Below are 141,724 nucleotides of genomic sequence, written 5' to 3'. Positions count from 1 at the left end.
CAGCTCTCACTTCCGTACATTACTACTGGGAAAACCATAGCTTTAACTATACGGACCTTTGTTGGCAAGGTGATGTCTTTGCTTTTTAAGATGCTGTCTAGGTTTGTCATTGCTTTTCTCCCAAGAAGCAGGCGTCTTCTAATTTCGTGACTGCTGTCACCATCTGCAGTGATCATGGAACCCAAGAAAGTGAAATCTCTCACTGCCTCCATTTCTTCCCCTTCTATTTGCCAGGAGGTGATGGGACCAGTGGCCATGATCTTAGTTTTTTTGATGTTGAGCTTCAGACCATATTTTGCGCTCTCCTCTTTTACCCTCATTAAAAGGTTCTTCAATTCCTCCTCACTTTCTGCCATCAAGGTTGTATCATCAGCATATCTGAGGTTGTTGATATTTTTTCCGGCAATCTTAATTCCGGTTTGGGATTCATCCAGCCCAGCCTTTCGCATGATGAATTCTGCATATAAGTTAAATAAGCCGGGAGACAATATACAGCCTTGTCGTACTCCTTTCCCAATTTTGAACCAATCAGTTATTCCATATCCAGTTCTAACTGTAGCTTCTTGTCCCAAATAGAGATTTCTCAGGAGACAGATGAGGTGATCCGGCACTCCCATTTCTTTAAGAACTTTCCATAGTTTGCTGTGGTCGACACAGTCAAATGCTTTTGCATAATCAATGAAGCAGAAGTAGATGTTTTTCTGGAACTCTCTAGCTTTCTCCATAATCCAGCGCATGTTTGCAATTTGGTCTCTGGTTCCTCTGCCCCTTCGAAATCCAGCTTGCACTTCTGGGAGTTCTCGGTCCATGTACTGCTTAAGCCTGCCTTGTAGAATTTTAAGCATAACCTTGCTAGCGTGTGAAATGAGTGCAATTGTGCGGTAGTTAGAGCATTCTTTGGCACTGCCCTTCTTTGGGATTGGGATGTAAACTGATCTTCTCCAATCCTCTGGCCACTGCTGAGTTTTCCAAACTTGTTGGCATATTGAGTGTAGCACCTTAACAGCATCATCTTTTAGGATTTTAAATAGTTCAGCTGGAATATCATCACTTCCACTGGCCTTGTTGTTAGCGAGGCTTTCTAAGGCCCATTTGACTTCACTCTCCAGGATGTCTGGCTCAAGGTCAGCAACCACACTACCTGGGGTGTATGAGACCTCTATATCTTTCTGGTATAGTTCCTCTGTGTATTCTTGCCACCTCTTCTTGATGTCTTCTGCTTCTGTTAGGTCCTTTCCACTTTTGTCCTTAATTGTGGTAATCTTTGTACGAAATGTTCCTTTCATATCTCCAATTTTCTTGAACAGATCTCTGGTTTTTCCCATTCTGTTATTTTCCTCTATTTCTTTGCATTGCTCGTTTAGAAAGGCCCTCTTGTCTCTCCTTGCTATTCTTTGGAAATCTGCATTCAATTTCCTGTATCTTTCACTATCTCCCTCGCATTTTGCTTGCCTTCTCTCCTCCGCTATTTTTAAGGCCTCATTGGACAGCCACTTTGCTTTCTTGCATTTCTTTTTCATTGGGATGGTTTTCGTTGCTGCCTCCTGTATAATGTTACGAGCCTCCATCCACAGTTCTTCAGGCACTCTATCCACCAAATCTAAGTCCTTAAACCTGTTTTTCACTTCAACTGTGTATTCATAAGGAATTTGATTTAGATTGTATCTTACTGGCCCAGTGGTTTTTCCTACTTTCTTCAGTTTAAGCTGGAATTTTGCTATAAGAAGCTGATGATCAGAGCCACAGTCAGCTCCAGGTCTTGTTTTTGCTGAGTGTATAGAGCTTCTCCATCTTTGGCTGCAGAGAATATAATCAATCTGATTTCGATGTCGCCCATCTGGTGATGTCCATGTGTAGAGTCGTCTCTTGTGTTGTTGGAAAAGAGTGTTTGTGATGACCAGCTTGTTCTCCTGACAGAACTCTATTAGCCTTTGCCCTGCTTCATTTTGAACTCCAAGGCCAAACTTGCCAGTTGTTCCTTTTATCTCTTGACTCCCTACTTTAGCATTCCAATCCCCTATAATGAGAAGAACATCCTTCTTTGGTGTCATTTCTATAAGGTGTTGTAAGTCTTCATAGAATTGGTCAATTTCAGTTTCTTCAGCACTGGAAGTTGGTGCATAAACTTGGATTACTGTGATGTTAAAAGGACTGCCTTGGATTCGTATCGAGATCAATCTATCATTTTTGAAATTGCATCCCAGTACAGCTTTCGCCACTCTTTTGTTGACTATGAGGGCCACTCCATTTCTTTTACGGGATTCCTGCCCGCAGTAGTAGATATGATAGTCATCTGAACTGAATTCGCCCATTCCCGTCCATTTTAGTTCACTGATGCCTAGGATGTCAATGTTTATTCTTGCCATCTCATTTTTGACCACATCCAGCTTACCAAGGTTCATGGTACTACTATTATTACGTATATATATGGGGGGAACTTCGGTTTTCGAACATAATCTGTTCCGGAAGACTGTTTGGCTTCCAAAAAGTTCGGAAACTGAGGATCAATGCGCTGGCTGCAAAGTCAATGAAAAAAAATGCACCTCAGAAGTCATTTGCCTTCCAAAACCATTCAAAAACGGAAGCATTCACTTCCGGATTGTCGGAATTCAGGTTCCAAATTGTTCCGTTTCTGAAGCGTTCAACAACCGAGGTTCCACTGTGTGTGTGTGTATAATATTTGTTGTATACCACCTTTCATCCAAAGATCACAGAATGATTTACAACATAATACAAAGTGAGAACACAAAATGCATAACAAAACAAAAAACAAACCAATAACCCCTTACCAGAATAGTCTGAATAAATAAAGGCACACACATTAAGGTTTACTCCTGGGAAAACAAAACCAGACATACGTGTGACCATGTAACTAAATGGAGAAGAAAGGAAGTAAATTCTGAGGGGGGGGGTCTACATATCAACCAGCGGTAACTTAAGAAGGACTATGGAAGGGGAAAATAGGTTTCCTCTCCGTCTATTACCTGCCCACCCCAGGTTCAGATTACTGGTTATAAGTAGTGGTGCTTTGCTCACATGAACTATTACAGTATTAAAAAAGCACAATTCTTGAAGACTGCAATCTTACACACTTACTTGAGTGCAACTCCCATTGAAATCAGTGTGACATGACTTCACATAAGTATGAATATAGTCAACCTGTAAGATTGCCAAAGGAACAGGCAGAGGTAGTTCAGCTATTAAGGTGCAAGGAATAAAACACCTTCAATGAACAGACAACTGCCCCCACATCTGTCATAAGAATTTTTACTCCTAGGTAGAATCTACATACAAAGTATTGTGAAAATACTTTATCTTAAAAAGTTTTGAAAAATACATTCAATTTTGCATAGCTCGCTGTCGCCATCTAGTGTCACATATTTATAATGCACTCTACAACACATTTAAAGCATTTTATTTGCAGCTGTGTAGCTGAGTCTGGACCTGACTAATTGCTCAGCTAACATCACAAAAGAAAAATAGCTTATACACTGTGCTCAAACACATTTCATTATTACACATGCAACTTGGCAACTACCCTCTTTTTCAGCATAGCATTCCATGATTAGCCAAAACTTCATCACAATTTACAACTCTATGCCATGCAATTACCTAGGGTACAGCAAGTGCTTTGATCTAGGCCACGGATGGCGACCAACTTGTTTGGGGCTTGAAAAACAAAACTCATTTCATTACAGGTTTCACTATCCACAGATTCACACTTCTGCAACCTGGAGAGGCAGAAATCTGGATCTTTTTAAAGAGAAAGCCAGAAGTAACATGGGTTTTAAAGCAGAAAGCTTCCAGTTAGTCACAGACCCATAACTACAAGTGTAAAAGCTGATGATGAGCGAGAGGCTCCAAAGCAAAGTTCACGCATTCCAAACACTGGTTTAAAAATAGAGAGGTCCTGCAGATTATAGCCTGGAGCAATATTCAGATAATAACCAAATGTTTTCAATGTGTTTATCAAAGCATTGCAAGAAAACGCAACCTAGGTGGGACCACTTTACATGTCACATCTTTAAGGATATGCTTAAAACAACATGTGAATGCAACAAGCTTGTAGGCTTGTGTTTGTATATGCAAATAGGTAAACGTCAGAACCAGCTGAAGTTCCCTCTTGAAAATACATGCACAGGGACAAACCTAGGTCTGTTGCCAGTTAACGTGTGAAATGGCCTAAATGTGTTAAGTTTTGAGAATCCTACCAAACAAATCCCAAACAAGCAAGTCTAGAAATGAATAAAGCTCTGGGGTGGTGTCTTTCAACGCACAGCGCAATCTTTTTTGCTCTGCGGGAGTTAATTCGGGGATAATCTCCAACCTAAACTAGAATTCACAGCCAATGGGGCCTGCATTTCTGAAAACAATACTCCCTGCACACAGGAAAATTTAACAGCCAATAGAGCTGGCTTCGTTTACTACACAAACACAAACAGATTACCGGTAAGTTGCCAGCCCCCCCCCCTTCCTTTTTTCCCCCCTGGCAGGGCCCAGCTCCGACCACTAGAAGCCAAAACTTAGCAGAGGAAGCCTCTTCCACCACTGAAATCTCCATGCCTGTTACTTTCTCCAGCTATATAGGCAGTACTTTTTTCTAAATAAATGTTTAGGGGTATTCTCATTCTGACTCAGGAAAATCACCGTTTTATAATTCAAATCGGGGAAAATAAATACAGTAAATGGACAAAAGTACAAAAAGTCACAAAATGTTTAGGGGTATGCGTCCCCTGGCGTGCTCTGGTCCATGGGGTCACGAAGAGTCGGACACGACTGAACGACTGAACAACAACAAATGCGTCCCCCCCCCCCAGGGGGAAAAAAACCCACTGTGTATAGGTGTGTTTTTCTCTGCCTCTAGCTGTTCACGGCTCAACATTTTAGCAGCCCCTCCTCAGGGTCCCTTCCAGCCAGCGCTACGATTCAATGGCATTGACGACAAGCCTAAGCTGCGACCCTAAACACCATTACCAGGGAGTAACCCTGCGTAGGATTACACCGCTAAAACACACTTACCTGACAGGAATACTCCTCTGACTGCAGCAATCCCTTGGGATTTTGCGCCTGGAGAGCGGCCCCGGATTCAGTGATCTCTGGCGCCCCTTCCCCGGGGCCTGAAGCCCTTCTTCCCGCTCAACCCGAGGGAAGCTTGCCGCCTTGAAAGTCGCCTAGCAACCGAAAGAGGAACTCGCTGCCCGCGGAGGATGTCGGGTGCGCGGCTTTTTCATCAACCTGTCAGCTTCTGTACTACGATCCCCACAAAGCATTGCGCGCCGAGCGCTACGGGAGGGGAATATACGCCTGATGGATCCTCAGTTCCGGTCGTGCGCACAAACTACAAATACCGTCATGCTCTGGTCTGGAGCGCATAGTACTGCACTTGCTTGGGTGCAAGTCCCATGGGCGTAGCCAAGTGGGGGGGGGGCAAATCATCAAAAAGTATTGAAAAGCATTTTAAATACTCAATTAACTGAGGTTCTGCCCCTCCACAGCAGAAGCCTGCCCCCCGTAATGGCCTCTTTTTTGGGGGGGGGGGATTTTTACCCGTGATATCCCCCAAAAAGCTCAACTGTTTGCCCCCCCCCCAACAAAAATCCTGGTTACGCCCACGGTAAGTCCCATTAAACTCAGCACGACTTATTTTTAGAAGGCACTGCAAGTACAGTACGTGACTAGCTGTAATAGCCTACTCTGGAATGTATTTGTAACACTAGGGCTGAGCAATTCTGAAAACTAGCATGTACGCTAGCTAGAGTAATCCTGTGGCCTGTTTACTTGGAAGCACTTTAGAAGTACAGTATTTAAAAAGGATATCGGTCAGTGACCTAAATAAATCGATTCATTCATTCATCGGGAAACAATTATTCTTCCCACCCACTGAGGCAAGGAGGACACAAAGCATTAGATATGAATTATTATTATTATTATTATTATTATTATTATTATTATTATTATTATTAAATGTTAGGAAACACTATTCTAGCACTAATACAGCCCTCCAGCAATGATACCGAAAATGCAGGTGAGCATTTCTAACAAAAGGCAGGGCAGGCATCTTGGAGATGTAAGTTCTTCGTAAAAGTGTCTACAGTATTATAATGTGCTCCTACAAGTCCTCTGAGACAACAAAAATAGAGTGACGGCAGCAAAGGAAACTGCTAGAGAGCCCTCCTTAAATGCAACACAGATGGGCATGCCCAAGGTAGGCTCTCCGAGTGCCAACCGTTTCCTGCCCCATAAAAAATATGCATCTCAGAGTTGCTGTTTCATAGGGTGGTGTCGAGCAAGGGTGGGAGAAGAGAAGTGTGCATGCACACGAAAGCTATTACCAAGAACAAATTTACTTGGTCTCTAAGGTGCTACTGGAAGGAATTTTTTATTTCATTTTGTTTTGACTATGGCAGACCAACACGGCTACCTACCTGTAACTGCTGCAATGAGTGACACTGGGTGTATTTTATGATGCTCAGGAACAAAGGACACTCCTTTCACACTTAACTGGGAGCCCGTACAGCACTGTGAGCACCTGTAATTACCACTTGTTGGATCAGCAAAAAATCAAGCTGCAAACTAAGGTAGCAATCCAGAACTGGTGCTCCTGCTGGGGGCCAGGATACCATTAAGCTTGCGCATAACACACATTTTTAATCTATAAAACAATATTAACAACACCAATGAAATTTATGCTTCATTATTTACAGCAAAACAAGACAATAGAACTGAAAATTTGCAAACCTGACCCTAAATTTATTTAAGCAGAAACAAGTTCCACTGAGTTCAATGAGAGTCACTACCCTAAGAATACTTACTGCTGTCGTTTAGGATGCTTAGATTTTTAGGGAAAGCATTAGCAGCAGGGCCCCCATTAAGGATCTAGACCAGCAAGGGGACATACAAAAGGGGACCCAGACACGGGTCCCACCACCAGGCCTGGAGCCAGCCCAATTTGCCCTCCCTTCCACCCTAGCAATCAAGACGCATCTTTCCTGTGGTGGGAATGGGATCAGATTCTCCATACGGGTCAATTGTCTGCAACTACTACTACTACTACACAGTAAGCAAAAATGCAAAATGCAAAAACTTTGCAGAGAGGCTTAGGCAACAGTCTAACATCTGGCTGTTGGCGGGAAGTTTAGTGGCTCGAACCCACCCAGGGGCAACAGCTGTGGGCAGGATTCCTGCATTGCACGGGGTTGGACCCTCAATGTCCCTTCCAACTGGACTGTTCTACGAAAAGAGCAACCCCCCAAAAATAAACTAAGCACTGTTAAAGCTCATAAATACACTCTTCTCCACCAGCCCCATGACTCCCAATCTTTCACTGCGTCCCGCTCCTTAAAATACAGTACACATGCACAGAATGCACAGATCAGTTCAAAGGAAGGGAAGCGGGCAGCCCATTGGCCGAAGCTTGCCGCCCCCGCCCCGCCCCCGGCAAAAAGTCGCCTACAACTCCCAGCATGCAGCGGGCCACAGGCGGTTTTTCTGCATTCGTGCGAACTGGCACCAGGGAAGGAGCGATTGGCAGAGAGGTGGCTTCTGCTGTTGCAGCTGCGGGTGTTTTGCTGCTTCTTCGTTTGCGGGTGTCCGGGATTGCGCGAGGGCGGGGCGAAGGAGAGCAGGGGTAGAAAGGCCAGCAGCAAAGCAAGCAGCAAAGTCCTTTGGTCTGAAGAATCGGGGACCGAGTTCTCTCCAATCTCCTGGAGTCAACGCTGTCCAGCCAGCCAGCGGCGGGAGCGCAGGAGAAGCAGCAGACCCGAAAGCCTTTCCGGCACCGGGACGAGCCGGGCAGTGCAACGCTGCGCGTGTGTCTACTTGGGAGTAAGCCCCACCAAGTTCTGTAGGGCTTGTTCCCGGGAAAGAGCGCACAGGGCTGCCTGGCTGCCTGGCAGGAGCTTGGCAAAAAAAGATCCCAGAGATCCAGCCTCATCGATCACGTGAAGGGTCGGTAGGGAAAGAGGAAACTGCTGTAAGGTAAAAAGGTAAAACTGCTGTAAACACGGAGGCCAGAAATGTGCACAAGAGGCACAGTCTTGTGGCCCTTCTTTGCAAAATCCCATGCTTGTTAAAGCTACCCATCCTGCCTTTGAGGTCTTTTCTGTCTCCTCCCTCATTAGTTAATCCAATATATCTTCCCATTTTGAACATTCAATATGGCTAGAATCCTCTGTAACAAGTGAGACACAGGTTTATTTTTTATCTTGCAGGGAACTGTGATTCTGGTAAACATGCTACACGTGAAGGTGAAAACGGAAAAGCCAGGTAGGGGGGCTCTGAAAACTCTCTGCCACGAAAGTCAGGGGAAAGCAGCAGCAGCTGAAAGGGCAGTGCAGAAGTGACCTCATCATTGCAGCCCCACAGGGCACGAGGTTGGGGACAGCCGCTATGGAGAGAGAAGAGATCCTATGTTGTACTGTTAAGTGGAGGGGGTGGGTAAACGCTTTCTGTCAGAATAATGATTTTCCCCCCCTGCCCCAGATCTAGAGACGGCCAATGCTCGAAACCGCCTCGATGCTGTGCTGCAATGCCTACTGGAGAAGTCTGAGGTTGATCGGTAAGTATTGCCAAGTTCTTTTGGGTTCAGGAGTAGGCAGTGTGTATGCTTCCAATTTCTTTTCTGCCCTCACATAGAAGAAAGAGACCTTAGATTCCTTGTGGCGTGCTTTGCAACTAGCTGCTTCTCCTGCAAGGAGTAGTTGCTCCAAGAAGTGGGTCCTCAAGTGAGATGCCAGTTCCCCCCCCAACATGGCTGCTGACATCCTGTTCCCCCTTTTCCTGACATCTATGCAGGGAGCAGATGGAAGAGGACTCTGGGAAGACTCCCTCAGATGTACTCAGCAAGTAAGCATTCCCTAGTTGCCTTCGCTTGCCTTTGATTGCTGTGCCATGCCGTAAAATTTTTGGGTGGGGAGGAGGCTGTTGCCAAGGGCCAGCTCCTGGATAGCTATAATAATATTATAGCTATGTCTGCCAGTCAGGGGAAACTGGGGTGGGGTGGGTGGGGGAGATTCCTGTACAGTGGTACCTCGGGTTAAGTACTTAATTTGTTCTGGAGGTCCATTCTTAACCTGAAACTGTTCTTAACCTGAAGCACCACTTTAGCTACCGCTGCGCTGCCAGAGCACAATTTCTGTTCTTATCCTGAAACAAAGTTCTTAACCTGAAATGTTATTTCTGGGTTAGCGGAGTATGTAACCTGAAGCGTATGTAACCTGAGGTACCACTGTATTGAAGTAGATGACCTTCAACACTAAAATTATTTGATTCTGTGGTCCTGCCACTTTGGAACTAAGAATTACCCTTTTAGATCAGGCCAAGGTCCATTTTGTCTAGTATCCTGTCTCCGGGATGCTGAGCAGCAAACGACACCATTCCCTTTACAGTGGTACCTCAGGTTACCTACGCTTCAGGTTACAGACTCCGCTAACCCAGAAGTAACGCTTCAAGTTAAGAACTTTACTTCAGGATAAGAACAGAAATCATGCTCTGGCAGCACAGTGGCAGCAGGAGGCCCCATTAGCTAAAGTGGTGTTTCAGGTTAAGAACGGACCTCCAGAACGAATTAAGTTCTTAACCCGAGGTACCACTGTATTTCTGATTGTTGGGCTGAGGGTGCCAGAGTTGCCAGAATGGTACCACCCATGCACAAAAGTTAGACCTGGGAGAGCTCTAGGTTTGCAGAAGTAAAGTGTATTTTTAAAACTGCTGCTTCTGGAAGCTCATTGGCAGGGCAGAATGGTAATGGCCATACCTCATTGCTTATTCCCAGCAGTTTAGGGCTGGGTGGATGAGGCTGCTATTGTAGCCCCACTTACCTGGGAGTAAGCCCCATTGAATTCACATACCTCCTGTGTTACACCGAATGTGAACAGGTGGGCAAGACTCTTGCCCAGGCGTATGTTGAAACTGAATAAAGGAAGGATTTCTTCTTCTTCTTTTTCCTTAGAGACCCACCTCCTCTGTTGAGAATCATGCATTTAGATAGCTGGCTTTTGTTTCCTGCTGCTTCTCTGGGTGTCTTTCCTTTCTTTTCTCTCCAAAGTGTCTAGTATGAGAATGGAAGGAACCTGTGAAAATGAGCCCCACAGCTTTGCCCTAAATATCCTAATAGGTTAGGGATATAACAATTTGCAGAAAACAAACAAACCTAGCTACTATGTTTTGTGTGTCTCTGTTTGCCTAGACTAGAGGGCTAATAGAAAAGATCTTATTTGTAAAGTTGCCGTGGGATATTTATTTTTATATACTGTAAGGGCTTTAAAAACGGAGCCAACTTCTACTGAAAGTCATGGGAGAGGAGTGTTCTTGGGGGGTCCCAAACCCTAAGAAGGGTCAATCCTCTCCTGGGACCAGCTATCCTGGAGAGTAGGGTTTGTTTGTTTTTCTTTTTCTTCTTGCTGGTGAAGCTATTGCATTCTGGGCAATTCCTAAATCCTCTTGCTTTGCGGTTTCAGGGACTCTTCTCCTACTGCCACAGGAAAGAGGTATGGTTCTTTACAGCATCTTTCCCACCTGTTGATAACCATAGCATGGGAGATTTCTGCTTTTGCCATTCTTAGCTCAGTTGGTAGAGCACGAGACTCTTAATCTCAGGGTTGTGGGTTCGGGCCCCACATTGGGCAAAATATTCCTGCATTGCAGGGGGTTGGATTAGATAACAATCGTTTTCCACTGTACTCATTCACCAGAAAATGGCATTTAGACTAGGCAGTGTGGATTGGCCGGTTGGTGCTCCTGAACTGGATTTCAAATGAGCAAGTTAAGTAAGCCTATCGCTCAAAATACACCTTCCGGGGGTTCTCTAGCACAGGTCTCTCATGCTTGAAACATGCTGCAAACCTGCTGCAAACATCACACTGTTGGTTGTATCCCATGTTAGTCCTACTCGGTAGATCCGTTGGCATTAATGGACATCACTAACTTAGGTCCATTAAGTTCAATGGACCCTACTCTGAGTAAAACTGAGTTAGCCCTGTGTTACTTCAAGAGCTCACACATTTTGGTTGGCTTTGTTGGCCAGCTGTTGCTTGTATTTGCCACCAACACCATCTACTGACATGCAGGGGGAACTTGAGGAAAGGTTGGGATCTTGTGCCTGAGCACACTCTGAGGCTGAGAAGCAGAACAGCTTCTTGCTGCTTGCAAGTTGCTCAGGTGAGCCCTCTCCCTTTGTCCCTCCAGGTGTTGCTGGATGAACTACAGCTCCCGTCAGCCCCAAAAAGCATGGCCAATGGCCTGGGATGATAGGAGTAGTAATTCAGCAACACCTGGAGGGCCAAATATTCCGGCTTCTAAGGCTTGCGCTACGCAGCATTCCCATCAGGTTTTGTATTTTGTGTTTTTTATATTGTAATTTGATGCTGTGAACTGTGCAGTATACAAATTTAATAAATCATCATCATCATCAGCCAGTGTTAGCGGCTTTCGGTTTCAGTTGCACAAGGGATGCTGTGGCTTGCCCCCAGGGCTTGGAAAGTGCCTCCAGGCCTTCCTGACACTTGTGCAGCGAGTTGGCCAGCTGCACAGTTTCTAAACTGCAGCGTTGCTCTCAGGCCGTCCAGCCGGTTCTCTCACCACCGCCGCAAGAAGAGGAAGGAGACGGACGATGGATTGACGGAGGGTGGGCAGCAGAAACAGAGTGAGTAGAAACATTGGGCTGATCCAGCAAGAGTCCTCCGAAGATGTGGTTGATCACAGAGTTGGCCGAACCAGGATGTGGGTGGAGCCTGTGAGAGGGCCACTCCTACCCCCTACTTGAAGCTGGCAATCCTTGAAGCCAGTGCAGGCTAGCTTATCTGAGCAAATGGGGCACTGCCCCATCAGCCTCATTCTGCCCTTAGCCATTCCCTGCCTGGTCAAGGCATGGCTTTATGTGTCATTGGCTCTGGCTCCACCTATTGTTACCAACACTGATAATAATAATAATAATAATAATAATAATAATAATAATAATAATGAATGGAGCCCTTAGTGGCTTCCATGTAACCCAAAGAACTGGATGGCATTTATAAAGGACTGCCTTGCAGAGCTGTGTCTTGCTGCCTTGTCCCCCGCAGACACCTATGTCATCAAGCTGTTTGACCGGAGCGTGGACCTGGCGCAGTTCTCCGAGAGCACCCCGCTGTACCCCATCTGTCGGGCCTGGATGCGGAACAGCCCCATGGTCCGGGAGCAGGAGCGATCTCCCAGCCCGAATCTGCCCGTCCTACTGGAGGATGAGGAGGTACTAAATAAGAGGCCCTCGCTTAGCAAAGGTGCGGCAGGGCCAGTCCTCTCATTGGGCAGAGTGAGCCCTTTGCCACAGGTGGCAGACAAGGGGGAGGTAGCAGACTGGTTTTCCTCCCCCCATCCACTGCTGCCCATCTTGGTTCAGTGTGGCAGGGCCTGGCAAAGGTGGCCCAGAGAACTCTTAAATCTTACTATTGCTTCAAGAGATCTAGGACTGCCTGTGCTACTACCGCCTAATCCAACATAAAAAAATATTACCACAAAACCTCAGTGGGGAAGGGTTGGTGGTGGCAGGTCTACACTGACATTGAGCAGAATTTTACTCGGCTGGCATGAAAACAAAGCTCTATCGATGCTCACTCTGTTTTGGCTAACGTTGTCTCAGCAAGACCACACAAATTTGCAGGCCTCCCAGAGAGGAGCTCACAGCCGCTTTGCTTCTGAGTTTTACATAACCAATAATTTGCTGCCACCTCACTCTGCCCAGTGATGAGGCCAGCCCTGCAGTGTGGCATAGTGGTTAGAGGTCTGGACTTGGCTACTGGCTCAGAGATGGAAGATAAAGTTCCAAGCAGAGAGGAATGGCTGGTGAAGATGATGGACTGTGCCGAAATGGCGAAACTGACTGGGAAAGTCAGAAACCAGGAAGAGAAGAATTTTAAGAAGGAATGGGGGGGGGGAATTATAATGTACTTAAGGAGAACACTGTAAACGACTAAAAACTTTGGCAGGATTTGAGTGATGCTTGTAATGTACGAAAAAGTATGGGAAAATGGACTAATATTCTTTTAACAAATTAGAGAAAATAAGATAAGCACATGAAGGGGAAAAAAAGATTGACAATGATAACCATGGAAGGGCGGAGGGAAGTCAAGGGATTCAGAGAAGCCTAAATGAGGAGGTGAACGATGTGTTTGAATTTAAATTTGTTGTGTAAAACTTAATAAAAATATTTTTAAAAAAAGAGGTTTGGACTTGGACTGCAGAGGCCCAGGCTCAAATCCCTACTCAGCCCCACACAGCGCACAATCGTTGCCTAACCTACCTCCCAGATTACATTGTGATCAGGAAATGGGAACATTCCCACGTATACTGCCTCGAGCTGGGAAACGGGTGGTGTATAAACACAGGAAATGAATGGGGGGGGGGTTGACTTTTCGGCTTGGCGAGTCCACAGTCGAAGAGATACTGAACCTGTGCCTCTCTTCTTTCCCCGTGTTTTTGATCCTAGGGCGCCGAAGGTCTGAATGGGAAGAGCCAGGATGTGTACAAGCTGCCGCCTCCTGCTCCCTGCCACACAAATGCCGCAGGGGAACCAGTAAACCTGCGTGTGCCATCCCCGCTAGAGCCAGAGGACAAGGAGAAAGGAGCTGCTGACACGGTCAGAGCACCCTAAAGCTGGGAGGTGGGGGAGAAGGAGTGCGGGAGCTCTGCTGGTTTTTTCCCTTCTTCTCTGTGAAGATGCCAATTATGATTTGAAGCAGTTTATAGTCAGTGCTTTTTTTTCTGGGGGGGGAACGCATACCCCAAACATTTTGTGAATCTTAAGTTTGGCCTCATTGAGGGGCAGTATTTCGATATGAGTAGGAAAATGAGTGTACCCCTAAATATTTTTTTTAGAGAGAGAGAGGGGAAAAGCACTGTTTATATTTAAATCTTGCTCTTCCTCCTGCAGGAGCCAAGAGTAGCAAACACACCCACAATAAAACAATTTGTAAACATTCAAAGGATCCAGGGAACTGTAGTGCTGAGAGTTGTCGGGAAACCCCATTCCCCTCGCAGAGCTGCAATTTCCAGAGTTCCCAAGGAAGAGGGTCTGACTGTTAAACCACTCTGTGAATTGTAGCTATGGGAGTTGGAATTGGGGGGGGGGGGTGTCTCCTGACAGCACCCTTATCAAATCACAGTTCCCAGGGCTCTTTGGGGGAAGCCGTGACTGTTTAAAGAGGCATGATACTGCTTTAAATGAATGGTGCAGATGGGGGCCTCAGCTTCACCAGCTGCAGAGTTAAAATCCATGGCCAGGCTAGCCAGCCATGAACTGCAATTCGCCACAGTGTTCCCTCAGTTTCTTGCAATACCTGGGGAAATTTGTAAGAGCTTGCAGTTTGCTCTAAGCAATATTGAGTGCTGTTGGGTTTTATTATTGAGACTGGGGACTGAACTCTTCTTTCTCCTTATCATTGCACTAGTATGACATCTCAAAGTTGCAAACTTCTTTTGAGCTGTGTGGGAAAGCTGAGTATAAATAACTACAAAGGCTGAACAACCATCAACTAATAGTTACTGAACTAGAATTTGATTCTGTTCACTAGGGGCTCTGTCAAGACCAGGGATTTCCCGCTGTTCACATTCTCTCTCTTCCCCTCCACCCTTTTTACACGTGTGTAGATAAGAGTTGTCAACTGAGGGTGGCATTTTATCTGAAATGGACTGCAGCCAATGAACACATAGGAAGCCTTATACGAACCAAAACATTGATCTCTGAAGCTTAGTATACACAAATTTTACATGTGCAAATACTGAATGTATAGGCGATTTTAAACATTTCATTTCTTTTAACAAGTAAACATAATTATTAAAAGTCAACAGACTCTCAGCATGTTGGCTGTGATTTCCGTAAGAAAATATATTTCTGCATTTTTATTTTCTCCAACTAAGGGGGTTACTGCATCTTCATTTCATTTGCATCTTGGCCTTTGGATAGCTTTTGAGTTGATTGTGTTGTTCTGCTTGCCAGACGGCTGCGTCAGCCCTACGGGGCTTTAGGCCAAGCACAGTGCTGACGAAATCCCTTCTCTCTCTCGCTCTCCCCACAACTGCAGGCTTCTGATTCCGTACCACCATCAATGTCCTCCCTCATCTACAAGAACATGGAGCGGTGGAAGAAGATCAGGCAGAGGTAGGATGCTGGGCTCTGGAAGCAAGGAGGAGGAGGCCATGAGGCAGAGAACCTTTTGCAGCGCAGGCCAGTCCATTAAGGCAAATTGGGGCACTGCCCACAAACAGTGCCAGATTCATTTATGGCCATTGTCCTTTATTCAATGTGTTTGCCACCCTTCCTTGGTAGATCTCAGGGTGGTTCGCAGCATATAAATACTGGATAAAAATGCAAAATACATAATAAAAAGAGGAATGAATTAAACCCATAACCGCCCCTCCCCAGCACTCCCACCAACACATTTTCAATGATACAGGATGTTAGCCAAAGGCCTGGTTGAAGAGGAATGTTTTTACCTAGCACCTAAAGGTATATAATGAAGGTGCCGGGCAATTTAGGGTGGTGCAAGCTGGTCTCCCGCACAGGGCACCAAGCTGAAGGGATGCAAAATAACAACAGAAATAATACCTATATACGGGTATATAAAAAATCAACTGTACTAAAATGAATTATTGTGAAAATAAGATATGGGGGAATTTTGTCCTCCCTCAGGGCACCATATTACCATATTCAGTCTGCCCTCAGCCCAGCCCCTTACCTGCCTCCCTCCTTACCTGCAGCCAGTCAAGAGAATGGCCCTGGCTGTCAGCTTCCTCTCCTTTGATTCCTGTAGAGCAGAACAGCTTTCCTAACTGTGCGTCACGACACATTAGTGCTTCGGTTGCCATGTGTAGGCGTGCTTGTGTGAACGCTCTTACAAGGGGTTAGTTTAACCTCTGGCTTGCTAGCAAAACTGAATTACCATGTTGTGAAACGACGCATGTCTAAAAAGGTGTGTCGCTGACATGAGAAGTTTGGAAAGCTCTGCCAATAGAGCTTAGCAGGGAGGGAGTCGGAGACGAAACTAGAACCAGGTAGCTCCGCCCACCATAAGTCTCTAGCGCCACCTACCATCGGTCTCCCTGCCTTACACCCTACCAGCCTCAAGGGGCACCAGCGACTGCTGTTTGTGGGCATCGTGGGAAACAACTGATCTGAGAGAGCCATGGGTACAAAGAGCCGTACGGGGTTGTGTGACCGACTTGTGGCCTCCGCTATTCACAGGTGGAAAGAGGGATCGCACAAGAACCAGCTGCGATACTCGGAGAGCATGAAGATTCTGAAGGAGATGTACGAGCGGCAGTGAGAGACACATCTGACTACGGCCAACAACCTTTTGTAAATCTCCCCTTCCCTGGAGTCCTTTGCCTTGGCATTAACTGGCTTCAGTTTTATGGAACAATAAACACAGTATTTGGAATATGTCCACATATAAGTGTATACATCCGTTTCTTGGAGCTGAGGAGGACCCACAGGTAAACCAGGATGCTATGAATTGTCAGGAGGTGTTGATAATCTGTGTGAGGTTGGGCAGCTTCTTCAGACCCTAAACTTGATTCCTTTGTCCCGTTGGCTCCCCCACCCACAGGCTGCCCAAAGCAGAAAATAATATAAAGAGTTTTCTGCCTCAGCAAGGATCTTCCTTAGCTCTAGCTTCACTTACCTGCACCCTCTGTTCTTCAGTCCTGACTTGCGCTTTGAGTTTACCCTCTTGGCTTTTCCTGAGTACTGGCTTCATCCTATACCCCCTGGCTCACCTATAGGCGTGGTTGCGAGGGGAAAGAAGAGTTTATTGGAGAAAAGGTGGGCTAGAGACCTAATAATTCTGAAAAGGAGGATGCTGAGAACACAGTCCAGCTAAATTGCCTCCTGAGTTTCATTCTATGAGCCTGGTGGGGGGAGAGGAATGGCCCTGCACAGCTGCCATGCCAGGACTTGGCAGCTCCTTCCCTTTTTCTCAGTGATAGCAGGCCGGCAGCAAAAATCCGCTCGGCAGGTCGCCAGAGGCTTGATAGGCAGAGCAACATTTGGGCCCGGTGAGTCAGTGGAGTGTGACACAGCCGGAGATCCCCAGAGTGGCTTTTTATGGGCTGGATTTGGAGAGCACCCGTTGGCGCGAAGGACTGTGATGCAGTGGAAGAACACCTGCTTTGAGTGCAGGATGCCCCAGGTTCAATCCCTGGCATGTCCTTGTAGGGCTGGGAGAAAATCTTGCCTGGAATCTTGGACAGCCTCTGCCAGCCAGCGTGGAGAGCTAGGGGTCTGACTCATAAGAAGGACCTTGCTGAATGGGGCCCGGGGCTCACCCAGCTTAGCAGCCTGTTCTTATAGCAGCCGGCCAGATGCCAAGGGGAAGCCGGCAAGCAGGACCCGAGTGCAAGAGCACTCTCCCCTTCACCGCAACTTCCTGTGTTGCTGTGATGTTTGGTGGAGAGGAGTGCAGCTCAGTGGTTGAGCACGTTTTTATTAAAATTTATTTCCTGCCCTTCACCAGCAGGTCTCAAGAGCAGATGTATGCAAATGGCCTCCCCGGCATCTCCAGGTAGGAGTGGGAAAGACGCCTCCACTGAAGCACCAGAGAGCTGCTGCCGGTCAGTGCAGGTGATGCTGAGCTAGGCTGAGCAGCAGTCCACCCTGACGTAAGCCTGCTGTCAGGCTTCAGGGACTCTGCTTACTCCCCGCCCCCTTTGGCAGTAGATAAGCAGAACAAAGCAAAAGGAGTCTCTTACCATTTAGAGATACTAATGAGCACAGCGGAATGAAGGTGCTCCCAATTAAGGGTCCCACCCGCTTCCCACCTAGTCACCCACGTCAGTTCCTTGTCTTGCAACCTGATCTCGCAACCACTGTGCTTTCTGTGCTGCCACCTGATCTGCTCCTCATGACCTTGGGCTGGGCAGATGTATGCAGTGAGTGTGTTAATTCTTCTTCTCCTAGCTGTTCACCACCCGTTTCTTCCCAACTTCTGTCTTCTGAACTATGTCCCTCTGCAAACCACTGTTCCAAATCTATACTGCCCCACTGCTCCTGGGAAGATTGAGGATCCTGATCAGGAGCGGGGGGAGGGGGGAGATTCCCACCATTCCTCCTCAGTACAGCCCTCCTCAGCATGGTCCCTGACAGCTGCTTCCTATGCAGAACTATTGTTCCCCCTCTCCTTCCCTAGTCAGCTCCTTTGGAAGGACTTCATACCACACCAAAGCCTTGCTCTGCTAGGTAGTATTGTCTACTACAGTTGACTCTCAACTTACGTTCCAGGGATAGAGCACAAACCCAAAATCACGCAGTCAAAACACTTTGGGTGCAAAGGCAGGTGGGATTGCCAGTGTATTTTTTCCCAGATGCCCGCACCCCTTATTATTTTTATTGCCACGTGCATAAAGCTGAATACACGCAAGTTAAATGGGTGCAAGTTGCAGCTCTCCTGCACATCAGGGATGGGCAAACTATCCAAACTCTTAGATCAATTTCGTTTTTCACTAGAACCTCGAGGTCTGCCAACCAGAACCAGGTGCAAACAACATACAGTCCGGATTAAAGAACAAGGCCCACATTTTCGCTTAGGACAGGCTTCCTCAACCTCGGCCCTTCAGATGTTTTGAGACTACAATTCCCATCATTCCCTGACCACTGGTCCTGCTAGCTAGGGATCATGGGAGTTGTAGGCCAAAAACATCAGGAGGGCTGAGGTTGAGGAAACCTGGCCTAGGAATTTGTCTCCAGAACTGAACTGAGCTCACACTCCTTTCGCACTCAAGCCCACAGCTGTCTTCGTTTCATCGGCTTAACAGAAGTTGGAAAGACATACTGGGTTGCATCCACTATTAGCCAGTGTAGACTCGTAGACGTGAATGGACATCACTAGCTTAGGTCCATTAATGCCATAGGAACTTGGGAAACTGCCTTAAACAGAGATCAGTGGTCCATTCTAGCTCAGTGGCTCCCTGACTGGCACTAACTCTCCAGGGTTTCAAAGGGACAGTATGTCCCCCTGGCCCCCTCCCACCACTGCCATGTGACCTCTTGGAAGTTGCCCAGAAGGGAATACAAGAGGGTTTCCGTATTTCTAAAAGAGAAAATCCGGACACAAAAGTCATTGAGCTATTTTTGCAAGATCTCAACAAGAAAAAGAAGTTTCAAAGCTATTTTTAAGGAAATCCGCCAAAATCTACACTTCCGACATGGGTTTGCCGTATGTCCAGATTTTCCCGGATGTTTAAGCAATTTCCGCCCAGACACTGTTTCCAACAGCCGAATCCCGCAATGTCTGGAAAATTCTGGAAGTGTGGCAACCCTAGAATACAGCCGTTAAGCGGGGGTAGGAGGGTGGGGACCTAACCCTATTCTTGAATGTGACGAAGCTGAACCAGCTCCCTCACACGCACACATGTAGATATATATATATAGACTATGAGACAATTGTGTACCCTACCCTTACTCCAAGCAGCTGGGGATAGCTTACATGGGGTTCTCAGTTTACCCTCTGAAGTTAGGCAGCCAGCCAACAGGCTCCATGACTGAGCAAATATTTCCCCTGGCGTTTTCCTACGTCCAAAGCCAATGCACTCTTGAGATGCACCACTGTGGATCTTTCTGTCTTTGCCTTGCTGAGAAGAGTCATGAGAACTGCTGTGTCATAGCAGCGAAGGTGACCAGGATACCAGGGGAGGAACTTAAGTTATAAGATTACACGGTGGGGACAGTCCAATGCCTTGTAGCTAGTGCATCATCATCATCATCACCATCATATTATTATTATTAATATAATAATAATATTTATTGTTTGTACCCAGCCCATCTGGCTGGATTTCCCCAGCCACTCTGGGCGGCTTCCAACAGAAATCAGATACAAAAATATCACACGTTAAAAACTTCCCTAAAAGGGGCTGCCTTCAGGTATTTTCTGAATGTCAGGTAGTTGTTTATTTCCTTGACCTGTGATGGGAGGGCGTTCCACAGGGTGGGCGCCACTACCGAGATATTATTATTATTATTATTATTATTATTATTATTATTATTAATCGCCTTCTGCACTGTGGTTTCAAGGCAATGCACAATAAAAAGGAAACCACAGATACATTTGAATTAAAACAAAAGAGACACATGTCACTAAGTTACCCAGCGGGTAAAGCCTTTCGGCAGCAAACTCTGTTCTGTTGCTTCCAGAAAGTGCAGACCACAGGCACCTGTTATCATGATGTCGCATCAAATGCATGTGTGCCACTGGGCACCCACAATCTGGGGCACAAGTCAGCGCCTCTGAGTCAGACCATTGGAGTCCATCCAGCTCAGTACTGTCTACTCTTACTGGCAGCAACTCTCCATCATTCTAGGCTGTAAGTCTTTCCCAGCCCTCACTGACGAAGCCGGGGTTTGAACCCAGGATCTTCTGTATGCAAAGCAGATGCTCCAACACTCCCGGAATTTTGTGCAGTGTCCAAATGACCTCCCCCTTCAAAATACCACCCCAGATTCCCCCATTTAATCTGGGTTTAATGTTTCTGTGGGAAATTCAGTAAGCAAAAGTAAATCCAGATTACACGGGGGAGTGGGGAAGTGGAATGGCATTTTGAAGGCGGCGATATGTAGAGGCTGGGGGGAAAGGAAAAAAAACCTTGTGTGCATAAGCAGGGATGATCTAGGATTCTATGAATCCACAGCCAGCTTGCCCTGCAGAAGTATCCCTGTATTCATGCAGCAGATCACAGTGCAATAAGGGCAGGGGTTGCCAATGTTTTCTGGGCCAGTAGGCACATTTGCAAAGCAGAGAGACTGCAGCCAAGCACACACTACACACTACAACCTATTTTCTCTTGGCTACAATAGCACACTTCTTTGAAGCCTAATTTCAATGGGGAGAGGAGACTCTGCGGGCACCACATTGGCAACCTCTGCTTTTGGAAAAGGCAAAGCAGAGGAAACTTGTGGTTTTACATTTGGGTGGCTGCCAGCTCCCCGCCCCCCGCCCCTTTTAACTTGCTTTCTGATCCAAAGCTCATTAAGTTTTAACACAGGCAAGTACTGACAACTTGAAGAATGTGTCCCTTTTTATTTCGTTCTTTAGGAGTTACACGCTGGTGCAGAGGGTTTTCTGTCCAAACTAGCTGTAATGGTACTCTTGACTCTGCTCAAGTGTTGTTCTCTTTATTTCCTATTTTGTGGTCACTGCCTTCGCAGAAAAAGTCTGTTTCTTACGACACAGTGGCGCTAGAAAGAAAAGTCAAGTAAGTGTGAAAGATTTGTCATGTTTGCTTGGCGGAGCCACAGCCCACACCTCCACCTCCTTTGTTAGTGGGCAAGAAAGCCCTGTTGTTGTTGTTGTTTTGTTGTTGTTGTTGTTTAGTCGTGTCTGACTCTTCGTGACCCCATGGACCAGAGCACGCCAGGCACTCCTGTCTTCCACTGCAGTTTGGTCAGACTCATGTTGGTAGCTTTGATGCTGTTGTTTTAAGATGCTGTTGTTTTTGAGCCTCCACATCTCTGTACCTGGGCCAGGGGACACTACAAAGTCACACCCTCTTTCCCTGAGCTACATGCCTTAACTAGCCTGCTTCTCATCCTTCTTGCCTGGCTGGAATACATCCTTGTACTCAGATAATACCTCTTGCTTGCCTGGATGGAGAAGTAGAGCATACCCTCCAACATTTCAATAATAAAAATATAGTAAAATAAAATACTACCCAGCCTATCTGACTGGGTTGCCCCAGCCACACTGGGCAGCTGTGTGTGTGTGTGTGTGTGTACACACACACACACACACACACACACAATAAAACATTTAACATAAAAAACCTATACAAGGCTGCCTTCAGATATCTTCTAAAGGTTGTATAGCTACTTATTTCCTTGGCTCAGGGGTCGCATAACTCCATACCCTCCAACATTTCTCTGATGAAAATAGGGACGTCCCAAGGAAAGTGGGACATTCTGGGATCAAATCAGAAACCGGGACAGCTTCTGTAAATCCAGGAACTGTCCCTGGAAAAAACTTGGAGGGCCATGTGGGCATGAGAGCATGTGTATAGAAGCTAGCCTTCTATACAGTTAAATTTTATTTTCACTTTTCTGCCCACCTTCGCATCTAGATTTGCTCACTTACTGGCATTATGTGCAGAAAGCTAGCCTAGTTGAACCAAGCGATTATATATTGGTCGTAGGAAGTGCATGGAGTCTTGTGTTTCCTCCTCTGGTTGCTTGGGAAAATGTACAACACTTCCTCTTCCGCCAACAAAGATTAGCGTCTAGTTTAGCAGAGTTAAACAAAATACCATCCTTTGCAGCATTAACATAGAAACTTGGGCCAATGCTGCAGAGCTTTATCTGGAGGTTGCAGGCGTCTTCCCTGTTGTAAAGTCCCTCTAAAGAAAAGAATGACAATATGGCACCCAGAAGGTTAATGTGGCCCTTGGGATAAGAAAGAGATTCCCTCCACCTGCAGAGACTGGAGCTTCAAGGCACTGTCTTCTTTACCGTCATGGCAAAGTCAGTCCAAATTAAGCAAAGTAACAGATGCTAGTCTAAGGGTGCCGTGCTAGGTTGTTTAAACACTAGGCTACTCGCCACAGGGAGGCAAGGAGTTAGAGGCAGGCAGGCCAAAGAGAGGTGGAGCACTTTTTCTCCTCCATGCCTACTACAGAAAGTGAGTGGACTGGCAAGAAAGGAAAGCCCACTCCTTAGTATCAGGGCATAGAAATGTAGCAGGCAGCTATTGAAGCAGATTCTGTTCCCCCATCTGCAAGGGCAAAAAGACTAGTAAAATTTTGCAACCTGGTAACTCTGGGGAACTTATTTCCACGGCTGAAATAAGGCCACACCTAGGAGATCCCTGCTGAATCAGACCAAAATCCTGTCATACCCAGTGCCTGTAATAGCCATCCAGACTGTTATGTACAGACAGAACCAGGTAGCCCCCAGAGCAGAATGTTCCACAGATGCACCCAGTGAAGTTGGAACTGTAGCCTGTCTCTTATTCCCTTATGGGGTACTTATAGAGTCCTTTGTAGGTTCTCCATTGGTAGGGCCAACCAGAGAATATTGAGAAGCAAAGCAGCTAGTAAGCCTGATCTTTATTAAAGCTGTTGCAACAGGGTGCTCCCCTCACACACAGGAGATTGGAGGAGGACCCATAACAAAGGTGTGCCTGCCCTTATACAGACATTTAAATTGCCCGCCCTGGAGTCCAAGACCACCCCCAGAAACATCATACATACATCACAGGAGGAGTGTAGCCCAAGACCACTCCCCCAGATACATCATACCTATATCACAGAAAAGGTGGTCTACAACAGAAATCTGAGTGGTTGTTTATCTCCTGTCTGCTAGGTTATCTGGTAATGCCTTATCTGATTTCTTTTCCTGGTAGTCTGGCCATTCTTTTGAGATGGTAATCACTTAATTCCTGAGATAATGGGAAGGTTCCCTCACCCCCTCCCTCCTTGCAGAGAAACATTTGGTCAGTTTGGGCATCAAAATGGTTTCAGGAGTGTCTTCCTGTGCTGCTTCAGACATGTGGTTTATATATTTATGTACGTGTTTGCTTGGTACATTTATGAATATTTATTATATATTTAAGAACTTACTTTTTTATTACACCTGCAAAAACTTCTGCCGTAATAATAATAATAATAATTTATTACTTATATCCCGCCCATCTGGCTGAATTTCCCATAACCAATTTGTTAAGACTTGCAAGCTGACAAGACTGTTTTGCTGCGAAAGACTCCTCTGCAAAAATAAATATATTTAATCCATTAAAACAATGGATTAGGCAGTTCACCAAGTTTCCGTCATTTGTGGAATGCGTATTGCGTGTCTCTGCCATGACTTCAGTGCCCACAGATGTTAAGACACGGTACATTTTAAGCATGTTTGCTACTTGCCTATACATGCGGAGACATCTGGAAATGTGCAAGGATTCACGCATCTCAAACACTGCAGGCAAAGCCATTTTGTAATTACCATTTTAAAATCAGAAGCTTGAATGGCAAATAGGACCCAGGCAATAGACCATTGTTCTGGGCATTGAGGGGTACCGGTAATTGAAATGAGTCTGTTAAGCTTCAGGTTCACATGGCTGCAACTGTACAAAACACAGCTTCATGGTGCTACATAAGCCAGAGTGTGAGATAAGCTCTGCTGAGAGTAGACCCACTCAAATTAATGGGTCTAAGTTAGTGCCCCATCTGCGCTTTTCACTTTGAATAATCATAGCTTCCCCCAAAGAATTCTAGGAAGGGCAGTTTGCTAAGGGTGCTGAGAGTGGCTGGGAGACTCCTATTCCCCTCACAGAGCTACAATTCCCAGGGGTTTAACAACCAAACCCTCTTGCCAGGTTCTACTGCAAATATTGGCATCACACAATGATGGTGTCCTCAACCAATTCAAAAGAAGTCATCGGGTCCAGATGACAGCCCTCAGAGCATTCTTAAGAGAAATCAAATGCAAAACTGCTGATCTAACAAGAACATGCAGCTTGTCTCTAAAAATCAGCCTTTGTACCAGAAGAGTGGAAAGTGGCTAGTGTAAGATTAAGTATTTGGGAAATATATTGGGATTTGGGCTGTTGCAGACCAGCTAAGCTTGACATCTGTCCTGGGAAAACTGGTGGAAAGCATCGAGAAAATAGAAGAACAAGCTTTGCTAGAGAAGAATCAGCATGGATTCTGCAAAATAACTATCCCTTTTTAGAGTGTTTTATGGATTGCTAGGGAAAGGGCGCTTATGCCCATGTCTTGCTACTTCACTTCCAAGATGTCCACTTCAAGGAATATGCTGCTGGATAGGCCTGATCTTGCTGGGCTCTTATGCGCTAACCTGGAATACAGCGGTCAATGCCATGGTCAGTGATGTGGGAACTTGCTACCACCCACCTTCCCTGCTGGTGCCGCCTTAAGGTTCATTGCCCTCCCATGTACAGATGTAATCACACACTTAGAAGGCAGAAACATCACGTTTATTAGCAAGTATCAATGTGACATTTGTTTTTTAAGCAAGTACATGTACCCAAGATAAGTGGCATCTGTATTTATACAAAGCAAGGAGTTTTGCATAAACAGTGGTGCACAGAGTAAGCCTGCAACAGAAGGGTACTCCTAGCCAGAAGAAAGGGCCCAATCTCTACTCCAGGAAGGTCCTACTGAAGTGTAGGGAAATTGCACTAAAGGATCACCACCCTAGAGGCAATATATAGTCTCTGCTGCCAGAACTTCAGCAGGGAGCGGGCAGAGGGGAATGTCACTTCTGTGAAGAGTGAGCAGCCCTTGCAGCTACTAGCGAGGGGAGAGTAGGCCTGAGATGCTTGCTGGCTTCTGGTAACAACCAAGAGCAAAAAGCCAAGCTAGGCTGCTACTCTATTACTTTCCGGTGACGGCAGGCTTTTCCTGGCGGCTGATGGGGATGCTGCGCTCCACTCCGGGAAGAGCCTGGGTAGTCGGTGCCGTGATGGATAGCACCCCGTCAGGAGACAAGGCCGAGGTGATGGCTGCCGGGTCAACCCCCTTGGGGATCATGTAGCGGCGGTGGAACTCCCGGGAGATGTAGCCATGCTCATCCTAGAAAGAGCGGAGACGCAAAAACAGGCAAGTGACTAAAGGGGGTCCAGAAACCAGCACTCTCACCGAGAAGCCAGGAAATTTATATATTTATTTCACAAAATTTATACACCGATTGATTGTTTAAAAGGGAAAAAGGTCAAAGCAGTTTATGGAAGATAAACCATTAACATCAAGTAAAAGTTTAAAACCCTACTTCTAGGAAGGGCAAACAAGAGATGAAATACTAAAACATTAAAATCACCTCAGTGAATATCTGGGCAAGCTTGTCTCAACAGGAATGTTTTTTAGCAGGCACTGAAAAGGAGTGTAGTGAAGGTGCCTGCTGGATATCAATAGGCAGGGAGTTCCAATGTTACTTCTTAATTATTTTATTTATTAAATTGGTTAGTCGCTTTATCTTGCCTGCCCCAAGGCAACTCAAACAGGAAGTTCAGGCGGCAACACATGTCTTATTTACTGATGCATGTAGTTTTCGCACATTTCAGGCAGGGCTTGCGGGGGGGGGCGGGATCTGTGGCCCCTCCAGATGTTGCTGAACTACAATTCCCTGCACTGCTGGCCATAAACCCTGTTGGTTGGGACCAATGCAAGTTGCGATTCCAACAACCTCTGGAGGGCCACGGATTCTGCCCTGGACACTGGTGGTGCAGCAGCAGATGTTTCTCCGGGCAGTTCCAGCTACTGAGGTTTCCAAATCCCTGCGTACAGACTAAGAGGACTCCAGAGTTCAATAGGATTTGCTTCCGGGGTTGACTTAGGGTGGCAGCTTTACCTTCGTGCTTTTGGATATGCCCAGTGTTGTTCAACCTCGGGTCCTCAGAAGTTGCTGAAGCACAACCCCCATCATTCCCAGGCAGCTTAGTTGATGGCAGCTCAAGGATGGCAGGTCCCCAGATTTTGCTGAACGACCAACTCCCAAGGTTGAAGAACACTGGCCTAGGACTACCATGGGGAGCTTTTAGATCAGGGCCACCCCACAAAAAACCCATGAAGCTACATACCGGCCGCTCCTCATGCTTGGCATGAACTTCGATGTAGTCCCCAATCACCTTCACGCTCATCTCTTCAGGTGAAAAATGCTTCACATCCAACAACACAGAGAACTTGTCTTTGTCCATCTTCATCTGGGTGGAAGGGGGAAAACAAAGTAAAAACTGGATTCAACAGACAGCATCTTCTGCAGGCCAGCTGCCCCTGCCCACAGGGGTGCTGTTGTGGACCAGTCAACACCCTTTTACTGCTTTCTTCAACAAGCCACAGGTTAGGCACTAACACCCCTGGGCATATTTAGCAAGGATGATTGTAACTCATTGAACTTGTTAGTTGCCCGCTGAACAAAGTCTCCCAAACAATAGATACTGAGAGCACAATAAGCACAAGTACGTTATGATAAAAACACGTCTACAGCGGGGAGGAAACATGCCCAATAACAGAAGCACAACTAATAGCAAACACCACCGCAGTCAATCAAAGGCCTGGGGGAGAAAGTAAGTGCTCTAGTAAGATATGTAGCCAAAGGGTTTGGACAGCCACCTCACTATACATGTGAAGGCGCAGCACTTGCTTTCCTCTTCCCTCACCATTCCTTCTTCCTTTTATATCATGCCATACCAGACTGTGAGCAGCAACTGTCTCAATCTAGGGATCAGATGCCCAGCCCAGGGGCCAAATGCTGCCCTCCAGGTCTGCACCTGCCCCCCCCCCCAAGACTCTCCTCAGATCACAGCCTTCTTCCGAGACCACACCCTCTTTGAGGGTTTCTGCCTGGGTGGAATATGTCATTGAATTCTGCTAAGACTTCTCGTTTGTCTGGATGGAGGACCAAACAGGGTGTGTGGAGACTAGCTGACTGCATCAGGCAGAATTCACATTCGCTGCTCTGCTCATTCTCGGCTCTGGCCTCACCCACCAACACAAAAGGTTGTCCAGAAGGGACCAGTGTCATTTGGCAGACAAAAGTTCCCTCCCTCCGTTATTATCTTGTAATATATGCACAGTGTTTAGGAAAGAAATTAGCCACTTTAATAAATGTTAAATAGTAAGTTAGAGAGCCACCATGAAGCCACTTTATGAGCACTGGGTAGCAGTTACAGAAACCAACATGCCAACAACCCCTCCAGGCTAAACACAACCCTTTATGACATGGGCGAGAATGCTCTGTATTTTACACCCTTTTGTAGCTAGCTAAGAATATCATAAAATTGTAGAGGTGGAAGGGGCCACGAGGGCTATCCAGTACAAGTCCCTGCAATGCAAGAATCTTTTGCCCAATGTGGGACTAAAACCCAAGATTGAAGAGTCTCAGGCACTACCGACTGAGCTATCCCTCAGGGTCAACAACACGCAGCTCTTCTAGGTAGGATCGCTGTATATTTAGAGCCAGTGGGCCAAGAATACAGGCCAAGAACACAGGAGCAATCTCCCTGCCAAGGGGTGTGATGAAGCACATTGGAAAAAGCAGGCGCAAGACAAAAAAAGCCAAAGTATGCCAGTCATGCACGGGGAGTTAAGTGGCAGCAGCAGCGCAAGGCTGCGCTGAAATCTCCCCAAGGATGAATTCCAGCAGTTGGGTCTTAATGCCACAGCCCTTATAAAAGCACCCCTCGTTTCCCAGATCCAGTTACATATTATTTAGTCATTATTATTTATGGAGCTGATGACTACGGCTCCATTGCATGCAGAGAAGGACCCTGGTTCAACCCCCGGCACCTCCCGTTCTAACCGCAAGCAGAAGGGACAAGTTGGGGGTGGGCGAAATTCTTTGGATTCTCCACCAGTGTGGACAGCAGGAACAACAGCCAATGTCCGACTGAGAGAGGAAGCATCTCTAATATAGGCAACAACTATCTGTGGTGCTGATGGAGGAGGTCCAAAGTTCAGTTCCCAACTCCTCCAGTTTGGGATTAGCTATCCGGCAACATGGGGAAATTATCTCCCCAGGGACCCTGGAGAGCCACTGCCAGTCAGAGCAGGCGGTGCTGGGCTAGACAGACAAAAAATCTGATCTGGGGCAAGGCCAGCTCTTATGCCCCCATGATGGTAAGTAACTCCAGGCAGCTGTGGGCAGAGAGCCAGCAAGACAGTGCGTCTTCTGTATAGCAAGAGTCCGGAGGGCGGGGGGGCGGATTGGGAGGCAGGAGTCCTGCATGCCAGCCCCTTCCCTGCAGGGCAAGACAACCCAGCTGGCATTGTCTCCCCCCCTGCTTCCCCCATAGGGCCAGTTGGGGATGCTTAAGAATGTTACCATAATAGGCAAGCACAGCCTGCCAGCCCCTTGGCACCCTTTCCTCTTTCAAGCTCGCACCTTGAGCAATTGGCGGCAGCAGCAGCAGCGCTACTTTCGAGTCCGTAGAACGTTTCCCCGCAGAAAACGTCACATTCGGTTGGGCGCGGGACCTGCTCCGCTGTTGCTCGGCCAAAAAAGCATATTGCGGGGGGGGGGGGTGGATTAGAAAAGTTACTTTCCCCGGGATCCTTTTTCTTTTCTGGTGCAATTCCGCACAAAAGCCCCAGATGCGTTCAAAACTTAACGCAAGGCACACCTACCTCCGAAAGCCCCGTGTCCGGCATCGCCGGCATCTGCGGCATCGCAGGCATCTGCAGGCTCGGCGTGCGCATGTAATAGGGGCTGAACGTTGCCGGGAACAAGTCGCTCTCGAAGAGCCCTTCGCCGAACCTCTGGTCGAAAAGACGCGGCGGGAAGAGCGACGGGAAGGCCGAACCGAAGCCCATGGGCCGCCGCATCCAGGGGTGGTGGATGGCGATGTCCATGGCGTAGAGAGGCGAAGGCGGGCGAGCAGCCGGAGAAGTGCAAAACAGAGACCACGGCGAGGGGCGCACACACGCCGAGCCCGGCCCGCCGCGGCGCCTTTTATATCCGGCCGGCTCCGCCCCCTGGAAGCCGCTGGAACGCAGAAGAGCCTTCGGGATGGAGCGGGAAGCCCCGCGAAGCGCCGGGGGGCGGGGCCACGGGGAAGGGGGAGGGGCCTGGCGATCGCCTAGCCTCGAGGCTCACGTGGGAACCGACGTCCCCCGGGCGCAGCGGGAAAAGGTGTGCCTGGATCTTCCGTGTCATCCTGATTCTATTCTGGAAAGGAGGGAGCCGGGAAGGTTCTCGGCGTTTCCCCGGCTTTGAGCTCCGATCCAGCCCGTTCTAACGTTGAACGATAGCCCTGTGCGGCACTCAAAGTTGGGAGGGCAGTATCACGGTAACGTCTGAATTGGGGACAGGAGGTTAGATATGGGGGGGGGGGGGAAGCACATCGTTTTTCTTCCCGTCGGTCAGTGCTGCCCCGCCCGCCCCCGCCCCCATTTCAGACGCTACGATGGTGAGCCGAAAATACACCGAGGGAAGAAATGCGAGTCCTTGTTTCCCTTTGAAAGAGCGCGCGCATTAACATCTTTTAAAGATTTGTTTCGGAATGTAAAGTGAGCACTCTTGAGGTTTGTGGTGTTTACATCGGATGATAGTTAGGAACCCTCCCCACCAAAAATTCAGAGAAGAGATATATGGCATAGGGTCGTCGGTCCCCGCTTTCACCACTCCACTCGCAGTGGAATAAAACTACCATGGGAGAAAGTACGCTATAATTTGAGATTTCCACAAATCCAGACATTTTTTGTATCATTTGGCATTCATTCCTTTATCGCATAGGCATGACAACCTTCATTTTGAAGACAAACATGGACACAAGCCTGCCAAATCTGCACTTCACGTGACAGCCAAATAACACTAGTATTCTCTGGGTGTTGTTGTTTCTTAACTGTGAAGACAACTTTTCTTTTTTTCTTTCATGAATTGGACTTTGTTACTTAAGCCACAGAAGTAAATGTTCATATTCTATGTGCTGATAGTTTTTTTCATCTGCTGTCATCAGTTCTTCTGGTTTTTTGTATGTATTATAAAATGCAATAAAATATATTTGAAGACAGGAGTGCCTGGCGTGCTCTGGTCCATGGGGTCACAAAGAGTCGGACACGACTGGACGACTAAACAACAACAACAAAATATCTTTACAAAAAACACCACCACTCTCCACTTTTATGCCCCTAATACCATTTCCTGCAACCAACATTCGCTTGTTTCCTTTCCTTCCTGCTGGCTTTGCCTTTTAGCCTGATACAATCCTGGGAACTGTAATTTGTTAAGGGTGTTGGTGGGAATGGCAGCTCTACAGCTCCCGGGAGCCTTGGGGAGGGGGGGGGGCATGCACTTTAAATATATGGTGTGTGCCAGTGACATGGCCTAATAAAGGAGTTTGGAAATGTTCACAAAGCATTATTTTAATTTATTTAAAATGCTCGTGCTGCCTTTCAGTGCAAGTGGAAGCATCCCTGTTGCGCTTGGCAACATGTAGATACTTGCTTGCCCTTCCTCAGCCCAAGGCAGAACCCTGAGCTCACTGGACCAACCCTGCAAGAACCAGGTGATGGATTGACGGAAGAGACAGCACATACCCAGCATGCTTCAGCAGCTTCTCCCTTTACGTAGCACCGCTTGCAAAGGACCTGGGGGGGTTTCCTTCACAAAGCAGGACAATCCAGAATGCCAACTGGGGAAGGGATACAGGAAGCCCAGGAGGTCTGCTCCAAAAGATGTAAACATGCTTAACTCATTCATTTCCTGCAGGACCTGTCTGCCTCCGGGTGTTATCTGACTACAACCCCATAATCCCTGTCTCATTGGCCAAGCTGGCTGGGCTAATGGGAGTTGGAGTCCAGCAGTACCTGGAGGGTCACAAATCACCCCACTTTGATTTAATGGGACATAGCATGCTAAAGGGACTGATTCACACCTCCACCTACTGCAGAAGTCCTGTAGTTTCTTGACAGTACAGGTATTTCCCTCGAGTCACCATTTTGCGAAATATTTCGCACCTCTAATCCAAATCTCTGGGTGAGAACTAACACAGCAAATTTCGCTCCTTTATAAGCAAAGGTAGTTGGAAAGAAGGGACGCTATCTTATAGAGGAACAAGATTTTGAGGCTTTCACAAACAAGAGTCTTGTGGTTCAGCTTTTTCAATATGCAGCTTGGGATCTTGACATGTAGACCACACAACTGGTCAACACTTGACTCACAAGTGAATGCAATAATTATCTTGGTTGGAAAACACTGTAATATAAAACAAGCCTGCAGGATCAGGCCACTGGCCCATCGAGTCCAGCATCCTATTATCACAGCGGCCAGCCAGACGCCTATGGGGAACCCGCAAGCAAGACCTTTGCACACAAGCACTCTCTTATGGTTTCTGGCAACTGATATTCAGAAGCATTACTGCCTTCTGACTTGCTGGAACTTCTCTCCATGGTGTTTGGTCCACAAGTGTAGCAACCAGCTGAAAGATACACTAAATGGCATTCTAATGCACTTCTATCTTGTAAACACTTCGCAGTTTACATACAGCTGTCATCTCTCCCCACCACAAGCACACTTTTCTTGCTGAACATACAGTGCAGCCTCCTATAGCAAGCCGTGGGATTGGGTTTGGGAGACACACCTTTCAAATGCCTAATCGCCTTTGAAGCAGAAGGGATAGCAGCCCAACTTCCTCCTCAAGGCCTTTATTAGGCTAATTGATGTGAGACTAGTAAAGCTGTTTTGTTCCCCTGAAAAGTACTTTGCAAAATTAACATCTGTGGTACAATGAGCACAAATGTTCCAATCTTCTGGCACTGTTAGCTCCTCTCAGTTTCAACTGGGAGAATTGTCAGTGTATACTTAAAACATTCTTATTGAAATCCTTAGGATGTGCCCCTGACCTTAAGTATATTTATTAAGAAGGGGCTAATTATACATTACCTGCAAATGAATGCAGCTGTGAAGCCCCAACACAATTCTTTTAAGTGAAAAAGCAGCCTGGGGAGAAGATAATTTAGAGTTGAGAAGCTGCAAGAGCAGGGAATATGTTAAAGGGGAGGGGATATTTTTCCCCTAGCCCAAGGAGATGATAAAAATGTGCACTATGAACTATGTTCAATGAAGAAGCGGGGGGGGGGGGGAGGCGATGTCCTAACACTGGAATGTACTTTCTCTCTGCATATTTTTGGGAGGGGGACAAACATCACTAATTTATTACTCAACTTGTACCCCACCCTTCCTCCCAAAGGAGCTCAATCTCAGAATAGTAATACAACACATTATAAACATAAAGTTGCACACGTAATTAAAGCATTTTAAAAACTATTTTTAAAAAAATCTAAAAGCGATTGCAGTAGCGGATAGATACTGCAATAGCTGATAATCAAAGTTCTGCGTAAACAGGAGTGTCCGTAAATTTCTCCTGAAAGCCAATACAGATTGGTAGACGGATTCACTGCTCCAGGGAGGCCATTCCACAAATGGGAAACCACCACCGAGTTGGCCCTGTCATGAATAAATACCAAGTGGGCAGCAGGCAGAGGTCCTCTTCTGTCCATTGTAGGGCCTAAGGTGGCTGGGGAGTTACTCCTTTCAGGACTGGGGCTCCGGAAGCTGTACGCCGGCTCCTTCGGCCAGTAATGCGAGATGAGCACCGCAACCCCAGAGTCGGACACAACTGGACCTAATGGTTAGGGGTCCCTTTACCTTTACCTTACCTTTAGGCTAGCACTTATTGATTTCGGTAGCTGGGTTACTTAATTGATTCTACTTGAGGACAGAGACTCTTCCCCCACCCAATTTTACGAGGCTATAATGCATTTTGAAACCCAGAATATTGGAATAGGGGGGGCCTGACCATAAAAATAATATTTTTTAAATGTGCAGAGTTGTTTCCAGTTTGTAGGGAATTTTCTATTTTGTTTTAAGAAAAATGCATTAAAATGATTTATTTATAAAACAAATAGCTTTGAAGCAGCTTATTATCATATGAATATCCCATCTCTCCTCCAAGGAGCTCAGGGTGACACAGGGTTCCCCTTCTTCTCCATTTTATCCTCACAGCAACCCTGTGAGGCAGGTTAAGTGCAGAGACACGTGACTGGCCACCCAGGGACCTTGTGGGTGAGTGGAGATTCAAACTCTTGTCTCCCTAGTCCAATGCTCTAACCACTAGGCCACACGCTTTTAGATAATGCCATATTGCAACCTCCTTGCTCACAAAGCTCGTGTGCTTCTTCCATCAGTCAGAACCTTGCCACGCACATATTCTCAAAGGGTTTTAAAAAGAGCCTCAGCACAATTTTCCGCAAGGAGTCCGACTGCTTGTTCAGGTGCCTCTGGGGTTAGGTGTGGCAATCACCCCATGAGATCAGTGGTGCTCCAGTGGGATCTAAGCATTCAGAAGAATAGGGTAGCTTATAGTCAGGCTATTTAGTTTGGGAAAGGGTGTGGGCTGTTCCAAAGCGTCTTCTGGATTACATCAAAAGGCTGGAATGCAGCTCTCAACTCTTTTGGATAACAGGTGTGTTGCCGTTCCAGGTATAACCTCAACAAGACTTCTCCCTTCCCTGAAGGAAAAAAAAAGCAGGATTTTCTCTCTACTGCCAGCCCATTTCTCACATTTAAAAAAGAATAATAAAATACTATGTTTTTATGCTACTCTTGAATCTTGTTCTCATGGTAGTTTGCAAAAAGAATACTTAAAAGCATCAGAACAAAGCAGTAAAATAAGCTAAAAGCCAGATAATCATAAAAGCAGCACAGACCAGCCAAGGGGGTTAAAATCCAGAAAGGTTGGTGGTAGTGGAGGGGGCGGGTGGGTGGGGAGTCATTTTCCTGCCGCTGCTAGGAAAACAGACGCCAAACCTCTCTGGGCTTTCTCCTTTGGCAGTCCCCTAAACGTTGAAACGTAATGTCATTAATTGATGCAAATTGCTGCTGCAAGATTCAGTGATGGCTGCAGCTTTCAAATGGGATCAGGCAAATTTATGGAGTGTGGGCAGCTTTACCTTTATGGGGGTGCAGTATTAGACGTAACATGCAAATGGAGCCTCCAGATGCAGAGGCAGTATAGCCCCAACTACCAGCTGGAATCCTTTTTATTCCAAGGTCTGTATTACCTTCAGGGATGGAAGGTTAGGTGCCAGGGGTAGGTGGAGCCAGAGCAAGGAATGTACTGGTAATTTCTACCTTTGTTCAGCAGGCTACTTTCCACATGCTCATGCACTACTCTATCCTGTATCCAAACAAGCAAGAGGCATTATCCGGCTTTAAAAGCACATTCCAGCCTAGACAAAAACATGCTAGGAGGATGAAAAGCAGGGCTGGTGGGCTGATGCAAGGCCTGCTGAGAGTCTCAAGGACCAGATATAGAGAGGTCTGGAATGCTACATGTGGCCCTGGGTTTGAGGTCCCCAACCAGGGTTCTTGATGAATTCTTGGTCTGATCCAGGTTGACACGTCTTATGTTATGTAGATAAAGGACTGTATGGGCAATCTCTTCGGAATATATTTGTATTTCGAGTGATCTAACTCAGTTTCCCTCTTCCTGCCCCGTTCCTTCCTTTCCCCTATCTTTTGTTAAGCTCTATGATGGCTGAGAACAGCCTTTAATTTCCTAGTCCTAATCTGTTGGGAGGAAGTGATATTGCTGGATACCTTCTTTTGATGTTGGACATAGTTTGAAGAAAGTGAGGCATTGGGAGAAGTGGCTAAGGAATAATCTGCATGTAGCTAGTAGCATGTGGCCAGTCAGGCAAGTCACAGGCTAACAGGTTAGCTATCTATAAATCAGATTATTGTGGGCAGATTTCAGAGAAGCTCGTGCACGGACTGATGGCCATGGGGCCATGCAAGCTCAGGCTACCTGAGGGAGTCACTTTGCTACTTCTTGAGGGCTTCCAAGTGGCAGACTGAAGTGCTTGCTTGGTATGTATATATTGCTTGCTGTTTAGAATAAATTCTTAAAATTTTCTCACTCATTTGTGTTTTGTATTGCCTCTGGATCTCTTTTTCTAAAGAACCACCTTGCATTTGGCAAGGCAAGGACTGAGGCAGAGCCAAAGTGGTGTAGTGGTTAAAGTGCTGGACTAGGACCTGGGAGACCAGGGTTTGAATCCCCATTCGGCCACGTAGCTCGTGGGTGACCTTGGGGCTCTCAGCCTAACCTACCTCACAGGCCTGTTGTGGGAATTAAGCAAGGAGGGGGAGAACAATGCACATTTGCCACCTTGAGATCCTAGAGAGAGAAAGGTGGGCTATAAACGAAATTTAAAAATGCCACGTGCTTTAAATGTATGTTGTATATGCAGCAGATAGATATTTTATATAGATAGATAGCTGTTGGTATGTAATGGTAATGAGATGAACTGAAATGACTTCCAAATCCCAGCTCCTCAAACAGCAGGAATTGCTTCCCAATAAAGAGAGGTGAACATAGACAAACTCCACCTACTTCCATCCCACATCTGTTGGGTCTAGGACCCAGGAGACCAGGGTTCAAATACCTGGGACACAAACTTCATGGCCAAGTAGTACATTACTGTTTCACATACAGATGCAAGAACAGTATGTTTGCTCCATCAAGCGCTGGTTCCAATCTGAATTAGCAATTGGTTTGTCAAAGGGAGGTAAATTAAATCCAAGGTGAAATGTGCTTTTGTGCATGTACAGCCTTCAATGGCAAAGCAGCCCTGAGCAGGCTTCGAGGAAGGAATGGAAAAAAGGAGACAGGGGCGAGGAGCTCCGGCAATCAGATGAAGAAGGCAAAGGAGGTGAAATGCTAGAGAGGCTGCCAGTTCAGGTCAGACGAGATAGCTCCATTCATTTGCACCCACCTTGGGTGGCATCTCCGCTCCACTTTTAACGACAAACTTCTCTGGCTGGGGCAGATGTGCAGCCTCCGTGGGCGTGCATTAGCCACACCTGATAGTTGGTATATTTATGCCAGAAGCTCCAAAGATAACAAAGCAGGTGGAACCAAGAAAAATAAAAAGAGTAGCAATGATAATAACAAAAAAGGAGGGGGAAAAAGAAATGGAAAGAAGAGAAAGAAACAAACAAACAAGTTGGCCATAGTGCAGCTTGCTGCTGGTTTATATTTTGTAGTCAATGGGTTGGATTTTCAGTGGGACTTGTTCAGATAACTTAGCTTGGTTCCACCCCAATGGCCTTATCAGCCAAATGACATTCAACAGGTAATATCTAGAATACTTCTTTTTTTAAAAAAACGAATTACTTCATCTCTAATACCTGGAAAAGCTTCGCCCGCCGATGTTCACCAGTCATGGAAAGAGAAATGAAAAGTGGCAACATCTGTAGCACCTCAGAGCCCAACCCTAGCACTGCAAGGTGAGGATGAAAGACTTGTTCCAACAGCTGGGACTCCTACCTCATAAATCACTTGGCTCAACTGCTGCTCTTCACAGACTGCTGCCAGTTGTGTCACGTATGAATTCAGGACAAAAGGAAACAAATTATGTTGGCTGCAAGTGTTGGCCCCCCCAGGGAGGTCTGCCTAGATGAAAGCATTGTCAGTCGTAAATATTTTTTTTTACTGCGTTTTCTTTTTGTTGTACTGGATGCCATTCTCTATTGCTGCTTTTATTCTGTTAGATTTTCATTTCCTATTGCACTTGACGTTTTAAGGTTTTAACTTAAGTCTGCCCATGGGACTTTTGTCGTCAGTTGGTATATAAATATCGGAAACAAAAAAAAAATCAAACTTTTGGCCTTCCAGATGTTGCTGACCTATGACTCCTATCAACCCCAGGCAGCATGGACAGCATCCATGGACGATGGGAGCTGCAGTTCAGCAACCTCTGGAGGAACAAAGGTTCCCCACGCCTGTCCTAGGCACAACCATGTGTCCTCCAGAGCTTCTGCAGCATTGCTTCCAAAGGTTTACCTCCACCTAGAAAAACGAGTACTTAAAAAAATAACAAGGCAGAAGCCATTCTGGGAGACTGGTTGTAATTAACATTCAGTGAGCTTTAGGTCCCCAAAGTTGCACATACGGGCCTTCTGACATCTCCGTTGGCATCCCATAACCTTCTCTTCACTCCTTGGTTTGGAAAAAATTTAATGTCTGTGTTGTCCTTGATGTGAGGCAGTGGGTACAAAATTCCGCCTATTTTCCTTTTGTGAAATGGTTCTTTTGTGATGCCCGCAAGTTTCTGCTTGGATTTTTTAAATGTACCCTCCCGGACCCCCCCCCCAAAAAAAGGCTGGGGACACCTGCAATGAGTTCATGGCTGGAAGGAAGCCTGCCCCTCCCTGCTCCGCTTAGCACAATGGAAAATGCCAGATAGTGACCTCATGCAAGGCAGGCCAACACCTGCTGTAGGCTACTTCATTGCTCCACTGACATCACCAACCTTCAGCTCACGCCCCCTTCCCCACCCAGCCTGCGCAGGAGGGAGAAGGTACAGCAGGGCACTGCTGCCTAACCAGCAGGGGGGATCCCCCCATCCCTTTCTGAGACACTAGACTGTAACCAGCCTGCTGGAATGACACAATTTAAATTGCAGAGCGAGCTGCAGCGGCTCAGGGAAACATTGGGCTCATTGTTTCCTCCACTGTTTATCACACCATCCTACATCCCAATCAGCTGACGGAGGTGTAGGAGAAAGGCTCTCCTAGGAGAGCAGCCAACTTTCCTCCTCCTTTCATCGCCCCACGCCCGTCCCTTGAAAACAGCAACTCAGCAGGCAGATTCCAAGTGAAGCTTTTTCTCTCTGTGCAACTTATCTTCCATGCCAGGAGACCTTGATCTATTCCAGTGTCTACTGTATATTGCACTGGGGGAACACGGCACAGGCTTAAACTGCGGCAGCTGGGGGCTGCTCATTAAAGGAAGAACGAGGCCCTTGAAGTCGCCATCCTAAAAGAACAGGGAGGGAGGAACTGTGGCACCTTATGCGTTGTTGGGCTACAACTCCCTTTGCTGCATGCTGGCTAGGACTGATGGAAGGTGGAGTTCATCCAGTTGCCCATCCTGTTATACGCATTTTTACTCAGGGAGTAAGCCCCATTGAACGCAATAGGATTTACTTACAATTGCAAAGGAGAGCAGAACTAGGCCCAGCAGGAAATCTAAAAATATATATGTAAAAATCCTATCTTTGTAGTAAACACACACATATAATTTTCATGGAAATCAACAGAGCTTAACAGGAATGGGGGAGCTATGGCCCTCCCAATGTTGCTGGACTACAACAATGAAAGAAGGGTAAGATAAAGGACCCCTGGATGGTTAAGTCCAGTCAAAGGCAACTGTGGGGTTGCAGCGCTCATCTCGCTTTCAGGCCGAGGGAGGTGGTGTTTGTCCAAAGACAGCTTTCCAGGTCATGTGGCCAGCATGACTAAACCGCTTCTGGTGCAATGGAACACCATGACGGAAGCCAGAGCGCACGGAAACGCCATTTACCTTCCTGCCGCAGCAGTACCTATTTATCTACTTGTGTTGGTATGCTTTCGAACTGCTAGGTTGGCAGAAGCTGGAACAGAGCAACGGGAGCTTGTCACGCCGATTTGAACTGCCAACCTTCCAATCGGCAAGCCCAAGAGGCTCAGTTGTTTAGACCACAGCGCCACCTGCATCCTTAATGCAAGAAGTAGCACAATTAAGTCACACAATGGAGAGCACACAGGAACACAGTTAAATAAAAAACAACCTGATATAGATCTATCAGCGATCCCCTTCATGCAAATACTGTGTGCGACCCTGGTCACCACCATCTTTTCAAAGATGATTCTCTGGCAATTTTCTGGCTGCTTTTCTTAGGTTTCTGAATACACAGGAAGATGTAACGTGGAAGCAGCAGGCTTTAGAAAGCGTGACACCTACCTCTTAAAGCCTCCATCTCTTTTGGGTTTGAATCAAAAGGTTGGATTGCCTAGGTGTGTGATGCTGTACAACAGGGATGAAGAACCTGTGACCCTCCAGACACTGATAAGGCTTCAGTTTCCATTGGTCTAGCCAGCATGGCAAACAGCAGGAATGAAGGGAACTGAAGAGTCTGGAAACAGGGTCGTTCCTGGGGAGGGCGAATAATGATAACTGCCCTGTGCTCCATGCTTGGAGGGCCCCATGCCTGGCACTGGCAGCCCCAGCCCCACTGCTTCTTGTCAGCCTGGCCAGGTTCTCTGTCCTATTCTTTCCTGGGACTAGGCAGGGAGGGAGGAGGTAGAGAACCACCCTGGCACTACTACTGCTAAAGCAGCATCCATATAAAAAATGGGGGGGGGGGAGAGGCCACCACTGCTAAATGGAAGTGGGGCAGGGGGAGATACACTGTGATTTGACTTGGGTCTCACCTACCAGCCTCCCACTACGACTGAAGGGATGTCCCTAGCTATACAAGGATGTGCTGGAGAGATTTGTCTGAGGTAGGGGGAAAGACCCATAGTATATATCATCTAACTAGATAGACTTGCTAAGTCAGAAATCACTTCTTTTGAATTAAACACAGTAATTTTACTTGGAAAACAAACACACACACACAAGGGTGTCTTCTAGTGGGAAATTGTTAGTATTGCACATGAGGCAGAAAAGTGAAGTTTTTTTCTGGGAAGAATAAATTCCTGACAAGCAACAACTTGGGTCTAAGAATATACTGCTATATGTGTAGATATGTATAGTTTTTTTTAAAGCCCAAAGGTCCACAGAGAAATAATTCATTTTACCCTTCTACTGTACCCCTGCCTCTGCTTTATGCAGCCGAGGAAGATGTTTAAAACTGTGGGCAAGGACTGCTATTGGTGCTAATGCAATGCCTAAGAGAGACCAGATGGGCCGTTGGCCTGATCTAGCAGGCTCTTCTAATGGTCTTATCCCCATTCTCACTTCTTCCCAATACCACCACACTGCGGGCAAGCAGATGTAGGCAACCCCAGGTTTATTAATCTCCTCTGCCCCAGGTTGTGGTCAGGGCATAGTGAACAGAGGATTTTGCAAGGAGAGGCAGCCTTACTGGAGTTCACCATGGCACAATTCCACTCTGGTTCCATAAAAAGGGAGAGCAGCATGCCACCCAGGGAGTCCACTGGGGGGGTAAAAACCTAAAAGCTGCACGCTGGTGACGTCAAGGGAGGAGGGATTGGTCATGGAGTGCCCAGGGGGATGGTGAAGGAGAGGTAGTCGCCAAGCTCGCCCCACTCTGCTCGGCGCGCCTGGAAGATGCTGATCCACGTGGTGAGCACGATCACCCAGAAAAGAAGCCCCATAGCTGAACGCTGGACATCTGGGATGGAAACAGATGGAAAATCATGACCACAGTCACCTCCATTTAAGCATAGATCCTTATGCTATCTGGCACTGCCCAAATAGGTGGCCTGGGCTCTCCTCCTAGCGCAGAAGTGGGAAATCTTTGTCCTTCCATAAGTTGTTGAACTATAACTCCCATCATTCTTGGTCACTTGTCATACTTGCTGGAACTGATGGAAGTTGTAGTTCAGCAACATGTGGAGGGACCCCACACCTGCCCTGCCCTGCCCTGCCCCATGCCTTACCACTTCCTAGGATTTGCACCACAACTCACAGCGTTTTATCTGTAGTTGCTCAGTGTACGCTGGCACCAGATAGGCCTCTCGGAAAAACCAGAAAACGTTCACCAGCCACAGGAAAGGCAGCAGAGCAAAGCCACCTGGAGAAACAAAGGAAAGAAATGAATCATTTATGTGTGTGTGTTTTTAAACCCCTTCAGAACTTCCTTTGAATGAGGATGCCTTCACCTTTCCTATTTTAAAAGGGGCTGCAAAAATGAAAAAAGGTCTGTATTTTTCAAAGAAAGGTTTACTTTGCCTATTGAAAAAACAGCTGCCTACCGTCTAAGCAAGTTGGCAAAAACATATTTCTAATAAGGCACCAAAATGTACACACACCAGTTCTTACCGCAGTAGAAATTCACAAGTGCTATGCACCTGGGTGAAATAGTGCTTTAAAAAAAAACTTTAAGGAATCATTCTTTTAATGTTTTATACACGCCTTCCATTTTTCCCTTCGCACATCATGTTCCCTCCACGCTGAATATTTACATACAGACTTCCCAACCTAGCATTCCACGGCATTCATAATAAACCCAAGGTGTGCTGCATCTCTATTTAATCATCCACCTTTCTTTTCATCCCTTTTACACCTTAATTATAGTGACTGGCTGCTCATGTGATCACCCCTTTGTTGTTGTTCAGTCGTGTCCGACTGACTCTTCGTCACCCCATGGACCAGAGCATGCCAGGCACGCCTATCCTTCACTGCCTCTCGCAGTTTGGCCAAACTCATGTTAGTAGCTTCGAGAACACTGTCCAACCATCTCATCCTCTGTCGTCCCCTTCTCCTTGTGCCCTCCATCTTTCCCAACATCAGGGTCTTTTCTAGGGAGTCTTCTCTTCTCATGAGGTGGCCAAAGTACTGGAGCCTCAGCTTCAGCATCTGTCCTTCTAGTGAGCACTCAGGGCTGATTTCTTTGAGAATGGATAGGTTTGATCTTCTTGCAGTCCATGGGACTCTCAAGAGTCTCCTCCAGCACCATAATTCAAAAGCATCAATTCTTCGGCGATCAGCCTTCTTTATGGTCCAGCTCTCACTTCCGTACATTACTACTGGGAAAACCATAGCTTTAACTATACAGACCTTTGTCAGCAAGGTGATGTCTTTGCTTTTTAAGATCACCCCTACTTGTACATTAAATTTAGTATCATCATCATCACCATCATATTATTATAATATTATAATATGGTACTCCCCAAAGCTTTCCCACTCGCCCCTTTATCCGTTTTCCCACCCAAATTTCTTATTTCGGCTGCCTAATTGGGAAGTAATGGAAATTCTGTCAATTGATATCGCTATTGCTCCTTAGTGGGGATTTCACTTTCTTTTCCAACATCTGGCGTATACTATTCTGGACGCAGAGAGAAACAAGCCGCGTGCCTTCTATTCTATCAACGTTTAATTGTGTCCCCACCCCACCCCCACCCCTAATGATCGCCAGGAGGAAAAGCCGGGTGTCAATAAATATCTAACCACCACCGATGCCTCTCGCTGGAACCAGCCACTCACCCAAGTAGTACTTCCTACAGAGGTTGAGCTTCTCCTCGTTGGAAACGCGCTCCAGGTTCATGGTGCGGCTGGGGTCTAGGAGGAAGAGAGGGACCCTCGCAGTCAGGGCGGAGCTCAGGGTTAAGCCCCCCCCCAAACCCTCCTCTGGCTTAGAGGGCAGGGCCCACCCCTCCACCCCCACCCCCAAATTGTGAAGTGGGTGAGCCTCCCCTCCCCTCCCCTCCCCTCCCCTCCCCTCCCCCAACGACTCACCCCTTCCTCCTCCTCCTCCTCCTCCTCCTCCTCCTCCTCCTCCTGCAGAGCAGCTTCTGCTTCCTCCAACGCGGAACTTGCGCGGTTCCTGGTCACCAGCTCGCCCCGCGGGCTGCTGGGAAAACGTCCGCGCTCTCACTAAGCGCGGAGATAGGAAACGTGTAGAGCAGCGCGACGAGTAGTCGGTGGCGGGTATCCCTCGCTTGCTCTTTCGTTTGGTCCCAGCTGCACTCAAGAGAGCAAGCAAGGGTCCTTTTGATTTTTTTTTTTCTGCGCCCCCCCAAATAACCCAGAATGCCGTTGGACTGCATTATCCCAGCTTGCAAGTAGGTAGGTGGGTGGGTAACAGCAGGGGCGTGCTTGCGAGAAGTGTTATATCGTGACAGCTTTGCCAGGAACGGCTTGGATCCCCCCCCCCCCCAGCGCGAAGTCTTCGTCAACTAGAGCGCCCCGCGGGTTGCACCTATTGCAATGTTCCTATTTCCCCAAGGTCTTTGGTGGTGGGTGGGATTAAGCTTCTCCCATAGATTTTTTAAGGGGGAAATACAATGGAGAGCTCTCCATTGACTTGCATAGGGAAAGGCACAAACCCATATGGAAATCAAACACAGTTCTCAACCCTTTTCCAAAATAATTGTGATTGGAGGGGGGACGACCATTCTTAGCCCTGAGGTGGTGCCAAACGCTGAAACCTCCGAGGATGAATCAGAAGACAAGGACCTCGAGGAGCAGGGAGAGCCCCCTGAATCCAATATCAAGAATCCCCTTGAGGGGTCCTCCAGGCTGACATCTATTGAATCTAGCACTACGTTGCAAGCAGGAGGACTCTTAACTCGATGGAGCTGCATGCAGATGTATTGCGCTTTTTGCTTGAGGGAAAGCAGCCTGCTCAATTCCTAAATTTCCCTAGTTTGCAAGCTGCGGCACTCCGACGAGCTCACAGCGTTCAGACACGACGCGTTCGTCTATAATCTTACGTCTATGGTTCAAAACAACGCCCTGTCGCAGCGCATGCTGGAATATACTTATTTGCGGCGGATAATAGGGAGCAGGTCTGAAGCTCAACATAAAAAAAACTAAGATCCTGGCCACTGGTCCCATCACCTCCTGGCAAATAGAAGGGGAAGTAATGGAGGCAGTGAGAGATTTCACTTTCTTGGGTTCCATGATCACTGCAGATGGTGACAGCAGTCACGAAATTAGAAGACGCCTGCTTCTTGGAAGAAAAGCAATGACAATCCTAGACAACATCTTAAAAAGCAAAGACATCACCTTGCTGACAGTGTTCTCGAAGCTACTAACATGAGTTTGGCCAAACTGCGAGAGGCAGTGAAGGATAGGCGTGCCTGGCGTGCTCTGGTCCATGGGGTCACGAAGAGTCGGACACGACTGAACGACCGAACAACAAAAAATAGGGAGCAGGGGCCAAGAGCTTGCTGGGAGTTGTAGTTCCTTAAAGCCCTACCGCCTCTACCTGCCAGATGGCGAAGTAGCAACACGAGCAGCTCTTCCTTTCTGTATTTTGTGATTTGTAAGGATAAAACGCAGTGCAGGGCCAAAGCTGCTTCTTGCTGTGCCACGTTTTTGCCAACAGAGAGGAGGCGAAACCCGAACACCCATTCCCTTTTCTCCAGCTTCTGCCTCACAATCAGATTTCAGATAGGAAGCATGTTCCTGAGCATGTGTAAAGTGCACTTCCCTGTAGACTTGCCACCTGCTCCTTATTGATGCACGTTAGATGCAAGGTGCATAATTTTGAGAATGAATTATAACAAGCAAAGTAACACATCATTTTCTAAAGTCTTGCAGTTACGTTCCTTATGAGGGAGCTCTTTAGGGCGTAACCCTCATTCCCCACCCCACAGCCATGCCAGGCATCAGACATTGCTGTAGAAATTGGGAGTTCTTGGTAATATCCAGAAGTCAAAAACAAAGAATCCAAGAACTCTGGCCAGGCGGGAGATCAGTTTTAAAGTCTTCCCACAGTTTTATTATTATAGTATTGAAACAAATTCCAGTTGAAATAAATTCCAGGACACGGCCCTGTTTCGCTAATTCTTCGTCAGCTAGATTTTCATGGTCAAGGTGTACCAATTCTCATACTGGCCGATCTCGCCAACAGGATTTTCCGTTTCGTCCTCGATTCCGGAAGCGTCCTTAGTAGTAAATCTCTCTGATCGAGCGCTGAGTGCCGATGAAGAGAAAGTATTAAATCGAGGCCTCAACTTTGTTCCGACTCCGAAATATGTTTCGTTCCAAACCAGGGTGGATCTCTTCAAATTAATTCAACTCATTAAATTGAGATGTTTCTTTGGTGATAACACACTCCACAAGAATCAACTATGTCCTCGCTCCACTTTTATTCCACCTGTGGACAATGCACGTTTGAATGTATTCTATCAATTAATACTTGAGGACATCACAAAGATGGAAAAACAAAGACCGCCTATACGCCATTGGAACATCACAGCTTTTGAAAAAGAACTAATACAGAATCTGGCCAACGACACTGATATTGTCATAAAATCAGGCATCAGACATTGGCAGGGCCTGTTCCTTGACTACTTACTGTAACTCCCACACCCAATATCTAGAAAAGCTGCCTTTGGATCCCCCACCCCAATCTCTGTAGGGCAGGGGTGGATAACTCTTTATTGGCTGCTGGGCCAGATCTTTCCCTCTTCAACCCTGGCAGTCCAGACAGGTGATGGTGCGCTTTGAAGTCCACGTTGCAAGGACTTCTCTAAGCTCCTAGTTCTTCATTTGAAACCCTGCTCTTACCTGCCCTCACACCTATGTCAGGTGTTGGGTGTGTGGCCTGCACGAAAGAGCCTCTCAGACCAAATGGGGAGGTAGCCAATGAGCTGGAGGTACCCCACCTGACTGTTCTAAATGCTTTCTAAGGGAACTCAGCAAACAAATAACATAAATGGTTCTATTTTTATTTTCTTGACCACTCTTCTAGAAAGGAGTAGGCCATTAGATATGGATCTATGTGGGCTCCACTATTAATGTGTGCAGTACAAACACATAACCAACATGGGTGGTGGACCATTATATTTTTGGGGAGCTCATATGTAAAGCTCTGGAACATATAAGACAGCCTGTGCCTATGCGTTTTGGAATCAAAACGTTTTGATATGAAATCACTAGATGGTTGCTCCGTTTCCAGATGGATGGGCTTTGTTGTTTATACACACACACACACACACACACACACACACACACCCTCTTCCCCTCCCCTCCTTCAGGCTGCAACGGAAGCCATGTGACAGTCTTGTGTCAAAATTGCGTTTTATTTAAAATTATACCAACAAGAATCCAACCCTTTACCGTCTGAGTTGACTGAGCATCTTAAATAAAAAAGTGCATAGAAAATAAACAGGTTTAGAAATTTGTACAAATATTTACATCCTCCTGGGTTTGATTTTTTTTTTGTTTTAACTTTAAAACAGAAAGCCTTAGCAGGAAAGGAAAGAGAATCACAAAAGTTAGAAGTACAAAATTAAAGAAAAAGTTGTTCTCACCCCACAAGGGAGAGGGAAAGAAAATCAGGTCTATGAAGCAGACGGGCACAGATAAGGGACCAGGGGGGACTACCCTTCCCACTCTTGCCCCATCTCTCTGCTTGCCATAATTTCAAGCCACGGACAGGTCCACTGCCAAGAGCATCCCCACTTCCCTGACAAAACGTGCATCACTGATGCTCCTGGGAGATGAGCCGTCTCCACGCCTCAGGGAACTAAGGGGATGAGTCAGTCCTGCAGCAACCCACTTGGAAAGCTACAGTGAGGTGGTTAAGCTCCCAGCATGCCTCTTGGTGTCCCCCTCACTGACGCCAGGCTGGGAGAAAGGTACGGAGCTGAGGAATCAGGTCACGGGTCAAAAAAATGCCTTTCAGTTGAGGAAACGGCGGCAGCGCTTGGCCCCGCAGTTGCAAGGGAGCTTGCTGCCAGCGTCCTCAATGGGGAATTTGTAGTCGTAGGTGAGCTCTTCGCCCCGGAAGATGCGTCGCAGGGCAAAGATGACGATGTGCTTCTGGCCCTCCACGTGGATGACCCGCGAGTAGCAGTTGGGCTCGCAGGAGTGGTTGATGAAGCGGGCGGCGTTGCCATGCATCGTGGCATCCACCACGTCAAAGTCGTCGATGCGGAACATGTAGCAGCCTATGCCCTGCCGGGATCAGAAAAAGAGTTAAGATTAGTGAGACAATTTGGGGAGCCCAGCTCCTGCCTCCTCCGCTGGTCCTGTTAATAATAGTTGTTGTTGTTGTTTGTTGTATATATACCCTGTCCTCAACTCAATCATGGGCTCCCTCCCCCCTTGACCAGTTGGTAGAGTATGATACTCTCAATCTCAGGATCGTGGGTTTGAGCCCCACGTTGGGCAAAAGTTTCCTCCACTGCAGGGAATTGGACCGGATGACCCTCGAGGTCCCTTCCAACTCTACAATTCTCTTGATTCAGTACCTTGCTGTCATAGTACTTTTCACGCTTGTCTGTCAACACTGAGCGGATCACAATGCCGGAGTATTCGATCACCATCTCGCCTGCATCAATATTCCGCTTGCAGAACAGGCCCCGGCCATGGATGGCTGACCTGGAATGGGGAGAAAGATACACATGAGCATTAAGAGAGTTAACAAGGCAGGCCAAATATGGGCCAGCCACTGGGTACTCTCTGTTTCTTTTTCAGGTTCATCCTAGAGGCGAGCGTGGAGCAGGACTGCTTCTCTGTACAAAGTGGCCTCTTTAGGAAGGCCATGGCCAAGGATTCAAGGAAGCAGCAGCAGCAGCTGCCCTTGTTACCTGTACACGCCCACAGCTTCCTTGGAGGTTTTCTTCAGGTGCCGAAACCGCATGGCCATGGGTAGCTCCAGGCTGGTGGCTCGCCTAAGGAAGAAGCAGAGGCCAGACTAGACTTAGAAGCTTATCCCAAAAGAGAGAGTGGCTTCCTTGACAGTAAAAATGGATTCAAGATGGACAGATTCCCAGCAAGAATCACAAGGATGGAGAAGGAAACTTGAGTGGCAGCAGCAGTAGCAGCACATCATGGCACAAATTGTGGGAATGGACAGTAAAGTTTCCCTTCTAGAAGGAGGAATTCCTGAAATGTAGGAAACTGTCTTATGCCTCAGTCCATTTAGCTCAATATTGCTCACACTGATTGGCAGCAGCTCTTCAAGTTTTCAGAAAAGGTCTCTTCCAGTACTAGCTGGAGATGCCTTGAGATTGAACTGGGGACCTGTATGCAAAACCGATGCTCTGTCACTGAGCTATGGCCCTCCCCAGGATATTCACTGCAGGGAGCAGAAGTGGTATGTGAGCTCTCTCTTTTTTGGGTCAATGCTGATTTGGACTATTTGCTGCCTTCCTGTGCGTGCTCTGTGGTGCACATAAGAGGACTGGGCTCACTCGGCTTCCTTGGCAGCAAAAAATAGCTGGTGCTGGAAAGCAGGTAATCACCTTTATTACATAAACCTGGCTAGAGGGCCGAGAGGCAACTGACTACAAGAAAGCAATGCATTTTAATCAAGTAGAAATGAGATCTGGGCAAGGAAACAGGGGCCCCTACTTCTAAGTGCTTTGGAGAAAAATGATCCTCTTGGAAATTTTGTAACAGGCTGAAGAGGAGAAGGGTCTGTTTTTAAAAGCTTCCCTGGCAGTACGCACAGCATAGGATTCATATTACCAAATGCTGAGTTTTCACAGCCTATCATTTGAAGGGACAAAGTCAAGACTGACCAACTTCAGGACAACAGAAGTCAGGCATCTTCTTACCTGGTGGACTTGAGCTGCACTTCATCCTCCTCTTCATCATAAGGTCCTCCCTCAGGAAGCACACGATGTTGTGATGCCAGGAAGTTGAACATATCAAAGGTACATTTCCTGCAAAAGAAGAGGAGGGCTGCCCATCTCAGAAGGCCTCTGGATTCCCTGCTCTTCTCTCTTTTAAACACTATCTGTAACCCACACAGGCTCCTTGGCTTTTGCATTTCCACCTTACTCAAGAAAGAACTCCTTTTTGCTGCAATACAAACCAGGCAAGGATGCAATTTAGGAATTAGGGGTGAATCGGTGACCCTCCATATGTTTCTGGGCTACAAATCCCATCAGCTGCAAATGACCAAGGATGATGGGAACTGTAGTCGGGGATGGACTGGGCAGCCAAATTCTGCCCCAACTGGTGCTCAATTATAGATCATTCCTGTTTTGTGCAGATATTATTAATTATGATTATAATTAGTCTGTATTTAAATTGTATGCATTTTGTATGCACTTTTGCAGTAGTTTCAGTGTGTAAAAATGCACAAAAAATTCACATTTTATCTAAAAGAACACAAATATTATGATTACTTTTTATCATTTATTCAATTTGTATACCACCCTATACCCACAGATCTCAGGGCAGTTCACAACAAATTATAAAAATTAATGCATCTGTATCAATCTTTTCAATGCATTCATCTGTAAAATATGCATTTTGAACTCTTCTTTTACGTAAAATATATATGATTGCACACACCTTTTACACACTGGAACTGCCCCCTGCAAAATCCAGAGAGGTGTGTGATCCCACTGGTATACTGTAAACCACCCTGTGATCCAAGGATGAAGGGCGGTAGAGAAATTTGCAGTCCACTCCTACTCCCCAGAGAGAAAGCAAGGCCATTCCTCACCTGACGTAGACTTCAGCTCGAGCGCAGCCGTGAGGGTTGAGCGGAAGCTCCTCCTCCTCGCCTTCATGCTGGTGGTACCGGAACTTGTATTTGTGGCAGGCCTTGGCACCATACAGCTGTTCCACCAGAAAGATGACTGCATCGTGGTGCATCCCCAACAGCCGCACCCCGTTCATCCCTGCCAGGAAAGTCAATAATACCTAAGATTCAGCACCCAGTCACCCTTTCAGTACAAGAGAACCAGTCCTACCCCAAAGCCTCCAAACACAGCCCCAGAAACCTCCTCCCCAACGCAAATCATGACATTTTGCTTTCTTGATGTGTTTTTCCCGCTTCTGCTTTTCTACATCATCTGCTCTCTTCTTTATTTGGAACATACAACCTCTGTAGTGCTCCTATGTTTTGTAACTCTGCTTATAGTCTTCTCTCTTCGTTTCTACTTTTGACTTCTCTCTCTCTCTCTCTCACACACACACACACACAAAATGAGCTGAACCCCCGAGATTCCTTTGGAGCAGCTATTCTGGGCAGTTTTCTGCTCCCAGAGATTGTTCCCCTTTCTATTGTCTAGGCCTTGAACTGAAAAAGCCAAAAGGCTGGTAGGCTAGTCTGGGAGCTGCAAAGTTATTTCCAACCAGAACAGAACACCTTATGAACCAAGTAAGAGTCCTGCCGGATCTGGCCTAAGGCCCTTCTAGTCCAGCATCCACAGCAGCCAGCCAGATAGATGCCCATCGGAAGCCTTCAAAGAGGACCTTATTACCTGCAAAGGAGAGGTGCTTGAGCCGGGCATTGGTGCGGGCCTCCTGAATCTTCTCAATCACTGCTTTCCAGGCACCTAAACATGGAGAAGGCAGCCATGATTTACTCTGTAAGAGGCAGGCATCTGACCCAAAGCAAAATAATTATCAGAAGGGTATCACTGGGTAAAGGAGGTCCAAGGTGCTGCTGTTCCCCAGAGTCTCTTATGGCTTCCCTGAGCAAGGCATAACACAACTCCTGCTTGTACCCGGGAGAAAAACAATCCCCCAGTTGTCTGTGGAGTGTGTTCCTCTTTCCAGCAGCATCAGCAGCACAGCTGAGAAGCTAGAGGTCCAAAGGAACATCACCACCGATGCAATTCTCTCCTCCTCACCATCTATGCTGTCAGCCTGCACATTGAAGCCGTCCTCGCTGGTGATCTCGAAGCACAGGTGGGGCTGCGTTTTGCGGGGCATCTCATTCTCTTTGTCTTCCTGCTTCAGATTGTCCTCGTCTGAGCTGGAGAGATCCCCTGGAAGGGGAGACAAAGGGGAAAAAAGAGCAGGAGGCCCAAGCGTATTAGCTCTGCTGTCGTGGAGTCATCATCTGTGAGAAAGGGAAGGAATAGACTTACAGCAGGGTCTAAAACAAAAACAAAAACCCAAGCTCACAAAGCAGAGACCTGTCAGGTCCAGGATTCAATTTCTGAACTCTGGTATGCAGGCTGGAACACTGCAGTCCGTATCCTTAGTCACATTTAAGAGTAGACCCATTGAAATTAATGTACATGACTAGACAGATCCGTTCATTGAGAAGGGTCTACATTGAGCAGAGCTTGGATACAACCCACTTTCTGTATAGAAAGTGATTTACAGCATTCATATTCCATGCCTTTGTTAAAGTCTCCCAGAGCAGCTTACAAAAAGCAATCATATATATAGCACCATTTATTTTATTTTTAGCACAAATTTATACACTGCTTAACATAAAACGCACCAGAGCCACGTATGACATAACAAACATAAAATTGAGAATAAAATTGTATCATACCAATCAATGGTGCAGACAGCTGGGGAGGGATTTCACACCAGAGAAACCTGGTATGAGTAAAATCTGATGTGCAATGTAGGGATTAGGGATACACATCTCTAAAAGGAACTTGGAAGGGTAGCTGCCCACACCATTAAAAACAATGCTTTACTATATTTCTATCCTGTCTCTTCCTTCAAGTTCTCCCCACTCCCAATCTCCACAACTACCCTGTGAGGTAGGTTAGGGTAAGAGAGAATGACTTGCAACAAGTTACAGGGATGAGTGAGGATTTGGACTCAAGTCTCCCTGGTCTTAAAAGGGACGCGAGTGGTGCTGTGGGTTAAACCACAGAGCGTAGGGCGTGCTGATCAGAAGGTTGGCGGTTCAAATCCCCGCAACGGGGTGAACTCCCATTGCTCGGTCCCAGCTCCTGCCCATCTAGCAGTTCGAAAGCATGTGAAAGTGCAAGTAGATAAATAGGTACCGCTCGGGCGGGAAGGTAAACGGCGTTTCCGTGCACTGCTCTGGTTCGCCAGAAGCGGCTTTGTCATGCTGGCCACATGACCCGGAAGCTGTACACTGGCTCCCTCGGCCAGTAACGCGAGATGAGTGCCGCAATCCCAGAGTCGGACACAACTGGACCTAATGATCAGGGGTCCCTTTACCTTTACCTTCCTGGTCTTAATCCAACACACTCAACCGCCACACCACCCTGGCTCTTAGTATCACATGCACAGCGATTCGCCCGATACAGCAAATGTGGACGTTTAATCCCTGGTTCTGTATGCCGGGAGCCAGCCCACAGCCTTCCAGCTCAGTACCGACCACCCTTATTTCGAAGGCTGAGCAGGGCAGGCAAGAGATCCCAGTACCTGCATATCTATGCCAGACTGGCTCCAGCAGAGCCTCTTGGTTTGGTTCCGGCGTTCCAGGATGGGAATGTAACGCTGCGAAGGAGGGAGAATAGTCCATTGGAGACCTGCAAGAGCATGAAAGAAAGAAGGGCTGCTTTAAAAACCCTGCGGCAGGCAAGGAACAGGATCCCGCAGCCTCCAACCTCACACTCACAGCTCACTCTCGCCGACAGCGCCTGCCTCCTCTTTGAACGCATCCAGGTCAAGAACGCCCTTGGCTGTGGGGGTCTTCATCCGCACCCTTCCCATGCTGCAGGGGAAGAAGGCTTTGTGAACATGTGCACAAACAAAACACACAGCTTGGGGGCTACCCAGAGGAACCCAGAGAAGCCATGCTTGGCCTGAAGTACAAACCCACAAAGGACCACCCCTTCTCCTTAGCCCTCCCATGCTTAAGAGTGTGGAGATCACATGCTTGCACTTACCCTGAACCCGCCGTGCTGCCAGAAATGCAGTTATTCACCAAGTGATCTGGCATGATGGTGGGTGACACGGGCAGCGGCTCCTCTTTGTTGGCGCCGTCCACCTTGGCCTTCTTGAGAGGCATGCTTCCAACGAAGGTGGAGACCCTCTTGACCCGGATGGCCGGCCGGGGCCCCGGCAAGGACACCAAGCCAGGGATGCTGAGCACACCAGAATTCACAGCCACTGGCTGAAGGAGACACGTCTGTGGGATCCCCAGCGAGGGCGTCACCAGAGCCGGAGCGCCCAGTGCCAGCTGGCCCCCGCCAACGGCCTGAGGGGCAGTGCCCACAACGTTCATCATGGGCACCATGCTGAGCACCGGTCCCCGGATGGTCCACGTGGGCAAAGGGCTGGAAGCGAGGCCCAGGGGCGCTCGCAATATGACCGTGCCAAGGTTGGGCACAGGTGCAGGGGGTGGCGGTGCTGGGCTTGGCACGGCCTTGCAGCCGGAGGCCTGCTCCCCATCCGGGGTGCTCAAGGCGCCTTCCTCCCCCTGCACTTTCATGCACACTTGTCCCAGCTTGTTCACGAGGATGATTCTGGAGCCGGGCAGCTGCCCTTCAGGTCCCAGCAGCTTGACCTCAGGGGCACCTGGCACCTGGGCACAACCCAGGGTCGGGGCCATGTCTGGAGCGGGGCTGGCGTGGGCTGCCTCGGTGCCATTGAGGCTGGCAGAGGTAGGGGGTGCTGGTGGCGGCGAGGCCACCTGATTGAGGCAGGAGGAGAGCGGGGCCTTGCTCTCCGGCGTGTCCATATTCTTCAGGACGAATTCCACAATGTCCGAGGGCAGGTCCTCTGGTGCAGGAGCAGGGCCAGCCAGCTCCCGTTCGACTCTCGGCTCCGCTTGCTTGCCCTTGGCCGGAGGGTGGCCCCCTGCCCCGTCTGCCTCGCTGTCGGTCCCATCGTCGATGCCGTCGAGCTGGTGGATGTGGGGCAGAGGGAGGTCCAGTGGGTACGGAGGCAGGGGCGGATCCCGGGTCACCACCGTGCGGGGGAAGCGGAAGTAGCGGCTGGCCTCCCCTTCCTCCTCGCTCTCGCCGTCTCCCAGGCCGTCCAGCTGGGGCAGCTCCAGGCTGGGCGAGGGGCAGGCTCGCGGCACACCCAGCTCCTCCTCCTGAAAAGGCTCGTCCAGGAGGCTGTCGTCAAACTCCAGGTCGGAGACGTTGAGCTCGAAAGCCAGCTCTGGCGGGACGGGTGGGGGCGAGGGAGGGGGTGAGGTAGGTAGGGGGCGCTGCCCGTCAGAGGTAGAAGTATGCTTGAAGCCGCTCCCCGCCAGGGGGTTGTCCGGGAGAGGCGGCATGGCCCTGAGAGAGGTGCTAGGGGGACTAGTCCTGCTGCTAGCAGCGGATTGCGGCAGGAGGGGGGAGCGACGGGCGTGGGGGGCACTGCTGGGAGACAGGGGGCTGAGGCGCTGCGTGCGGCGTGGAGGGGGGAAGTCGGGGTCGCCCACTGTCAAGATGTGGTGGGACATGGATGATGCGCTCCCTGTGGTGGGGGGAAGAGGAAGAGCATGTCAACAGGGGGTGGGAAGCAAAACAGGCAGACGCACAAATGCACTAGCCACACAGGGAACAACTCGCCTCCCTCCCCCATGAAATAACTTGCAACTTTTTAGGAACCTAGTACTGTAGACAGCGGCTTCCTATGTTTGGAGTCAGAGCACTGTGTCTGTCTAGCTCGGTATTGGGATGGGGAAGCTCAGGCCCGGGGTCTGAATGCCACCTTCCAGGCGTCTCTCTCGGGCTCTGGGAACACTCTCAGGTGACACATGGATGGCCATTTGTCATGGATACAGGGGGTTGGATTTGATGACCCTCGGGGTCCCCTTTCAACTCTATGATTCTATGACACTCCTCACTGGCCCCATTCCACACCCGGAGTGCTTTTGCCTGGCTGGAATGCGCCCTTAAACTCTGGTAAGGCCTCTGGATAGAAAGAGGTGTTTGTGTATGTAGAAACCGGCATACTGAACAAGGGAAAAATTGCTCTGCCCATTTTTGCCTCTGCCCCCACCCCTGGCCCTGTTGTGTGGTCTTCAGAAAGTTGCCCAGAAAGGAATGCAGCCCTGGTCTACGCTGACTGGCCAGGGCTTCCCAGGGTCTACCTCAAACACCCTCTCTATCAGCCAACCACTGACACAACAATGTCACAACCCACATGCAAAGGACTGCAGTGGAGCACAGGCATGTCGGAACCTCTCCCCATCTCTGAAGCACCAATGGGCCCAAGCCCCATAATCCCTGCGCTCGCTAATGCTCCTCTCCTGCTTCTCCTCTCCTGTTTCAAAGCAGGAATTGGCCTTGGAGCATCCAGCTGCTGGCCTCTGTTTCAGACCCTCTTGTCTCTGTGCTGCCTATGTCGCCTTGAAGCTACTCACCAGGAGAAGGCAGTGGGCGGGATGACACCCCACTTATGGGTCGCCGAGTAGGGGAGTAGTTGGGCACTTTGATGCGAGCTCCAGTGAGAGACCTGTGTTTGGAGGCCGCAGACTCCGGGGGTGGCAGAGGCCCTGGGTTCTGCGTGGGTGAGTGGCGCTCCAGCGGCGGAAGTAGAGGGGGCACATCCTGAAGGTGCTCATTCCCAAGTTTAGGATCTGAAAACATGAAAAGGCACATGACAGGAGACCAAGCATGGCAACGGCAGTGCCCAGAAGCTGGCAAACCTTACCGTGGGCTTTATGCTAAGAAAAGACAGCACAGAACCAAGAAAACTGCCTTATTCCGGAACAGATTATTTGCCCATTTGGTCTACATGGGCTGAAGACCTGTACTCTTATATACATTTGCTCTTATTTTTCTCTCCCAGCCTGCCCCCTCACACACTTATGGGAGTTGGAGCCCATGAACTTTGAAGGGCGACAGGCCCCAACCCCAACCCTTGGTTCTCAAACAGAATGCATTCTGGGAGTGACTCCCGGAACCGTTCAAAAACCAAGGTGCAGCTTCCGATTGGCTGCACCGGATGTGTAGGAAGCTGCACCGGATGTTCGGCTTCCAAAAAGCGTTCAAAAACTGGAACACTTCCGGTTTTTGATCGTTCGGGAGCCGAAACGTGCGAGTTCCAAGGCATTCGGCAACCAAGGTACGACTGTATTTTGGTTTTGAGCAGAAAGGATGGATTAGTAAGCTCCAATAAAGGGTCATTATTTGCCCCAGGGAAGTAGCTTAACCACTAAACTGGCTTAAAGGGTTTGACTTTAAACCTCTTTGTCAGGCCAAGATGGATGCGGAGCGTCCCCCCACAACATGCAAGTGGGCAGGAAAACTTATCACCATCCAGACTTCCTACTCCAGATGGAGAGGATGACGGTATCCAAAGGCCGGCCCAGCTGCACATCCCAGATCCCCTTACCTGCAGGGGCAGCTGGGCTGTGCACTATTGTGTGGTTCTCCTCCTGCACTCCCGAGGCATCAGGCTCCTCTTGGCTCAGCTTCGGCCGGTACTCCAGGACGCGGCACTTGTACCAGCACTGCTTGCGGGCATCCACCGTGCTCCAATAAATACGGGAACACCTGGGGGGTGGAAGGAACACAAAGGCAGTCCCATCAGAATCGCCTTCTGGCTGCCCTGTGGCTGCTTGCTCAAAGCAGTGGCGCAGGATTGCTGGGAGGAAAGCAAGGAGTCTAACAGTAAGTGGAACCAATGACTGGCAGAGCCAACTAAGTTTTGCACCCGCCCCTCCTTAGTTGTACATGGGTAACGCCGAGGCAAAGGTGCAAGAAGCAAGACAGCCAGAGCCACCCTGGTTGGTGAGGCAGTGCCCCATTTGCCTCAATGGACCAACCCCCATTGCAACCAAGTGGCCTCCTACCCTTGGTGGCAAATGCCTAGCGGTTAGGGCATTTGAATTAAGGATGGGAAACCTGTGGCCCTCCAGAAGTTATTGAACTACAACATACATCATCCTTGGCCACTGGTCACGCTGGCTGGGGATGGTAGGAGTTGGAGCCTGAGAGATGAGGCCACAGGTTCTCCATCCTTCGGGTAGGGCCTTTAGATGGTTCACCATGGGTGGAGCAGATTATCCATAAACAGATAACAAGCCCTGCTCCAAGGTTTTGCAAAACCGATTTGTGAATGCTTGTTGGCACATTCCAGCAGATACTTCAGCCTTCCCCAACCTGGTGGGCTCCAGATGTTTCAGATGGCATATCCCTTCAGCTGTGCTGGTTGGGGACTGATGGGAGTTGGTCCAAAACATCCGGCGACCACCAGGTTGGGGAAGGCAGGAAGAGAGAGAGAGAGAGAGCAATTCACACAACTTCAGAGAGAGAAAAAAGAACTCTCATCTCTGCATCCCTGACCACCAGAGAGGAAGCAAGCATCAGAGATTTTCATGTGACATTTGATTTGCTTTTGCCAGATGGACACCAAGTGGGCAGTTCCAGAAAGCAAACGTTTAAAGAGCCAGGGGGAAGAAAAAGCACACAACCAGGAAAACATTTTCAGAGGCTATGTAAAGAGCAGCTATCTTTGTGCATCATTGCAGGGCACTGGCATAATGAGAATGGCTTGTTATGAACACCTCAGAAGTGGAAGCAGACATGTTGGCACCCAGGCCTCAGGTAGAGACATGCCTTGCTCTTTTAAAGAAAGGGAAAGCTATACCTGCCGAAAAACAAGTTTCCCAGGTTGTGTGTGCTACTGCAGAGGATCGCAAGGATCTTTTGTCCTTTTTCAAAGGCAGGGAAACTCTTCCCAAGTCTGGCAAAATCCTGCAGAATTAAATGGGAGACACTTCCATGGCTCTTGCTAGACAGAACACAGCAAGAAGCAAATGAGAGAAGACTGTGGAGAGGGCAAAGGAGAAACCCGGCTTTCTGGTTCTGGTTGTTATGGAGCTTTTAAAGAATCTACATGGCAGCTGATCAAACCAAGGCCCATCCTTCTGCACAGTTGCAAGAGTGGATTCTGACAGCTGGGGAATATGTTGAGTGCCAATGTAGTGTGATGACTAGAGTTTTGGGTCTAGGACCTTGCAGACCAGAGTGCAAATCCCCACTAGGCCATGAAGCTCACTGGGTGTCTCCAACTCCCACTCTAATCTACTTCAGAGAGTTGTCGTGAGGATAACACAGAGAACCATGTCCTCCAACTTGAACTCCCTGGAGAAAAAGTTGGGGAATAAATGTTGTAACAGCAAATTTAAAAGATGTTAGCCGTTCAGAAGCTTACTGGGTAGGGACCTCAAAGCCAGCCTTCACCAACTCCCAGCATCTGGCTGGGAGTTGTACTTAAAAACATCTGGAGGGCACCAGGTTGGCAAAGGCTGCTGTGACCCATGTAGCTGCATTATGCTACAAATCTCGTATGTCGTTACAGGTGACTACACAATATCCGATTGGCTGCTGTGAGGTGCAGAGCATCCTGAACTACATCCTACACAGCCCTCATTCGCATTAAAAGAGGGGAAAACAGAGATCAGTTACAAGCATTTTCCAATCGGTAAAATTAAAAAAATGGGAGGGAAAGAAAAGAGTGGTTGCAAATAATCCCCCATGCCATGTGTGCAGATACCTAAACATACCACACTGTGCATTAATCCACCTGGAATAACGACCACACTCTGGTTTCACAACCGCCATCACCGTAGCAGATCCTAATCTCTTTAACCATAAGAAATGTCCCTTCTCTTGAGCCACCCTGCCAAGAGGATGGCGTAAAGGGTAAGCTAATAATCCATGCTAAGACAGTACCTGCTTCAGCATCTATGCAGTAGAATCCTTCATGCCAGATAAAATGAACGGGATTAGACTAAAATAAGGATCTAAATGATTTTTTAAAACCTGTATTTCTATTATTTCACTAGCCCGGAATTATTCTAAATGGGAAACAGTATGACAATCCTTTTAAGGAAGGCAAATGGTGGGCAATTTTTCATCTGGAGAGGTTACTTGAGGGATGCAGAGTGCTGCAAACATCCACACCGCAGCAACCACAGTGGAAAAGTTTTCTGATACCATTAATTTAATACTGTATTAAGAGAAGAGCGAAATTAACACACACCTCCCTTCCTATTAAACACTTAAAGTACATAAACCACCAAGGGATGCTTCAGACACAAACTGCATTTTGAATTCTTGAGCGAGCGTCTCTCTCAAGATCCATCTATACCCAAATACCTTATGTGGAGTGTGAATGCAACAAACCAGTGCTTGCAAAAGCAGGCACCACACAGGTAAGATCCAGGACCCAGGACTGAGTGCAGCTCCCTGGAAAGAGTGCAATTAGCTTCAACGGTGTGAACAGCCATCGCAGCAGCCTGTCTAAAGGTCACCCGGGACACCTGAGCCCTTTGGGTGAAATCCAGGAATCCTGGGCACACAGTGAAGGCAGCTGGATCAACTTCCACATGTTGAGTGCACTTGGGTTTTGACTGCCTAAAAAGGAGCTCAGGGTCTTTCGACTTCATAATCAAATGCAACAGGCAAGCATTGCTTGCTCAGTAAATGTGATTTTAGCATGATTTCAGAGGAAAACGTGGTCTCAGTGCGATTTTGGAAACTGGGTCTTGCTCTTCATGCTTGACCAAATCAGAGCTGAAGGAACGGCCCCAAATGCTGTGAGGACTCCTAAAGCTGGCAGAGAATTTTGAAGCAGTGTGGCACAGAAGGAGTTGCTCAGTCCTTTCCTTCTGAGTATCCCCTGCCAAACGCCATCTCGTATACACCCCCCCCCAATAACGGCTCCCCTGGTGACGATCCTCAGGACAGCTAGCATGAGATTGTTCTTCCTTTGTCACTTAAGGTGGGTGTGAGGCTGCTACCAACTTTAATGCGGATACTCACTGGTAGCCTACGGGAAAGAGGCGTCCCTCGCACTCGGACAGATCTGTCAGCATCCCCAAGCTGTCGATCTTCATGGAGCCTGGAAGCAGAAATACACTGAGCAGAGAGCCAGAAACAGAGTGAAAATGAGGCTAACAGAAAGGCAGTTGCCTCAGGACGTGGGTTAGGGGAGCTATTAAGGATGGCAGAGCATGAGAGAGAGAATATAAATAATAATAATAATAATAATAATAATAATAATAATAATAATAATAATAGATAGCTGCTTATTTCCTTGACATCTGGTGGAAGGGTGTTTCACAGGGCGGGCGCCACTAACGAGAAGACCCTCTGTCTGGTTCCCTGTAACCTCACTTCTCACAATGAGGGAACAGCCAGAAGGCCCTCGGCGCTGGATCTCAGTGTCCGGGCTGAATGATGGGGGTGGAGACGCTCCTTCAGGTATACAGGACCAAGGCAGTTTAGGGCTTCAAAGGTCAGCACCAGCACTTTGAATTGTGCTCGGAAACGTACTGGGAGCCAATGCAGATCTCTCAGGACCGGTGTTATGTGGTCCCGGCGGCCGCTCCCAGTTACCAGTCTAGCTGCCGCATTCTGGATTAATTGCAGTTTCCGGGTCACCTTCAAAGGTAGCCCCACATAGAGCGCATTGCAGTAGTCCAAGTGGGAGATAACCAGAGCATGTACCACTCTGGCGAGACAGTCTGCGGGCAGGTAGGGTCTCAGCCTGCGTACCAGACGGAGCTGGTAGACAGCCGCCCTGGACACAGAATTAACCTGCGCCTCCATGGACAGCTGTGAGTCCAAAATGACTCCCAGGCTACGCACCTGGTCCTTCAGGGGCATGGCTACCCCCATTCAGGACCAGGGAGTCCCCCACACCCGCCCGCTCACTGTCCCCCCAAAACAGTACTTCTGTCTTGTCAGGATTCAATCTCAATCTGTTAGCCGCCATCCATCCTCCAACCGCCACCAGGCACTCACAAAGGACATTCACTGCCTTCACTGGTTCTGATTTAAAAGAGAGGTAGAGCTGGGTGTCATCTGCATACTGATGAACACCCAGCCCAAACCCCCTGATGATCTCTCCCAGCGGCTTCATATAGATATTAAAAAGCATGGGGGAGAGGACAGAACCCTGAGGTACCCCACAAGTAAGAGCGCAGGGGTCTGAACACTCATCCCCCAACACCACTTTCTGGACACGGCTCCGGAGAAAGGAGCAGAACCACTGTATAACAGTGCCTCCAGCCCCAGCGCAGACACTGCCAGAACAGAGGAGTGACAAATACAAGGAGCAAAGAGCGGTGATGAATCCATTTCCACTTGCAGATCCTTCTGCTCCATTCTGAAGCAAGCCAGTCCCTCCTATTCACTGCATGTTCAACTGCAGAACCACCCACTTGCTAGAGGAGAAAAACTCATCTACTCTGGACCACAAAGTGCTGCTCTCCTGCCCTGTCCCCATATAATTACCTATCATCATGTTGATGGTGTCTGGCTCCAGGCCCACCATGAACTTCCTCTTAAAGCTGATGCCCTCAAAGTCAACGTAGACGCGGCGCAAGACATCAAACCCATCTTCAGCAACTATCTCCTAAAAAGGCAGACAACATGGCCAATGGACCCTCTTAAAATCTATTTGCAGTGACCAAGCTTCAGAAGTCAAAACTCTGCAAAATTACATGTATGTATGTTTGGGCACGTGGGGAGGGGGGAGAGACACATAACTCCGGTTTTCAAGACGCCAGGCCTAACAGAACTGTCCCACCCATGACCCACTCATTCCAGAGGCGACAGGAAGCCTGATGGTGCCCTCCCCACTTACCGTCCCATCCAGGAGGTCAACGTGCTTCTGGCAGAAGACTTTCTTGTCATCCTGGAAGGTGCAGTGGCAGAGGCGAGCACACATGAAGTGGTAGTTGCTGACGCACGCAGAGAGGCAGCAGCCAACCGTGGCCCCCGTACGTTGACAGTGTTCGCAGCGCTAAGGGGGGGGGGGGACACAGGCATGTCAAAGGTGTGGAAGGAACGCCACTGCAGCAGGGCAAGGGATGAAGTGTGTGGCACTAAGCAAAGACGTAGAGGGCCAAAATGTCCCCAAGGAACAAGCTCATCAGTCTGCATTCATTTCTGACCAAGATGTAATTTGGGGGGGGGGGCATTTATACACACATTATAGAGACAAACATGCACTTCTTGCCCCTGCCAAATGCCCCATTCCTTCCTCTCTTTTCCTCATCACCAAGATGCAATCAGATGCAGAAAGCAGCCATGTGAACGATGCAGTCTTGCTGGAACTTTCTAGTTGCTTGATAAGATCAGTAGTAATACCCAAGCACTGTTCTCACAGCAGTGAACACTTGGAAGGAGTTTTGGCTGGGGGGGAGAGTTTTTATTCTTAATTTGAGTGGAGGCTCTAGGTATGAAGCTGGGTCCAGGGAACGTAAGATCCGCCTGACGAAAAAGACTGGACAGCTGTTAAACCATCACGTCCACATCGCTATTCATATGCTGTGTGCAATCAAGGAGATTCGATTACTGGAGCAAAATTCAGCATACCAAGAATCTCAGAGATTGACTTTTAAAGAAAGGTTTTCAGCACCAGAGACTGCAAAACTAAGGCTGAAATATGGACAGCACCTGGTGAAGCCAGAGAAGATCTCAGTGGGTCGCTTCAGGAGCAGGCTAGTTCAGTCCTCTACAGCAGGGGTGGGGGGGGGCCTCGGGTTCAAGACCAAATGCCCCCAGGCCTCTCTTTATAGCCCACAGAACCCTCCTTAGGCTCTGCCCCATCTCCCCTGACTCCAACCCTCAGAGGCTCCCTTCCCATGCCCTCTCCTTGAATACTTTTGCCTGGCTGGAATGTGTCTCTGAATTGTGGCAAAAAAGTTTCCCCACCCCTATTCAGCAGTGCCTTTCTTTGTAAAGGGCAGTGTTTTCAGGACCCTCTACTATTTTCGCTCACAAGGAGGATCTGGTCCTACCACCTCTTCTGCAGAGCTGAATGGAGAGAAGCCCTACTCACCATTTGCCGACCCCGGGCTACGGCAGCATGCACATTCTTCAGGGAGCCATCATTCTCCTCAAAGACCTCGGCTGACCAGATGGCACAGTTGACATGTGTCCACTCGTTCTGGCCAATGTACAGCAGCCTCCCTGCATCCTGGAGGGCAGGAAGAGAGCTCATGTTGAAGAGGGAGGGGGAAGGCAACACCTCAAGGTCTAGCCACGAGGAAGGGATTTGCAAGGGGTTCAGGTGGTCACCTCCTGGGCACGAGACAGGATCCAGGGGTTACAGATTTCCTGGCCCTGTCCAATCCTCCACTTAAGCTACCTCCTCCACACCAAAAACAACAAACAAACAAAACCACCCTGCAAAAGCCAGTGAAGTTGGTTCTCCCACACTTCTTCCCTTATTCTCTCAATATAGCCTCAAAAAGGTGCGTCTAGGACACTTTCCATTGGTAAGATACTAGTCCCGATGGCTACATAGTTCCAGGCTGAGAAGACAGTGTGAACACAAACACTGAGAAGTACCACAGTGGTGCTAAACAGCAAAAGTAACAGTGGTTTTGTTGTTACTTTTGCTGAGAAGACAGTGTGCCTCAAAATGCCAGTCACTAGAGCAGGGGTAGTCAACCTTTTTATACCTACCGCCCACTAATGCATCTTTCTTGATGGTAAAATTTCCTCACCACTCACCAGTGCTCGATGGAAGGAAGATTCAGCTTGTGCCCTAGAACCCCCTACCACCCACCTAGAATCCTGAAGCACCCACTATTGGGTGGTAGGGACAAGGTTGACAACTCTTGCACTAGAGGAACAACAGCAGCAGGAGGGCTCTATCATGCACACATCCTGCTTTTGGGCTTCCTGACTGGCCACTGTGGGGAACATGGATGCCAGGATGCACAAGCCATTGGGTCTGATCCAGAATGGTCCTTCTTGTGTTTTTATCAAAGCAGAAGGGTGTAGTCTTACCTTGGAAGGAGCATCTCCATACTGGAGGCACAAGGCACACTGTCTCTTGTCCTCAGCATCATCCAACGGCTGCTGCAGCACGGCATGTTCTGAGTCTTTCCCAGCTACAGGGAGAGAAGGAAAGTGGTTAGGCATTGAGCTCCAGCCACTGGAGGACAAGAAGCCCCCTCCCCCTAAACATCCTTCAGAGAGCATCTTCCAGAAAGGAGAAAGAGATCTTCTGTGCAGAGCATGAGTGGGGAATCTCTGGCCCTCTGGATGTCGCTGGACTCCAACTCCCATCATACATCCCCGGCAGCCATGCTGGAGTTTAGGAGTCCAACAACAACTGGAGGGCCACGGGTTTCCAACCTTTGACGTAGAGCAGCTGCCCACACTTAGGTCTCCAAAAACAGCTGAACTGCAATTCCCATCATCCCTGACTGCTGCTCCTGCTAGCTAGGATGATGGGAATTGTAGTCCAAAAACAGCTGGAGGCCCAAGTTTGGGAAGCCCTGATGTAGAGGGAACCAGGAGAGAAAGAAGGAAATACAGAGCGACAAGCCTCAAGCATAGTGCACATGGCTTTGCATGCATAACGTCCCAGGTTCAATCCCCAGGTACAGCTAAGAGAGACCCAATTTATACCTGGAGGTTCACTACCAGTCAGTGTAGACAATATAGAGCTAGTTGGACCAATAGCCCTGACTTGGTATAAGGCAGCTTCTTATGTTCCCTTCTAGCAGGAGAACTGCAGCAGTGAAAGTTCTCCTGGGCAATTGTAAAAAAACAACAACCAAGGGTGTCTGCATGTAGAGAGGCAGCTTCTACTCCATGAAAACCGAAGTCTCACCTGTCTTTTCAGACCCAGTAGGAGCCAGGTGGCTGTTGGCAGCCGGGACGACCTCCTCAGGCTGCCTCCACTGAGCATAGATGTGGTCAGAGGAGGGGGGCAGAACAGCATTAGGAAGCATGCCACTGTTGGGGAGAAAAGAAGTTGTCAGGGGCTGCAGAAGCTCTGGTTCTAAGGAAACCCCAGTTCGGAGTTTGAAACAGGCCACAGGAATAGATATAGAACAGGCTTGAAGCCAGCGACTGAAATGTAAAAATAAAAATAAAAGGGGTAGGTGGTAAGAAAAGAACAGGATCTAAAGCCAATTGCAGGAGCTGTGAACAGATAAAAAGTCTTGCCACTGGGAGACACAGGGCCAAGTCTGCCCTATCCCCATGAATTTACTGTGATCTCACCCTATTATCTCTCATGTGCACCTATGATGGATTAGACTCGGGATTAGATTGTGGTGAGAATACAGATTGTCCAGTGTCACTTTACCAAACAAAAAGTGTGACAAAAAGGAAGAGGAGACCGGGCTGTATATATTCCACGCCCTTAACCCATTCAAATTCCCACTCTATTCACTTGGAGTAGCAGCAAATTTCAAGGAAAACAGATTATGTTGGGCCTGGAGGGTTTTTGTAGTTTGTACACAGCTCTGGAGCATGGAAATATATTTTGAGCCCCTCTACAGATTCCCCAAACGTTGTTGGAACTTCCATACTGAATTGCACACAACGTTCCATGGTGCGTCTGAAGCCTCCAACTCCCCCACCCCCACCCAAAAAAAGCACCAGAGAGGCCCTGCATGGACACCTTTGGTGAGGGGGAGGCATGACTTCGGCACTTTCAGCTACTGAACACTCACTTGGGGAGGGTGCTGCTGCGGGTCCAGTGCTTTGCATCCTGAGCATCAAACCAGCTGAAGAACTTTTCCATCAGCTGGAAAGATAAAAAAGCAGGCAATCACAAGGCTGCTCAGGGAGAGAGGCTGTGCCGAATTGCAGGGGAGGAAGTGCTCCCAAGCCAGTGTGGAGCACGTGCACAAACACCCACACCCACCAATTCCCACTCAATTTGGTTTTACGTTAGGTCATTCCAGACCCCACATCCCTCCTCCCCACAAACCCAGTTCGTAGAGAGTTACCTCGATGTAGAGTGCCTTCGCCATAAGGCCGGCCTGGTCTTCCTCCGTGTGCCCCAGCAGGACCCCCACCATGTCCTCATTGAAGCTATGCTGCAAAGAGAAAAAGCAGCTCAGCAGAGGTCAGAGGCCTTGCTCCAGTTCCAGCCTGGAATCCCTGCTCCCAACACTCACCACTGACGAGTAGTGACCCTGTTCAAACAGCTTGCTGACAGTGCGCAGGTCACAGGGCCGCAGGTGAACCTTCACGCCGTCATCCGGGCAGCACTGGCAAAGGACAGAGAAAATGGGACACTGCCATCTGTTCTGCAGCCTTCACCCCACCCCTGCCTACAGCATGCAAAGAACTCTGTGGCATAAAGGTCCTATGTTGCAATAAATCATAACATTTCCCATAAGCTCTAAGATTGCAACCCCCCTTTATCATGGTAAGCAACCTACAAATATCATGGAAAGCTGAAGTCATAGAATCATAGAGTTGGAAGGGACCACGAGGGTAATCTAAACCAACCTCCTGCAATGCAGAAATCTATTCGCCCAACACAAGGCTCAAACTCATGACTATGAGAATCTGAGATTAAGAGTCTTATGCTCTACCGACTGAGCTATTCCAGCATCTTCCCGCCTAGCCAAGGAATGGGCAACCAGATCAAAGGAAGGAGTGAGGCTGTGTTTGAAGAGTGCTGGACACGGATGCGTCCAGCCCAGCCAGACCCAAAGTGTGCCTGTGAATGGGGCCAAGATAAATCTCCTTTAGTAGGGCAGCCAGATCAAGAATGGTGATTTTAAAAGCATGGCTCCCTGCTGTTACACATGCCCTGGAGAGAACATACCTGTGCACACTGAAGCAGCGGGGTGGCACACTTGGAACTCATCAGCCCCTGAAGCACCTGCCGGAGACCCTTGCGCAACTCCAAGGTGAGGACTTCCCGCCACTTGGCCTTGTCACTGCTGCAGCAGGGCCGGCAAGCGTATATGACACTCTCGGGTAAGTTGGACAAGATCTCATAGCCTTCATCTGTAAGAGAGGGGGATGGGAACACATCAGAGATGCCCAATCTTAGCCCAAAGGCTGTCACACTGTTCCTAGGCCACCCTGCTACACACAACAACACTAGCAAGATGGGCTGGTGTATGCCGTCAAGGGCAAGATCTAGCCAGAAGATCAAAAAGGGGAGCTTATCATAGGCAATTTAACAGAGGCTGCAACTTGCATTCGCCTCTCAATTGCCTCTGTTGTCTTCTCCTGACTCTGCCACAACTCTCCCCCACATTATTTCTCCTCCCCGCCATTTGATATGTAAGCAGGTAGGCAGATATGAAGGAAGGAGAGGGATCTGTGATGCAGCAGCAGTTAAGGCCATATTACTCTGGGTTCAGAACAAACCTGAGAGTCCCTCACACTTGGCATGAACCCAGTGGTCACACTTGGCACACTGCATCATCTTGCTCTCGTAGTCATTGTCTTCATAGCAGTGCAAGCAGATTGGGCAGTAGTTACCTGGATGGGAAAAGAGGGAGGCAGAGAACAAGCTAATGGAATCTTCTTCTGCAAGCCAGGTGAGATTCAAAGCCCTCTCTCAGCCCTCCCAAAATGAGCTGTGTGTTCATTCTCCCTTTATTTATTTGCTCCGTATATATCCGACACCTTCTGAGTCCAAAATCAGATAAGCTAATCAATATAAAACAATGAAATGTAGTCTAAACAGCAGCATCAATCTACACTTTGGAAAGTTGTTTGCCTGTTCGCTATGTATCAGGACACCTCTTCAGATACTGCATCCAAATTTGATGTGATGGTTCCTGAGATTAAGGAGCAGGTTTCTGTCTATGCTTGGATACCCTTTTGAGTTAAGACTGAAGTTTTCAAAACGGCACAGATCTTAAACACAAATTTCAAAACTCCACTGATGTTCTGGTTTCTTAGAATCCAGGTAAAAGGCTGCTTGTAAAATATATAAAAAAAACCTCAAACAGGACAGCCTCTACATAAACTGCATAATTTTTAAAAAACAAAATTAAAATGTAGGATTTCTAAAAGTTCAGGGGAAACAAAAACGTATTTGCCTGCCATCTGAACATCACCAGAACAGACATCTGGCAAGCCACCTTGGGGAAGCCATGGCAAAGGTGAGGGGCCACCCCCCCAAAAAAAGCTTTCTCTCTCTCTCCCCAGTAGCTGCCCATTACATCCCAGAAGAGGAGGGCCCTGGAAGAGAAGTTTCAGATGAGAATGTAAATGAACGGGTGAAATGGTAGGAAAGAAAGAGGACAACAACTATTTGGGTCACAGTGCTGTGTAAGGCTTTGCTGTCTAGGGCTAAGGAAGACACACAGCAAAATATGTGAAGTCATTTGTGGAATGTCAGCCCCTTGCAATGCCTTACCTGGCACAGCTCAAACTGAAACCCAGGGCATTTTCCAGGCAATTCCGCTATGCTCACCTTTATCGTAGAGCACAGAGCAGGCAGAGCACAAGCTGTAGTCACTAGACCACTCTGTGTCCCAATTCTTCCCTGGAGCCGTCCCGCAACTCTTACAGCGGATGCAGGCTGAACAGATCTGAAAAGGGAGAGGTTGAAGGAGACAGGTTAGCAGCTGCAACACAAGCCAGGGAAGGGTCTGCCAAACTAGAGGGGTGCCAGGAATCTGCAAGACACTTACCCAGCCCTTCCTCTTACGGAAAGGTTTAGTGGGGTAGTTGGGCCCAAGGCAAGCCAGGTGATAGCAGTTCCTGCAGCGCTCACACTCCAGCAGTTGCTGCGGCAGGTTGAGGAACAAGGAGAGGGAAAGTAGGCCATTACGCACGTTTTTGGGGCAGGAATTCATTGCAACTAATCACAGGTATGACAGAAATCCCAAATGAGAAATGCAAAGAACACAGGCAGGAGAAAACAAAGCAAAGCAGGTGTATATGCCTCTGCTTTTACAGAGGTGATCAAAATGCAGAGAGCAGGCCATGGCTCTTGGTTTCACATGTAGGAACCTACCCGGGAAATCAGGTTCTTGGGATCCTTTCAAACCAAAGGGTCATGGCATCAGATATCACGACAAAGATGCTTCTCCTTACCATCCCTGTCCAAACTTCTCCCCATGATGTTGTGGCTATAACTTCGCCTGCCTTTAATGTATAAAATCTTGGGGTCATGCATTCCTCTCATTCCTGTTCTTTAAACAACCAAGACCTCCTGGTTCCTCTTTAAAACACTTAGATATGCCCTTTCCTTGCATGCTGCTAAAAACCTTTGCTCACACTCTAGTTCAGGGGTGACGGGGTGTATTTTTCTCTCTTTTTAAATGCCTAGGGCTACCCTTCCATCTCCAGCTGTGTTTTGTGTAGGGATCACCAGAGCACGGGAGGGGTGTGCAGCCCCTGTAAGCAGCCACGTTTACTTCCACAAACCCTCCCCTTGCACAGATCCCACACTGGAAGAAACACCCCGCCTTACCTTGGATGCCTTGTTTTTGCGACCGCAGACGTGGCAGAATTTGCAGCGGCGGCAACACCAGCTTTCCTCCTGCTCAGGCAACGGCTGTTCATCCTCCTCTAGGCAGAAGGTGTGGAAGGGGTCGCAGCACACCTGGCAGAACACAAGCTGCAAAGCACATGGTAGGCAGCTGCATTAGATGTGCTTTGATACACGGAAGCCGGAAACTCTCTGCAAGTTAGAAGCAACCCCAATGTCCCCCCACCCTGTTCCAGGTACAAAACAAGGTCTGGTCTATTTGCTATGCATTTGTATCCCAATTAGGCATGATGGTTCCTGAGATCAAGGAGCAGGTTTTTATCTATGTTTGGATACAAAACCTCAAGTGCCCCCCTCCCCAACCTTCTGAATGGGGCTCGCAATCTGTTCCCTCCACCCCACACAACTGAGATGCTGGAAATCCCAGAATCCAGGTATCCTCACCCCATTCCTCAAGACCTACCTGATGGAACCCCTTGCTAGCACAGAGCAGGCACACCACCTGCGTGGTGACCGGCACCGAGGTGAGAATGCTGAGGCCACCCATCAGCCAGACGTTCTCCAGGTCACAGTCTTCCTACAAGATACACAAATTGTGGGGGGGGGGAGGCAGAGGGATAGCTGTGAAAAGAGCTACATGGAGCAAATCTCTGAATTGAAAGGGATTGGAGATCATCAAGCCCAGAGGTGGGGAACCTGTGGCTCTTTTAAGCAATACTGGAGGTTGGCAAGACCTGCGGCCACTGCATCACTTTAAGATCACTGCAGCCTCCTCTCCTCTCTCTTCCCACCCAACTCCACCCTGCTGGTACAAAAGCAGTGCTCCCAAGCAGCTAAGAAAGCCAGAGCATTTCTGGCAGTACCATCAAGTTAGACATAGCTGTGCTCTTCAAAGTACAATGGGTATGTGTGATTTGTGAATGAGGGGTAGGTTGGGGGCAGATTTTAGGGCGTTCTGGCTCATTTGCAGTTGGCTGAGCTTGAATCGCACCAGCAGAAAGCAGATATTGAAAAAGGCGTTACATCAGATTAAGGCTTTCATTATTTTTATTTATGCAGGAAGATGTGCAGGGTGCCCAAAAGAGCATTTTCTGGCCCATAATTTGTCTCGTATTTCATTATCATCATTTCAAAGATGCACCTCTCAAACAAGATACTCCCCACCCCACACCTTGAAATCCACTCTGAGCCTGTGGATGCCATCCGTGGATTTCTGCTTCCCGTTCCAGCCGTTGGAGACAGATGGGAGTGTGCCGGACGACGGGACATCCTACGGAAGGAAGGGAAAGAGAGGCAAGGTAACAGAGTCCAGCAGGAAATGCAATGCATGGCCATTTCCCTAAACGGGGTGAAAGCTCAGACCAAGAGGACCCACTGGAAAAGGAAACAGGAGGTTGTGTCCCAGGCTAGTTCTACACAAGAGTAGATCTGCTGAGATTAATGGGCATGACCAACTGAGGTCCATCAATTTCAATGGGTCTATTGCAAGCAAATCTTAGCTGGATACAAACCAGGATTTCTGTGTCCCTCCAGTTGTTGCTGGACTCTTAACTCCAGCATAGCCAATGGTAGGGATGGTAAGACAGCTGGAGGGCTTCTAGCCCTGGAAGAGGTTATTCTGAAGGAAGGCATGGTTGGCTAGCTGGCTGAACCCTGAATAGAAACACTCCACAATTCTGGTTTTTTTCTGCAGGTCCAATTTGCATTTATAGGCTGCTTTCCTCATGCTCAAAGCTAGTGATATACCAAAAGAGGAAGATTTTTTTTTAAAAAGAAAAACAGTAAGGAAACACCAAAACTGAAAAAACCTCTCATCAAACCTCAGCAGCCATCGAATAAAGTCTGGGCTGTCTATGGGTTGCCTCAGCAGCCTAGAGACTTCTGAAAGATGTAGGTTTTAAAAGACCTGCTTTGGAGTTTCGGTTTTGGCCCTTGAAGTCACGGCCACTTCCCAAAGACAACAACTTGAATATTGGGAATGAACACACACACACACACACACACTCAGTCAAAAGGCACAAGGGTCATACTGAGCCTGTTTTTACACTAAATCTTTGGGCTGAGTTGTCCTCCGCTGCCCACAAAGGGCTATAATGGTGGAATACAATGTGGATCACAATAAAACTGCTGCATTTTAAAAAACAAATGTGGGATAGTCCCTGCCCACTCTTGACTTAATCCTTGCCCAAGCCTCACCTTCTCTGGCCTTTTTCTGGCCTTCAGCTGCACCACAGGCTGGAGGGGGGTCCTGCGGGGCCGACTCTGCTCCTCCGAGTCCATGGGAAGCAGATCTGGAAATGAAAGCAGGAACTGCTGGTCAACCAGCTCTTTTCCTCCCTGTCAGCTTTGATCAGTCCCAAACTGGGTAAGATCCTATTCTTGTTCTTGAAAGCACAGCAACTCAGCTAGACTGTACAACAGGGCTGAGGAACCTTTGGCTCTCTGCAAGCTGCTTGGACTGCAGCTCCCCTCTGCCCCAGTCAGCATGACCAATGGCCTGGGATGGGGAAAGGTGTAGTCCAACATAATCTAGAGTAGCGTTTCTCAACCTTGGGTCCCCAGTTATTGTTGGGCTACAACTCCCATCATCTCTGAAACACTGGTGCTGATAGCTAGGAATGATGGGAGTTGTAGTGCAACAACAGGAGGGGACCCAAGTTTGAAACACACTGATATAGAGGGTCAAAGTTTTCCCCATCCTGCTTTACACCAGTGTGGTGTAGTGGTTAAGAGTGGTAGACTTGTAATCTGGTGAACCGGGTTTGCATCTCTGCTCCTCCACACACAGCTGCTGGGTGACCTTGGGCTAGTCACACTTCTTTGAAGTCTCTCAGCCCCACTCACCTCACAGAGTGTTTGTTGTGGGGGAGGAAGGGAAAGGGGAATGTTAGCTGCTTTGAGACTCCTTTGGGTAGTGATAAAGAGGGATATCAAATCCAAACTCCTCCTCCACTTCTTCTTCTTCTTCTTCTTCTTCTTCTTCTTCTTCTTCTTCTTCTTCTTCTCCTCCTTCTTCCAGCATGCTTGGGAATTACCATGAGTGGTGGCAGGCAAGAACTCCTGCCTGACTCCATTTGCAGGCCTCAGACAATGGCACATCCCCGGAGCATTCATTCCCCACTGAGATGGAAGAGGTGGGCAGGGTCCCGCTAAGCCCATTATATGGGGGTAGGGTGGCTTACACAGCCACAGAGTTACAGAACAACAAAGGCTGCTTCACACACAGCCAAAATCATCCAGAAAAGTTAACTTGATGCGGTGCAAGTCCAGCATGCAGACCCCCAAGCACACTGACCCTGCCACATGCATGTCACGGGAAGTTGCAATGAGCATGCAGCAACATTATTCCTTTGTAGGATTGATGCACGGGGGCTATCTACACGCAGGATTAATGCAAAGCAGCCTTGAATTCTCCCTCCCTCTCTCTCTCTCTCTCTCACCTGAGTCCCGGGAGGATTTCCGGCGATGCGTGGCCGAGCCAGACACAGTCTCTTTTTCCGAGTCAGAGGATTCAAAGATGTCATAGGAAGGCCTCTGCTTGACGCAGCGCCGGGCTGACTTGCGCTGCAGCAAGGAGTCTTGCTCCGCTGTCTCCGTGGCCCCCAGCATGACTTCCCAGGGGGCTGGGAACTCCTCTTGAGAATCCTCTGAATCCCAGGGAACGATGGGCTTCACTACCGTACGGCCTGGAGACAAAGGCATGGAGTGAGCAGTCTCAGAGGCAGGTGCTGTCTGGGAGGACCAGATTCTCCCATTCACCTCCACCCTGCCACACACTCTACAGAAGGGTTGCCATCATTTCAAGGGATGTGGGAGGGATAACAAACCACTAGTATTGTGTACATCAGAGCAGGGCAAGGCTGGTGCCGCATGGTGTAGGGGGTTAGAATGCTGGATTAGGAAGTTCAAGTCTCCACTCAGTCATGTGAGGCTCCCTACATGACCTTGGGCTAGTCACCATCTCTCAACCTTGCCAGGTTGTTGTGAGGAACAACCATGTATACCCTTTGGCACTTGAGATTAGTATTTTCAAGATCCACTCTATTACTGTGACTGCAATTTGTTTCAAGCTGTATTTTAAATGGTTGCTACCCGTCCTAGGACCTTAAGGTGAATGGTGGGTAATAATTAACATTAATAGTAATAATAACAACTTTGAGCTCCCTGGAGGAAAGGCAGGATACAAATGAAACAAAAGAAATAACACACCTCGTAACAGCTCTTAATTTGCTGAGCTCCCTGGGGGTCAGTGTTAGAAACAGAGATATGAAAGCTAGGGACCAAGTGGCACCTTAAATGTAGGTCATGGGCGCAACAACAGAATGTCTAGGTGTGCTTTTTTATAACAAGAATACAGTGCTGAAAATGAATGAACGGCAGCTAAAATATTATGTTCATTTTTCACATGGTCTAGTCCTTCCCCTGCCCACTCTCCCTAATATTCTTAAGAGGGTCTCTTCCCCAGTCTTCAGAGAGTAGTTGGGAAAGGGTCCTCCTTTCCTTCCACTCTGCAGTTTTAATCTGAAATGTTAGGCGCAGAACTGCACCCAGAGCTCAGAAACAGCTCGTGCTGATGAAATTCCCTGTCGCAAAATGCGCCTAGAACAATGGGAGTTTCGAACAATGCCTGGGGTGCAAAACAGCAATACCATCCAGGATTTCACTTTTTGCAAAGCCTTATTAATAGGCTCACTTACCTTACAGAAGTCTTATCTCTCCCTCTTCTTCAACTGCTCATTTATTTCTCCCCTCCCTCCCAACAATCTGGTTCTGAGAGTACCTCTCTGTCCCTCCTCATATGATTTTGCTGTGGCTCCACTCTACCTTTCTCAATAGGCAGGCAAAACTGATTTCCCCCCCCCCCCCCCGGGAGAATCTGGCAGTCTCCTCAACTAACTCATTTCCATTACAAAGGCTAGTTAAGCATTCACCTGGCCAGGACTGGGTCTGGGCCATTGTTCCCATCACAAGGCTTTCAAGGCAGCTTGAGTGTTCCCAGCAAAAAACCTCCCTACAAACTCCAGAAGGGGAGCTGTGATGCAGCACAAGACTCTGCAGGCCTACTCAGAAGTAAGTTCTGAGCTTACACCCATTTAAAAGCACCAGGGGGTTGCAGCCCAGGTTGAAAGCAGCAACCATTTTTGAAATAAAAATAAAAATAGCATCTTAAAATCTAACAGCCTGAAAGACCACAGAACTCATAAGTGGACCATGAAACCTTAGCAGCAGGAAATCTGTTTGTCTTCTTAGTCTTAACAAAACTCCTTCTGGGTGTCTTTGCTATATTAAGTCATCACCCCCAAATCCCTTCCTTTTTGCATTGCACCCCCTCCCTTACTTGCTACAAACTCCAGAGATCAACCCTTTTTCTGGGGGGGGGGGAGGTTAGTAAAGACCCCTGCTTGTTTCCATATTAGATGCAGTGATGGGGCAGGGAAGGAACAGACACAGGTCAGGGGAAAGGGGGAGCCTTGCAGGGCTTCGATATTGAGGCCACCCACCCCACCAGGCTGAGTACAGAGAGGTCAGGAGTCTTGGCTTCAGCTGCTACAGCCATCTCTCTGCCCAGAGCTGATCCAGTAAAACCCAGCCCACCTCCTTGCTTTTCCCTCCCTCCCCTCCCTCCCTGCCACCCACCCCCACCCCCAAATCGCAGCCTTCTTTGCAAGATCATCTGCTCACATAATCAGTGCTTCTTCAGTCTGCAGGCAAGAAATGCCATTTCTCACACATACACCAGGCAGGGCCCTTGCCTGGTTCAATGTGGAATGGCTTCCCTGGGAGAACCAGGCCCCACCTCTTCCTGATGCAAGCCCACTTCCCCCCTCCCAACCCCCAAGCAGGGAAGAGATCACATTCCCCCAATCCTCAAACCCATTGTCCCAGAACTACCTGTGGTGGTTTGCAGGGCTCCACCTATCTTTGTCCTTGGCCAACAAATGCTGCCCCACCACCCAGTCTGTCTGTGCTTCCTCCACACACTTTCAAAACCTAGCAGCCTCCATTGCCCCCAGCAAAAAGCAGAAGGGGGAGAAGGAGGAAGGGGGCAGATTACCCTCTCCATTGTAGCACAATGGTTCTCAACCTGTTTGAATGATGGGATTGCTCTTCTTACAGCCATCTCATTTTATGGCTGTGTTTACTCCATACAATTAAAGCACAACATGCACAACCCCTCAAAAGAAAAAGGAATCTTAGGGACTGCAGTTTGTTAAGGCTGCTGGGCATTGAAAGGGGCGAACTACAGTTTCCAGGATTCTTGGGGGGACGGACGGACATAATGTGCTTTAAATATATGGCGCACATGCAGCCTTCTAAGAGGATAGGTCCCTGCCCTGAGAAGCCTACACTCTATTATTTAGAAACAGGGTGGGAAATAGAAACAAGAGAAGGAAGGGGAGGCGGAGGGTAATGAGAAAATGTGATAATCTGAATTAAGAAATTATCTTACAGAAGTGGTGATAGGCTTAGTTACAGTAGGGAATAGGAACTGGGGTTGGGGAAGGGGATTGCTGGTAAAGGAGAAGTTGACACCACAGCTTGGTGTGCTTCCTTCCTTTGTATACACACAAAAAGAAGGCCGTTCAAACAAAGCCTTTATCATGGAACAGATTCCCTCGGAAGGTGGTAGACGCTCCTCCCTTGGCAATTTTTAAACAGAAGTTGGATGGCCATCAGTTATGGATGCTTTACATTTTTCTTATAACACTTTAGTTGAGATTACAGTCATGCAAAGGCTCCCGAACGCCTTGGGAGTTGAACGTCCCGGCTCCCGAACGATCAAAAACCAGAAGTGAGAGTTCCGGTTTTCGAACGTTCTTTTTGGAACCTGAACGTCCGACAGGGCTTCTGATTGGCTGCAGGACCTTCCTGCAGCCAATCAGAAGCCGTGCTTTGGAAGACGAACGGACATCCGGAACAGATTCTGTTTTACTTCCGAGGTACAACTGTACTGCATTGGGCTATATGACCCTTGGGGGGTCCCTCCCAACTCTACAGTTCTATGGTTCTATGTAGATAGCCTACTTTGGGCTCTAAATCAATAAGCCCTTGGTTCAAATATTACCTCTTGCCTCACTACATGGCCTTAGCCCCCCTCCTACCAATATGGGGCTGATCACGCTACCCTACCTCACAAGGTTGTTGTTACAAGAATGATCACAAGTTAACGGATGCAAAGCACTTGGAAAGCAGTATACAAACGCTAGATAAAGGAGAACAGCATTTTAATAGTCATTTTCAGAGAGTTAAAAATTTCCACAGTAGCAGAGGGTCCCACAGAAATCTGCCCTGAGACAGGGTACAAGAAGGGTCAGGAAGAGCTTGTGGCTAGGCATGGTGGAAGAAGGAAGGTCCGCCCCCTTTTGGAGATTTGATAGCTGTGGTTTTCCTCACAAGCGAAGGCTAAAAGTCACTGCAGGTCAGGTTCCAATGCCCCCACATTGATAGCACAGCAGTATAGCAGCCCCAAGGTTGCAGAATTGTTTCCCCTCTCCACCCTGCCTCTCAAATCCCTCATTTGAGAAAACAAAAGGTCAGGGGGTGTGATATCATCATTCTCTTTCTCTCGGGGTCCCTTGCGCTGTTGGCAAGGAGCTGTATTGGTGCCCCCCCCCTCCAGGGGGGAAAATCACTTTATTACAATAGCCACATTAGAATTTACTACATTTTATGAGAGCCAAGAACTCAAAAGCATCCAGAATGAGGACAGGGCGAAGAGAAAAAGGCACATAAACTTGCACGTCCTCATGCTGTGGACGGGGAGGCTGCTGCATTTTATTTCTGCTAAGTCGCTTCTAAGACTTTTTACTCTAAAAGGTGACTGGATGATGAAATGAAATAATGATGATCACGGTTCGAGGACACATTCCAACACCAGCACCTGAAACTTCCAGGGGAATTGCTGGGGAAGAGGAGTCAACACCATTGCCCTCCCCAGCATTTCCCATTTGCTGCTGTCGGCCTCCTCTGGAGGAGAGATGAGGGAGTTAGCTATCAGCAATCTAGCCTGGTGAGAAGACCCTCTCCTCATTTAGGACTGGGCTACTGGGGCGTTTTTGGAATGCAATAAGACCAGCACCAGCTGTGGAACTTCCACCATCATTGCCCTCCCCAACATTTCCTTTTCATTGCAGGAAGCCTCTCCCTGGAAGTCAGATGAAGGATCTACAGTAGCTGCAAGTCATCTAGCCCGGCAAGAAGATCACTCAATCCCTTCTCTGAACATATTCAAGCCAGCTTGCTGGGACTCTGTGGAGTGAAGCAAGATCAGCCCCTGCAACTTTACTGTCTTTCTGCTCTGAACTTACACATTTAAGTCCAGATCATTCCTTCTGCCATACTGAATTTAGTCTGTTCGCCAAAATTGCCAATTTTTGTTCTGTTTGGATTTACTGGTGACTTCCCCTTATGCTTTGTTTGTTGTAGGCCACTTTGGGCACAGCTCACTGTGAAAAGTGTGGTGTTGTGGTTATAGTGTTGGACTAGGACCTGGGAGAACCAGGGTTCAATTCCCTAGCCAGTCATAAAGATTGCTGGGTGACCTTGGGCTGCCTCAGCCTACTTCACAGGGTTGTTGTGGGGATTTAATGAGGATGGGGAGAACCATGCACGCATACCACCTTGAGGCTCCTTGGAGGAAAGGTGGGATATAAATGCAATAAATAAATAAATATCGGTTCCAGCCAGGCAAAAGCACTCAAGCAGGGCTTGGAGCAGAGCCAATAAAGGCTGGAGCCAGCAGAGGTAGTGGGAGAACCTTGTGGGTCAGGAGGAATGGCCACTTTTGGCTCGTGGGACTGAGATTCCCCACCCCTGATCTAGGAAAAACAACCCCCACTCAATTTCAGTAGAATGACACCTGCAGATAATACACACAGGAGTCAATTGAGACTTAGGGGCAGCAGACACACTAACCTTTAAAGCACATTCCTCTCAAAGAATTCTGGGCATTGTAGTTTACTAAGGGCTGCTGGGAATTGCAACTCTGTGAGGGGTAAACTACAGTGCCCAGAATCCCTTGAGGGAAAGAATGTGCTTTACAGTTATAGTGTGCATACAGCCAAAGTCATGAGTAAGTTAAGCTGTTGTCTACTCAATGGAGGATGATAGCTCAGCAGTAGATTAACCCTTGGTGTCACCAGTTAGAGGGATCAGATCACAAGGGATGAGAAAGACCTATTCCTGAGACCCTGGAGTAGACCACGTGGTGCCCTTCAGATCCTTTGGACCACAACTCCCACCAGTCCCACTAGGGATGACCAATGGTCAGGGATGCTGTAGACCAGCAATATCTGGAGGGCACCAGGTTGGAGAAAGCCAGAGTAAACAAGTATGTTTGCCCTTGTATAAGGCTGCTTCCTATGTTCCATATGATTAGGGGTGCCGTACTTTGCAAGAAGACCCCTATCTCAGTAGTAGAGAGGTGTTTTTTTAAAATAGATCTGGCAATACCCACAGGAATGATTAGGAAAAAAGAAAAGAGGTTACCAGCCTGCAGAGCTTTCGATCTCTCACAATGGGACATGCCCCAGTCCTGCGGTGGAGCTCAGCAGGAGAGGAGCCAAGGAAGTGGGTTGCCCATCCCACTAGGAGGACACTGTGTCTCAGTTTACATATTCCTTCCCGGTGGTGTGAATGGAAGAGGCAACCCATCCCCAGGTCCCCTCCTCCATTGCAAGGTAAAGGCAGATTCCAAAGGGGAACTCAAATACGAATTTGCAGAAAGAGCCACTGTTACGGAAGTGTTGTAATTTAATAAAATTCCAGCACACCTTTTGGGTGTTAGTATCCTATTTTAAAAATGGAGCAAAGCATTGCAGGTCTCTCTCTCTCTCTCTCTCTCTGTCTCTTTTATATGCCCTGAGCTCTTGGGACTGGACAGGCTACAAATCTAAATCAGCCAAATGAAAAGCTGGTCCCTAAAATGAACAATCAGAGTGGCTAAGGAGCAAATAACCAAGAGCCCGGTTGCTACTGTGCTTGGATGCCATCTGCACAGGCTTCCACAGGGCATGGAAGGCAGCTAAGCTGTGAAAGGAGCCCCAATATATCACTGTGGCCACATGAGCTCTCTCTCTTCCTTCCTTCCTTCCTTCCTTCCTTCCACACACACATACACACAACTGTGATACTCCTGAACAAGCAGCACTAGAGGCTTATTGAAGGATACTTTGGAACCTCCTACACGCTGAAGGTCGAAACAAGGATGCTGCCTCTGTTCCAAACCGCATGGGGCACGTCCCAGTGAGAGAGATCAAAAGCAGCTACAGCGCTATGGAAGAAGTATCCACTGGCACCAAGCGACGTTGGAGTCATCTGAACAGAGCACCTCGAGTTCTGCACAAGTGCAATGAAGCCACGGGATACAGGGTGAAGCTGCTAGCACAAATCCTGTTACACAGATGGTTGCATTCAAATCAGTTCTACTCAGAGCTCACCTGCTGAAATTAACGGACCTAAGTTAGACATGCCCATTAAATTCCAGTGGGTTCATTCTGATTAATATTCTATTTATTTTCTGTATACACAAGATGTGTTCCTGACTTCACAGTTTTAAAAGTATACTGGTAAATGATGCATGAAAACCGTTTTTTAAAGGGAACGCCCCAAATCCCCTGGAAGCAGGCAGAGTATCTTACGTTTGTGGGAGAAGGACTCCTCCCTTCAGTGCAGTTACCATGGCTTGTGAATTGGACTTGTAAAGAAGCCTACAAATGTCACTAGCCTATGATTTCTTTTTACTACCAAACTTTGGTTGTATGCTAGCTGCGGAGAAGAGGGGAAAGCCCCCTATCTGCAGCCAGCACAGAAATAAATGCAACCCACTAGACTCTTAGCAGGCTACTAAAAATATTTCCTTCCGCCAAGTGTCCCGATGGAGGAGGGACAGGGAGATCTGCACCTTCTCTGGCAGTCTGGGGCTACCAGGAAAGTCATTAAACACAAGACTGGCACTACAGACCCCATTCTTTCTCTCTCTCCCCACCACCCAATATCCATAAGCTTCAACCTTTCTTCCCAGTCTCTGAAAGAGGTTTAGACACCGAATTTCAACTTCTCCACAAAACAGAGCTTGTTTAACAACGTGTAACAATTTAATGCGTGAATTTGCAAAATATAACCCACCAATATACAATGCGAAGGACAATAAGTAAGTAGTAGCAGAAGAATTAAGTCCATTTGCACACACACGCACCCCATTTTCCCACAGAAACGTTTTGCCCAAAGCGGCTTACAGGAAGATAAAACAAACATAGCTGGTCATATCGACAAAAACAGTTAAAGATATATCAAAACACACAGTTTCAAAATGCACAGATAACGACAATGAAAACAGCAGCCCAGGACTAACACAAAACTTTATAAGTGACAGACCACTAAACATCAAAAGCCTGTCAGAACAAGAATATGTCTTTTATGTGCTGAATGTCATCATCCATTCCATCATGATGTAGAAACCAGTGCTTATTGCAATTCACGGCTGGGTATTCATTACAGAACTCCTGCACCCAACCTCTACTCCACTGCATACATGGGACTGGACCCAAAAGTTTTACACGCAGGTAGAAATATATTCACATAGCCCTTAGACCAGAAGATTGTACAATATATGAACGAACGACGCCAAGGAAGAGGCCACGCATAATCACACAGCCAACTCACAGCAGCACATGATCAGTCCACCCATGTACAGCCACTCAGTCGTTACCTTTCTTAGAGAGCCGCTCCACCCGCCGCGCCTCGATCTTGTCGCACTTCCGATACCTGCCAGTTAGCCAGACATGACATGGTCAGAGCAAAGAAATCAGCCGCAAACAAACTCTTATCTGGTCCACCAGCGCAGGAGGAGCCGAAGAAGCTCTGGCCCACACCCTCCCACCAAGGCAGCAAAGGGTCAGGCCCACAGTACGTGGTCTTGCTCAAAGCAGGTAGAAGACTGTGGAGATAGACACTGGCAGTGATGGACAGCTGGCCAAATACTCCTCAGCGGGGAAGAAGGCCCCCACCTGAGAAAGGAAAGGAACGGCCCTTTTCTTGCCAGTGGCATTCATTTGTTTATAAGAATTGTATGCTGCAATTTCGTTGAAAATATCAAAGCAGTTTACAGCATATATAATAAAATACATGTGATTTTTAAAATTAACTCCCCCCCCCCCCACAGTTTATCAGCTATCAATTACAGAAGATGTATTCTTAATTGTCTGCATTAAGCCTAGTAGCAAGGAGAAGTTTAAGCTAATGCCTGAAGGTTAAAACAGAAGGTGCCTGCTGAATCTCTGCTGGAAGAGCTTTCCACAGGACTGGGGTTATTATTATTATTATTATTATTATTATTATTATTATACCTCTCTTCATATAAGATCTCAGGGAGGTTCATAGAATAAAATGCAGGATACAAACAAGTAAAACAAAACAACAAAGCAATAACTTGTACAAATGCATAGTCTAGCCTATAGTAACTCAGGTCCTTGTTTTAAAATAATGTGCTTCTAATCTCCGCAGCTGTGGGAAACAGTAGGCACCTCCAGGTTTACTAATATTTTGTGGGAGGGATTGGTGTGCACAATTTAGAAGTGGATCAAAGTGCTCTGCAGCCCTAGGGCCAACTAATCCACTTTTTAATATAAAAAAAGAAACAGACTTTTTAGAGTTAGGAAAGTGATGGGGAAATGCATTGTGGAATAAGATGCATAAACCACTCCACAAGCAAATCAGGACGCGTGCTCTATAAATAGGTTCCTGGGGGAGCCTAGTGTCCGTACAACAGATAGCCATCCTCTCACCTTCTTGCATGACAGAACTGCCTCGGCTCAGAAACCTCTTCTGCATAGCTATTAAAAACACAGGAGTCCCATCCTCCTTGACACCTGTCCAGCCTTCTGAGGACTCTTCAAGCTAAGAGAGGGAAATGCAGCTTCCCAAGGCTATGTGGCACACCTCCAGGTTCCCCCCCCCAAAATAACCAGTTGCTAGTCTCTGCTTTCTACCACTGCTGTTTAGATACCTCAACTTGAGATTAAACCAAACAGCTCACCTTTGCCAGAACTACCTGCATGCAAGAAGGTGAAGCTGTTGAGTTCACCATTACTAGCAGGTGAGGTGTGAGGAACCTTTTTCAGGCTGAGGACAACATTCCCTAATGGAACTTCAAGGGAAATGAATGGGAGCCGCTACCAAATATAGTGCAAGGGAAGAGTAAGGATGAGGGCAGGAAACACTGCCTGAATAATCCTGATTCTGGATGGGCACCACCATTTTATTTCTGTTCTTCCACTAGATTTGGGCACCATTTTATTTTAAGAATCCTGCATAAGCTGCTTTTACAACTCCTATAAAGTGGGACGTAAAGGTAAAGGTAAAGGGACCTCTGACCATTAGGTCCAGTCGTGTCCGACTCTGGGGTTGCAGCGCTCATCTTGCTTTACTGGCCGAGGGAGCCGGCGTACAGCTTCCGGGTCATGTGGCCAGCATGACTAAGCCGCTTCTGGCGAACCAGAGCAGCACACAGAAATGCCGTTTACCTTCCCACCAGAGCGGTACATATTTATCTACTTGCACTTTGATGTGCTTTTGAACTGCTAGGTGGGCAGCAGCTGGGACCGAGCAACGGCAGCTTACCCCATCACGGGGATTTGAACCCCCGACCTTCTGATCAGCAAGCCCTAGGCTCAGTGGTTTAACCCACAGCGCCACCTGCATTCCTTAAAGCAGGACGTAAGTATGCTAAATAAACACACCACCCAATCACTTCCAGACTTCACTGGAATTGGCACGTGGTTGGGCAAATACTGTATGCACCTGTGCTCCCCAATCCAACAAAATACAAGCTGCTCTGGTATGCAGATCTCCTTTACTGAAATGGGGCAAACGTCTACACACTTACAGGCCTATCTTCCCTGCCTTAAGGCCCGGGAACTTGTTTTGCAAGTAGTGGCTGCCAAGGCATTTAGTAGGCAAGATTCTGCCAAAACCGAGCTCTGCACGGGAGCTGCGCAACTCGAGCATCTACCTAACCTCAGCCACAAAACCACTGGGCAGAGAACTCTTCAGTCATAGCTTCCAGTTCCCAAGCAGCAGAGAAGAGAGAAGCCAGAGGGCAAAATTCAGCAAAGAACTGGGAACCACCACCACCACCCCAGACATACTCACACGCAGCACTGCTTCTTGGTGTTTGGCCCGCCAAACTTCGGCTTGTCTAGGCAGTTGATGCACTCCCCACAGTCCTGAAGCTTCAGGCAGCCTTTGCACTTCCCACAGCGTGTCATTCTGTTCTTCTTGCCGTGGTGGTGGTGGTGGTGGTGGGAGGCGTGGCGACGCACAGGGGGTGGCGCGGCCTTGACAGCAGTATCTGCCTTCACTTGCTTCTGGTGGCCGCTTTCGCTCTCTGAGGCTGAGGAGGTCTCTGCGGAAGGGAAAGTTCAAAAAGATGACCGGAATGCAGCTCCATCTCGAGGCCCCCGAGAGAATCTCTGTACGTCACCCAAATATTTCTATGGGCGCAAGGAAATCTCAGTGCAGCCAACGTAAAAGGGACCAGGCCACAAAAGGATCTGATTCACTTATTAGGTCAGAGAATCATAGGACTGTAGAGTTGGCAGGGACATCTGGGGTCATCTAGTCCAACCACCTGCAATGCAGGACTCAGCTAAAGCATCCATGACAGATGGCCATCCAACCTCTGCTTCAAAACCTCCAAGGAAGGAGAATCCACAACCTCCCAAGGGAGATGGTGAACAGCTTTCCAAAGAGTCAGACTTTTAATTAGGTAATACTATGTGCTACTGGCAAGAAGGGAACTCAGCCCGTATAAAGGCTCCTGCAGTTTTGCTTTGAAACTAAAGGCTTAAGTATGGAATTGCTCCTCCCAAAGAAAGTACAGGCAACTCCCCGTTTACGTGCGTCTGATTGATGCCTAACTGCACAAGTGTGCGGAAGTGAATTTTAAAATGACAAAATGGGCCTAGAAGAGCCCAGAAGGGGCAAAAAATGCACGAAAATAGCACCCAGCAATCCCAGGAGCCTCTGCACCAACCTCTGAGGCCTGCAGAAAGTTGGAGTTTGAGCAATGAGGTCTGGAGTGAGGAACTGTTCACACGGAAGTCCCCTCCCATGGGGCTTGTTGGAGGAGGCCCTGCCCCTCACCTCCATCAACTGTGGGTGTGGGCAATACAGTTGTACCTTGGTTGTCAAACGGAATCCATTCCAGAAGTCCGTCCAACTTCCGAAAACATTTGACAACCAAGGCACGGCTTCCAATCGGCTGCAGGAGCTTCATGCACCCAATCGGAAGTCGCGGAAGCCACGCCAGACGTTCGGCTTCCAAAGAATGTTCGCAAACCGGAACACTGGTGGTGCCCATCTGGAATCAGGATTATTGCGGCATTCGGGAGTCAAAACGTTCGAGTTGCAAGGCGTTCGGGATCCAAGGTACAACTGTATCTGGTTTTCAACATTGTGGTATATCACCAGCTAAACATCGTGATACTGTATACTGATATACCACAATGTCTGAAATAAGGATGGGGCAATGTAGAAGCAATGGCTGGCTTCATGGGTTTTTTCCCCCCCACATTGTGATTTTTGCATAGCACAGACACATAACTTGTGATATATTACCAGGTCAAAAATTATGAAACTGTTATCACAATACGGACTTCGAACCGGTTTTGGATGATATATCACCCAGCCCTGACACACATCATGATTCACAATATATTGCCAGGTCAGAAATTATGAAAGTGATAGAACAATATGGACTTCAAAACTGGTTCTGGTCAATATATTGATGTATTGCCCAGCCCTACCATCAGCCCTAGCCAAAACCAGTGTCCCCTGAATATGGCATGATGGCAGTGCCCTCCAGGATCTGTGCAGAGCTAACACTGGTTTTCCAGTCTTCCTTACAGCTCCCCTGATTATTCCACTGAGGATCAATAAACATCTTTGCCACGTAGCTACAGAAGGAGGTGCCACATATGAGTGCGCCCATTAATAGCCCTGTGAGCTTGCAGCTCAACACTCAAGTTATCATGCTCACCCTTTAAAAAGAGGCCACAGAGCATAAAGGAAAGAATACTTCAAGCCGGCATCCCCACACAACCACTCACCCTCTATTGTGGGCGATGCAGCGATCTCCTCCCTCTCCCGCAGTGGCAGGGCACTGAGGCGCGGCACATCCTCTGGCACCATGGCACGAGACTGCCCCAGAGCCACTGAGGCATGCCGACACACATGCTTGATCCGAGGGCCCTGCACGGGGGACTCTTGGCCCTGCAAGGGAAGAGAATTGGAATCGGCCATGGGCATGAATGGTAAACAGCAGGGCCGGCCCTGAAAAACCACCCCCCAGTTCTCAGTGAATCTGCACCACCCAGCACTTGCCAGGAGTACAGTGAAGGACTGCACTGCTAAAAGCCACTGGCAGGCCAGGCCAAGTAAGGCAATCTGCACAGAGGATACCCGTGTCTACATAGGATCCATTGTTCTGGAAACCAGAATCATGGTCACTATCTGGAGTTCAGCTACAGCACTGTATATACATGCAGATAGGGCACCAGTTACCTGCTTCCTGTCCTCTTTCCTGTCCTCTTCTGCCACTTTGAGTTCAGTAGTCACCTCCTGCTTAACGGGGACCTTTGGAGTCTCAAAGAGCTCAGTATTGACTGTTTGACACCCCTATAGGGAAGAGACGCACAGATAAAAGGTAGTTAGTTAGTTAGTTAGTTAGCTAGCTAGCTAGCATTTGAGACTCTTTTTGCTTATACCAAATGTTCCAAACAACACTGGCCTCTCCCCATCATGGCAGCTCTCAGCCTGCAAATGTGTTTGTGGAAACTGATCTGTGATGCCAGTTGCACAAACACAGAACAACGTGCCTATCTGTATAGTACTGTCTGGATATTGCTGAGACTCCAACTCCCATCAGCCCCAGCCAGGATGGTCAATGGTCAGGGATGCATAGCTGTCAACTTTTCCCTTTTCTTGTAAGGAATCCAATTCGGAATAAGGGAATTTCCCTTTAAAAGAGGGAAAAGTTGACAGCTATGGAGATGCTGGGAGTCATAGTCCACAACTTCTGGTGGGCACCATGTTAGCTAACTTATGGAGACACAACTGCATTGCAAAGCACTGGACATACCCTACGAACAGTCCAATGGCTGGTACTAAAAATCCAGACTCTCTTTTAAAAGCAAAACAAAGATGACACTGGAAACCCAGTCTTGGCTCCCGAGAATTGAGGGAAAACCTAAAAGTGAAGGCCATTTGCGTGGGACTCGTGAAAACAAGAGGTGCTTCAGTGGGAGCTGCGTGACTTCTACTCTCAGTATAGCTACTGTACCCCAATCACCACCTTCAGCCACAGCCTCTCTCTCTGACTCCTTCATCCCCACACTTACAGACTTGTAGAGTTGGAAGGAACCCCTGAGGGTCATCTAGTCCAACCCCCTGCAATGCATTACTGGTCTATTTCAGGATTCTCGGCTTTTCTTTCCCAACCCACATCAACACACACAAAAATCAAAGACTATTGGGGGGGGACACCCCAAACATTAATTATACAACCAGAAACAAAGCTTTCAAAATGAAAGCACATGCATTTATTGTTGGGTTTTGAGTAATCAAGTTGCACCTGAGCCGGTCTGGTGTTAGAACTATCAGTTTAAGAAACAGGTGCTGATACTCCTGCTTAATTGCAATCAAGCGTAGGCGTTACTGTGAGTATATATGTCCCTGTCGAGAAGCAATTCTGTGGGAGTGTGAATGTTTTGGTAAAGCGTGTTTGAAACTAGCTTAAAGTCTCTGGAAGAAGGTTTATTGCTAGAAGAGATTCCTGGGTTTGTTTGTTTTATTTTTTCCTTCTGTTAAAGCAAAGCCAGCCGTTTGTTTTTGTATCCTGATAAAGAAGGAATTGCAGGAAATAAAGACTAAGTTGGAAAAGCCTTTTGACTCCTGGTGACCTGCTTCAGACAAGTCTCTTCTGCTGTGAATTTCGAACTCCGCCGGAAGCATACCTCCGTGGGCCACTGGGAAACTGGGGTGTGAGTTTTCTTTTAGCACCTCCAGAACCCAGTTGTTCCCAGTATTTATGTATGCTTGCTCTTTATGTTAATGTAATAAAATCAAAGAGTGCCTCCTGAATGCAAAATGGAGAATTTCACTTACCTAGAAATTCTGGTTGTTCAAAGAATATGTGGTTTAGCTTATTTAAACACAACTCCAGACTCTTTAGATACAGATTTAAGTAGAAAAGGTATTCCCAAGAAATAGTCAAGGACAGAACATAATCTGCAATGCAGAATTCAGCATCCAGAAACTCTATGCTTCCAAACTTTCAAAAGCTAGTGTTACATTCCTATGATTAGTCAGAGGCTTGAAGGTGTGTGGTAAATGCCTGATCAGATCTCAGGTGTGTGTGTGTGTGTGTGTGTGTTGTGGAGACCATTCCAGCTGCAAGTTCTGGAAGACCTGCTCCCTACCGTACAAGCCTTTTCCCACCTGCCTTGGGAAGGCAGGGCCCTGGCCGACTCCAGTTACAAAAGCTGAAGCTGCTGAACAGACCCTTTGGCTAGAGTATTATTGAGCAGCTTTCGTGGGGAAGGGAGGTTTGCTGTGGCTATTGATATTAATTTTTTGTTTCTTTATTTTAGATCTTATGATTTACATGGAAATGATTCAATGTGTACTTTTCGATGTTTCATTAATTGTTTATGACTTACTTCTGTTATATTTGTAATTAAGAAATGTTTTCATGTTGCAAGCCGCCTCGAGCACTGTTTTAACTTTGGAAAAGTGACATACACATAAAACGATCAATTGATGGTGGGAAAGAGATGTAGATTTTGCCGTGGCCAAGGACTGGCCTTCAGTACCCTGCCTGGCTTCCAGCCCTGACAAGCGGAAGTGAAGTTATGCAAAACAAGTAGATATGGCCAAGCGTGCTTAATCTGCATAATCTAAACAGGTCACCATTTTCCTTGCAAAGGACTTTTGATTACTTTAGCACATTGCCCTGGATGTGGCCATGTCATGTGTTGGTCTTTCCTAGAACTGCTTTGCACGTCCTTTTGTTTCGTCTGGGGGAAGGGCCAAAGCTTGGTGGCAAAGCAGAGAGTAGAAATAAACGGGAAGTTCTCGTGGCAGAGGGATGTAAGAAGCGGATTCCCCCAAGGATCGGTATTTTTGCTTGCTTATAAATCCCCTGGATTTAGGGATGAGAAACGAGGTGGCCAAGTTCTCTGATGACACCCAAGAGTGCAGAGTGGTAAGGGACTGCGAGGAGCTCCCAAGCTAGGCGAATGGGCATTAAGATGGCAAATGCAATTCGATGAAACAAGGGCAAAGTGGCACACACTTGGGTAAAAAAAAATCTTGACTTCACATATATGGTTAAGGGGTTCTGAACCAGCAGTGAGTAACAGGAAAAGGGTTGCTGGGGCCATGGTGAATAGCTCGAAGCAAATGCAGACCCAACGTGCAGCAGTGTGGAAAAGGCAAATTCCACATTAGGGAAAGGGATGGAAAATAAAACTGCCAATGTAATAATGCCGTCATACAAATCTATATAGTGTGCCTGCACTCAGGATTACTGCGTACGGTTCCAGTTACCACACCTCAAAAAGGATAACGTAGGGCACGGAAAAGTTAAATCAAAATGATCCCAAAGCTGGAGCAATTCGCCTATGAGAAGGGCTGGGTGAGATAAGCTTTTCAATGTTGTGATGTATCACAGTCAAACACCGCAATATCGTGATACATAGCAATGTTGAAAAGCAGAGGGAGGAACAAGTTGCATTGGGTGGGGGCCCATGATGCACTGGGGAATGTTAGCAGTTTCACCCCGGGGTCTCGTTTGGCCCCGGCCAATGCAGCTTGTTCCTCTTTCTGGGTGCTGGTGGCAGTGTAACTCAGGAGTGATGGCGGTTTCACCAACAATATACCGCCAGGTGAAGGCACCATCACACTCTGGCCCTCAAACCAGTCCTGCGCGATGTATCAACTATACCTATGAGGAAAGGTTACAATATTTGGAACTTTTAGTTTAGAAAAGGCAAGTTTTTCTCCATACACCAGTATGGTGTAGTGGTTAAGAGCGGTAGACTCGTTATCTGGGGAACCGGGTTCGCGTCTCCACTCCTCCACATGCAGCTGCTGGGTGACCTTGGGCTAGTCACACTTCTCTGAAGTCTCTCAGCCCCACTCACCTCACAGAGTGTTTGTTGTGGGGGAGGAAGGGAAAGGAGAATGTTAGCCGCTTTGAGACTCCTTCGGGTAGTGAAAAGCGGGATATCAAATCCAAACTCTTCTCTTCTTCTTCTTCTCCTTCCCTCATAATACTGGAATCCAGCATCATTCAATGAAGCAGAATGTTGGAAGATTCCAGATAGGAAAAAAGGGCAAGCTTCTTCACAACAGAGCATAGTTAAACTATGGAATCTCCTGCCCCAAGAGGTAGTCATGGCCAGTGCTCAAAACTCCCATTGTTCTAGGCGCATTTTGCGATAGGGAATTTCATCAGTGCAAGGAGTTTCTGTGCTCTGAGTGCAGTACTGCGCCTAAGATTTCAGATTAAAACTGCAGAGTGGAAGGAAAGGAAGACCTTTTTCTGCCTCCCCACTTCCAGCTACTCTCTGAAGACTGGAGAAGAGACCCTCTTAAGAATATTAGGGGGGTGGGCAGGGGAAGGACTAAGCCATGTGAAAAATGAATGTAACGTTTTAGCTGCAGTTCATTCATTTTCAGCTAATAAAAAGTGACCAAGACATTCCATTGTTGTGTCCATAACCTAGGTTTAAGGTGCCACTTAGCTCTTAGCTTTCATATCTCTGTTTCTAACACTGGTCATGGCCCACCAGTTTGGATGACAACTTGGTGGAGGACAGGTCTACCAATGGCTATCAACTACAATGGTTGTGCCCTGTCTCCAGGATCAGAGGTTGTATTCCTCTCTGAACCTACCTGTTCCTGGAAAGCGTAAGTGGGACCTGGTGTTGCTCTCAGGTCCCGCTTGGCCATTGTGAGAACAGGATGTTGGACTGGATGACCCTTTGGTCTCATCCAGAAAGATTCTTAGGTCACAGCCTTATTTGGCTGGTCCAATTATCACAACTTCTTTGTGAAGTCTTATTTTAATGCAGGGATGGAGAACCTGTGGTCCTTCCAATGTTGTGACTGCTGGCCGTGCGGCATGCAGCTGATGGGAATTCATTAACGCAGTTGGTTAGAGCATGGTGCTGATGATGACTAGGTTGCAGGCTCAATCCCAGTATGGGACAGCTGCATATTCCTGCATTTCAGGGGTTGGACTAGAGGATACTCAGGGTCCCTTCCAATTCTATGATTCTAAGTGCACCATCTCTGTTTTAATGGAAAAAATGACCTGTGTGGACACTTATACAGTGTTAACGTTAAGTTTACCCACAACGTCTCTTGATGAACAGTACACAGTGGGGCATGGAGCTTAAAAACAAAACAGATGAAGCAAAATCATTAATCGAGGCCCCAAAGCCCACCAGCATTTCCTTCTACAATGCACAGCCTTGCCTATTGCGCCAAAGCCTTGCCACTCCCACCCCTGAGGCTTCTCTTACCGGCGTCATTTTGAAGTGCTTCTGCTGATCGATCTTGTACAGCTGTACCTTGGCACGAGTGAGCAAGCTGTATACCTTATCCATGCTTGACAGCTGGGTAATAAGGGGCTTTGGCTCCTCTGGAGGGGATTTCAGTGCCTCCGAGCGCAGGCTAGCTGGCTCTCCCTCACTCTCTGAACTCTCAGCTGCCACCTCCTCCTCCTCCTCCTCTTCCACCTCTTCCACTTGGGCGGACGGAGGCAGAATCCTCCGGATGGCCACCTTGTGAACTACGCCAGGAGAATTGACATCTTCCATGGTGATCAGCTCTTTGCCCTGAGCCCCAAGTGGCCTAGAAACCTCTGGGAAGAGGGGCAGGGCAAGGTGGTTCGTCCTTCCCAACAGCTTTTTGCCACTGCGGGTCACAACTGGCTCGTAAGGGAGCAGGAGACCCTCTTGCTGCAGTGCGGGGAGGTCCCTCCTGAGCTCGGGGGATGCAGGCACTAGATCAGATTCCTCAGGAGACACCGTCAGAGATTCGTAGATCTTAAGGTGTGCCTCGCTGGGTGTGAACTGGGGGGCTCGCAGCAGCGGGGTCCGCTTGGCTGGGGGAGATGGGGTTGGTGCTGGAGTACTGAGCAAAGGAGATGAATCTTCGCAAGGAAGATGAAAGAGCGCCTTGCCCGTATCCTTGGGGGACGACGTGGGGCTCAGTGAGGTCCACCTGAATGTGGGCTCCCGAAGGATGGAACGGCGCTTCTCTGGTAGGGCGGGAATGGAGGAAGTTAGGAGGGGCACGCTGGGGGAAGGCGGGGGTGACAGGGCCCGAGAGGTATCTTTATCAGGGGAGCTAGGGGCTGGGGGAGTCAGCTGAAGGGGAGTCTCCAGCAACGGCAGCATGGGAGTCTCCTGCTTGTCTGCACAAGGCCCATCCGCTGCAGCGCTTTCCACGGGCTTGGCTGCCTTCTGCGGAACCTCGTCCATAAAGCGGCGGGGGGTCCGGATGAGGCGCGACGAGCGAGCGCTCACCACGGGCATGATGAACTGGCGGATATTCTTCAGGAAGTTGGCCTTGTGACCTGGCACCTCTTCGAAGCCAGGCCCGCCAGGCTGCTGTGCAGCTGCTAGAGCCTCCTCCCTGGCTTTGGCCGGCAGGTGCTGAGAAGCCAAACGCTGGGCCCGCTGGGTAGCGGTCAGGGGAGGACGCCCGCGACCCCTTTTCAAACACTGCGCCCGCGTGGAAAGGGCAATGCTGGGAGTCCCCTCCTCAGAAACAACTCCTGACCCGTCACTCTGCGGGCAGGGCTGCTGGTGCTCTTGTTGGCCAGCTATCTCACTGGGCGAGGACGGAACGCCACCTCCCGGTGCTGGAGCTTCTGGTTCTGGCTCAGAAGCCTCCAGCTCCAGGACAGGAGCCTCTGACAGTTGCTCAGATTCTTGGGCAATCACCTCCTGTTGTGGCTCTGGCTGTGGGGCAGCAGGTTCTGGCTGGGGCTCTGGCTCTGGCTCTGGGGAAAGGACCTCTGCCTGAGATTCTGGAGTAGAAGACTCGTCTTTCTGTTCCGGCTCTGGGGCAGACCCATCTGACTCTGACAAAGGTGCCTCTGACTCCGATACAGACCGGGAAGGAAGTGGGGAGATTCCCTTCCTCGGCACAACGCTCCACTTCCTCTTGCGTCCCCTCCTGTGCCCAGGAGTTTTTAGCCGGACGTGGGTCACCACCAGCTGGCCGGACTTGTGCCGCTTGGCCTTTGAGAAGAACTTCAGGATGAGTGGCGGCTTCTTTGGGGGCTCCTGGGGCGGAGGGGAGGGGCTGGCCGCTTGGCACGGCGAGGGTGAATGAGGGCTGCTGCTGCTGCTGCTGGGTTCCAGGGTGGAATCTGGAGCTTTGGTGCTTTGACAAGGAGGCTTGGTTCTTGCAATGAGCCTCTTGGTGAAAGAGCCCCGTGGCCGGCCTCGTGGCCTGGGCGACACAACAGAGTTGAGGTCCTTCTCCATTTGTGACGGGAGGGCAGGGGAGACGGAGGGTTTCGTGGGGTCACCAGGCTCTGGGTGTGCTTCAGGCTGCTCAGGAAGCATGCCGCCAACTTGGGGGCTGGAAGCCGACAGCCGATCTGTCCTTGCTGGAGACCCCTTGTTGCTCTGAAGCAGCTCAGCCAAAGCCTTCACCATCCGTTCCCGCTGGGATTCCACAGCTCTCTGCTTCGACAGCCGCTTCGAAAGGGTGTCCTCAGCAAGCCCCCTTTTTTTCCGACCACGTGCCGGCAGCACTGCACCTGTAAGGAGAGAAGGAAACCTTGCCTGTCAAAATGCCTCTGAAGTTTCCAACCTACAAGGGCAGTGTGTACAGCACCAGGCCCTGGATATAACATGCTGGGAAGGGCTCCTCCAGAGAGCTGAAGGATGCTCAATACTTCAACTTGCAGACAGTTTTGTTGAAATGGTTAAACACTTGGACTGGTCACTTACAGTAAGCAAACAACTGCTTCCAGATGAGTACATGTGGCACCACTGACAGCTTGTGCACCGAGACAGGCAGCACCCATAATTCCTTACTAGCAAGAAAACAGAGCAGGACACTGAAGAAGGCATTTTCTTCAACCGATGATTAGTAACATGTATTCCGCACTTTTGAGGAGTCAAGACTTTTCAGCACCTATGCTCCAGAGCTCCCTGCCTGTTGATATGACAGTCACTGTCTTGTTTCTGGTGCCTACTAAAAACTCCCCTTTGTTTAGGCAAGCCTACCCAGACAGATAAGGGATGCGGGTGGTGCTGTGGTCTAAACCACAGATCCTAGGGCTTGCCGATCAGAAGGTCGGCGGTTCAAATCCCTGTCATAGAGTGAGCTCCCATTGTTCGGTCCCTGCTCCTGCTAAACTAGCAATTCGAAAGTGCAAGTAGATAAATAGGTACCGCTCCAGTGAGAAGGTAAACGGCGTTTCCGTGTGCTGCTCTGGTTCGCCAGAAGCGGCTTAGTCATGCTGGCCACATGACTCGGAAGCTGTCTGCGGACAAATGCCGGCTCCCTCGGCCAGTAAAGCGAGATGAGCGCCGCAGCCCCAGAGTCATTTGCGACTGGACTTAACTGTCAGGGGTCCCTTTACTTTTACCTTTTTACCCAGACAGATAATTTTTATTTGTTATTTTTTATGTCTACTTGTCCTTAAGCTTCTGATTTTATCCACATTTTGACTTGCTTTTAAAGTTTGTTGAATTTATCAATATATAAAAAATTAATAAGAAAATGCTATTTTATATAAATTGCTTAGAGTTGTTTCTTTTAAAATCAAGTGGTCTATACATTTTGTTAAATAAATGAAGTTAACACTTCTTTCAGATTCTCTTCAGTATTCCCCAGAATGCACCAATAGGGAAGCTGTGATAATACACATTTTTTAAAAAATCTCAATCAACTCTTTGCAAGTCAGATGATGAACCAGTTAAACCTTCTTCCATCGGTTGGCAGCCCTTGTAACAACAGAAAGCAAGAAGGCACAATTTGCTAGGAACAAAGGTGAAACTCCATATCTGGTAGGCATGGAACTGAGCTAAGGCAAACGGCATGACAAAAAGATGGGAAAAGAGCTAGGCTTCTCATTGCATATTAAATTTCTATGCCATCCTTCATCCAAGGATCACAGGGTGGCCGTGCACATTATCAAAACACAAAAATGCATAACCTAGTAACAAAAAAACACAACCAAAAACCCACCCAGTTTAAAAGACCATAGTTGGCTTAATTAGCCAAAGGCTACCTTTGCTGTTTTAGTTCAAAATTTGGATGCTGCTTTTATACTGTAACTGTTTTGTTTTCTCACTTGTACTATGGCATTGGTAGATGTAGCTGTCTGTTTTCACTACATAAAGTTGATCTCAGTGTTCGTGAGCTGAAGATCAAGACACACAAGCAGGGCAACTAATTAATATAATGAATTGTTTGCTTCGGATAGCTTTCTTGTAACAAAAAACAGTTGTGGGGGCACCAAATCTAGACTCCCTGTGCCTGCTTTTTTTGTAAGAGAGTCGCACATAATCTAAACATGCTAGTAACATGTAGCATGTAGTCTGGTCTTCTGACAGAATGCTGTGCTTTATTTCTGTTCAACATGCTTGTTTCTGTTCAACAGAATTTCTTAATCGGTTTTTTATGTGTTGTTCTTCCATGTTGCTATTGCTGGGACTTAAGTGTGTGTGCAGATGCTCCAGACCACTGTCAGATCAGCCAGAAAAACCACCAAGAGGCACCTGCAATGGCACCCTTACCTCTTTTAAACCGTAGAGCAGCACGCAGCGAGCTCTGAGAGGTGTCATCCTCTGAATGGAAGCCCAGGAACTCCTTCTGCCAGGCAAGAGAGAAGGAACTGGAGTCACAACAAGTGAGGATCACATTCAAGGCAGAAACCACCTGGCCCTTTCCTTACAGCAGATCACCCATGTAGCCAAGGTTAAACCTCTTTCTTCCAACACCACTGCACAACTCTGGGGTGCCTCTCCATCGCCACCACCGCCTACACAATTCTTTGAAAATAAAGGGGGAGGATTTATTTACATTTCTAAGCCACACTTTATTCAAGCAGATTCCAGGGCAGCGTACAACAGACAAAACACCTGGGCAGGGCTGTGTACAAAGTGTTAATGGCAGAGCAGCAACACACATGTTCAAAAATATGCCCTGCAGAGTTACTCGGCATCATTCAGATTTGTTTGATGAGAAGTGTCTCAGTGTCATAGAGCTTATTCAAATGTATGGACATACAGACACCAAAGCATGTGTACATCTTTAGATTAAAGTTGAAATTAAATTAAATTAAATTAAATTTGAAATTGTTAATTTGGGGTTCTCATCAGCTGTACGCCATAATCATCACAATTATAACAAATAAAGGCTTGACATATCTCGCTTTGCATGTCGTGAGTCTATCTCATATATTAGTTTCACCTTTTAAGTTGAATTACTGAAAGAAATGAACCTTTCGAGTTTCACCTACACAAAGTAACCTCAGACCCACACCTGAGCACATAGTGGACTCATCTTTGGATGTGCAGAGGAAGTTCCGAAAGGTGAGAGTCAGGTTAGACTGGGTCTCAGCAAACACAAAAACCCCAGACATAGCCAGAAATTTATCCATGTTGGGGGACTGATTCTGAAGGTCCCAAATAAATTTAGGGAACTCTCAGGCACTGCATGCAAGGCTGGAAGTAATGGCCGCTGGGTGACAGATGGCATGCAAAATGTACATCAGATTATGGATGGAGCAACTCCTGGAGAAGATCAACAGGGAAGCATAAGAGCCATTATTCCTCTTTACCTATTTTTCGTGGATTCTCACATTCTCTTACATTTGCAGCTATAAAGCGGGTGGTTGCTTCAACAGCTTCTAAATTCGAATTCAAGTCCTTCTGCATCCCCATGCAGCTATTCTTGGAACTGTGCTGCAAATGGGAAGCATTACTGGTAGTAGACAACTGCGGTAAGCTATGGATGCACTGCACATGCACCAATATACCGTATGCTTTAGTCTATATCAGAGCTGTGGAACCTGTGGTCCTCTAAAAGTTGCTGGACTCCAACTCCCATCAGAACCACCCACCTGGCGGATGGTCGGAGATGATGGGATCTGTTGATCCAGCAATCTCTGGAGAGTCAAAGGTTCCTCAAGCCTGGGCTAGATGAAGCTATTCAGTGCTGATTTGGATATGGCATATGTGCAACCCTCGTAACACCTACCTAGCCAATGCTTCCTCCTTTCTCTCCACTGTGTGCATATAGTATAGCTGTAATGGACTGCCAAAGGAAGGCCTACTATTCAGAATTTGCTCATTGTTCTAGAAAGAGGTTTCAGCACTTTTGCACCAAGAGAGGTCAGCAGGATCATCTCAAAATGCACCACAGAGCAGGTGGTCTACTACTGCAGTAGAGAGCAACCAGCCAGGAAATGAAAGTTCCTTATAATTCTTGAGAGTTCTTCATTTTCTAACTGTTTCTCTCTGTTCAATGCAATGAATGATGTGAGACAGAATTCTGGGTTCCCTGCGGAAATTCTTAGTATGTTTGAGCCAACAGGTGAGACCAAACCTGTGTTCAGCTAAGGCAGCAGGGCAGGTGGGGTAACTGTTTATTTTACCCCATTCTTCAGTCAAAAAGAGGGCCCCAGAGCAGCTTACAAATGCCAGTGATAGCATCTGGTGTGATCTGGCCAAGAAACAGAAACTAGGATAGGACTATGCAGTTAGATGCAAACTTGCTTCTTAATTGAGAGATCAGCAGGGCAGGTGTAGTACTAGTTCACCCCTATACTGTACTTCATGTCATGGAAATGAATGGCAGCTATCCATTCCTGTGGGGAAACAGTTATACGTGGGAAATGAATTACAGTGGGGGCAATACATTCCCTTCATCCATACAGCTCAGACTGGTCTCGCTTCTGGGCTACAGGAAAAGGGAAAACAATGTATTTTAATGCCCATCACCCAAAAAATAGAAACAGGGTTGCAATGAGGTAGAAAAGATCCCCCAGTTCCACATCCGTACATACTTCAGTGTTGGCACTGCTACTGCAGCAATTGGGGGGGGGGGGAGAGAACCAAACACTTTGTTTTGCTTTAGTCTACAAGTGTATGCCTTGTTTTTTGTGCAAACTGCAGCAATAGGAGCAAGTGCTGGTTTCAACTTCTGGGAACTGGAGGCAGCAAACAGGGTTGGCAGGATAAGAACTGGAACTTGCCACCCTCTCCTCCGCCCCAAACCTGGTGGGCTTTCAGGTAGCACCATTGCTCTCTCAATCCCATAGTAAAATCAGGTGGCTGAGGGTCTATCAGTTTAGGAAAGAAACAGGGTTACCAACAAAGAAGGCATTAGCATCCACATACTTGGGGAAAACCATAGATAAGGAGGACGCAAGTTTGTGATCAAAACGACATTTTAGGTGAAGGAAAAGGGGGGGGGGGACCCCAAACCACCTAACATGAACCTGTGAGCTTAAGAGGATCATTATGGCAGTTGAGGCTTTACATCAGTGTTTCTCAAACTTGGTTCGCCAGCTGTTTTTGGACTACAACTCCCATCATCCCTAGCTAACAGGACCAGTGGCCAGGAATCATAGGAACTGTAGTTCGAAAACAGTTGGGAGACCTAAGTTTGGGAAACACTGCTCTGCTCTACACACACACACACCCCACTAAAGCAGAGATGGGGAGACTTTTCCAGCCTGAGAGCCACCGTTTAAGGAAGAAATATAATTGGTGGGCAGAACCAGAAGCAAAGTGGGCACAGCAACAACATTCCAGCCAGGCAAAAGCACTTGGGGGGTGCAGCATGGCCAGTGAGGATTGTGGTCTGGGGAGAGTTCAGAGGCCAAGCTCGAGGGCCACATTTTGACCCCTGGGTGTAAGCTTCCAAGCCCTGGTCTAAGGAACCAGGATTCAGCCAGAAACACCCTCTTCAGGTGTTACTCTGGCACACGGCAGGTCTCCCCTCGCACAACATGCTGTGTGCAGACACCAACTCATAGAGAAGGGTTCCATGCAACTAGGCTTCCCAATCATGCAGAGTCTCTGCATGCAAATAGGTCCAGTACTCGCAGGTGATTTCTTCTGCTTTTAGACCTGCCCCCACTCCAGCATCAACACCAGTACACCCTACACATAACTAAGACGGACTATAGCTTTTGAAAGTCTATCCAGGAAGTCCAGGGCTGAGAGAAACTTGATATGCAGAATGTTGATGCGTCCGTTGATAACAAACTGAGGGTGGAGAGGGAAGACAACTGACCTGCCAAAGACCTGACAGCTTACAGCAAGTATCCTGGAGAAGTTGGGGGTGGGGGAGAAAGAAAGAGGGAGGTGCCTTCCCTCTTTCGAGAACTGTGTTTTCTCCCTCACACTATATAGTAGAAAATACTACGGTTTGGGTCCTGGTAATCCTCTAGTATGATACAGAAGAAAGCCTCAGCGATGGGAAGGGCGGTGATAAGAAAGGGCAGGGATCAGACCGAGGCCCCTCCACAAAGGTGTCCCCAAGGGCACCTCTTGGCTTTCTCCTATGTAAGCAAGTGGTTGCCATTAAATCCTACGGGAAGGTAGTAGGTAAGGGAGTCATTTCCTAATGGACAATCTTCTGGGGCTGCATGCTAGGGGTGGGTGGGAGCAGCAACCAAAATAGGCATGTTAATGGATGTGACAGTAGGCTACGTTCCAGACACATGAAAGCTAGTGGTGTCTATATACCTATAGCTACCTCCACCCAGGCAGGCAAGATCCACCATTAGGCACTTGAGGAAGGAAAGAGGGAGGACTGATGAAAGGTGTGGCCTAGCAAGACTCTTGAGGGTCACACAGAGAAGGCTGTAGGGGGCACATCGGCCCCAAGGTTCCCTATCCTCACAATAAGGGCACCTCCAAACCTGGGTGGCCAAACACCCACTGACAGGTTGGCAATCCCTCCTTCCAGACAAGAAACCTCACATGTCCTAACAGGCATCCCCCCCTACATGTGTCATTTATCAATATAAAACACTAGGGCTGCAACGTTTGATTAAAACTTTGGAAATGGAACTGAATAATCGCCTTAAAAAGGTGCCCCTGATTAAGCGAGTGAATTGCTTTAATATTACTTTAACACAAGTGTTCTTAAAAATTGCAGATGGCCATTACAATAGGGCAGTTCCAGAAGGGCAGCAAACACAGCAAAGAGCACTGTAGTACCTTAGACTAATCTAAGGTAGACATAAGCCTTCATGGACTAGAATCCACTTTTTCAGATGTATGAAGCATTTTTTTTATAATTGGTAGAGACGTATGTACATTTTTTTTAGAGCAGTGGTAGGGAGCAGTGAAGCCAGAAGGAAACAAAATGCATAAATAACAGAGATAATTATGAAAAAAACCTAAGTGAATGATCATTAACAAGACAAGGTTGACAATAATGCAAATCTCCTGGCACTAGTAAGCTGGAGGGCAAACGACAGTTCCTAGGATTCCTAGAATTGTTAAAAGTGGCATAAATGTGCTTTAAATGTATGGTGTGGCTGGGACCTTAAAACACACACAATCCCAATGATATTTCAGGCATCTGGTGAAGAGGACACTAGTCCACAAAAGCATATGCCATAATAAATGTTCCAGCCTTCAAGGTGCCATGAGATTCTTCCCAGTGGGAGAAAGCAAAATGCATTTTGAAACACCTGATGCAATGTATGCCTGCACATCATCTAGAAACAGAAAAAAATCTGCTTGTTTTTACAAACGATCGCTTGGCCTCTTGCATGCCAGTTTCTGCAGATTTTTTCATTTTTATTTTAGCACACCTGTATCTTGCCTTCTTTCAAGGAATATTTGTGGGGTTCCCTGACCATCGTCCAGTTTAGCTTCAGCAAGGTGGCTGTGTCGTCATGTACCCCCATCAGACATGTACCCTGGGATGGATCTTAATCGATTAACCAACCAAAACTCATCCAATTAATCAGCCAATATTTATTTGAACAGGTGGATAGCTTTACTGGGGGGAACAGCTAACTCCATAGTTCATGATGTGAAGGTCTCATTGTTCACGGATCACAGAGGACACGCAGGACTGGGTTCACACGGCTCTACTGTCATAGAAGGCACAGGGATATTGCACACTTAAATGCAGTGTCGAAATCTTCTTGCACGCATGCAACTGGCACTCCAAGGGCAGGCAGCTTGTCATGCCTCCTTCCCTGATGGAACAATAGGGAGATTATGCAAAGATGCTTCCATATAGGCTATTGCTCATATGCATGCTCAAGCTGAGACACACTGCATAACGCCTCCTGCTGAACGCTTGAACCCAGCTCAAGAACAGCAAGATGAACCAACCATCCTTATATTTTGAGGAGCAACCCTAGGGTGTGTTTTTCCCTATCACTGATTTGTGATTCTGAAAAAAAAAAATCAACAAATATGTCTCAAGCCAACTACTGATCTCTAGAGTGTCTTAATCCACCCATGCCCTCACTGACCTGTTGTGGGTAGTTGTCCACTGCAGACACAGAAAGTGGAGGAAATGGGAATTAATGAAGCAGAGGCAAACAGCAGCACTGTCTAGGTGTGCCAGTATTACAGTTTTTGTAAAGGTTACTGAAGGGCTTCCCAATGAATTTCGTTGTTTCCCGCAAGGGAACAATGACAATAAAGATTTATTCTATTCTATTCTATTTTTGTTTTAAGAATATTTTATTTCAGCACAATAGCAAGCAGGGAAAGTGTTTCCCGACAGTTCCCATGTGTCTGTTATGATGGTTATCAAAGCAGCAGTAACAGGAGCTAGCTCTTACCTGGCTGCAAGAAAAAATGCCATTCAACCTCACATGGCCATTTCTGACACTGGTGACATTATGGACTGGTATACCAAGCACCGTTAACAGATTACTGGAACACTATTATTATTATTATTATTATTATTATTATTTTGCCACAGCAACTCAAAATGACTAACAACCCCTTCCCTCAATGTTGTTGTTGTTCAGTCATTCAGTCGTGTCCGACTCTTCGTGACCCCATGGACCAGAGCACGCCAGGCATGCCTATCTTTCACTGCCAACCGCAGTTTGGCCAAATTCATGCTAGTCGCTTCGAGAACACTGTCCAACTTCCCTCAATACATACATCAAAACCAAAGGGGGGAAAGATACATTAAAAACATCCCTTCCACTCCAGGTGGTCATAGATAAGTTAAAAACTGAAAGCCTGGTTAAAATGGAATGTTGTTACCTAAAGGTATCTAGTAATGTGCCAGCCGGGTCTCCCTGGGGAGAGCATTCCACAAATGGGGAGCCACTACTGAAAAGCACCAGAGTAGCTGTTATCTGCACATCAGCTTTCCACAGCCTGGTGCCCTACTGTTACTGTGGACTACAGCTCCTGTCAACTCCAGCCAGTTTGGCCCACACTCAGGGGTGATGGAATTATTCAGCCCAAAATATTTGGAAGGAAAGACACCATGTTGGGGAAGGCTGCAGTAGACACATGCATGGCTGTGACCCAAACTCTGTTCCAAGGACAACCTGATGGAACAGGTTTGAAAAACATTTGCAGACAGATCGTCTGTGGCAAGTAAGAACTTTACACACATGTACAGCCATCTTGTGGAAACGCAAAACACAACTGGTTCTGGCCAGGGGTCGTGCAATACCGGTAGCTATTGCATGTACCAGAGATACAAAGATGATTACATTTCAACCATGGCAAAGGGGCAGCCTGCATAAAGAAATGCAGGGGCTCAGTTGCCACTGGTGGTGTTTTCTCCTTGAAAGTGCTGGCATATTAGCTATTTAACCAACTAAAGAAACAGAAAATAACTGCACTTCATGTGCTTCCATACTCAACAATGGAGAAATATGTGGGTACGCACACCACCAGTTCTTTTATGGTTAGTATTTGGTTGGGTATTTTTCCCCCTTGGGTGAAGGTGGAATTCTTAGTACTCATATGGTAGGGATTACCTAAACTTGCAGGAGAAGCCGGTGATTTTATGCCCAGCTGTAGACACGATGGAGGGATCTGCTCTTCTCTGCACTGCCTGTAAATTAGAGGATGTTTTAAAAGCTACCTCAGCTGTTATTCCCAGTTCACATCTCCTTTGTCATCAGGAAGCATGCAAGTATCCTGTACAGTGGAACCTCGGTTGTCGAACACTTCGGAAGCCAAACAATTCGGAGCCTGGACGCTGACAACCCGGAAGTGAATGCTTCCATTTTCGAATGATTTTCAGAAGCCGAATGGCTTCCAAGGCATGTTTTTCATTTCTTTCCATTGACTATGCAGCCATCCCAATGATCCTTGGTTTTTGAACTTTTCGGAAGCTGAATGGTCTTCTGGAATGGATTAAGTTTGAAAACCGAGGTTCCACTGCACGCTAAATATTGTGACCAATTCTTATTGCCATAGGCTTCCAAAGTTTCTTTTTACAGTAATTTGTCTGCTCAGGATCCCCTGCACATTGCAGAGGATTCTGGGGTGCATTCTATGGCACACTGTATTTACACAAGGTGCTTGTTGCTCTAAATCTGAGGTGGGGAACCATTTTTTTTTTAGCCAGAGGCCTACATTCTCTTCTAGACAACCTGCCTAGGGTGGCAGGGCCAGAGGCAAAAGTGGGCAGAACAATGAATACACATTTTCCACTTTGTACAGTATGCTAGTTCCTTTACACTCACACTTCCCTCTCTATTCTCCACCCAGGCAAGCAAGGGTCTTGTGTTCAGGGACACATTCCAAATTTGCAAAAAAACAAAACACACCACACTCAAGGAGGGTGCCAGGCAGAGCCAGTGGGGGTGTGCACCCTGGGGACAGTCTCAAGAGCCAGAGGCTTGGAGGGTCACATTTGACTCCTGGGCCTAAGGTTCCCCACTCCTGCCCTAAATTAACCGAGTGCACACACCAAGACATGTTGACTGGAACTGTACTCTAGGATGCATCCAACACTCCCTTTGTGGCTGCATGCTTTACAAGACAATCTGTGGTTGTCAGAAACCTCTTACCAAGGAAACCTTAAAATGCCATCAATGCTTTTTCTATGGATGAACCCACTTCCAAGGTTCCTTGGAATGCACTCAAAAACCGTGCAGCCCAACAAGTGCTGAGAACCACATATCAGTTTGTAGTGCCTATGTCAGGGGTGGCAACAGGTTGCTGTGCTACAACTCCCATCATAACCTAGCCATTGGGCATGCTGGCAGTGGTTGACGGAAGTGCAAATGCAGCAACATCTGGAGTGCTGCAGCTTCCCCTATGTTGACCGAAGAAGGCAACAGCCACTAGCAATAGATGAATTTAATCACAAGGGAAGCTGATTAGCCAAGTGATTTCACCAAGCCCTCTTCCAAAGGCTAAAGTCACTCCCTGCCAAGGTGATGGCCTTCCAGTATATTCTGCTCACCCAGTCAAATCTATCAAGGTGTCAAAGCATGCATCTCTGGTCATTAGTTGTCCTTGTGTGCTTTCAACCAGTTTCTAGTGCTATGGGCAGGTCAAGCAGAAGCTTTCTTACCTTGAGTAGCCCTCTTCCTTTCTCCTACAAACATCCCAGGTCTTCCTAGAATATAGGCCATCTCACCCTAAGATGTCCAATTTGTGCCAAATAGTTCTCAAACCTCTTAGCTTAGGGCACTTTCAAAACTGGTCCCTTTTGCATCTTCTGCAAAACTAACTGCTAGGCACCTGCATGCTTTTTTAATTTACTAGGGAACCAAAATCTGCCATTTAAAAATACCCATCCTGGGCTGTCCCTTGAACAACAACAGAAAGGAGACAATCTGCAACGGTCTAGTCAGACGAGTTGCTTACAAAACAAAGGTGGTGGGCTCCTTCGGAAGGACAGAATATAAACTGAATAGATAAAGCACAGTAAAATCGCATTTTACATGCATTTAACTTGCCCAATTTCAACCATACATGGTTGAAGATAGATGGCTGAAATCACGCAAGTTAAATCCAAGCAGGGTGGAAAGTTAAAAGCTCTTTTGAACTGGGTCCGCTGGGGATAACCCAGTGTGAAAAAAATTGGTTTTAAGACCTCTGCCTTGCTTGCGAGGCAAGGCCTGCTTGGTGTGCGAGCTATGGGAGTACTGGGGGGGGGGTCTCTTTTCCTATCACCCAGTAGCTGCAAGGTGGCTCCAAGGGTTTGGGTATGCGTAATTTTTATGTATACACAGAACCCTTGGAACCGAACCCTGATGTAAGATGTGATCACACTGTAAATACACTTCCATCTACAATGGACACTTCATAGGGCAGATGGGGGTTCACATGACAGAATGCTTCTTCATACACCAAAAAAAGTCCTACCATGTACAAGACTCACATGCCAGGGAATAGGCAAGGCTTGAAACTGCCCCCACCCCTGCTGCCAAATACCCAAGTTCTCTTTGTGGAAAGATATTTGTATTTTGTTTTAATATATAGATTCGATCAAGCTCCCTACCACCACCCAGCAGGTTTACCAGCTAAGGGCAAAGAAACAACTTGCAGCTACCACAAATAAAGTCTTCCTGCTTTCTTATGCTATTCCATAAATCATAGACTGCACAGACTCTCAGACCAAGCACTGGCAATTTGTTTGTACTGTACCTGAAATGAGGCACACCTAAACAGCTGTCCCAGGACACACAACATAAAGGAGTATGCATACAGGTCTGGGAGCACAGAAAATATCACCCCATTGCAATGCCAGTGCTTTTCTTGAAGTCACCACCCCCTGTGCTAGCAATATACATAAACAGTTACAAAACAACAGGTAGTCATTGGCAACTTCATCCAGGCCAAAGACACTGAATTCTTGAAGCTAGGCTTTTCCCATTGGTGGCAAAGGTAGTCTGACCTATAGGATGCAAATCTTCCAAAGCAGAAACTGAAATCCTTCAAGATAAAACCAACATCTGGAATTCGGTTAACTACTAAGAGAAGAACAAAACTCAAAACTTAATAGTTTCTTAAATAAAGCCCAGATACCGGCTAGTCAGTCAGCCGATAACTTGTCCCTTACCTCAAGTTTCACTCTCAGCCTCTGCTAAATGTTTGTGTCCCATGTTGCACTGCAGCAAGAGTTCAGCAGATTAACTTTTAACTCTCATTTGCAATCAGCTGAAATAGGTGTAGTGAAAGACAAGCAGCAGCAGCCCAGCCCAGTCATAACTGCTTCCTTTCTTGACATTTCTTGACAACCCTTTCTAGCCTATTTCTCCGGGGTCTCGAAAGTCACCCAAACATCCATCCTCCCCACCTTAGAAAACCCCAAGATCCAGTCTTCCAACACAAGCCTTCCATCACCGCCATATTGATTCCCCTTGTTCCCTGGTGAACAGCAACAATTTACCTCTATGCAGCTTGAAACCTTCGAAGAGTGAAGTTATTTTCCCAAATTGCTGGAAGAATCTCTGTATGGTGAAGGCCATCCCTGGTTAGGCTAGTTTCTCCCATGTCTCTAATGCTACAGGAGCAGGGAGGAGACAGCAGAGCAGGTGACTAAGCGCTGTCAGCTTTCTGCTTTCAAGGGCCAAGGTAGAAACAAAAGCCCCATATGTCTGATCGCACCACACCCCTGCCTAGCCAGAGACAGGGCCATTCTGCCCAAACCGCCTTAAGTTTGAAAGCACCTATTGAAGAAGAAGCTGTGTGCAAACAACAGGGAAGCGCAAAGGCAATCCCTCCTCTGTCTCTCCCCCCCAAGGAGGGCAGCATCTGTTCACCATGGCTACCTGATAAAAGTGTTGCATGCAGCAATCCAAAGTGGGAGGCACAGCCTGCATAAAGGAGAAACTGATCCTGACAGCTGAACAAAGCTGATCCCCCACACCCGCTTATCATCCAAGTCTGTTGACATAGAAGCACCCCTTCTGTGCTCAACAGGACTTGCTCCTGGACATGCCTGCAGCCTCAAATCCCACACTGCCAGTGGGCCGGCGCAGGGTCATCATGTGCCAGCAGACGAACTTACCTCCCCTGCAAGGAGGCCCAGCTCATCCTCACAAGCCAGCTAGACTCCCACCAACAGCGCCACCCCCACGCAACCCCCCCCAAAAGCCCATTTCCTGTGGGGGGGATCTAAGCTCAGCCCAGGAAGCACAAGCATGAGATTTAAGGCCAGCTTCCAGCCTCCAGCCCAGGAAGCAGGAGAAAAGAGAGGAGGAGGGGCGCAAACTCCAGAGATCCTGCCCTACTTTGCAGGTGAGCTCTGTGGCAGGGTTCGCATCAGCCACAACAAGCCTCCCCACCCCCCACTACAATTAAGAAACTAAACCAACCAAGAACACGCGCTCCTGTTGGAGAAATGCATCGATGAAGGGAGTTAAAAAGCAATGCGGTTCCAGCCCAGGTCTTGCCAGAGAAGAGGACGACTCCAGTGCTTCTGCGCCCTCCCCCCCTGAACAGCTGAGCACCGTCGCGCGGGTGCACTCGGCGCGACCCCACCCCACGGGGTGCGTGGGCTTCCGCATCTCCTCCCGCGCCCCCTGTCAAGACGGGGCCCGAAGCCTCCCAGCCCCACCAGCTGCAGGGAAGCTCACCGGCTCCTCTTCGCCTCCGCTGCTGCTGCTGCTGCTGTCCCCCAGCAGGCCCTGCAGGCGGCGCCAGCTCCGGCTGAGGCCCAGGAGGATCCCCAGGGTGGTGTCCGTCGCGGCCCGCTCCCCGTCCCCAGGAGCGGCCCAGACCAGCAGGCGCGGCGCCAGCAGCGAGACCCTCGCGCGGCTGCCGGCCCCTGCGCCCCGCGCGCGGCACCCGCCAGGCCGGCCGGGGAAGCGGCCCCGCGCCTGCGAGGCCCCGGACGAGCCGCTGCTGCCGCCGCCTCCCGCCGAAGCTGCCGCCGCCGCCATCTTTAAACACTGAGAGGAGCCCAGGGGGGCCGGGCCGCCACAATAACAATCCTCCGCAGGAGCCTTCAAGCGCCGAGCGCGGGGCAGCCTGGGAGCCCGAGTCCCGCCGAGGGGGGCTGTGCAATGCGGCGGGAGGGAGGGCGCAAGGGGAACGGACCGCGCTTCCCGTCGGCCGCCGCGCCCCGGAAGTGGCCCTCTGTCGCCGCCACGCACCATGGGAAGGGAAGTCCTCCGCTGGAACGGAGCCCCGCCGCTTGAAGCGAAGCGGGCGGAGGGGAGGGACTACGTCTCCCGTGAGGCAACGCGGCCAACACCCGAGCTAAGCTGCCCTCCGGCGTGGTAGGCGACTGGGGCGGCTGTAAATGGCTGCTCGCGCAAGGGGTGAAGATCGGGGCGCGGATCCGCTCGTGTGCCTGAGGGATAAGAGTCGGATTCAGCCCGGGCAATGAAGGCAGGAGCCGTGGGAGGCCTGAAAGAGAATGAGGAACGAGTCCATTTCGCGTTCGGGGAGACAAGGAAGGCGCGGCGGCAAGACTACAGCTCCCAGCATGCAGCGCGAGGCCTGGTCTCGTTTGGAATGCACCCTGGGAATTGTAGTCGGGGTGGGGCTTCCCCATCCGCTGGACGGCGCGGCCCATAGAATGCTGTCACAGAGAGAATTCCCCGAAGGGGCGATGAATGAAGAGCAGCCCTGAAGAATAGCGTCCTGCAGCAGACAGAGCATCGCAGGGACCTTGTAAGACGGTGGGGAGAGAAGAAACACAGACAGACAGCTTCCTTCCATTTGACAGTGGAGAAGCCACGTTAAGCCGACAAGTCCTATCCCGCTCTGAACTTAAAAGTTGCCGGAGTTTGGGGAGAATGAATGAATGAATGAATGAAGATCGCCCCCGCGCGCCCTGAACACGATGAAATAAGGAAGTTGCAGCGGCGGGACGGACAAACCCAAACTCTGAATGCCTTTGTATGCGAGATTTGGGACTGTGCGAGTGAGACAACGGAACGCGCGCTAGAATGTCCTGCGGAATAGAGTAAAAATTTGGGGAGGAAATGGTACACAGCTCTCCCGCCCCGAAAAAGCTGATAAACCTGAAAAAGCAGGATCTTTATCACGTTGTTGGATAATAAAAAATCACGAACCAGGAACAGGAATACAAAATTAAAAAAAATTCCTTCCAGTAGCACCTTAGAGACCAACTAAGTTTGTTCTTGGTATAAGCTTTCGTGTGCATGCACACTTCTACGAAGGTGCGGAGTGGAGGGTGAGGGAGAGACACTTCCAGTCTATTCATCCCTCCCAATTCCCTCGGGGAAACGCAAGATTTTGGCCACTTTCGTGTTCAGGCTGCATGAAACATTTACAAGTGCATTTAAGTTTCGAAGGATCAGCCAACTCCCAAACCGGTCTTCCCTCATGTTGAAATGTATACAGTATATCTCTCTCCCTAAGCCAAATAACATGCCAGAATGCACTGCACCACTTGGGCTGCAAGTCGGGCTGCTCTTTAAAAATTGCTATTTTGTTTAAAAACCAAACACGACCTACAAATGTTTCTTTAAGGGGAAAAAACACCAGGGCGAAAGCTTCTAGCACGCCTCGCTCCCTGATATGCTACCGGTACAATACTAGGTATAGGGTGCTTAAAAACACAAAACCCAAGGAAGCATAACAAAACAAAAACCAACCACCACCTGCCGTCTGAGGTCATCCATTTCTTTCTGACACCCTAGGATACTACCACATATTCCCCATCTGCACCAACTGTCTGTGTAGACCAGATCCAGTGGTACAATCCTAGAGGATTACTCCCAGGCAAGCTTGTACATGGGATTGCAGCCCCAACTAGGGTTGCGTACCTAACATAAAGCACATGACTCGCCGCCACCCCCATAATCCTGATAATGTAGTTTTCCCCTCACAGAACTACCATTCCCAGCACCCTTAATAAACTACAGTTCCCAGGATACTTTGGTGGAAGGCATGTGCTTTAAACATATGATGCAGATGCAGACTAGCTAGTTTACAGTTTCAGCGGAATCATACAGAATCAGACTGCACAGTTACCAGTCCAACACACTGTCAAACTGAAGGAGGGCAGGGAGCATTTAAGCATTTTGTTAATTTTTCTAACTGAGCAGAAAGTCTCCCACAATGTTTAAGGACATGTTTGCCAGAATTTGTCTGGCTTCCTTTGTGTCATCTTTCTTTCTTTTTTTAACCTGGCTTTTCCCGATACACTACATAATGTGCCAGTTACATTTTAATCCTCCTCATGGAAATCACATTGTTACTGCTAAGTCTTAATAGACACATAAAATGACTCTTTGAACTTGCCCTCTGAAACACCTTATTTTATTCAATTAAAATACTAATCAGTCTTCAGTTCTTTTCTAAATGGGATCAGAGCAGCTATCGGTCCATTACAATGCCGCTAAGCAAAACACTACAAGTAATAAACAAATGCAACAATTTGGAAGTAAGAGTGCATAAGATTGCAGCCCTAGAGATAAAATTCCACAAATCTTTTCCCACCAGGGGGGGAAATGTATTCCTTTAAAATATTGATACGGTATTCTGCTTTTTCGTCTAAAGGCAACTTCTTGTTGGGAGTTGCAGTCCAAAACATCTGGAGGAAACTACATTAGTTGCCCCAGCTTAGTAAACATCTAGATTACCCTTCAGCATGAGACTTTCTGGCAGTTGTACACACTAAAAACAACAGACAGTAAAAACACTATAAATTGTTGAGGATGAGGCTCTCTCAATTAACTGGAGAAGTTCACACAGGAGAAGGCAATTTGTAACACTGTATACTGCTTCTCAACCATCATGGTTCTCAAAGCAGTTTGCAAGAAGGAAAATTAAACATAGTAACGACTGAAACAATATAAAGCTTTGATAGGCATGAAACCAGCAAGCAAAGCAAGTAAAAAGAAAACAAAGCCCTAAAAGTGTCTGGAAACGGTTCAATGAAATAAATGTATTTAATTGCCTACCAAAGGATGGTTGGGGTATACTAACATGGCATCAAGGAGGGGAATGGCAGAGATTAATGGTGTTCTTGAACTGTGACGTTCACCTGGGTGTAGCCTACTGGGCGACAGTAAGAGTGACATGCATCCATTGCCCCGCCCACTCTTGCCTCTGGCCACATCCTCCACTGGCATGTGGCCCCCAGGAGGTTACCCATGAGGCAATGTGGCCCTTGGGCCGGAAAAATTTTTCCCAGCACTGTGTGAGTCAGAGGACAGAGAGGAAAGACATAGATTGTGGTATAAGTCACCTTATACAATCTAATCTAAATATTTGCAAAATGTATTTCCTTGGAAGTCAATGCCACTGAGTTCAATGGGAGCCACTCTGATTGTGTAAAGCCATTCTTCAGATTTGTTCTCCTTCCCCCTTTTTGTTGTTAAAAGATGTCTTCTTGTAAACTTTTCAAAGAGCTTTATTGTAGAACAGTACATAAATGTAGTAAATGAAGAAAAATAAGTGCGAGTCTCTAAATGAGAGGCGTCGAGGCTTATTATGTGTCTGCAAGCCACCATCAAACCAATGTGAGCATGTGCATATGTGGGAGGGGGCAGACTAGCTGTGGTCACTCTTCTGCGAAGGAAGACCACTCTGCACATGCCCGTGTGGACACTTTGAAATCACTCCATATGTTTTGAGGAAGACCCCTGGATTAAGAAGAAAGTTCAGGGCTGAGCTCAGATATAGGCCCCCATATGCACTGTACAGTGAAAGTGGTATCAGACCACTCTAAGTGGTTGTGGCTTCCCCAAAATATTCCTGGGAAATGTAAAAGGTGCTGAGAGTTGTTAGGAGACCCATATCCCCCCAGAGCTACACTGCAGAGCTGGAGAGATCACAGGAGTTTGGATTTTGCAGAAGAACCCAGAAATAAGTTCGAAACACCAGAGCGATCCATTCTAGTGCTTCATTAAAGAGAAATAAATAGGCTTACAGCAACAGCAATCTGCCAGCTCCGCTTGCCCCTTATAACCAGCACCTGTGGGATGGACTCCACAGCAAGGAGATAACTTGTCTGATGGTGGACTGTTCGCACCCAAACAAAGATACACCCATTGTTTGTCCAATAGAACAGCATATTTCACATGGGAAAACAGGTGGCCGATACCCCAAACATTACGGATGTTTCCCTTTTCTGGGCTCTGCGCCCAACTTCCCAGGCTCACAGATAAGGGCACCACCCCGACTGGTCAATTAGTGGATATGAAAGCAAGTTGTGTATGATCTCAGTGCTACAGCCACTACCAATTAAGGATGGGGTCATCTTGACTATCAACATGGCATAAGCAGAGCTTCCGGAACAGTCCATCTTTGGGTGAACACAGTAGGCCTCAGTGCTTAGGAGCCGACTCTGAGGGGGCCAAAGTCCCTTTGCCCCCCACCCCAATAAAATATTTGAGAGGGCCACCCCCACCACAAAGTTGATGGGCATTGCCATTCAAATGGTGTCCATGCAGTGTCATGTGATTGATTATGCGGGGTAGTGCTCCCCCCCCCAATAATTGATTCAAGTTTACACCCTTGCCTCATCACAACAGAGGTGCTTAGAAGGGAGATCCAATATCAGTTGCTCAGTGGCAAGGGGCACGTGGTTTCCATACAGAGGACCCCAAGTTCGATCGCAGGCATCTCCAGAAGGAAGTAATTAATGAGAAAGACTTCAGAGGAGATCTTGAAGTCAGGATGCTGGGCTTGATGGATAAATAGCATGACTGGAGCCAAGGCACCTACCTTCCTATGTTCCTGTAGCAGGGATGGACGCCATTGGACTACAGCCCCCATCATGCCTGGCCGTTGGCCACAATGCGTGGGGGCGCTGATGGGAGTTGGAGTCCAGCAGCAACATGTGGCGGTTTGCAGCTATCCCCTACCTACCCGTGGTCCTGAATCGAAGACCTTCGGGGAGATGCCTGTTTCATCTTTGGGAGGGGCTGCACCTTCGGAAAGACAGAAATCCCACAGGTAGCAAAGCTTCCTTCCTGGGTTCTTTAGTTAACGTTTTCAACTGCATACTATAAGTCCTCCTAATTTTTCAGTCCTCCATTATATCCAAAGTCTATGTAACATTACAAGAGTTATTTAAGACCTGCCAAAGGGTTCAAGTGTTTACAGTGCTGTCAAATATAATACTGTACTGTATAAATTTCTCCCATTATTTGTTGAAGTTTTGATCCTCCTAGTTTCTGATTTCCCCAGTCATTCTTGCCATCTCTGCACAATCCATTCATTTAATCTGCCAGTCCACTCTGGTAGGAACCTTGTCGTATTTCCAACTTGGGCAAGCAGCAGCACCTGTTGGATTCCTACCGCGCGGTTGCAAAAACAAATCTAAACAAAACAAAAACGAGGAAGGAAGCGCGGAAGGGGAGCCAGCCGGCAACAGAGAGCCGCCGCCGCCGCATCAGCATCAGGGAAGTCAAGCCGGCCATAGAACAGCTTTTCCCGTCCGACGGCTGCGCTCCAGGTCGAGGGCAAAAGCAGCTCTCCAGCGGAGATTAAGATGGCAACCTGGGGCTGGCGCGCGCGCGGGGCTCGCCCCGAAGAGGCGGGCTGGGGCAGCCACGCCCCTCCCCTGGGGCGGCCGGGACTGCGCTCTCGCCGCGGGGCGCTCTCGGGGCGGGGCGCACGCAGCGTCGGGCTGAGCCCAGCCTGGAGCGAGTGAGTCAGGTAGGAGGGTGGCGGGCTGTGAACGCCCCCTCTGCTCCGCTCCTCCCCTCTCGGTGGAAGAGAGAGAGAGAGAGAGTTAGAGTGAGTGGGAGAGAGAGAGAGAGAGAGAGAGAGACCGAGCCACTTCCCCGCCGCCTCTCTTTTCCCGCACAGAAAATGTCCGGGCTGCAGATCAACTTGGGACCCGTGAAGGAGCCGCTGGGCTTCATCAAAGTCCTCGAGTGGGTGAGTCCTCGACGGCAGGGGGATCGGAGAGCGGGGCTGGGCCAGTGGCCGCAGAGGGGTAACGGGTTTTTTTGGGCGGGGGGGGGGGGGTTGATCACCGCGTTTCCTGGCAGGATCTGCCCTTCCCACCCCCAAACCCCTGGGCAGGTATTGGTTGCGAGCCCTGTTTGGCTCTCCCGCTGGAATTCCTTCCTGCATTCTCTCCCTGCCGCCCCTTCATAAACACAGGCGTGGCCTCCGGCCTGTACTTTTCGAAGCTCGCTTAGATTTGCAGGGGACTCATGTATTTCCAGCCCACCCCGCTCCAGGGATCTATTCTGAGCCGTTTCTAAACACACACACACACACGCACACCCTTGCATAGTTGGTGCAGGGCGGGGACGTCTGTTGTGTTCTATTTCCAAACAAACCATGTGGTTCAGAGTGGGGATCTGGTCATGGGAGGGCTGTGGGGTGGGGAGCGAGAGATCACGCATAAACTCACGCAGGCAGGTTAATGGATCTGTCGTCTTCCGGCTCTCAGCCGCTTGTGCAAAACCTGGACTCGTCCTTCCGTGCGTCACGTTGGAAGGAGCAGCAGCATGTGTGCCAAAAGTGACCTGTAGTTTTATGCCCTGCAACGTAATAAACTTTTAGCGTGGTTGCAGCCGGTAAACTTCATGGTGTGGATCCAGTCTCTTTAGATCAGTAGACCGTGGAGTAGGAACCGGCCCACTCTCATAATGCAGACTGAGGATTATTCTTGCTCAAAGGAGTTTTTACTTTGGGGGCAAAAGGGAACCCAATGCCTGTACTCGAGGCTGGTCTCTATCAAGTCACTTCAAGGGAGTGCCATGCAGGAGCTTAGCATATCCTTGCTGGGAATCCTGGAGAGCCGCTGTCAGTCAGAGGAGACCACCCTGAGCTATCAGTTAAAAGGCAGTTTTCCATGTTCCTATAAGTAGGAAGGAACAGGTTGTGGCCTGAGATGTTTTGGCAGTGACCACCCCCTGCATTCCCATGCTGGGGAGGTTACAGCATGTGAGCCTCCATAAGCAGTGTTAAAAACTGAGATATGAAAGCTAAGAGCTAAATGGCACCTTAAATCTAGGTTATGGGCACAACAGCGGAATGTCTAGGTGCGCTTTTTATATAACGAAGAATACAAAGCTGAAAATGAGTGAACTGCACCTAAAATAATTATGATCATTTCCCACATGGTCTAGTCCGGGGGTCAGCAACCTGCGGCTCCGGAGCCGCATGCGGCTCTTTTACACAGCTGCCGCGGCTCCGGGGCGGATACGCCCGCCCACTTCTCCAGCTGGCAGCGACCGCCCTCCAGCTGGCCGGCGGCCCACCCTCCGGAGGCTGAGGGCGCTGCTCAGGGGCGTACCCAGGATCACCTGGCCTTGAACAGTGGGGCAGCGGGGCTCGGAGGCGGTGGGGACGCAGTAGAGGTGGCGCAGCTCAGCTGAGGGCTCTGGCGGGGAGCGCGCCTGAGGCGCGCACGCTCCTTCGGGAAGAGATGGAGCTGGGCGAGCGGGAGGGGGAACTTTGAAGACCCCGCCTCTGCCTCCGAAGCAGGCACCCATGGGAGAGGCCGCCCCCCGAGCCTGCCTGGGGGGACCAATCCTGCCCAGCTCCGGGAGTCTTCCTAGCGTGGGAGGCGGCCTTGGGGCGGACAGGGGAGCTCCGGGGTCGGCGGGTATGTGGGACCCCGCGGCATCCAGAGGCAGCTGGGAGGCGGGACGGGATGGGGGCAGGAAGGGGGCCTTCAGACGCGTCCTGCACGGGCACTGGAGGCCAGGACTCCTCGGCTGGGTCGTGGGACCGCGGGGGAGGGCTGGCCGCGGCTCCTCTCAGAAGGCTGCTGGCTGCTGCGTCGAGGCGACGACGAGGTAGGCAGCTGCGGGCTGGGCCAGGGGCTGGTGGGCGAGGGGGGAAGAAATGGTCGAGGAAGCGGCGCCTGTTTCCCTGCCGCTGCCTCCTTCGCTCCTGGTTCCGCTCGCAGCCTCAGACCGCGCTCTCGCGGGCGCGCGTCTCTCTCCGCCCCAGAGCAAGGCCGGGACGTTTTGCAGTTTTTCCTCTGTCCTGAGTGTGTGTTAGGGGAGCCTTGACAAAGCACCTGTTGGCATGGAAGAGAGGAGTCCTAACTTGGATCTGTGTTCATGTGCAAAATCTATCGCCATTGTCATTAAGGGGGCAGGGAACTCCCCTAAAAAGGTTTGAACACTACGAACTACTACAGCCACCTGTATGCAAGTCAGCACAAACATCACAGGCTTCTCTGGTGCAATTCTGTGCTTTATTTAGCAAGAGAGGAGGTTGGAAGAGGTGAACATAGCCTCTGGTCTGGAATGTTAAGGGTAAAAGACACTAAGATTATTGTAAAAGCCAGCAGTCTTCAATTAGACATGGGACAAACATTTAACACAAGTGTGCAGTTCAGGACTCATTTTTTAAAAACAACAACAACAAATCAAATATTTGTATGCTGTTGCAACCCACCTTGGATCAGGCTGTGACCTGGTAGTGGTCCCCAGGGTGGATAAAAATGAATGATTTAAAAAAAAAAAAAAAGTTGGATTTTTTTATTTAAATCAGATTTTTTTAAATTTAAATCGGATTTTTTTTTTTTAAAAAATGCAGTGTTATATTTGTTTTAAGTGTCGCAATGGTTTTGCGGCTCCCAGTTTTTTTTCCCCCTTCGGAAACGGGTCCAAGTGGCTCTTTTGGTCTTAAAGGTTGCAGACCCCTGGTCTAGTCCTTCCCCTGCCCACCCCGCTAATATTCTTAAGAGGGTCTCTTCTCCACAGAGCCCAGGGCTTGCCGATTAGAAGGTCGGCGGTTTGAATCCCCGCGACAGGGTGAGCTCCCGTAGCGTGGTCCCTGCTCCTGCCAACCTAGCAGTTCGAGTCTAGGAGTCTTGGTAGACCATAAACTTGACATGAGTCAACAGTGTGATGCAGCAGCTAAAAAAGCCAATGCAATTCTGGGCTGCATCAATAGGAGTATAGCGTCTAGATCAAGGGAAGTAATAGTACCACTGTATTCCGCTCTGGTCAGACCTCACCTGGAATACTGTGTCCAGTTCTGGGCACCACAGTTCAAGAAGGATACTGACAAGCTGGAACGTGTCCAGAAGAGGGCAACCAAAATGGTCAAAGGCCTGGAAACGATGCCTTATGAGGAACGGCTTAGGGAGCTGGGTATGTTTAGCCTGGAGAAGAGAAGGTTAAGGGGTGATATTATAGCCATGTTCAAATATATAAAAGGATGTCATATAGAGGAGGGAGAAAGGTTGTTTTCTGCTGCTCCAGAGAAGCGGACACGGGGCAATGGATTCAAACTACAAGAAAGAAGATTCCACCTAAACATTAGGAAGAACTTCCTGACAGTAAGAGCTGTTTGACAGTGGAATTTGCTGCCAAGGAGTGTGGTGGAGTCTCCTTCTTTGGAGGTCTTTAAGCGGAGGCTTGACAGCCATCTGTCAGGAATGCTTTGATGGTGTTTCCTGCTTGGCAGGGGGTTGGACTGGATGACCCTTGTGGTCTCTTCCAACTCTATGATTCTATGAAAGCACGTCAAAGTGCAAGTAGATAAATAGGTACTGCTCCGGCGGGAAGGTAAACGGAGTTTCTGTGTGCTGCTCTGGTTTGCCAGAAGTGGCTTAGTCATGCTGGCCACATGACTCGGAAGCTGTACGCCTGCTCCCTTGGCCAGTAAAGCGAGATGAGCGCCGCAATCCCAGAGTCGTTTGCAACTGGACTAATGGTCAGGGGTCTCTTTACCTTTTTCTCCAGTCCTCAGAGAGTAGCTGGAAGTGGGGAGGCAGAAAAAGGTCCTCCTTTCCTTCCCCTCTGCAGTTTTAATCTGAAAACTTAGGCACAGTACTGCGCCCAGAGCTCAGAAATGGTTTGTGTTAATGAAATTCCATGTCGCAAAATGTGTCTAGAACAGTGGGGCAAACTCCGCAAGGGTTTCTGGAATACAGTGTTACCTTGGTTGTTGAACTTAATCTGTTCCGGGAGTCCGTTCGACTCCCAAAATGGTTCGAAAACCAAGGCATGGCTTCTGATTGGCTGCAGAAGCTTCCTGCACTCAATCGGAAGTCGCGTTGGACGTTTGGCTCCCGAAAAACGTTCACAAACTGCAACACTCACTTCCAGGTTTGCGGCGTTCAGGAGACGACTTGTTTGGGAGCCAAGCCGTTCGAGAACCAAGGTACCATTGTACCTTCCTCTCACCAAGACTGGGGAAGAAGTAATCTACACATTAAGGAAAGTGCACACAGTACTGTATCTATATAGGGTTCTATATAGGGTTTTCTCCACAACAGTTATTTCACCTGTATTCTGACAGGTACAGACTTGCAGAATGTAGGTGTGGAGGGCATGCTTGAATGCTTCTCCATGTGAAAATCAATACTCATTTGTGCATAGGAAACAATCGTGTCAGTAAAAAGGCTGGTCTGCAACTCGTCTTCCTGACATACCATGGCTTTTCATGGTTGAAGTTTTGTTTTTAGACCCAAGGGAGTATGCAATCGTTCAGTTTCTCCTCCTTGCATTTTGAGTGGTGCAGGATTGCATAAATGATGCCGCTGGCTATTTTGAGCATTTATTTATTTTCAAACATATGAAAAGCACTCCTGGTCTGGCACATGAAAGTGTGCATAAATATACATATACATATAAATATACATATACATATAAACATAATATAATATAAATATAAATATACATTAAATAAATTTAAAAAGAAAGTGAAGAAGTGTGCATGCACATGAAAGCTCGTACCAAGAACAAACTTAGTTGGTCTCTAAGGTGCTACTGGAAAGAATTTGTTATGTTATTTTGTTTTGACTATGGCAGACCAACACGGCTACCTACCTGTAACTTTAAAAAGAAAGATAGAGAAAGAAACCCCCAAATCACAAAGCAGCCCCCCAAACCTCTTAGCCATCTAACTTGGCAAAGTTTTTGTGGCTTGGGCCGGTTCACTGTCCCACAGACGCCGTGGTGGGCGCACCCATGCGCAGATGCTATTTCCGGCACTCCTTCCAGCATGGAGGAGGCAATTGCGCAGCTTCCTGCAGCCAATTGGGTAGCTGGCCAGCGTCGTGGAAGGCAGTCTGCTACACACCGGTTTAGTGCAGCGCACAGGAGCCGATTGAGTGGGCGGCGGGGGTCCATGGGCTGGTTAAACGACCCCCCATGGGCTGCTTGTGGTCCATGGGCCATAGGTTGCCGACCCCTGTCCTTGGCAAACCCAACATCTGGAATTTGCACAGTGCCTCTATCCTTTCCTTTTTATTTGGAGATGTAGGAGTTGGAATAACTTTTGACACTAAGGGGGGGGGGGGTTAAATAGTTTTTCATAGCAGTTTTTTCAGCAGGAACTCACAGGAACTCCATTCCAGCACCTCTCAGGTGGGCGCCATTGCCATTAAAGGACAACAAGGGAAGTGTTCATGGTGAGCTCCGGCACCTCTTTTTTCTAGAAAAATAGCACTGATTTTTCATGACATTGATTATTGGCATTCCCAGGCATTCCCAAAGTTGTTAGATAGATTGTGATCCCTTTTGGGTTGCAGCACAAAGCAGGAGACAAAGGTTATGAGTCTCTAGCTACTGTGGGCAGTTCCTTAAGCCTGGCAACGGCTGGCATTTTTATATCTGAGGTTTAAATTAGTAGGCGTGCCTCGTTTACATGTGGTCTTAAGCCAAACCATGGCTTAAGCATGAATGAGTGAGTGGACAGGTCAAGAGGAAAAATCACAGCCACTTTTGCTCCCCCAGTCCAGCTGCTGCTGCTGCAGGATCCAGAGCTAAGTGTTGCATCTGAGCCTCATAGCTCATGGTTTGTCTCACTCCAAACAAAGTATGAACTGTAGCCAAGGTTTGTTCTTGGGTTACTGCTGATGGTTTGTCTGGGGCAGACAAGTCACAAGCCAGGGTTTGGATGTAACACTATGCCAAACTATGGCTTAGCTGCAGCAGCCCACAGGATTGGAGGAGGAGAAAAGTGGCTGTGATTTTTCTCTTGGCTTGCTCATTCATGCTCAGCCATAGTTTGGGTTGAGCGTTGCCTGCAAACTGGGGCAAACACACAAAAATACAAACCTTAACGGCAGGGGTCAGCAAACTTTTTCAGCAGTGGGCCGGACCACTGTCCTTCAGACCTTGTGAGGGGCTGGACTATATTTTTTTTGGGGGGGGGGGGAATGAACAAATTCCTATGCCCCACAAATACCCCAGAGATGCATTGTAAATAAAAGGACACATTCTATTCATGTAAAAACACACTGATTCCTGGACCGTCCGTGGGCCGGCTTTAGAAGGCAATTGGGCTGGATCTGGCCCCTGTGCTGTAGTTTGCCTACCCATGCCTTAAGGCATTAGGGCTGCAATGATATGCTCAGCCTGGGAATGGACTCAAGTGAACCCAACGGGATATTCTTCTCAGTAAATATGTATAGGATTGTGTTGTAAGACGTGTAGTTAAGCTTACAAAATTCATAAATATGCTCCTACTTTCACTTATTATTTGATCTAGTAAATCCACTTTATAATAATAATAATAATAATAATAATAATAATAATAATAATAATAATATTCAAAATCAGGGATGTGGGCTGGAGACACATTTTTAAATATATTTTTTTGGTTCTTTAGCTGCATTGCAGTTATACCTATTCCACTTCTCCTGCAAGTTGCTCAAAGAAGTATTACCAGTGTTGATCTCAAGCCTTGGGTGTCATGGGCCCAGTCCTGTGGAACCCCCTGCCACTAGAGAATCAGGGGGCGCCTTCTGTGCCAGCTTTTAAACACCTGCAGGCCATTAAGATGACATCCCTCACAAGGGTCTATTGATGCTTGTGTTTTAGATATTCATTTTCGCTTTTAACCTGTTGTTAAATTTTAATGATGTTTTTGTTTGGTTTTATGTTTTTACATTGCTGTAAACCACTGTTTAGGGAAGCTTTTAATGTGTGATATTTTAATGTATTTGATTTTTGTTGGAAGCCGCCCAGAGTGGCTGGGGAAATCCAGCCAGATGGGCGGGGTACAAATAATAATAATAATAATAATAATAATAATAATAATAATAATAATAATAATTAATTTGTACCTCAGCCACTCTGGGCGGCTTCCAACAAATATTAAAATACATTAAAATATCACAGATTTAAAACTTCCCTAAACAGGGCTGCCTTCAAGTATTTTCTGAATGTCAGGTAGCTGTTTATCTCCTTGACCTCTGATGGGAGGGCGTTCCACAGGGCAGGCACCACTACCGAGAAGGCCCTCTGCCTGGTTCCCTGTAGCTTTGCTTCTCGCAGTGAGGTAACCACCAGAAGGCCTTCGGCGCTGGATCTCAGTGTCCGGGCTGAACGATGGGGGGTGGAGACTCTCCTTCAGGTATACAGGACCGAGGCAGTTTAGGGGTTTAAAGGTCAGCACCAATACTTTGAATTGTGCTCAGAAACATTATCCATTTAAATTTTGCTTGGATGAAGCACCCAATCTATACCCCATTCATTTCTAATATATTGAATCATGGTTCCTGATATGAGTGTACAGTGGACGCTCGGATTGCGAAAGCGATCCGTGCGGGAGGCGTGTTCGTCCGTAACTCACAGCGTCGTGTCTGCACACGCGTGCGTTGCAAGTTGGCTCTTCTGCGCTAGAGTGCGAAGCACAATTTAGTCCTTCTGCGCATGTGTGAGCACTGAAACCCAGAAGTAACCCGTTCTGGGACTTCTGGGTTTGGCGTGGTGCGCAACCCTAAAACACACAACCTGAAACAGCCGTAATGACTGTACATTATTGATGTGTTCTGCAACGGTGTAAGCTTAACTCTCTCAAATGTATGTTCATGTACTGTACCAATTTATTAAAATTGATATAAAAAAATACTTTGCAAAAAAATGACCTGGGGGAAAAATAATATTAAAAAGGGAATAAAGTTTTAGTTTCAAATAGGGCTGTAATGAGAGTATGAAGTATACCTTTGCTAGAAAGTACTTTCAGTTTCAGTCTCATGTGGGATGAGGTTGAATTATTCATGTCCTATGGAAATGCACAAGAGTGTTTGCACAGTGAGGTGGCGGGGGAGGCAGATCTAGATCTACTCATAGATCTGAGTGATTTTGCAATAGTTTAGTCTAGGTTGCTGACTCCCAGTTGTTTAAGGACAGCACCTCCAAAGATTTTCTCTCTTACCAGTTAGCGGCTGGTTAGAAACCCTGATCTTTTTATAGGTAGGGATGGCGGATAAATTTGATTCAGTTTGCATTTAAAGGCAAACATACCTAAATCACACCTTTATGAAACAGTACGAGAACTGAAATTCTCCAAGCATTGCAGTGCAGTACTCTAACCAAGTGATGTATACAAAAATGCTTAGACTGGGATAAAGTGTACATGGAAATGCATATACCTTTCAGGAACGGATTAAGTTTGTAAACCGAGGTAGCACTGTATTAGCAAAATTAACATACAAAAACACATCACATTAGCAGATATTGCTTTGCAAAAATGCGCGTGTTAAGCAAAATTGCATACGAAAACGTGTATATTAGGAGAAATTTACACTAAAAATGCTGCTGCATTTTTACGAGGACTTAAAGAAAAAAAAGAGCACAAGCTGGAAATGCGAAGAATTGAAGACTGGAAAAAAAGATCCATCCCTAGTTGCAAATTGGTTATAGATTTGTCCTTGCATATGCAAACTATTTCGGTTCAGCAGGCAGTTGGCTTTGCCCTGAGCTGCCATTTTGCCTCTGCCTCCACCCACCCTTGTTAGTATTTTGCACCTGACTCCAGCTGGCAGACCTGAGGGATCTAGCACAAAAACAACGTAGCTCCCATGAGCCTAAAGGCCGCCCACCCGTCTTGTGGATAATTGGAGCTGAAGTCAGATGTTGGGAAGTGAAGTGTGTTGTACGCTGCAATCCAGTTGCTTTTAATTTGGTTGGACCGCAGACACCTTGCTCCTCTTGTGAGCCCTTGATAGAGGGTTGCGAGGCAGGGGACGGGGAGAAGCCAGAGGGTATTTGAAACTCTTTACGGATGTGCATTGTGCAGCCTGTTGATGAAGCCTGGACATTTATTTCTGGCACAGATGTGGCCCAATGGGCTATCAGCTGTGACAGCCTGTCTGGAGTAGCCAAGGGTGCCCTCCTAGTCGAGAAGGCAGGGCCACCCCTACCGTTAGGTAGAGTGAGGGAGCTGCCTCAGGCAACAGATGTGGAGAGCATTGGCAAGTTGTTGAGGATGGCTGCATACCCTCCAAATGTCCAGATTTTCCAGGAACAGTCCCGGAATTACGAAAGCCATCCCAGCTTCTGATTGATCCCGGATTGCCCTTATTTCCCCTGCCGGTGCTGCCACTGCCGAGCTCAGGAGGAGGATGAGCCAGCGTTTGTCCTGAGTGCCGATGGCTGCGAAGGAGCATCCCGTGGCCTTTCTGTGGCCTTTCTCTCCATGGCTGCTGCTGGCCTCCTCCCTTGGGCAGTTTGTAGCAGTTGCTGGAGAGCGGGCCAGGAGGAGGTCAAGGGAGGGTTGTGAGGGGAGTAAGAAATGACCCTATTTTCATCTGAGGAATGTTGGAGGGCATGCAGCTGTGCCTTCCACATGGCCTGCCCTATACAGTACCTCTTAATCTAGCCTGCCTCATTGCAAGTGCTGAACTAAGATTCAGCTGCCAGCCCAGTCAGCTCCTGTTCATGAAATGTAGGGAGCGTGCCGTCTTAGCCTTTTCCACAGACAGCAAATTGTCTTGCGCCAGCTCTGGTGCAAAAATATCCCAAGTACCCTGAGAGATCAAGAGAGATGGTAGCAATCAGAAAGGGGGAGGCAACAACAATTTTCAAGCTGCAACTTGTTTGTTTTAATTGCACGAATTCTTTGATACATGCTTAGGATAGGCAGAACGAAATGTTGAATTAATGGGTTCCCCCCCCCTCCTTCGTTTCAATGAAAGTCGCCCACCCCATATCCTGTTTCCCCTCTCTGGTTGTTGGAGCAATGCCGGCGGCAGGTTTATTCCAAAATCCTCGTCTTTCCTTTTCAAAGACTTATGGGGTATGCCGGAACATTAGAGCGTACAAGATGCTTTAAGTGCCTGGAAATGTAACATACAAACAAATTAATTCTTCCAGATGTGCAGATTGGGGCGTTTGAGGTCAACATCTGGTAAAACCGGCAAGAACTTTATTAAGAAGAGGACAGCATAAATAGAAAGGAATGAGACTGTTACTAGGTTAGAGGATTATTGGGGTGTTTCTGGTTGAATCATTGGCATGCATGGAAGGGCCAACATTCCCTCAATTTAAATTACGAGTTCCCAAGCTCCTCCGGCCCCACAGTGACCACTTGAAAATTGCTGCGGGCCTTGGTTGGACTGCTTAATAATGTTTCTGCCTGTTATAACATTTGTAAAGGGCTGTGCCTAGATGCTGAATAACTTTTTAATTGTATTTTTATTGCTTCTCTTATTTCTCATGCTGTATTACAATTTGAATTCCATAGAATTAATTGTATAAAACATTCCTTTGGCTGATTAACATTCTGCAGCCTTTTAAATGTGTCTGGGAAGGGTTTGTGTGTTATCATTTTGCTGTTCTGTTTTAGCTTTTGTGCGTGTGGAAAGAAACAGAATGGTTGCGTCTAAGCAGCTTGTCTTTTTTTTTTTTTTTAAAAAATAGCCTGACGTGTGCTTTGTATGTCCGGTGGTGTAAGTTCGCAAGCAATATTAGCAGCTGCAAAATGGACTCTTAACACGTCTCCCGAGACTCTCCTCTTGATCGTTCTGAAGATGCCACACCCAGGAAAGCAAAGAGAATCAGGGAATCTCATCTCCCAACTTTCATTTGCTGTTTGTGTGGTCTGAACTTCAGGACAGACGGCAGCATGGATACCTACATGTTCTTCCCCCCCAAGGAATTACAGTGCTGGGGAATTAAAAGTCTCCTTTCTGCAGCATAGTAGCATTTTGTGTTCAACTTTTCTGGAAGAGCTGTAGCCAAGGGAGCACCCTATTGCCGAAAGCATCTAAAACGGCCTTCGCCAACCTGGCGCCCTCTGCATAATTTGACATGCAATGCCTGTCGCTGATGGAGAGAGGCAGGGCTCTTCCAGGCAACTTACTTATTGAGCGTTCTTCCGAATTTTGCTTGCACAAAGCTTACATGGCGGTTACAAAACGTCTGGTGTTGCTCCGATTTGTTTGCCAGGCAGTTGTATGGCAGTGAGAATTCCTTGTATTTTGTTTGCAGGGTGTTTACATAGAGTGATCATCTAGTCCAACCTGAATTTGCAGCTGTCCTGTTTGGGGATTGAACCTGCAACCTTGGCGTTATCAGCACCACGCTCTAACACGCCTCCCTATTAATCATTTATCCCACACTTCTCAGTGCATTCTACCCTTACTTTCTAAACTGGAAAAAGTACAGGTTGTTGTTGTTGATGATGATGATGATTTGTTGCACAACGGACCAGCACTTTAATTGACTTTGGAAGCCTAAGGTTCTGGTATACGCTAGAATCTTTCCTGCAAAAAAACTGACAGTCTGGAGGTGCCCATAGTCCTAAACATCTGGAGGGCACCAGGTTGATGAAGGCTGATCAAAAATAATGTAGACCTCTGAGAAATTCAGCATGTTTCCCATAACTATAAAGGTGTAGGCCAGGCTTCCTCAACCTCAGCCCTCCAGATGCTTTTTGGCCTACAACTCCCATGATCCCTAGCTAGCAGGACCAGTGGTCAGGGATGATGGGAATTGTAGTCTCAAAACATCTGGAGGCCCAAGGTTGAGGAAGCCTGGTGTAGGCAAAAATATTTATGCTGGTGTTTTGAAAAGGGGATTCTTGACTATAGGAATCCAAAGTGCTTCCTGCCCCTGCCCCCCATTCTGCCTGAGACTCCTGTTTCTCCACAAGTAGCCATTTTGAGGTTTAAGCTTCATGATGAGGTAACTATTTTGTTAGAACAGGAGGTGGCCATGATAGAGGAACCGGAAACTGGATATTCTCAGTTAAGAACAATTTCCTGCAGGATAGGAAATGTACTGTTTAATGCTTTGTGTTGGAAACTGTATGATCTTGGTGTTTTAATTTGTTTTATGGGGTCTTTGACCATACAATAAAATTGGTATTTTATTTGCAAGGGTGTGTACACACCATGCGTTCAAAACACATCGCCAAAGAACGCTGGGAACTCTAGCTTGTTAAGTGTGCTGGGAATTGTAGCTCCACGAGAGGTAAATCACACTTTGCATAATTTTTGTGGGGCGTATGCTTTAAATATATCGTGTGTACACAGCTTAGGAGACACGGTGAATAAGACGGTTGCAAGAGTTCCTTCCAGGTGTCATTGGAGAACAGTTAACAGATAGAGCAGACAGATTCCTCAAGGCTTCTCTCTCTCTCAAATGAAAGCTGACATTCTTGGAATTCCATGCAGAATTTCGAGCATACCAAAAAGAGGAATGGAAACAGTCCCAATTATATCAGGTGTAGGGACTGAATCAGCTTTGAGTTCTGAGTGAAGGGTTTCAGGCACCAGAGTAAGAGTCACACCATTGGTGGGGGTACCATTTGGTAGCAGGGACATGGGCTCTTTGGGGCCGAGGGGTCTTGTCTCCCCCAGTATCTCTTGGGAGGGGCCCTGGACCCCTTCAGTGCATGGACGTAGTCAGGATTTTTGTTAGTGGGGGGCAGGCCTTTTGTTGGGGGGGCAGAACCTCCGTTAGCTATTGATTTTTATTGATTGGGGGGGCATCTGCCCTCCCTTGCCCCCCCCTTCGCTATGCCCCTGCCTCAGTGTTGTGGGGGCAAGGAGACTGAGCGCATTGCCAAGCATGGCACGGCTTGAATGACTGGCTCCTCCTGAGTGCGAAAGAGGAGGAGCTGCCGGCCATTGAAGCCGTGCTAGGCCTCCTCATGACAATGCTCAGTCGTTAAAATTCTTGAGGATTTAAACAAATTCTTAAGCTGATCGTATGGTGTGGAGGTACACAAAAACTCCACTTAGTCCCAAGACAAAAGCACTAATAGGAATACATGTGCAGATGGGAGCTAGGGTAAAATTTACAAGATCAGAACTAAATTTACCAGGTGAGGCCTGCAGTAAATTGCGAAGTGTTCCTGTCCAGGATACTGTACAGTGGACACTCGGGTTGACAACGTGATCCGTGCGGGAGGCATGTTTGCAACCTGCAGCGTTCGCAACCTGCAGTGCCGCTTCTGCGCACGTGCGGGTTGTAATTTGGAGCTTTTGCGCATGCGCAAGCACTGAAACCCGGAAGTAACCCATTCCGTTACTTCTGGGTTCGGCGCGTGCGCAACCCGAAAAAACGTAACCTGCAGCGTTCACAACATGAGGTATGACTGTATTGCATTCTCATCCCCCCCTTGTTTTCTGTCATCATCCACGTCCAACATTAGCCTGTGTTCTTTGCCCACTGAAAATGCTCGGTCTTCACTGTGTTGCTGTGGGGCTTCCTTTCCCCTGTTAGGTTTCCCACCCGCCTGGAAATAGTTTTACATCTACAAACCTTGGGTTTCTCTCCCAGGCCTGTTTGATGTTGCTCTCTTGTGTATGAATGGTACAGTCAAATCTTGGTTGTCGAATGTAATCCGTTCCGGAAGACCGTTCAACTTAATGTTGGACAACCGAGGCGCGGCTTCCAATCGGTTGCAAGAGCTTCTTGCACTCAAGCAAAAGCCATGTTGGACTTTCGGGTTCTGAAAAACGTTCAAAAACCAGAGCATTTACTTCTGGGTTTTTGGCGTTCAGGAGCCAAAATGTACGATAACAGAGGCGTTTGGGAAACGAGGTTTGACTGTACCATTTTGGCTGCAAGGATGAGCAGTGGGAGAGTTGGAATTCACTATGGGTACACCAGGGCTGGGGAATCTGTGACTCTGTAGATGTTGCTTGACACCCAAGTCCCATCATCCTTGTCCATATAGGTCATGCTGACTGGGGCTAATGGGTCTTGGAGTCTAGTAACATTCTAGATGGCCACAGGTTGAACAACCCCTGGTATACAGGTGATACTCAAACAATTAGAATATTGTGGAAAAGTTCATTTATTTCAGGAATTCAACTTAAAAGGTGAAACTAACATATGAGATACTCATGACATGCAAAGCGAGAGATGTCAAGCCTTTATTTGTCATAATTGTGATGATTGTGGCGTACAGCTGATGAAAACCCTAAATTCACAATCTCAGAAAATTAGAATATTAAATGAAATCATCAAAACAAGGATTGCAAATAGAACAATAGTGGACCTCTGAAAAGTAGAAGCGTGCATATGTACTCAGTACTTGGTTTGGGCCCCTTTTGCATCAATTACTGCTGCAATGCGGCGTGGCATGGATGCTATCAGCCTGTGGCACTGCTGAGGTGTTATGGAAGACCAGGATGCTTCAATAGCGGCCTTCAGCTCTTCTGCATTGCTCGGTCTCATATCTCTCATCTTTCTCTTGACAATGCCCCATAGATTCTCTATGGGGTTCAGGTCAGGCGAGTTTGCTGGCCAATAAAGCACAGTAATCCCATGGGCATTGAACCAGGTTTTGGTACTTTTGGCAGTGTGGGCAGGTGCCAAGTCCTGCTGGAAAATGAAGTCAGCACCCCCATAAAGCTCATCGCGGAAGGAAGCATGAAATGCTCCAAAATCTCCTGGTGGACGGCTGCGTTGACGCTGGACTTAATAAAGCACAGTGGACCAACACCAGCCGCTGACATGGCTCCCCAAATCAACACAGACTGTGGAAACTTCACACTGGACTTCAAGCATCTGGCATTGTGTGCCTCCCCATTCTTCCTCCAGACTCTGGGTCATTGGTTTCCAAATGAGATGCAAAAGTTGCTCTCATCAGAAAAGAGGACTGAGCAACAGACCAGTTCTTTTTTTGTTTAGCCCAGGTAAGACGCTTCTGACATTGTTTCTTGTTCAGGAGTGGTTTGACAAGAAGAATACGACATTTGAAGCCCATCTCCAGGATCCGTCTGTGTGTGGTGGCTCTGGATGCACTAACTCCAGCCTCAGCCCACGCCTTGTGAAAGTCCCCAACACGTTTGAATGGTCCTTTCCTGACAATCCTCTCCAGGCTGCGGTCATCCCTGCTGCTTGTGCACCTTTTTCATCCACATTTTCCCCTTCCGCATAACGTTCCATTAATGTGATTTGATACAGCACTTTGGGAACATCCAACTTCTTCCGCAATTACCTTTTGAGGCTTTCCCTCCTTATGGAGGGTCTCAGTGATGGTTTTCTGCACAGCTGTCAGGTCAGCAGCCCTCCCCATGATTGTGATTCCTACTGACCCAGACTGGGAGACCATTTAAAGGCTCAGGAACCCTTTGCAGGTGTTATGGATTGAGTAGCTACAGCACCTTTTCACAGTATTCTAATTTTCTGAGATTGTGAATTTGGGATTTCATCAGCTGTACGCCACAACCACCGCACAATTGCACTCATTTCACACGCTAGCAAGGTTATGCTTAAAATTCTACAAGGCAGGCTTAAGCAGTATGTGGACCGAGAACTCCCAGAAGTGCAAGCTGGATTTCGAAGGGGCAGAGGAACCAGAGACCAAATTGCAAACATGCGCTGGATTATGGAGAAAGCTAGAGAGTTCCAGAAAAACATCTACTTCTGCTTCATTGACTACGCAAAAGCATTTGACTGTGTCGACCACAGCAAACTATGGCAAGTTCTTAAAGAAATGGGAGTGCCGGATCACCTCATTTGTCTCCTGAGAAATCTCTATGTGGGACAAGAAGCTACAGTTAGAACTGGATATGGAACAACTGATTGGTTCAAAATTGGGAAAGGAGTACGACAAGGCTGTATATTGTCTCCCTGCTTATTTAACTTATATGCAGAATTCATCATGCGAAAGGCTGGACTGGATGAATCCCAAACCGGAATTAAGATAGCCGGAAAAAATATCAACAACCTCAGATATGCTGATGATACTACCCTGATGGCAGAAAGTGAGGAGGAATTAAAGAACCTTTTAATGAGGGTGAAAGAGGAGAGCGCTAAATATGGTCTGAAGCTCAACATCAAAAAAACTAAGATCATGGCCACTGGTCCCATCACCTCCTGGCAAATAGAAGGGGAAGAAATGGAGGCAGTGAGAGATTTCACTTTCTTGGGTTCCATGATCACTGCAGATGGTGACAGCAGTCACGAAATTAGAAGACGCCTGCTTCTTGGGAGAAAAGCAATGACAAACCTAGACAACATCTTAAAAAGCAAAGACATCACCTTGCCGACAAAGGTCCGTATAGTTAAAGCTATGGTTTTCCCAGTAGTAATGTATGGAAGTGAGAGCTGGACCATAAAGAAGGCTGATCGCCGAAGAATTGATGCTTTTGAATTATGGTGCTGGAGGAGACTCTTGAGAGTCCCATGGACTGCAAGAAGATCAAACCTATCCATTCTCAAAGAAATCAGCCCTGAGTGCTCACTAGAAGGACAGATCCTGAAGTTGAGGCTCCAGTACTTTGGCCACCTCATGAGAAGAGAAGACTCCCTAGAAAAGACCCTGATGTTGGGAAAGATGGAGGGCACAAGGAGAAGGGGACGACAGAGGATGAGATGGTTGGACAGTGTTCTCGAAGCTAGTAACATGAGTTTGGCCAAACTGCGGGAGGCAGTGAAGGATAGGCGTGCCTGGCGTGCTCTGGTCCATGGGGTCACGAAGAGTCGGACACGACTGAACGACTGAACAACAACAACAACGCCACAATCATCACAATTATGACAAATAAAGGCTTGACATCTCTCGCTTTGCATGTCATGAGTATCTCATATGTTAGTTTCACCTTTTAAGTTGAACTCCTGAAATAAATGAACTTTTCCACGATACTTTAATTTTTTGAGTATCACCTGTAAATGATGGGAGTACCAAAAATTTCCTGCTTATTAGAATGCTGAACATAAAGGCAACATGTAAGTAGCAACATTTGGGGCACCAAACATGAAATAAGCAAGGCAGTACTGATCTGGCCAATTTAATTTGCTGCCTGCGTTGCTGGATCTGGGCTCTGCAAACATAGGCTGTCATTTTTGTTTCTCTGTTGTTTTTGATATAGGCTAGGCTGGTGGTGTTCTTCATAAATGCCATTTCCATGCTTCTAGTAATACTACTGACATTGGGTAATAAAACTATTGTGTTGAGGAGGAAGTATATAGAGACATCGGGAAATGAATTGACTCTTTCTCTGCTGCCTGCATAAAAAGTGAGGTATGGGGCAATATACCACCCCAGGGCCGGAAATGGTTGCAAGGCAGTTCCATTGAACCTGGTCTATTGAATCCACAGTTTCCCCAGGGCATAAAGTGCATTCTGATGACTGCCAGTTAAGATTTCAAAACAGAACCCCCCCCTTTTTTGCAAAAGATTTATACAATGAATTCAGCCTTTTTCAACGAACCCCCCAACCCCCCCTGAAAATAGCTTATTTTCAAACTAGCATGTGGCTGATAGCAATCAGCCGATCTGGTCCATTGCTTCCTATTCCAAGTGACACTGAATATTTACACAAATCACGATGCATGGGAAAAACAGGTTTTTTGCCATTGCTTGCTCTTGTGATTTGTTGCCCCATGCAGGAGAGAGCTGAGCTGACCGAGTTAACAGCTGGTGATATATCAGGATGTTCAACCAGATATAGCCCAGCCTTAACTTCAAGGGTTTCAGGAAGGAGTCTTTGCCTCGACATGCCAGGGACTGTCCAATAAAAGTGGCATTGGACAGGTCAAGTAGAGATGGGCATTGCAGATAAGACACAACTTTATATGCAATATTACTCATAACTCAGATAAGACCTATTGAAATTAATGGGCATATTGAACACAGGGACATTATTTTCAGTAGGTCTGTTCTGTGACTAGAACTTGGTTGAATACAAGCTACCATCTTTAGATAAAACACCACCTTCAGATAAAAGCCAAATGGAATTAAGAGCTCTTTCCTGAATGACAACTCAGGAGTTGCTTGAACCTCATGTGACAAGGTGCTCCACAATTTGGGTGCCACCACTGAGAAGGCCCTGATGACCATACTTTCAGTGTATGTGGGATACAGAGAAGGTTCAGTCACTAGCACTTAGGGAGTTGGTAGACTGATGCAGGAGAAGGTGGTCCATTAGGTATGGACCCAAGCCACTTAGGGCTTAAAAGGTATTTCCTAACATTTTAAAATTGTGCCTAGAAACTTATAGCTAGAGGAGCTACTGCAAGATCAGTGTAATATGAGTGGGTGCCCACTTACATACTTGCTGCTGCATTCTGGGATCAATGGAAGTTCCCAAAGTAACTTCATAGTTAGTCCCGTGCATATTGTGTTGCTATAAGGTAGTCTAGACCGGCCTTTCTCAACCTTGGTTCCCCAGTTGTTGTTGTTGTTGTTTTTGGACAAAACAAACTTTATTTCCAAACTCATGTCAATTACAAGTCATCAGATAAAATTCCAAACAATCTCATAATCAACAGAAAAGAAAATTAACCTCCTATTCTTATATCCTAATCTCCCCCCTCCCCCCCTCTGCTTCCCCTCCCCAAGTGTGATTTAGTACCTGAATTCCATTTCTCATTACTTTTCCAGTTGCTTTATTACAATAAATAAATAAATCTATTTTATTTCAATATGTTTCTTGTCATTTTTCCATGCACTTTTCGCTTCCCTTATTACCACAGTTTTAATTCGGGGCAGTACTTTCCCATATATTCTATAAGCCCTTCCCATTCTTTAGTTAACTCTTGATTTGAGCGACCCCTAATAATAGCAGTCAATTTGGCCATTTCCACAAATTCTACCAATTTACATCTCTACTCTATTATGGTCGGGGTCTTATCACCTTTCCAGTTTTTTGCGATCAGCAGTCTTGCTGCCGCCGTAGCGTATAGTAGAATATTTTTCTTATTCTTTGGAATATTATCCGGTATTAACCCTAACAGAAATAAATCTGGTTTTTTGGGAAGTCATTTTCAATATTTTCTTTAGGTGGTCATAAACTTCATTCCAGAAGGATTTTAACATCTTGCATTCCCACCATACGTGCAGGAAAGTACCGATCTCCCCTTTGCACCTCCAGCATATGTTCAATTGTTTTCTATACATCTTAGATAATTTGACTGGGGTAATGTACCAGCGGTAAAACATTTTTATCATGTTTTCCTTTATCGCGGAGCACGCAGTGAAATTTATTTCAGTTGTCCATAGTTTTTCCCATTTCTCTAGTTCTATTGTTTGGTCTAATTCTTTTGCCCACGTTATCATCACCTCTTTTGTTATTTCATCTTTCAGTTCCCACTCCAGTAAAAGGTTATATACCCTAGATATTACCTTTTTCTTTGGCTGAATCAATTCCGTTTGTAATTTTGATAGACCTAGTTCAAACCCTTTACTTTTTTTCATCCCTGAATCTTTGTGCCAACTGATGATATTGTAGCCACGTGGTGCATACATTCTTAATTTCCTCATACGATCTTAGCTTAATTTGATTCTCCTCCATTGTTGTTAAATCTTGGTAGGTGGGCCAATTCCTCTCGGTGTTCAGTTTCTTTATAGCTACTGCTTCAATGGGCGACATCCATTTTGGTACTTTAGGTTCGAGCAGCCACTTGGTTCCTCAGTTGTTGTTGGACTACAACACCCATTATCCCTGACCACTGGTCTTTCTAGCTAGGGATGATGGGAGTTGTAGTTCAACAACAGGTGGAGGAGACCCAGGGTTGGGAAAAGCTCTGTAAGTTGTGTGTTAAATAAACTGGTGAAGAAGGACAGTTCACCAAAGCAAGTCAGTGTGTATGCTGAGATTATGCTGAAGCACAGAAAGGCGACTCTTGTGTAACAACCTAGGACTACAAAATTTGCAGTTTATACAACGAGAGCTGACATTTCTAGGAGGCTAATTACCACACTTCTGTGGTGCAGCTGGGTCAACCCAGTTGGCACAGTTCATGTGAAATCTGTGTGGCACAATATATATGTCTCTCTGCAAGCAGGATTATGGCAGGCTCAGGGGCTCTCAAATGAGAAAGGAGCTTGGATTTCTGCAAGGTGAGACCTTTCTTTCAAACTGGTGGGTTGTAGAGGCGAAGAGAGGTTCCTTGGGGGTCCCATCCTTTTTCATTCTAGTGCCACTAGTCCACCAGGCCACACTCATATCTTACAAGTATGTTGCTTCCTTTCCCCAAAGCCTAGGAGCTGTTGTTTGTGAATGGTGTGGAGTAAACTACAGTTCCCAGGATTCTTTGGGAGAAGCCATGCCTGTTAATGTGGTATCCATGTGCTTTGAATGCAGGGTATGGATATAACCCCAATCTCTTTCATGGTTAGCCTTCAAATTCTCGAATCCGTGAATTTGGTGTTGCAGACCCAGAAGATTAGCCTCTTTATTTAAACAACAACAAGCTGTCAAGACCTTTCTCTTCTCAGAAGCCCTTTTATGAGTAAGATATTGTCTTAATGCCAGCTGCTTTTCCATCGGCCCCGTTAACAATGTTTCATTGTTTCATTGCTCTTGTTTTATTGGTCCTTTCTGGACTTTTTATCTTTCAACCAGCAATTGAGAACACTATTTGCTATAAATTTGTCAAATAAAAGTGTTAAGATTCTTGAAACGGTAGTAGAATGCGTTGTACCATTTCAGACTGCACGTGGGGAATCATCTTTCTGAATTCTTAAAAAATAATTTTTTTTAAAAAAATTAACCTCCCTTCAAGTCGATAGCGTGAATATTAGAGTCTGGAATGGGTTGGTGCCTTTCTTTCTGATCAGCCAGAAGAATCTCTTGTAGTTTTTAAGATAAAATAAATCTGAGGAGTATTAAGAATTGTCTCCCCCTGCTTGCAGTACACACTATTGCCTCAAGAGTCTGTCTACCTTAGTTGGGTAATCTGCAGCCCTGCAGATGTTGCTGAACTCTAACTCCCATCAGAATTATCATTTAGAATTATCTACAACTTTAGGTGCCTTATAAATTAACAGTCACAACACTTATCATTACAGTGATAATCAGGCAGGAGGGTGGCAAAGCTTCTTGAGCCCAATGGCATCACAGAGAGGCAGTGGCTCCCAACTGTATGGAGAGGAACAAACAGGCTCCCAGAAGGTCCACAATTCAAGATCACCCATTACTGATCACCCTGTCAGAGCATAGGAAATTTTTATGATGTAAAAGGGCCGCCAGACAGCATGCATTTCCCTCCTCCATGGTGTACGTGCCTATGCGCCTGAAAACTGCACTAACGTGTACATTTGCTTTTGTCTTGGTCCTTCGCAGATTTTTGCCATCTTTGCGTTTGCCACCTGTGGAGGTTACAGTGGAAAAACCTCTCTTAACCTCACCTGCGGCAATGGCACAAACGCTTCTCTTCAAGCCAACTTTGCGTACCCTTTCAGGTAAGAGCATCTATGCCTTTGAGGATCGCTGCCACTTGTGGCTCAGAGAGAGAGGCCCTTCTAATTGTCCATGCAACAAACACGTCTCTCCCCAAAGAGCTGCCTTAGACCTGGGGAATATCGTGTGTGTGGACAGGAATGGCTGATTCCAGGTTTGAGGAGGCTGTGGGCAAAGTGCCTTTCAAAGCTGGGGCCCCTTCTCCTGCTATTGAGACCTTCAGGACATACTTCGTTGTGAGAGGCAATGCCAGCCTCATTGCTGAGCAGAATGAGGTGGCTTGTGGGGTTTTGTGCCTCAGGAGCCAAAATAACGTGACTGGCTTTGGGCAATGGGGCGGGGAAGCTGGCTCCATTTGCTGCTCTTCCTCAGGCAGCAGAATACCTTTGGCTGACCTTGATGGGAGACCACAGCAGTTCTTACAGCAGTGCAGCAACGACAGCTGGGTCTGGCTGCCATTTCAGTTTCCCACAATCCCCCAGGGTTGCGCCATCTTGGGAAAGTAAAATGGCAGTGATTATTCTGGTATCTGATGTTGCTTGGAGCTCTGGGTCAGGGAAAAAAAAATGTTTGAAGGAGAGGTCCCAATCCAGCAGCAAGGTGGGCCCTGAGGACAAGGGAGGTTGAGTAACCATCACACAACATTTTAGACCACATAACATTGTTCCTGAGCACCCGCATCTCTGGTTAATATGTGTTTAGTACTTTATTGGCCTGCAGCCTTACGTTTGTTTCTTTGAAGTGTATGGTATTGTTTTGACAGCTGTAATCCTTTTCCTTTTTACGTGTTTTAACATTATTAAATTAATTTAAAAAACCCAACATTAGCTACAACAGATGCTCTTATACTTTTTTTGGGGGGGGGGGGAACTAAGGCTGCAGTCCTATGGCAGAGCCTTATAATGAATTGGTGCCTCCCTCCCACCCCTGTTTACCTTAATATTAGTTTGGCCACCTACCCACAAAGTGAAGCAAGGCTCTTTGCTACCTATGCAACCTCCCCCTTCCTGCCTTCCTCTGAGAAATGCCAAGGGGGGGTCTTCTTCAGAGTGAGAGCTTCTGGGCAAGATGGTTTTAAACTTAGGAGTTTTTAAAGTTACTATGATTTTCAAAGTTGATGGAAAGTATCTGAAGAAGCGTGCATGCACACGAAAGCTCATACCAAGAACAAACTTAGTTGGTCTCTAAGGTGCTACTGGAAAGAATTTTTTATTTTATTTTGGAAAGAACCATTGTCACCTACGAAGTGCAGGCTGAAATGCTGCATAGGGATTGGTTTTTGCATTTCCCCCTGTTTGGTTGGGAATCTTGCGAGTGGAAAAATGAGCTTCAGCATTTTTTTTTCTCTCTCTCTCCCTTTTAACTGCCCGGAACTCAAGGTTGCACCAGTCTTCGTTCGACAATCCTTCAAGCCTGCAGTGTTCGAGAGTCTGGAACATGACTTACTACCTGGTGGGAGACTTCTCCTCTCCTGCTCAATTCTATGTCACTTTTGCAGTCTTCGTGTTCCTGTACTGCATGGCTGCCCTGGTGCTCTACGTGGGTTTCTTGCACTTGTATCGGGGCACTGGTAAACTCCCCATGCTTGTAAGTTGGCAACGCCTTGCTTCCCCATAATTTATAGGACTCAGTAAGGATATGTGTGATGCCTATCAGTTGGGTATTGAGTCTACTTGATTTGTGTGTTCCATGCTCCAAGAGAGAGCTGTAAATGGGCTGCTAAATCTGGAACCAGTGCACTTAAAAAAAAATATGTTTGGGGGTACTCTCGTTTTGGCTCAAGAAAACCACAATTTTATAGTTCAAATCGGGGAAAGCAAATACAGTAAATGGACAAAAGTACAAAGATTCACAAAATTTTTAGGGGTATGTATACCCCTGCCCCCCAGAAAAAAGCACTGTCTGGAACAATCCAAATACCACCACAACAAAAAAAAAATTTAAATTGGTGATTCCTATTCTTAATACCATTGCATTCAGATGGTCACTTTTTATGGACCGTTTTTGTTAGTAGTAGATGGTGGTGGAACCGGCAACCCTCAAAGGTGGTTGGACTCCATCTCCCATCAGCCCCAGTCAACATAGCTGATGGTCAGGGACGATGGGAGTTGTAGTTCAGCAACATTTGGAGGGTCAAAAGTGCCTCGCCCCTGCTTTAGTGGGAAGGCATGGGGTTCTGCGCAGCTTTGGGGAGTGTTCTGTGTACTTCTTGGTTACTAACCGTGGATATTTTACCAAACGAAACACTTTTAAATCCTTATTTTAAAAAGTGTTAGGGAGTGGATTGTTTTGGAAGATAGGAATTCTCTTTAAAACCCTAGAAATCTCTCAGATGTTAACTTTCGATTAAATTAAAGCTATATTAATACAAAACACATGGGCATTTTGTACATTTTTATACGCCTTTCCTGGGTGTGAAGCATCCAGGGCCCATACCTGACCTCTGGATGTATTTGAGAGGTTACCCTTGAAGCTGGGTGTACTCCAGATGTTCTAACTATGATGCAATGATTCTTTCTTCCTGTTCTCCTTGCCGCTGGGATTGCAGGAGCTCTGGTGAGTGTGGCATTCCTTTCACATGTTGAGTTGCATTCTGAACACCAAGACAGGGCCCACCTCGGCTTACCAACCTTCTTCTTTATGGGGCTTCTTAAACACAGAAACATTAAGGCCCATCCCTCAGTGGCAAGGCAGGTGCTCAACATGTGCGAGGTCCAAGCTGCAGTCTTAAAACCTCTCCAGTTAAAGGGAGCAATGGGAAAGGGCCTTAGTGCATTGGTAAGGCATCAGCTTCGCATGCAGAAGGCCCCAAATTCCATACTTGGCATTTCCACATAGGGCTGCAAGCAATCCACATGTTCAGCTGCTGTGTCACTGAGCAATAATAAAGGTGTATGTGTGGATCAGTCCTGGGTAGCCCTTAGTAGCGACCTGGTTTGGTGACCAGTTGTGTGCATTGTCCACCATCCCCTCCAGAACAGACAGCTAACAACTTTTTTTAAAAAAACAAACAAAACCCAGAAGCTTATAGGGACAGAACTACTTAAAATGTATAGAAATTTATGTACTATAGCAGCAAGAATGCTACTTGCCCCAAAGTGGAAAGAAGCAGGTGTCCCAGTAAAGGAAGAATGGATACAAAAACTTATGGAATATGCAGAAATGGCGAAACTTACTGGAAGAATTAAGAAATCAAGATAGCAAACTTTTTTATATATAAAAGAATGGAAATGGTTTATTGAACATTTATAGATAAATGCAAACAGATAGAAACATTAGCAGGATTATTGCAATAACCTGGCAGTTTCATAAGAATATATATCTAAAGCAGATGATTAAATGAATCCAAATTAAAAGATATTTTTAAAAATAAATTTAAGGAACCGCAGAAAGAGGGAGAAGGAAGTCAAACTTGGAAATGTTAAATTGACTGTAAAACCAATGAAACATATAAACTTGAATAGTATAAATAAAAACTTTTAAAGAAAAGAACAGACTGCTAAGGGTGCCTGTCTTTTCTCCTGATGCAGGACTTTGTTATCACACTGGTCGTCTCTTTCCTGTGGCTGGTGAGCACATCAGCCTGGGCAAAGGCCCTCACAGACATCAAAACATCCACCGGACAAAGCTTACTCGAACTTCAACCTTGCGTGAACACCAAAAGTCTATGTCAATTTAATGACATCAGAAGCTTGGGTTCCTTGAATGTCTCTGTGGTATGTATGCATTACCAGATGCTGGGGCTACAAGCATCTAGAGATAGCTACCATCCTCATGTTTTCTTTCTTTGAGAGTTTTCTCAGGAGACAGAATACTGGTCTAGTTCGGGGATAGCTAACATGGCGCCCTCCTGATGTTGTTGGGCTATGGCTTCCATCACCCTTGACCGTTGGCCATGCTGGCTGGGACCACTGGGCCTTGTGGTCCCATGAGCATCTTTAGGGCATCACATAAGCTGTCCCTGGTCTTGAGGAACCAGGAAGGCAATTGTGCATCACATAATTTCTTAAGAGCATGTAGAAGGACCATAGCTCAGTGGTAGAGCATCTGCTTTAGGTGCGGAAGGTCGCAGGTTTAGTCCTTGGCATCTCGACCTTTTGGCTAAGACTAGAGTGTAGGCTGGCTCTTCTCTGAATTCAACATTCACTAACTGGGCTTTGACCTTGACCTACCACTCGTGCATCCTGGAAGGATTTGCCTGCCTTATTATAGGCTTCTTCCTGTTGCCGCCTGCTGAAAACACTTCTGTGCACACCCAAATCCCTCAGGGGCGATATATGCTGCCGTACTTCCTGTAGATTGACTTGGAATCAAACATCCTCTAATAAAAAAATATTAATCCCAGTGCATCAATTTGGACTCATACACAGCTCTTCAGAGCAAGATGCGTTGGGACCAATCACTTTTCATATTCCGAACTTCTGTGACTCTGTTTTTTTAGGGTTTTGAGGTCTTGATGACGATAGCTTTGAAGTTGGAGGGGGTTCTCATTTAACACGATACAGTAAATTGCTTTTCCTTGACACTCTGGGTCAAACGGCATAGTCTGCTCATTCACAGAAATATTTTCCCTTGAAGGTAAAAAAGAAAAAGAAACCAGCTGCAGGAAGCTGCAGTTTCAATCGGAAGTATCTGGGTAGATTGGGTGCTTCCCCCTTGTTTCTGTGAATCGTACAATTTTTCTTATCAAGAGCACCTTTACTTCTTCCCCTGCAGGACAGAAAGCTCAAGGGAGACGTAATTTTTTTAAAGTAAGAAAACTGGCCCAGGAGGAAAGAGATAATTGCGTCCTGCCCTGAGGCAAACACCCAGTCTGGATAGCAACTTCCTGCAGCTCTTTGCGGTTAAAACAACATTCCTCATTCCTTGGGGGAAATGTTTTAGTCTGACCTTGAGCGGTTAACAACTAAAACAGGGACAACCAATGTGGCGCCCTCCATAGGTTGTAGGACTGTAGCTCCCATCAGCCCCAGCCAGCATGGCCCAGTGGTCAGGGATCATGGGAATTGTCCTCATGGGAGTGACGGGGAGGAAGGGACCAGAGCAGCTCTGTTCCGTGATTGTTCTGGGATTCTAACACTGCATTATTTTCTCCACGGAATTCATGTTGGAAATGCTAATTGTGGGATGCAGCTGGTAGGATCAGGCAGGTGCCTGAAAGTTCCTTCTTAGGCCAAAATCTCCCATCTCTTTTCTCCTTTTCTTGCTCCTAGGTCATTGGTTTCCTCAACCTGATCCTCTGGGCAGGGAACGCTTGGTTTGTCTACAAGGAAACCAACTTGCATAACCCTCCGGCTGCCGCTCCTCCGACCCCAGGCAACCCCCCACCTCATTCAGGGATGTAAGGAGCAGGGAGAGCCATCCGCTGTGGGGCACAACCTCTTGCTGGCAGGATGGTCATGGCAGCAGGTTGTTGTTGTTTTGTAAACCCCCCTCCTGATAAGGCAATTGATGTGTGAAAAATGGATGGGTTTCTTTTTGTTGTTGTTGTTGTTGTTCTAAAACTTCTGTCTAAGAGGAAAGAATGGAGATCTCTGCTCAGCCCCGTGTGCATCCAAACAGATCGTGCTACTGTACTGAAGCTTATTCTGTGCATTGAAAATAAGGACACAAGTTTCTTGATTTAAAGCCTAGGAGAGTTTAGCTGTACAGCTTTCCAAGGGCTGTGTTTCCAGCTGGTGCAGGTCAGCACACGCTGTGTGCACTGAGTTGCGCTGCTCAGTGTAAGCTGCAGCCTGATCCTGTATATGTTTACTCAGAAGACAGTCCTGTTGAGATCAGTGGGGCTTACTTCCAGGCAAGTATGCTTAGGATTGCAGCCTTGGTCTCACCCAAGCGTAAGCATGCGTGCATGCGCGTGTGCGCGCACGCGCGCGCGCACACACACACACACATATATATGTGCTTGGGTGAGACCAAGGCGTATATATATATATATATATATGCCTTGCAGATAGGAATTGTACATAACACTCAAGGGATGCACATGGTTCTTGGGTTACACTGCTGTCCTTTAGTAGCAGGAAGAGTCTAGGTGACTGCCTGGGACAGTGTCTGTATGTCAAACTCCCATCACCAAACTTTAGATCTGTAACTCTAGGAATGGAAGAGAGCAGGGCTGGGGAACCTGTGGACCTTGATCACAACCCCCTTTCAACCCTAACCATTGACCATGCTGGCTGGGACTGCTGGAAGTTGGCATTCAACAGAATCCGGAAAGCCACAGGTTCCCCACACACGTAGAGAGACAAAAAACATTTCTCTGCACAAAGTCTATATAGACCAGAATATGCAAGAGATGTTGATAGGAGCTCTGCACAAAATAATGGCATCTGAAACAGGCTCCAGAAACTTGAACGGAACCCTAACCTTTAAATCAATGTTGAATTTCTAGCCCTTGCAGGTGGTAAGAAAATGTGAGGCTTCATGTAGGATAACAATCAGCCTCTCTCCCTGACTCCACACCTCTTTTGCCTTAATCCAGGTTTTATCTAGTGCTCCGCAAACCAGCTGAACTCGGAATTTTGAATTTCTTTAAAAAAAAACAACCAAAGAAACCATGCTTGCTGCAAGTTATTACACAGTGGCATGTAAAATCATAACAACTACGAGTAGAGCTTGCAAATTCTCATTATCTGCTTAATTCCCCTACACCCTCAGTTTAGGTTTTGTGATTACAGAGTTTGGAAGATATCGTGCGTTTAGCGTAGCATTCCGGAATTCCTGGCCAAACTCGGCTAAAAAGCTGCAAGTGGTTTGTCTTTCTGTGCATGTAGAATTCTGCACAGTTTGGATTCCTAAGGATCTTAGTTTTTATTACTTCAAATTACTTTAAAAATGCAAGGTTCTAGCTGTCATGGTTACAAATGCCAAAAAATGAGGCTGCAGAGCTTGGAGAATGGATGGATGTCTTAACAGCTGTTGCCTTTTTGTCATGATTCCTTTTTTTTTTTTAAACAGAATTTATTAGCATTTTTGTAATATAACACAAACCCAACCCCACACCTACAAATACAAAAACAAATACAAATACACATAATGTCAGGATTCTTCTTCTTATTTGTATATCTTACCAAAAAAAAATTTCTACTTCTGAATCTTGACGTTTGACTTCCCCCGCCTTTTCACCTTCGGTTTTAAATCAATATACTATTTCCTTAACAACTTTTCTCTATAAAAAAATTTAACTTTACTTAAAAATAACACAATTATCTTGATCTTTTTATTATAACCTAAATCTTGACCATATATTCTTATAACTAAACTTATTTCTTCTATCCTTTATCATGCTGCTTTTGACTTAAGATTCAATATCTCCTTACTTATTTAAAATAAACTTATAATTAACAGACTTCACACTCCGATTTCGGATACCATGACAGACCATTTGGATTATACATTTAGTACTTCAACCCACTCCCCCTCTGTCCATTGTCTTTTTCTGTCTTTCACCAGAACCGGATCTCCAATTATCTTCTTCTGAGTGTCCACAGATCCAGGCATTCACAACAAACCTAGCATCGAGCTTCAGGGTGTTCATCACTTCCTTTCTGGGCTCCTCCGTACCTTTGTACCATACTTCTTCTTCTTGTAGAAATCTTAATTCCATGTCCCTTGCCCCCGAGCTGCCACCTCGGAGTCTGGATATTATAAATTTTCCCGTTCCAGGGCTGCCACCCCCAGAAATCGGTTCCTTTTCCCGGAGTTGCCCAGCCATTTCGAACCATCCT

At 47.4% G+C, this 141,724-nt stretch overlaps 5 protein-coding genes across 7 annotated transcripts; 2 read left to right on the top strand and 3 right to left on the bottom strand.

Moving 5' to 3' along the window:
- Positions 1–7,881: 7,881 nt before the first annotated feature.
- LIN37 (lin-37 DREAM MuvB core complex component) lies at positions 7,882–16,422 on the top strand. Of its 3 annotated transcripts, none has more exons than XM_033158085.1 (10): positions 7,882–7,977; positions 8,211–8,265; positions 8,482–8,557; positions 8,794–8,844; positions 10,458–10,487; positions 11,556–11,641; positions 12,060–12,226; positions 13,463–13,612; positions 15,057–15,133; positions 16,217–16,422. In XM_033158085.1, the coding sequence occupies exons 2-10, from the start codon at positions 8,232–8,234 to the stop codon at positions 16,296–16,298; spliced, it is 753 nt and encodes a 250-aa protein (XP_033013976.1). In that variant the 5' UTR covers positions 7,882–7,977; positions 8,211–8,231; the 3' UTR covers positions 16,299–16,422. The 3 variants fall into 3 exon arrangements, with proteins under 3 accessions (XP_033013976.1, XP_033013975.1, XP_033013974.1); XM_033158084.1 differs by having other exon boundaries at positions 7,884–7,985; XM_033158083.1 differs by lacking the exons at positions 7,882–7,977; positions 10,458–10,487.
- Positions 16,423–24,925: 8,503 nt separating this feature from the next.
- On the bottom strand, positions 24,926–29,316 carry HSPB6 (heat shock protein family B (small) member 6). Its single transcript, XM_033158082.1, has 3 exons — positions 29,092–29,316; positions 26,547–26,669; positions 24,926–25,542 (listed from the first exon to the last, which is right to left on the bottom strand). Exons 1-3 carry the CDS (start codon positions 29,314–29,316, stop codon positions 25,345–25,347), a joined length of 546 nt encoding a protein of 181 aa, XP_033013973.1. The 3' UTR covers positions 24,926–25,344.
- Positions 29,317–40,288: 10,972 nt separating this feature from the next.
- On the bottom strand, positions 40,289–42,736 carry PSENEN (presenilin enhancer, gamma-secretase subunit). Its single transcript, XM_033158081.1, has 4 exons — positions 42,717–42,736; positions 42,465–42,539; positions 40,948–41,052; positions 40,289–40,650 (listed from the first exon to the last, which is right to left on the bottom strand). Exons 2-4 carry the CDS (start codon positions 42,523–42,525, stop codon positions 40,511–40,513), a joined length of 306 nt encoding a protein of 101 aa, XP_033013972.1. The 5' UTR covers positions 42,526–42,539; positions 42,717–42,736; the 3' UTR covers positions 40,289–40,510.
- Positions 42,737–45,993: 3,257 nt separating this feature from the next.
- KMT2B (lysine methyltransferase 2B) lies at positions 45,994–106,538 on the bottom strand. Its single transcript, XM_033158080.1, has 37 exons — positions 106,342–106,538; positions 94,580–94,655; positions 90,335–92,589; positions 85,308–85,421; positions 84,854–85,016; positions 82,896–83,148; positions 80,455–80,510; positions 72,185–72,430; positions 70,941–71,035; positions 69,916–70,014; positions 69,208–69,321; positions 68,727–68,873; positions 67,942–68,037; positions 67,722–67,839; positions 66,665–66,778; positions 66,111–66,295; positions 65,452–65,544; positions 65,281–65,370; positions 65,002–65,075; positions 64,152–64,276; positions 63,320–63,423; positions 62,364–62,501; positions 61,164–61,322; positions 60,812–60,932; positions 59,336–59,414; positions 55,899–56,059; positions 54,925–55,140; positions 52,508–54,032; positions 52,237–52,332; positions 52,041–52,147; positions 50,531–50,668; positions 50,159–50,233; positions 49,396–49,573; positions 48,497–48,604; positions 47,525–47,608; positions 47,186–47,315; positions 45,994–46,889 (listed from the first exon to the last, which is right to left on the bottom strand). The coding sequence occupies exons 3-37, from the start codon at positions 92,483–92,485 to the stop codon at positions 46,614–46,616; spliced, it is 8,028 nt and encodes a 2,675-aa protein (XP_033013971.1). The 5' UTR covers positions 92,486–92,589; positions 94,580–94,655; positions 106,342–106,538; the 3' UTR covers positions 45,994–46,613.
- A 5,891-nt stretch (positions 106,539–112,429) lies between these two features.
- Positions 112,430–139,591, top strand: LOC117051560 (synaptophysin-like protein 1). The gene is made up of 5 exons (XM_033158079.1): positions 112,430–112,573; positions 133,878–133,996; positions 135,374–135,581; positions 137,525–137,710; positions 139,208–139,591. The coding sequence occupies exons 1-5, from the start codon at positions 112,505–112,507 to the stop codon at positions 139,337–139,339; spliced, it is 714 nt and encodes a 237-aa protein (XP_033013970.1). The 5' UTR covers positions 112,430–112,504; the 3' UTR covers positions 139,340–139,591.
- Positions 139,592–141,724: the final 2,133 nt, after the last annotated feature.

The sequence above is a fragment of the Lacerta agilis genome, chromosome 8 (genome assembly GCF_009819535.1).
Source record: "Lacerta agilis isolate rLacAgi1 chromosome 8, rLacAgi1.pri, whole genome shotgun sequence".
In the NCBI taxonomy this organism is placed as follows: Eukaryota; Metazoa; Chordata; class Lepidosauria; order Squamata; family Lacertidae; genus Lacerta; species Lacerta agilis.
Note: the sequence above shows the minus strand (reverse complement) of the source record. Positions and strands in the feature narration are given on the sequence as shown.

Excerpts from the sequence above, each read along its gene's own strand:
- LIN37 (XM_033158085.1), top strand. The coding sequence starts at position 8,232 with ATGCTACACGTGAAGGTGAAAACGGAAAAGCCAG. Across the intron at positions 12,227-13,462 it reads TCCTACTGGAGGATGAGGAG|GGCGCCGAAGGTCTGAATGG; the intron begins GTACTAAATAAG and ends TTTTGATCCTAG. Across the intron at positions 13,613-15,056 it reads AGAAAGGAGCTGCTGACACG|GCTTCTGATTCCGTACCACC; the intron begins GTCAGAGCACCC and ends CCACAACTGCAG.
- HSPB6 (XM_033158082.1), bottom strand. The coding sequence starts at position 29,316 with ATGGACATCGCCATCCACCACCCCTGGATGCGGCGGCCCATGGGCTTC. Across the intron at positions 26,670-29,091 it reads CGGACACGGGGCTTTCGGAG|ATGAAGATGGACAAAGACAA; the intron begins GTAGGTGTGCCT and ends CCTTCCACCCAG. Across the intron at positions 25,543-26,546 it reads CCAAGCATGAGGAGCGGCCG|GATGAGCATGGCTACATCTC; the intron begins GTATGTAGCTTC and ends CGCTCTTTCTAG.
- PSENEN (XM_033158081.1), bottom strand. The coding sequence starts at position 42,525 with ATGAACCTGGAGCGCGTTTCCAACGAGGAGAAGCTCAACCTCTGTAGG. Across the intron at positions 41,053-42,464 it reads CTGTAGGAAGTACTACTTGG|GTGGCTTTGCTCTGCTGCCT; the intron begins GTGAGTGGCTGG and ends TTGTTTCTCCAG. Across the intron at positions 40,651-40,947 it reads GCAACTACAGATAAAACGCT|ATGTCCAGCGTTCAGCTATG; the intron begins GTGAGTTGTGGT and ends TTTCCATCCCAG.
- KMT2B (XM_033158080.1), bottom strand. The coding sequence starts at position 92,485 with ATGGTGAAGGCTTTGGCTGAGCTGCTTCAGAGCAACAAGGGGTCTCCA. Across the intron at positions 59,415-60,811 it reads CACCATCAACATGATGATAG|GCTCCATGAAGATCGACAGC; the intron begins GTAATTATATGG and ends TTCTGCTTCCAG. Across the intron at positions 52,333-52,507 it reads GGCAGCACGGCGGGTTCAGG|CATGGGAAGGGTGCGGATGA; the intron begins GTAAGTGCAAGC and ends CTTCCCCTGCAG.
- LOC117051560 (XM_033158079.1), top strand. The coding sequence starts at position 112,505 with ATGTCCGGGCTGCAGATCAACTTGGGACCCGTGAAGGAGCCGCTGGGC. Across the intron at positions 133,997-135,373 it reads AACTTTGCGTACCCTTTCAG|GTTGCACCAGTCTTCGTTCG; the intron begins GTAAGAGCATCT and ends CCGGAACTCAAG. Across the intron at positions 137,711-139,207 it reads GTTCCTTGAATGTCTCTGTG|GTCATTGGTTTCCTCAACCT; the intron begins GTATGTATGCAT and ends TCTTGCTCCTAG.